Source organism: Echeneis naucrates, chromosome 3 (genome assembly GCF_900963305.1).
Source record: "Echeneis naucrates chromosome 3, fEcheNa1.1, whole genome shotgun sequence".
Lineage (NCBI taxonomy): Eukaryota > Metazoa > Chordata > Actinopteri > Carangiformes > Echeneidae > Echeneis > Echeneis naucrates.
The window spans coordinates 11,849,033-11,993,211 of record NC_042513.1 but is presented as its reverse complement, the minus strand read 5'-3'; the positions used below and the strand labels follow the sequence as shown (position 1 = coordinate 11,993,211).

The following is a 144,179-nucleotide window of genomic DNA, read 5'->3' as shown; positions in this document are numbered from 1 at the left end:
GAGGAAAGTTAGGCTGTGGTCCAAAAACCTTGAGGAACTTTCACAGGAGGCGGTCGACTGAACAATCTGTAAAGTGTGAGTGTGAAATCAGGGTTAAAGCGCTGCAGGGCTGAGGGGAGGAGCGGACTCAGGTGTGTTGGCTGCAGCAGGCAGGAAGAGGAGCAGAGTGAGAGTGAGTGGTCTAATTCATTAGATATCCCCAGGTCATCATTATTTTGGTGTTAAGTACTCCAGCTAATCATGTGATGTACTGATTTTCGGAATTAGTTGTTTTTTTAATCTGATTTTGGAATGGGAATTTGACCATTTCGATCCTGTGTGCGAGTCCTGCTCGGTAGTGCTCTCTAAGGGTTATGTTAATGAAAATAACAAGCACACAAAATCTGTACGTGATCAAGTTTTAATTTGAAATGTTACACAGAGGCCTGACGTGTGGCCAATGAAGTGTTGGTTTAAGACTGAAGTGCTGTTGGTCTAGTGCAACATCTAGTGGCAGTGATGAACACTTAGAAAACCTTTAGAGGTGCCTGTCAACATCTGTTTGGTGGCAGATATGGCTATTTTTACTATACAGGCTAAATCCCATACTCACTATAGTGCCCTCCAAACTGTTATTTTTCCAGTTATGTTGTGTTGACATCTCTTTTTCAGTCCTACTTGTTTTGTTGCACAGATCTCTTCATAGATTCAGCCAGTGTTTGGGATGACTCCAAGAACAAAACAGTGTTCTAGTGTTATGAATAGTGCATGACTGAAATCGCTGTGTGTCCTGTGTGGAAAGATGAACAGCAGATATTGTCAACACCTCCTGTGACAGCATTAAGCAGCGTCTCTTCATGAGGTAGCTTCACTGCCTGCTTCTTGATACAAACTCGTGCTGAAATTCAACTAAAGTGTTTCCAGGAACATTCTGCTGTGTTCGATTCACTCCAGAATCCTGCGCGGGCCCCCGATTTCAACCCCTCTGAGCACGTTTGACTTTGCTAACTGCAACTGAATATGCACAGGACGAAATGGGATTTTGTTAACTGCTGTTTGAATCCCGACCATTTCAGGATGATAGCTCTGCTTAATCAAAGAAAGACCGAGGCCCTCTGCTGAGATGACCTCACCATCCAGACATGAGCTGAGTCATCTGCCGTCCTACCATCCAGACTCACACAGACAGTTGAAGAATAAAGGAAGCAGACAAATAAATAGCACGTCACACATATGGAAGATCAGACCTATGAAAAAAAATTATAATCTTGAACGATGCACAAAAGAAGGCAGTGGAATTAACTCCCTTGTTTCTTTGACAGTTCTTGGATGCTCACTGTGTCCAATCTGTGCTGGAAATGGTCCACTTGGATGAGCTCCTTGATGTAATGTGTGAGATTTTTTCAGTCTTTGCACACAAATTATTCTGTGAGACATGACATTCATGCTTAAGTAGAATGAACCAGTCTCTCTCTTTTGTGCACAAGCTTCTTAATAAGTACAAAAATAAAATAAAATTATTTTTTTTTTATTGCACTGTTAGTGGCTTGTAAAAAGCCACTAGTACGTTTTTCAGTTCCTATTTAGGATAGTTCATAGAGAAACACTACACTACACACTACTTGACTACAATTAGCACTTTAATATGCTTATTCCAACAACTGCCATAATACTATAATAACATTGTAAAGGCTTTCTGTGGTTCAGAGTGTTTGCTTGTAGAGAAATTTACTGCTTTGGGTATTAGGAAAAATTGGTCACTTGCCTCCAAGCAGCATTTGCCCTAATAGAGCATGTTCATGATTTTTGGAAATTCAAGTGCTTTTTGTTTTTAATGGGTCTTTAAATTCACAAAAGGACAAAAACTATTGCCAGATTGTAATTTTACAGTGATGTGGAGGTAAAACACCACTGGCCAACGTTGTGCATAATCTTTTATTTTCCAATATAATAACTCAATGTTCTCCTCAAGAAACATCTGCCCATTGATAAGCTAATTTTCCACAAAAGTCCATTTACATGCTATGCTCTATGACCCAATGTGCCCAGGAAGTTATTCAAAGGCTGTTTAATTTGAGAACCTGGAGTCATTCTGTGTTTTGGTGGAAAGACTTACGTATCTAGCACTTCATCTATTTCGTTATGAGAGGGCAGAATTGGAAAAGCTTTGTTTCATGGTACCAAACCACCATCCTTACCTCATATGCTCCTTTTCGTGGTCACATTGAAGGTCGTATTCTACCTCAGTTAGTGCAGTGTAACCCCAACAAGATTCTGGATCGGTGAGTGTTCAAAACGGTTAAAAGTTTTTGAGTTTTTTTATCACAATGGAGCAATTACCTCAATAAATAAAGAGAACTACAGAACCAAAAACCAGAGAGCCAAAATGTAAATAAAGAAAACTATAAACTGTAAACCTTGGATCCAGAAAACATAAAACTATAAGAAAAATTAGGTACAAAGCTTAAAAAAACAATGACTGAATGATGACTCAATAAAAATGAGTTTAACACGGTATGTGCACTGTAGCCTCGATTTGAAGGGTGCTCTTAAATTTAGAGCTTAATGTTTAATGGCCAAATGTCCAGATGGCACTAAATGTAAGAAATAAAACGAGCTCTGTGCAGTCACAGTTGTTCACAGGCAGCTTTTTTCCCATAGATCTTATGTAACCCTCAGATGGAAAAGTCGCTGTTTCCTTTGACTGTTCACTAAACCTCTACCACCGAACAAAAAATGTGTAATCACAGCTCAACCATAACAGCAGGTCGAACTGGGGTTGGATTTCTCCACACGTTGAAGTGGTGTGCACAGAGCTGTAAAAGGCTTAGGGGATATATCTGACATCGAAGAGTTTGGTTTTTGAGATTTTGGACGATGGTGTCCTTTTTTTTTTTCTTTTTTTTTTTTAGCCTTTCCACCTGGATTCTGTCAGAGGTTTGCAGCTCTCTCTTGGTTTCTTTTGAATTTAGGAAAAGTTCACATTCCACTGACCTTAGCTAATCTTACCAATGATAGCATTACATTTGGCAATCGCACCAATTCATCGTCACCTGTAAAGCCTTTTCTCTTGCAGAATGAACTGGCTTTAACATCACCCTTCTGACTTACAAGGCTTGTTTAAGTGTCTACGATAAGGCAGGGCAGGAACAAAGAGACAATTTAAAGGACTAACTTGTTCTATGCTGCTATATGAGGAAAAGCACTTCTTTATTTCCATTGCAGCATCAACAGATGAGAACATTTGCTTTTCGTCTGGGACATTCACAGTTGCCTCAGTCTTTTGGCGCCATGTATTTAGTCAGATTCCTGTTTTAAGGCAAGCACCAAAACTTCATTAATAAAAGGGATCACAGTGTTATTTCTGCTTCCAAAACAGCAGCTGGAAATGTGAAGGGTACTGTAGTCTTTTATTTCTTTTCTCGTTGCTGGCCTCTGAGAAGAACACGGTTCAGCATCAGCTCCTTCCCACAAGACATGTTTAACTCTACCTGACACTGCTGAACTCAGATTAAAACTCTCCTACCCACACCCATCTATTCCGGCTTTTTTTTAAATATATATATATATAATATATATATATATTTTTTTATGCCTTTTTCATTTTTAAGTTAATACATAATCTGTTACTAGCTCTGTTTTAATCATCTAAGTACGACTTTAATATTTTTTCACTGTCAGTTAACACCTGCTGCTATTTTTTTCCAGAGCAACATCATTTTGTTCAGTCTTTTGTATTTTTGTAATTTAGTAAGTCTTGAATGACAAATGAAGGAAGTCTAAGTGTACTTTTTAATTGCACGTGAGAGCAGATGATTTTCCTTGGTTGGAAATGTGTAGAGGGAGGGCAGCTGAGGCCAAATAAACAAAACCCAAGATCTAAAATGGTGCTTCAGAAATAGTGCCACCTAGAGTCCTTTTAGGAGCATGTGAGGCACTTTCTGCCTGACTTGCAAATTAAGTGGTGAAACAGTTCTGTAGAAAAAAAAAAAATTAAACAAGATTAACATTTGGGGAAGAGAAGTCCTTCACACAGCAGTCCCCTCTGTCTCAGTTAAGTGCAACGTGGGCTTTAACAGTGTCGTTCACAGGCAGACAGTGGGGATGGACTCATTCCCGTGGCCTGGCACACAGTCAGGATACTCACAGAACCAAAGCCACCATTCATGTAGCAGCATGATCCAAAGATTACCGCACTGGTTTAGCTGTCGTACTAACTACCACACAAATTGCTTACAGCATGTGGAAAGCATGCACTGTGCACACCAAGCTAAAATAGGGGACCATGTGGCAGAAAATCAAAAGGCGCTCAACAAGTCCATTGTGCTGTGATTTGGTGTTTGCAGTGTAACTACACAGCAGACACGGATCTAATCAAAGCACTACTGTCATGTCTGAGTTTCTTTAGGGCCTTTGCAATTATTCCACTCACACATTTTGTAATTTCTCTTAAAGACTGTGAATTGGGATCGCAGCGATTTATAAATCAACTTGGAGAGAGCTCAAATCAACAATTAAACATTGTGCGAATTGTAAACCCATTATATGCAAACAGAGAAGCAAACCCGAGCAGATTGCATTTCATTTTCTTCCCTTTTGAACACCTGACTGATTTTTGCTTTTTGATTTTAGAGAGTTACCTCATTTAGCAACTATAGTCTCACATGTACAAGTTCGTTCGTCAGAAAAAGAACTGGTACATTTAGGCCTCACACATACACCCGCCATCTGTGACCTTTTCCTGTGGCTAACAACTGTTGTTCTGTAATTACATACCACAGTCCCCTGTACCGCGGCAGTAAAAAGACGGGCTTCATTACAGGGCAGCCATGCTTTCAGGCATTTCAGCACACAGTTGGCACTTGCCTTCTTCTCTGTAATATTGGCTAGACAAAGATTCCCTTGATAGGTTTTTGTTTTTTTTTTCATGACAGATAACAGTGTTAATATGTGTAGGCCAAATCTAAAGGGTAGAGCTAATGGTTTTATTGTTATTATTATCATAGTTGTGTTCAGTAGACAAAATAGAATTGTTTATGATTACCTGACTTAAAGATGTTAGTCATTATCTGCCAGCTGTCTCAAGGTATTCGAGAAAATAAAAGTTTAAGATTCAACATTTCCACAGCGATATCTGCTTCAGTGTCCAAACGAAAAACAGCCATGTTTAACTACACAAAACTGTAAATTGTCAGAGGAGCAATCAGTTTAGACCTCTCCAAACTTCAGTGATCTAATACATTTCAGTAAAGGTAAGGTTCCCCTCATATTACTCATTTATTTTTGTCGTTTCTCTGCTAAACCTACATTTGCTTTAGAAATTTGGTGGTGTTGCAATGCTGATAGCTGTATAGCTGTTGTATGTATGAGAAAGCTTGATTAAGATGACGAAATGACCCTGGCTACAAGAAACTAAAAACTGCCTTACTTGCCACAGTCTTTTGGATTTTGGTAAAACTCCTCTCACAATGTCAGTTTCCAAGGACCAGGAATGCAACAGTTGTGTCTGCTGTATATGAGATGCGAAAATTTTGCTCAGAATAATGACAACTGCGAACCACAAAGACCCGGCTCTCAGTTCAGCACCTTTTGACCCTGTGACTCCAACAGCAAGGCTGAACACATCCCATAATGTAGAAACTTCAACTCTGCCTTTTAAGGTCACCACTCAAAATGAGAAGGGCAGGGTCAAGTAAGAGTCCCCAGAGAGGGTTCAAGCATCATGGAAAATCAACAGAAACAGAAATGTGCATTGTTGCGGAGGTTGAGAAACTGCACACATCCTCAATAGTTTTTCACTCCAGGTGAACGGTTCTCCTGAGGCACACTGATGCAGTCTGAGGTATTGATGAGCGTTCTGGAAGACGAACTGGCCCGGGGAACAGAATTATTGATCCGCTACACCGTTATTACACTTGTGTGAGGAAATTGTCTGTAACTCTAACCCTTTTTTTTTTTTTTTTTAATTTTTATAAAAATTTTTTATGTTGCATCATTTCTGTTAAATTTGTTGTTTTAGGCACAGTTCACATGAGGCTAAAAATATTAGTTTTAATCTGTTTATGCATGCAAGCTTGGATACATAAGTAAAATGTACAGCACTATCAAAATGTATGGTTAAGTTTAGACATTTTCATCACCAGTTATGGTCAAGAAATGATCATGGTGTGGTTTGATGAAGATAATTATCCCTTTAACAAAGTTCATGAACCTTATAACCTCAACCAAAAGTGTCTGAACGGCCAAACCTCAGAGGTCTATGAATACAAACCCCAGTCCACGTCATGAGGTTCCCTTTGGTCTTCTTATTTAAGTAACTATCCTTTCAATGCTTTCACTTAGTATTTTTGTCAAAAGCGTTTTTTGAAATCCAATTAGCATTGTTTTTTCTCCAAGTTTCTTCCCCGCTCTAGTTTAGCACTTCACGTGGCTGTTACACAGCGTGTTCATATAATGAGATAATCTCATTTTATGAACATCAAATCTAATCTTTGGAGCATGCTGTTATTTCTAAGTAATTGTGTCCATTTACTTGGTTCAGGCATCAACCTCTATCTTCAATGGCTGCTGCAGTAGCAGCATAAGTTTTCACAGTAAGCTAATAAAAAAAACCAAAACAGCGGGCTGCAGCCGAGATGAGGAATACAGAAGTATCCTCCTGCAGTTGAAGCCATAGTGTTTAGTCATGGTGCTTAGCTCCTCAGTCACATCGAGTAAAATAGGCAACCATTGAAGAGGCTGATATGAAGCCATGATTCATGCTGCAGCCGCAGCCGTCCAATTTTCTTCGAGTTCGACATCAATGTGTATCAAAAGTGGTAAGAACATTTTTGAACTCTGAGGCCAAAGTGAGGCACACTTCTTCTTTGATGTGCAATGTTTTCTAGGAAAGTGGTCTGTAGCACTTTTTCTTTGTTTGTTTATTTGTTTCTGGTGAGTGTGTGTCTGCCCAAAGCCGTGAGAAAAGCAGTCTGACTTGGATAACCCTAACCCTTCCAATCTGGACAAACTGTATAGCTCTGGAGATTTTAACGCCTGTCTCTATCACAGTTTGTGATTTATACACAACCTCTCGATGCAATATGGTGTATGAGTCATGTCTGTTTGTCTCATGTCCAAGTAGTTCTATGGTTCGTATCAAATCTTCTAAAAGACTATCAGAGTGATTCACTGTGGCCAAATGAATCAGCTCTAAGTTGAACCAATTCTTATTCCATTCTTGTCTTGTGTGCACAGTTTTTGCAACTCCTCATTTCCACATGACAACTGGAGAATAACAGCAATCTACCCCCCACGCTTTAGAGTAATGTAACTGTTTACATTGAAGTTTGAATGTTGTTCATCAATACATATATTCAGCCTAAGTTTAAACTAATCAGTAAGTGTATGGCTCAAATGTGGATCAGATGAGGCTTTAAATTGATTTTGAACCCAAACCACTGCTCTGTCTATCTGGTGTTCGCCATCTTCCATTTAATACTTTGTTTTTCTGAATAAATTAATGTGTGAGTCATCAGCACAGCCTGCAAATACATAACCTTCTAAAACTGACTGTCCAAGCTTGGCCATTGTTTAAAAGATGATGCCGCAATGTGGCTCATTTTTACCCAAGTTTGGAACAGTCAATATATTCCCAAAGCACTGCAGTCTCTGCGACTGTTACTCCTACTCAGTGATGCATAGGGCACGGCGGAAACGTCTGGACCACAATAGTATTAGTACTAATAGTATTAGTATTAGAGTATTTGAGGTGACCCACCTCTCAGTGGGAATTTTGCACTGTTAAATTTCTATAACCTTTCCCCGACTTGAGTTTGAGTACTGCAAAACTCAAACATGTGCAGCTAGATTTGTACAAAGTTTTTGCCTTGGCACCTTTTGGCCCCTGCTCCTGAGTCAGTATTAACCATGTGCAGTGCACACAGAGGGACATACAGTAGATTATTTATATTCTGCCTCAAGGACAGATATCCGCCTTCAAATTTGCTTTGCCTGTCAGTAAACTAATTAAATCCAGCTCTACCAGCTTCAGGGTTTCTTGACAAACTATTCCCTCAGCATTAGGTAATAATTCAGGAACTTTAGCCATATTATTTCAGTAATTGACAAATTTGGAGTTCAGGCTATTGCACAAACCAGTTAACACACCTAGTACCTTTGAAGCCCTGGAGGATCGGGAGAGCTGCAGTAGTTTCTCTCCTTGGCTGGTAATGCAGCGTTGGTAGAGACTGAAAGGACCGATTTAGTAAAAAGACTTGATGTTTAATAAACTTCCTAACTTCCTGGGGTAGACGGCAGACCCCCTCTCTACATTTAGAAGTAGCTTCAAAACTTTACTCTTTGATAAAGTTAATAATCAGGGAAGGCTTGCCTTGAACCATCCCCTAGTTATCCCTCCATAGCCCCAGACTGCTGGGGGACTTTTGATGATGCCAAGCACCTCTCTCCTCCTCTCCCTCTGTATGAAGTCATATCCTATTAATGCATGTGGCTAAATTGGCATTTTCTCTTTCGGCTATTGGAGGTGTAGACTAGATCCCAGACACATACGGTCCCCATTACCCTGCTCAAAAAATGTATATTGTAATTCATCATGCTTTATTCTCTTTCCACCTACACTGTCTTTCTCTCTCCAAAACAAACGGCCGCCCACAAAGCTCAAGTTCTGCTCTGTTAAAAGGCAGTTTTTCCTGCCGCTGTTGCCAAGAGTTTGTTCATGGTAGGAACTTAGTGTTCCTACTGTACTTTACTGTACTGACTTGCTGAGTGGCATCAAACAGGTCAAGCTAAACTGGAACTTGCAGGGGTTTGAAATGCAGACGATGGGCTCAGATGCAGAGAGACTTGAACAATATTTACACTTAAGCTGTCTGTGCTTGAGAAAACATCACGTCTAATAGCTTTGCAGCATGCACTGAGGTAATGGAAACGTTAATAGTGTAGCTTACACTGAAACTAGAGGGGGAGTTGGTTTGACATGCAGAGCATGATTATCAATTTCAAAGAAATGTACATTTCTTTGCAAAGTGAGCACATTGCTACTTGCAGCCACCAGACATTTGTCTGTAAAGGAATTAACATTGGTTACTATGTTTGTCTAATGAGAGGTAGGCCTTTGTTTCCGCTGAAATCGTAGTTAATCAAGGAACAGGAGCTCCTTGGAATTTTTCTATGATTCAACATGGCCAACATTAGCATTAGCAGCAGTTATCTTCAGCCACTGTTAAGCGTTCAACACTGGTAATTTGTGCTCCGAATGCACAAAAGTCTCAGTTTCAGAGTGGAAGCAACAGCGGTTTGGGAATGGAAAGTGGCAAAACAGTCCAGTCAGACTGGGGCTTGTTGGTTAATGTGTTAACTTGATGGCTATTGTGCTAATTTGTTGGTTCACGCGCTGATTTAGAAATTGACGTAATAGCAGTAGGTGACTAGAAGTTGTTCTTCATGAGTAAAGGTGATTGAATAAAATTTTAAGCTGAGGTTTCCGCCTTTTATCCCAACTGGCTAATAAATGTGGTGTTTAATTTGACAGACGTCCTCGACCGGTTTTTGATTGAAATGTTGGCTGATTCCATATGTCAGCATTTGCATGAAGCCTGGTTGTAAATCCAAAGAAATGTTTACACCTCAGTAACTGGTGTACTGATCCTTCAGACCCACCAGATGATAAAAACTACATAACTTGTGTCAGTTTAGACACGGACACACCAGCACTGCCTTCAGTGACTTTCCCAAACTAAACCCTTGCCAATCCTACTGATGAGCATAAAACCACAATGAGCAAATCTGGCTCTCGAGACTCACTGTTTAATTTTTCATCAGAACTGCATCATAACATTGAGTTGTACAGAATTAACTGGCTCCTGTGTCTGTTTATTTTTCCAAATTTCCTGTGCTTTGAATGAAGAAGTGCATTATTTATGCCTCCCGAGTTCAAATACCGCAAAGTCCCCAATGTTATTATCCACTGAAAGAGACATACCAAGTGACGCCATCCGTGACTGCATATGCAAGGCATCATCATTTTATGATTATACTTCTCCTGATTTAGTAGGCTGGAATGGAAAAAATCTTACATTTCAGGTCTCATCTATGCTTTGAGAAAATGCTGTTAGCAGTGTCATTAATGTTGCATTTGTTCCTCCCTTTAGAGTATATATTTACTCATTCAGCACACAAACCTGTGTTATTATTTCCTGTAAGAATCCCAGTGCTTAAGTTTCTCAGTGGTGTCTCTTACAATAACAGGAAAATCATTAGATAAACTGAGGATATTACGCTATAAATGGACCCTATTAAAATGAAGACATGCATTTAGCTCCCAGGGATTTATCTCAAAGCTGCTACCAATTTAACTTTAAAAGCTCGTTCATACAATGTCTCAATAAAGGTCCCCTCAGTCACTGTTGCGTCTTTTATGGAAGTAATTGTGTAGTTAGGCTGTTGAAGTCACCACTGGATGGAGTACAAGGCGATTATCTGATCACTCAGAGGAGGATGAATGACGCAGGACTACGCTGGCAGCAGCTAAGCTTCAAAATCTCTTAATTAAGTGGTTTGTGGGCTTTTTGTTCTTGAATGTCTGATGCCTCTGGCACCGCTCTGATAAATGGTCTTGGTGGAGGTCCCACGATAATCTATCGCGAGACCTGGAAAGTCTTGCCTGTTTCTGTCTCAGCAGTCTTTTGAAGGTCCATCCATCCATCTAGCCATCCATCTTCTACCGCTTTTCCCTTTCTGGGTCATGGGGGCTGCTGGAGCCAATCCCAGCTCACTTTGAGCTACAGGTCGCCAGTCTATCACAGGGCCAGCACATACACGCACAAGTACTCAGACTCACACTCAGACCTACGGACAATTTAGAGTCGCCAATCAACCAAAACACGATGTCTTTGGACAGTGGGAGGAAACCCACACAGGCACAGGGAGAACATGTGAACTACAGCTCACCATTACGCCGCTGTGCTGCCTTCATTTGAGACTCTTGGCATAAAACAGAATTGACCATCTCCAACCCTAATAGCCCCTAACCCTAACCCTTACCACCTACCTAAACCCAACCCTGACTTCATTAATGAATTCTCTGCTTTTCTTACTCACATCTCCCCTCGTTCTCCTACTGCCATTCTTCCTGGTGATTTCAGTGTGCATATTGGCAACGCCAATCATTCCTTCACTAAAGATTTTGTGTCCTGTATAGACAGCTTCAGATTGCAGCAGTTTATTGATTTCCCCATTCCTTCAAAAGGTCATATTCTGGACTTAGTCTGCTGCTCAGGTGTCACTCCTAATTGTTCTGCAACTGACCTCCCCCTCACTGACCCGATGCTTCTTTCATTTAATGTCAATATTACACTAACCAAAACTAAATTGTCCCGTGTCATCTCATTCCACAATATCAAGGACATTAATTTAACTGCACTGGACACTGCTACTGCAAATCTCCCCAGCATCAACTACTCATCCTTTCCGGATGAACTGCATTGCCTCTGCAATAATGGCCTCCATAATCTCCCTAACACCCTGGCTCCCTTAAAAACTCAGGCTGTCTCTTGCACCCGATCTGAACCCTTGTTTGCATCTGAACTTCATCAACTGAAAGCTAAAGGTCGCCACCTGGAACGTCTTTACAGAAAAACTGGACTCATTACCCATAAGCATGTATTTAAGAATCACATAAGGACTTTTATAAGGACTGCCCCTCCATTTCATCTTATCGGTTGCTTCTCAGATTCATGAGCACCTTTCACTCAAAAGTATATGAACAGTTCCAGCACCGAAACAGCTCTTGTGAAAGTCATCTATGACGTCCTCATTGGTGCTGACTCTGGACTACTTTCCATCCTTGTCGATTTTGATTTGCAGCCTTTGACACAATCTCCCACACCATCCTCAATGATAGGCTTTCCTATCATATCTCTCTAGCCATACTCAGTTTATCCAACTTAAAACATTTGTTTCCCAACCACCCCCCCCTTTCCTCTGGTGTGCCCTGAGGTTCAGTTCTTGGGCCCCTCCTGTTCATCATCTACCTCCTCCCTTTTTGGTCATATTGTGTGTAAACGCTACATCCAATTTCACTGCTACATGGATGACACCCAGCTCTACCTGTTCGCCAAACCCACCTCCTCCCTCCCTCCCATCTCACTCTCCGAAGGCCTTCAGGATATCAGATCCTGGTTCTGCAAACAACTTCCTTAATCTGAACAGCGATAAAACAGAGGTTCTTCTTATTATTGGCTCCAAATCCACCCCTTCCAAGTGAAACAGCTTCACTATATTCACTGACATTTCCCCAGTTTCCCCCTTCCCCCATGTTAAGAGTCTGAGTGTCATACTCAACAGCTATTCTCTGTTATTCCAGTCCCATATCAATAAACGATCCATCTGTCTGTCTCCCTCAACAGTGCTGCCATTCTGGTGCACAACCTGGCCACATCCTGTGTATATTACTGTAACTCCCTTCCCTTTGGTTTCCATGTTTCGTAAGTCCTTTAGTGCCTGTAAATAAAATCTATTATTTCATTATTATTATTAAATGAGCAGAATTGTCTTTGAGAAATGCAGTTGTCTTTAATTTATTGTGCATCCGGTTTGTTCCTCAGTTCATTTTGGTGTAATATATTTCCTGTTACATACATCACAAGAAAAACAGCCCTGTAACATAAAGCGGCTGCTCTGCTAAAGTGGGGATAAAACGCAGTGAAAATGCAAATGAACTGAATTATTATTATAGTTGTAAGTAATATAAGTGGAGATAAGGTTTAAATTATGTGTTTTGTCTGTAATTGACTTTAATTTGGTTTTGTTTCTGGACTCGGAATATGAGTAAATGGTGGTATGACATAATATAAATTACAAAAAATACATCATGTCATTCTAATAAGGCTTGATAACGAGCTAAAGAGTTCATGGTTGTTATCGCAGGCTGCAGACACTGGTTTGTCAACTTCTAACATCACGCTATGAATCTTAAAATGCCTTACACAGGGGGTTATGTGACAAGCTTATGTTAGGGGAATAGTTGGAAGTTTTGGTAAACGTGTGAAATGTTTTGCTTTTTGGTTTAGAGGTATATAAGAAGATTAAACATACTCACAGGTCTGCTATCTGCTTAAACTCTGAGCGTGGCATAAAGATAGGAAACAGCTAGCATGGCTCTGTCCACCTATTGTAGCGCTTGTCAAGTAACAGCTCTTTTGTTATCCAGCAGTGATTTCGCATGTTTAAACATATAAAGTACGTTCCCATCAGTTTAAGATAGTAATTTGCTAATGCAGATGGTCATTTGTATTCACTGTATTGAGCTCACTCTCTCTGGCTCTGTCAGATAGCAAATAAATATTTTTCCCAAATGTCAAACTTTTGCTTTAATGCAAAATCAGTAACTGTATGTGGCTGTTAGAAGACTGAGCTCATGCATGTTTAATGAACAAAATGTGCATTTTCTAGTTCAGACTGAAGCCATTGCTCACGAAGAGCATATAAATGATCCACTGACTGTGTTTTATTGCGGATCTGTGTGGGGTGAGTCATTTTTGGCATCGTAGAATCAGCCTTTGAGCATTAAAAAAATACTTGGAAAAAAAGTTCCAAAAAACAGAAAACCCAATTTCCTCAGAAAACGCTGAAATCTGAAGGCATTTATTTTCTTATTGCTCTCCCCAGAAACAATGACGAAACACCCACTGTCCCAAATCCAGTTCTTTTCTGGCATAAATTTAGGTTCACATGTGGTTCATTGTGCTGAAGTATTCCCTGGTTCTCAAAGATCAATGAAGCTGCACATGTGCATGGACACAGTGCCAATAAAAGGCTGTGTTATGCTGTTGATTAGTCAGAACTGTCTTGATTTTACACCGTGAGTCAAAGGATATGAGCCATCCAAAAAATCAACAGCTGCAGCCTGCCAGTGGCCATAGGGAAGAAGACAGAAACAGAAAAAACACAAAAGGGGGATCTCAAGTGTTGAAGATTTCCAATGAAAATCAAAATATCTGATATCAAGAAATGTATCTGTGAATAGCATCATATTGTAGTTCATAAAAGCTTTAGATGAAGGTTTAAACATTTGTTGATGTAAATCTCAGCAGATCAAAACCGCAGGAATAAATTTAGACCAACTGTGAGCTGTACTGTCTCTCCCCAGTTAACAGCATGGCTGGTGGTTGTTGTCTATGAAAACTTTATCATCAGATGGCTCTACATCAACATGTGGTATGCAACAAATAGGATTAAATTCTTGGAAAATGTATTCCTGGCAGTATATGAAGCAAGGAAACATCCAATTACAAATTACAACTCATGTTAATTAATAATGCATAAATTAATGAACAACTTGAGAAACAAAATTACATACCAAGAAACATTTATTCTAATCCTGCACATCCCGCAGGGACATTAATTAATGTTTTGAAACCCACCGTTGCATAATGCCTGATACAGTTAAAGTTAATTGAGTTTCAAAATTGAGTTTCAAAATTGATCCACATTAACATTTTCGTATAAAAGTTCACATGGGGCACACATACACAAAACCATTGAGGAAGGAACATATTATATTTATTAAACAATGTATTAAAGTAAAACCAAATTATCAGCCATTCCGAAATGTATCTTGTAATGGCCTGAGCATTGACTGTGCCCACAAATGGATTTTTTCTAGGGCCATTATCTCAGGCTGAGAGGAAATAACTTCATTAGAGTGGGAGGCAAACTGTGAGCTAGGACTGCTGGAGCAGTAGAAGAGACACAGAAAAAAAAAGGAAAAATATGGATAGAATGTATAAATGTGGATGAAATATATTAGGAGGAAGGAAACATAACACAAACAGCATTTACCAGAATAACTGGTAAACACAAACTACGCCTTCATGAAAGATGCAGGAATAGCTACTGTATGTGAACTCCAACGTATAATCCTGTCCTTATTCACACTGTATAACATTATGTAAAAATTGGTTAATCACAGAAAATACACAGAAATTAAAAATAATCCAATGTTTACAAATGATTAAGATATGGATATCACCATATTCATTCAATGGACAGATTGTTTCATTTAAGGCTGTACGCAAATTAAAAATTACTGCTTCTTATGTTTTTAACTTGTTGTTTCTGGAGGCACCAGGCAACCAGAGCCATTTACTGTACCGCTGTTATTAGCGCTGCAGGTATTTGCTTTAGATCAAAAGCACCAGACAAGTTGCAATTTTTGCCTGGTGCCAGATCACCAAACGAATTATATTTCATCCCAGGAGAGACACGAATATCTGGGCCAAAATTTCATAACTCCATCAAATAGCTCATCTCAAGCATTAAGTTATTGCAACATTTTGACATTTTGAGCTGATGGTGATGCCTCAGGGGAATTCAGGGCACACCAAAGTGAGTAGTCTTCATCCTCTGCAGACCACAAAAGTCTGAATGACACAATTTTTCAGTCCATTCAGTAATTGTTGAGATACTTAAGTTTGGACCAAAGTGGTGGATCAACCAATACACAACATTACCATCCATATGACGTTGTATCCACTATGAGTGGACACTAAAAGTTTTGTTGCAGTACACACATTCTACTAAGGCATGTTTGTGTTAGCTAATTTAGACAACTGTCAACAAACTTCATGGACCACTGTCACCTGTCTGGGCTAGATAGCTGTTAAAAATAACATGAGAAATGAAAATACCACAATCAGTCACGTCACAACGCATCTGTTCATAAGGGAACAAGAATTATGATGTGTTTTGTATATTGAACTTATTTAAGGCTGGCGTGCAAGTTGGACAGAGTCCAGAGAGTCTGATAGTTAGACTCACATAAAACACTATCACAAAACTAACAGAGTGGCTGAAATGGATTAATCTGCAAGAAGACAGAACTTATGCATTGGCTCAGACTTGCCAGAGCAGAGAAATGGTTTTATACACAAAGTGATTGGTCCATTGACTTTACAGATACAGTTTGAGGATCTGAGACGAGGCACTACATCTTCAGTACCGGTCGTCTCCCAGCTGTGCTATCTAAATCCCCCCTGGCCCAGAGTCTGTCAAGAAATACAATAAATTTCCTCAGTAGTGGAAACAACTGATAATGAAAGAGGATAAGGACAAATATTAAACTTCCTCTTTGTGCCACATTTTACAGGGTCTGAGTTGCTGCACAAACATTGCACTGAAACTACATATTATATATGGCGTCACTGCCACTGTCCTGCAGACACTGGGTGCACTGGGTCATCATTTCTTTGACTAGGGGATATGCACCAGACTGCCAGAGGGAAAGCAAAATATGGTGTCTGCATTTAATTTGCAGCAAACTGTGACAGGTCCTCAAAGTACGCACTAGTGTAGGAAAAATAAATTTCCATATATTTTCACTGATGTCTAATTCTGTGAGACTTGCTGAGTGCGGCAGGATTTTGTAGCAGGATTGACACAGATGTGTCACACACAAGTTGATTTTACCCCAATACTATGTGTTGAGTTTACAGCAGAAAATGACTAATTTTACCCCAAAGACACGTGTTTTTGGAAAAAGGTTTTATTTCGTTTTTATTTATCTATTTATTCATTTTACTTTTTACAAGTCAAGTGTTTAAAAAAAAAAAAAAAAAGGGCGGCCACAAGAGTGTGGAAACCACCAAATAACCAACCACACGATAAAATGCAGCTCAACACAGTGATCATTTTTGATCTCATTGTTCAGGATTCTTGGATGCTGAAAATGTTGGGAGCTCATTGTGGAATATAACATAAAGCCACAATAAAGTAACTTCTACAGAACTGCCATGTATTTAAGGCAACCTCTCCGACAATTTAAGCATCAGTCAGTTCAATCCATTTTACGTTATTGCGTGTCATTGGCGTTGCTCCGTGACTGTATTGTCCCTCCCAGTTCCAGCGTTTTTTCATGTCCTGTTCCCTGCCGGTCCCAAGCTAGTTCTTGTGTATATATACACACAATATGCGGTTGCAGGTGATGAGCAGGTGACTGACTGAGTAGTCCTCAGTCAGTCACCTGCTCATCACCTGCAACCGCATATTGTGTGTATATATACACAAGAACTAGCTTTCAGCTTGTTCAATGGATGGTCTGCTCTGTCTGGTTGTTTGTAAGAGCTTATCTCTGTCTCTTTAATCTGCCTGCCTGCTCCCGTTTGGACTTGTTTGTGCTTGCAGACTTTTATTTTGAATATAGACAAAGCAAACCTTTTCTTCGCCAAGTTCAACCGTCAATTATAATAGCACAGCAAAATATATTCTCAAATATATTAACACAGCAAAAAATTGGCCCCAAGTTTGGGATCAAATGTTTGATCATTCATTTCATTCATTCATCTTTAACCGTTTATCCATTTCTGGGGTTGCTGGAGCCAATCCCAGCTCACACTGGGAGACGGGGTCACCCTGGACAGGTCACCAGTCCATCACAGGGCCAACACACTGAGACAGACAGAGACCGACAACCACTCACACTCAGACCTACAGTTTAGAGTCAGCAGTTAACCTGAACATGTCATCTTTGGACATGCAGGTCACGGGGAGAAGATGCAAACTCCACACAGAAAGGCCCCAAGCCGAGAACCGAACTCGCGACCTTCTTATTGTGTGGCAACAGCACTAACCACTATGCCGCTGTGCTGCCCACTTTATTCCAAATTACGTTGTTGTTACGTGTAATTATGTGTTACATTATGTATTTTAAAAATCTGATTATATCTAATATTCAGACATGAAGGATGAAACAGATGCTCAAGTAGCTAAGAGGACTGGAAAACGGAAGAAAATCTTTGGTATTGGGTTTTTTTGTGTTCCAACTGAAGTGCAAAAAGAGGGAAGGTCATACAAAAGGCTGTGCTTGACTTGAACTCAAGAGACTGACACACCCAAAAACCCCAAACATGACTTCACTTTCCATTTTCTTTTTTTTCTCTTTATTTCCTTCTGCAGAGTAATGTCACAGGGCAGGCGCTGCTGTGAATCCCTGGACTAACAGGATATTCTATTTCTAATAGAGTCAGCACTGTTTCTAATAAACATGGTGGTCCTCACATGTCCACACATTATTATCACTGTCAGCATGGAGGGTAGGATTTGTAATCTTAAAGCTTTGTACTGGAGCACAGGAGTGTGTTTCAGACGAGGCCTTGGTGCCAGACATGAATGTTATGGTCTTTCAATGACGTGATGAGCAGTGAGGCATTTTCCACCTTTTTGTACCACGGGGATTTGCAGGCCAGTCTTGATTTATGCAAGGCTCATGTTTTTGTCATATAATAGGATGATTTGTTTAACCAATAAATCTTACAACCTGTTAACCACAATGCAGTGAAAAATCGACAGCAGAGCTCCTCATAGGTAGAAGATGCTGTTCACCAATGGAAAGATACGCACGCATTGAGTGGAATTGTGGATTTAGCAAATCAGATCACTCTTTGCATGTTCGTCCTTGAAATAGAAGATCCTGTTGAAAATCCCTATTCCCTTGGTGCATTGGTTTTGTGACTGGTGGATTAATCCTACTGGAAGAAGCACTTGTTTCATTTAAAGGGCATTTCTTGGATCAAAATTTTAAAATGCTTCTTTCAAGGGGTGGAAAGCTTTCACTATCTCACAATTTGATTTAATTCGATCCGATTCATAGTGATTTCTGCTTCAATCTATAGGTGTGCAAAGGAGCCTCATGATCTACTCCAGTCTGCTTTGCAAGACAGAATGTCAAATTGAGACATTAAAGTGTCTTCTTCACATTTATTAAGTTTGAAACATTTATCCATGCTTAGATTGAATTGTTTCATAAAAGTGATATCACATATTGCTTAAGTTACAAAAATAAAAGTGTCTCTTTATAAAAGAAAATAGTGCCATTAAACATGGATTCCTCATTTTGAAAACCCTTCACACTGTGAAGATGTCAGTAATCCAGGGAAAACCAAAGAGCATGGGGATAGAAGAAATTTAAAGGTTTACAGTGGATTTCCACCAAAGTTGTGGTACAGAACAGGACACACTTTCCTATTCATTTGAATGAGAAGGTGTGTCCAAACGTTTGGCCTGTACTGTATGTTTCATTGTTTTATTATTTTGTTAAGTGTTTTCTTAGATCTGTGGAAGCATTAAAGTTTTCAGTTATAACTGAAGAAATTGTCTATATTTCACTACTTAAATTGTGTTAAAATAAAATTCGCGTAAAATGCTAAAAATGCTATTCTCAAAAATTAAAAACAAACAAACAGAAAAAAAACAAATATGGGAAAAATTTTAAGAGAATTTGGGAAAAAAATAAAACTAATTTTATAGGACTCCAGGTAAAAACCAAAATTAGTCCAACTCTTTGCCTTCAACGAGGACGGGGCCGGTTGAATCTCTCTTTCCTCCATTATTGTAGTTTCCTCCTTGTTTTGGTGCTTGTGTATGTTCCAGAACCGGCTCTGTGGTGACGTCAGGAAGTCCTGCATACAAAATGGAGACAAACAGCCTGCAGGGTTGTTTTATTTTATTTTATTTTATTTTTTTATTGATTTTTAGGACATTTAAAATTGTAGTAAATGAGAATCGCGATTCTTATATGAATAAATTTTTTTGGCACACCCCTACTTCTCCCACTGGCACACTGTTTCAATCCAGGAGCATACTTTTTTTTTTTTTTCATTTCTTCATTTTCCAAATGCTGTGAGGACAATTATGTACAGTGTAGTGGAGAAATATGTGGACAAATTTTGTGTCTGAGCCTAACAAGAGTTTTGGCTGCAAATACCCAACAGGTGACAACCACCTGTATTTTTATATGCCTTGAAATAAACTGGCCTTGTCATTTGATACCAGAAGGCAGCTAAAAACAGGTGGTCATACTTTTAAAGGCAGCTCAGTGAACATGATACAACATTTCCTGAATCCTGAGTGCAGCTATCTTCAAAGGCCAGACACATGGTCTACAGCAATTTTTCTGATATTGGATAATGACACTTGCAAAGCTATTTAAATTTGTTAACAGCAGTTAACGACAGTTGTTTGGAGGTGTAACGTGGAGGGTAAAGTGGCCACAAATTAGCTTTGCATTTTGCTCTACTTTAAAAAATCATGTATACTCACTGAGCACATTATCGGGACCCCCATACACCTGCTCATTCCTGCAATTATCCAATCAGCCAATCATATCAGGATCGTCAGTTAATGTTCACATCAAACATCAAGGGGGAAAGTATGATCTCAGTGACTTTGATGTTGGTACAAAATTGGCTGCTTTAAGCATTTCTGGAGCAGTTAATCTCCTGGGATTTTCATACACGACAGCCTTACAACGGTGTGAAAAACAAAAAACATCCACGGGCAGCAGTTTTGTGGAAAGAAAATAGGTTGTTGGCGAGTAGCTGAGAAACTGACAGAAACGCTACAGTTACTTAGTTGGCCACATTTCAATTCAGGAAACTTTATTTGTCCCCAATGGGAACTTTAAATGACGCATCGAGTAGACTTTTTTATTCATTTTTTATGACCATGGTGAACAGACAAGCATTTCTAAATTCACAACACTCCGAACCTCGAGGAATATGTGCCAGAACAGCAGAGGACAATGCAGTGTCAGTTCAATCTGGGTTTAATCTACGTGACAATGAGTTTAGTGTACTTCAATGGCCTGCCCAGTCACCAGATGTGACTCCAGTACAACACCTTTGGGATGTGGTTAAACAAGAGATTTGGAGCGTGAATGTGCAGCTGACAAGTCGGAGGGAATGATGTGACGTAATCATGTTAGCACGAACCAGGATCTCAAAAGTGTGTTGAACCCATGCCAGGAAGAACTGAGGTAGTTTTGAGAGCAGAATATGCTCATATTGAGTGTTAATATGATGTTCCTTGTATAAATAGCCAGAACTCTCTTTACTTGTCAATTATTTAAGTGAGAATGGCAATACAGTACTGGGAAAATAACCACATAATCCTAAGTATCACAGTGAATGTGTATTTAAAGTGCCACAAGGAAACCAAACCAGCAGCAGAATTTAAATAAAAATCAGTGCTTATATAATCACATATGCTATATAATTGTAAATCGTTATAACCTAATATATATCATTATTATCAATTATCGTCCCACACGTAAGCAGCACTTGTGAAGTTGTAGCAGGTTGATGGTTATTGTAGGCTGCTGGATCAGGTTAATGTAATAACCTGATCCAGCAGCCTACAATAACACCACAAGAGGCTCAGAAATTACCACACTGGATTGAATCCACATTTTCTGCTGCATGTCATCAGGTAGGGAGAAATACTGTTTCACAAACTTACTACTGGTCTGTAATTACATGGCTGCGCTCCACGTTTTCATGTAAGTGGTCACTTACGCGTTTCTCGGTGTAGGTTTTTTTCAACTACTCTCCATGCCAGCTTGTCACGGTTGTGTGAATTAACACAAGCCTCGGTGTTTCCTGGAGGCTGGGAGAGCTTGGCCCCTTCTGGCAGCCTTTAAAGTGACGGAGGGGCTGTAATCTGAGAGCAGCTCAGATGTATTATTAGCCAAAAACCGAAGAGCCGCACTTGGACGGCCAGATGTTGCGTTTGAGGCACCGAGAGAAGTCAGGAGCACTGCACTTCTCTGCGCTGCGAAGACCAAACAGCTCTCATACATACAGGCAGTGATGGAGGCCGGCAGGCTGGACTGAAGGAAGAGAAGTGAGGTTGTTCAAACATCTTTTTTTTTTTTTTTTTTTGGCTCTATCGTGTGTGTGTGTGTGTGTCTAGACCAGGAGGATACTGAGGAGTTTAAAGGCTGACTGAGATGCGCCGGTCGGCCCTTCAGCAGCCGTCAGTCTGACCCTGCAGCTCGGATCAAACTCCACATCCCCCCCTGAGACTGACTGTGTGTCTGTGTCTGTGTTTTGTTGTGTTTTTTTGTTTGTTTTTCTCGGGGGGACCTAGGGAGGCATCATGGCATTCCTTCACTTGCTCCTGTGTGCCGGGGTCCTGTCGCTGCCGACGTGCAGAGCTTTCTTCGCCGGACCTTTACACCCGGAGATGTCCAATGGCACCTTCCATCACTACTTCGTCCCGGACGGAGACTACGAGGAGAACGACGACCCGGAGAAGTGCCAGATGCTGTTCAAGATGACCGACGAGCGAAGGTGCGGTCTCGACCAGGACCAGGACTCCGTCATAAAGGATGACTTCACCATCATCCGGAGGCAGATCGAAGACTCGGCCCGGGTCCTGGAGGGGATCGGGAAAAGCATCTCCTACGACCTGGACGGGGAGGACAGCTACGGCAAGTATCTGCGGAGGGAGACGGCGCAGATCAGCGAGGCGTTCACAAACTCGGAGAAATCCCTGCTGGAGCTGGAGGTGAAATTCAAGCAGAGCCAGGAGGGAGATCTCAAGGAGGAGCACCGGCTCAACGACGACTTCCTCAGCATGGTCGTGCACACCCGGGACACCCTGAAGGAGACGCTGGACATTTCTCTGGGACTGAAGGACAAGCACGAGCTGCTGTCCCTGATCATCCGCAGCCACGGCACGAGGCTGGGCAGACTGAAGAACGAGTACCTGAAGCGCTGAGAGAAAATAGGTCCGACAGCAGCCCACAGCTCCCCAACAACACCCCGCTATTCTAATTTATTCAACCTTTTCCCAGAAAGAACCGTGAGCTTTGGGTCTGATGGCAGGGGAAAATTACTGATGGTATATTAGTAAGTTTAATTGGATGTGTTGGGTTCATTGTGGAATTTCCATGCAAACTAGTTTATCTATTTTTGGAAACTTTAGAAAGGTTCATTCATCAGGACCAAATTTCATGGTTCTCTCCAGGAAACTTCTTAAACGTATAGTTCAAACACAATTGGAATTTGCTGGCTATAAAGTAAAAGGCAACCCAATTTTATTTCCTAGTTTTGTGGCTGAGTGTGACCATGAGGCAAAGGCAGGGGTGACATTTTAAAAAGTGAAAGAGGTAAACAAGAACACTACCAGAAATAGACTGTTGAAAAGACAATACTTTCTTCAAACGTTAGTGTGTCCTTCCTTTTTATTCCATTAACTGTTGAAGGCTGGTGCTTGGTTCTAGTATTGTCTTTTTGAAAACAAAAACAATTGGTTGCCCAGGTTTTGTGATATCAGCAACTGCCCCAAGACCCCAGACCCCAGACCCCTAAGGGCCCCAAAAAGTCCCAACTTCAGTGACACTTTTTCTTTCTTTCTTTGTCACAGTTATTTGCTAAATAATTTTTGCCACATGCAATCTCAATTAAGTTAAAAGCCGTCATTATTACTACTAATATTTTTCATTACTTTGCACAGAAGTCGTGTGTCAAAATCCTATTTAATTATTGCCATTTATATTATTTTCAAGGGGGAACTTGGAACTTGATTGGATCTTAGGGGTAACATTGTATACATACCATGAGTGCATGAGTTGGTTTGTGGCCCTGTAACACTTCAGTATGACCAGCTCCATCTGAAATTTCTGGTGTCACCTAGCAGTGCTGTGAAAGTGAACAGAATTCTGTTTGCGGTGACCACTGCATTTCTCCAGAAGCAATGTCAGAGGTATTTAGGTTTATCCACAGAACCTGCTGGAACTGCAAGATATTGAAGAAACATTACAAAGCAGGCGTAGGTCCTATATGATGTGAACTTATCAAAGTGGCCAGTCCATGCAATAAACAGACCATATTCAGAAACTGAATTATATGTCAGGACTCCATAACAAAATCAATCACAAAGGTTATCATCACACACCAAGACAGTGTAAAATATTGGACCTTTATTTTCTGGAACTGTGGTGTCTTGAAAAAAGTTTTTAGGAACTAAAGTGATGTGTATCTGTTCTGCCACAGAAATCTTTGCAGGAGATCTCAAAATCTGGGAATAAAAGTAAAGTCACACTGTCTGAAATCAAGTCAAGTTTGAACAGACCAAAGATATTACTATGCTTTAACACTGCAGAAGGCAAATTATATCATCTGCCCATATCACTTTTCAGATGCATAAGTGATATTGGCAGCTAATAGGGATTAAGGTTTTTGACTACTGCAATACATTACACACCATAAACACAAAGGAATAGTTTCATCATTCTGAATACAAATAACAGAAATATGTTACCAGCGGCAATATAAAAATGTATGTTTCTGCCAATTCAAATAACAAGGAATGCCTCTTTTCATCACATATGGTCATTATCAGTTAGCACATTGAGTTTAAGTGTTACAGTTACAGAATTGTGTTTTTGTGCGTGTGTGCGTGCATGTTGAAAACAAAGGCTTCACACAGTCAGCAAATCTCAGTAAACAAAGAAGTGAGAACCAGAACTATAAGTTTTAAAACTGTAAAAAAAAACTGTGTAGTCTCATGTCAGAAAACAAAAAACAAGAACCTAAAGACCAGGATAAATTTTGAAAATGTTTAAACGCTTTGCTTGAGTGTAAAGTAAAATTTTGAACACTTTGGACATCATAGATGCCAGTGTCAATATTCTCCAATGAACGTGGTGTGTCTGGTTCAATTTTGAAAGATGAACAAATTAGCTTTGAAAAACTCTTCTTATGCAGCTGACGGGGTGAACCTCACCGAGTAGTTCAGTAACATGAGAAACTGTTATCTCTGCTTTCCTCTGACACTCCAAAGAATGTTTCTAAAGCTATCAATGTTTACATGTGGACACCTATATGTTTATTTCTCTCTCTTTTTTTGTTTGTTTTATAGGCTAACAAACACAGTTCTTTGCTGTTCCAGAGCTAAAGGTTGTGACATGGTTTAAAATGCACTGCCTTTACTGAGCTGCACTGCACACACAGTATAATCTTGTAAAATGTACAGTGTATTGTTAGAAGTAAGTAAATACTGTGAGTGCCATCATCTTTATTACAGAACACATTAATATGTATTCATTGTTTATATAAAGTTTTGAAATAGAGCGACATATATCGATTCCCGTTTACCTTAAAGATATGTGTGATGGATAAGACTGCAGGCAGCACTCATGGACTTTAATGTTTAACACTAATCTGTGTGAGAGCATTTTTAATGGGTTAGGTTGTTTTCTCAAATAAAGAGATTGTATTTGATATAAAAGTTGTTGCAGGGAAATGCTTTTGTATAAAAGAAATGGCTTTCCTGATACATTCCTGAGTACATTCATCATGTGGACAAAAATCAAGTTTAGAACATAGAAATGAAACTAACCATCCCTTATGTGACTAAAGGTTCCCATTGCGCAGCATCCTGGAGGTTCCCTTTGTGGTATTTAGCTGATCCTTTACCACTGCAACTACAAGCTGTATTGCCATGTGCTTCAATATTAATAAGCTCCCCTCAACGTTTGAAGCTTTTTTCTTCTGTAAATTATACACAGGCAGTGGCCCCTTAATGATCAGTGCTCTGAAGGAAGAAGCAGCTTGTTGGTATTTACAAGGAACAAAGACGTAAGGATGGTGTGTGGATGGTATTTTCAGCAGTGTGGTGGGTCATACAAACAGCTTGTTTTTCCTTTCCTCCTTTCTACTTCAAGTCTTTCAAAAATGTGTCTGTTTGCTTTTTTGTTTTATTTCACATTACCTGAGGAGTTTCATGGTCAGGAGTAAGGTTGAGTTAACAGATTTGTCGTTTGACCACAAAGAAATTAACTCTCCAGAACTCATCATATCCTGCTGGAGATTGAAAACTGATACCAGTGATGTAACATGATGAAGTACAGAAACACATTTTCACTTGTGACTACACACAGTTTTTATGTACTTTGAGCCCGCAGATTACACTCATCCACCATCTATACAGCCACGTAACCTTTACCCTACAATATTTCTTAGTGAGGGGAAAGCCTATGGGTTTCTCATTTACTTACAACAGTTTATTGGCAAAATGGAGAGGAAAAACTACGAATGCAACGTACTTAAGTACAGCTATCACGAGTCCTCTGTTATAAATATTATCCGAAGTAGAAAAAAGTGTATTTTATCTTCCATTTTACTACGTGATATCAGTTGAAGCATGGAATACACTTTATCATAGTCTCCCTAACCCTAACCCTTCACCTCTGTTCTATTTAGATAAATAATTTCAGTAACTTTATGGTGGACGTGTGGTGTGTGTGTGTGTGTTTCTTTAGTGGGTGTCTGTGTGTGTGTATATGTATATGAATATAGTGAGTATATACTATATATGCAGTAGATTTATTGGCTCTGTTATGCTGTAGGGGACTTTATACTACTTTGAAATGTTTCTATCCTGATGGGAGTGATCTCTTCCAGGATGACTGGGCCCCAGAGGAGTCACTGAATGCTTTTTTTGATCCAAGTTGTAGTCACAGTCATCAGATCTCATCTGAATTGAATGCCTGCAGGATCTTGTCCAACCTACTGAGGCATTTTCTGTTGATGTTTCCTTTAATTTATCATCCCTCTCTATATTTGTGTACATATACATATTTTTATTTTTACAAAGTTAGAATCCATTTATCATTTATTGTTCAGTGTCTTGTTCATGTTGTTCTTATAATGTGTGTAAGTGGATTACATAAAAGTCAGCTGAATGCCACGAGTCCATTTACAAGGCACAACTGCAGTATCAGTGTTACCGTTGCTGTTCTTAGCTGATGATGATGTGCACTGATGTCAGCTGCAAAGGGAACTGAGTTGTAATCATCCCTTACCCTTTGAGACTCTTAGCTGTTACGTTAGAAACTGGGCAAGCCTGTGTTATCCTGGTTAATAATTGCAAAATGAAGCTTTTAAAATCCAAACTCAGTTGTTGTAAGGTGTCAGATTCACTGAAGACTGTACTACACATCCACTGGCTAATCCCCCATGAACCTGCAGAGGACATAGAAAGAAATACACTGAAAGAGGTATGACTGAACACAAAAACAGTATTACATTTTCAAGTAGCTTTCATTAGCAATTAATGTATATCTTAGTTTCTTGATAGTCAGGCATTTGCTCTGTAAAATACTGGGAGATAATGGAAATTGCAAAAACGTTTTCCAAGAGCCCAGGTTTGTGGCTGCAATTTTGGTGTTTTCTAAAGATCAATGCAAATTTCAAATTGAAAAACTGAAACCAGTGATTGCTCAGATTAGCTGCAAAAACAATGAATTAGCCATCAAATGTTTAAGAAAAATCTGTTGTTTGACTGACTGATTGATAGCTTTATAGTTTCCATGCTATTGCAGACGAAGAGCCTGTCTGTTTGTGCAATCCATGCACAAGGCTGTAAAGACCTGTAAGAAGCCAAAAGCCAAAAATCTGGATGCTTCATGTGAGCCTGTCTGGTTTTCAGTGGAATAATATACGTATAAATTAGCACGGCTTGAGACTCTCACTGTGGTTCAGTTACTACCATTAGCTTTGTATAGACGTGTGTAAGCTCCCAAACATCTCACTTTGGTGATCCCCTCATATTTCCTCTGGGACCAAAAAGAAACTTAAAGATGACTTGACTTGTGGTAAAATATCTCTTCTTTTCTATCAAAATATAATGCTTGTGCACTTTCTCCAAGCCACAAAGTTTATTCAGAGCACGGTATGTTTTCTAATCCATCTGGATCTGCTTAGGACCAGAGGAAATAAACAGGAATATCAAGGACATGAAGACAGGTACAGTTAAACATTTAACCCCCCCCCCCAAACTGATGGACACCTCGGGTTATTAACAGTCCAAACAAGACAACAACAACAACAACAACAACAATAATAATAAATCAAATTTTCATTGTGCAGCAGTAAAAGAGGGAAGTGTGTCCTGTCAACAGTATCTGTAAACAGTGTCACTCCCTCTCTGATGAAGGAGTGAAATGAGCAGAAATCGTAAATATATGAACAAATCCAACACAACATTTGTGTTGGCAGCAGGCAGGCTTGGTCTGTCGGTTCCGGTGTCGGTTCCGGTCCCGGCTGCGGCTCGACCTTTCACCCACTTCCTCCCTCTCTGCCTGCTCTGAGAGCCGGTGAATCAGTCCCGAGCAGCCGCTGCTGAGAACAGCCACCGCCTGCACACCACCACAGGTAATGGTTGTTAGACGTGTGTTGTTTCTCTGTCTTTTGTGTTCACTTTGAATGAGGTGGTGTGGCGGGAGCCCGGACCGGGAAGTGTGTGTGTGTGTGTGTGTGTCGGGCTAGTTGGCTAACAGCCGGGCTAGCCGCCTCCTCTCCCCGGTGTGGGTCGTGCTCAGCCTCGGTGACCCGGACAGGTGTCTCCGGGTTCACACGGTCCTGTCCGCTTTGTCCCAGCGCACGGCAGGTTGTGTTTACTGGCTTTAGTTTTTAGTTTTTGCTGTAAAGGACCATAACACAGCCGCAGCACAGCAGCCTGTGCTAAATACTGCTGTTTATCACGTTACTTTGACATCTGATTCATTTATAGTAACATTGAATCGTATTGTAGAAATCTTTTTCCTGTTGTCGGGTTGGAAAAACAATTTCTCATCAACTTCAAAATAACTTCTTGGAAGGATACATTCCTGCTTTGGCTGTTACATTTATCGAAGCATTAAATTAGATCCTATAGGGCATTAGAGGGGTCTGACCCCTGTAGAAACCCTGTTACACGGAGGGAAATACACAATAGAAAGCATGTAAAAAAACAACAACAACAACAACAACAACAAACCACAATCATCTTGTCCTTCCAGCAACACAAACAGATGGTCACACTGTTGGTCCAATCATATCAAACCAAACTCCATTATTTTTCCCATAGTGGGAAAATTACCCTGTCGCAGTAACAAATGGGCTAAAAGGGGGGCGAGGAAATAAATAACAAATAATAAATTCTATTACTACTGGTTATTTCATATAGGTGGTGTACTGGGAGGTCAGTAAATGAATTACATCACAAGTTGACCAGCTCTTTTATTGTGATTGCATTGGCTAATCAATACTTGAAATACTGGTCAATTCTCAGTTTCCAGTACTGGAAAACTGGAAACTGAGAATTGACTCATTGTTTTATTTTGCTTCTTCCAGGTTCTTATATGTGAAGATAATTGTCAGTTGTAGCCCTAGTTGACTTAAAGGATGCTAGATGTGTCCGGCTCAGTATTCTCAGCCATGACTGTTTTGCACTTCAGCTTTTCCCAGATCTTACCAGCACACTGTCAGGTGACCAGCTTAGAAAATACCTTTAGTTGGCACAGTTACTAATCCTGGCCATTCACTGGTTAGTCCCAAATGAGTGTTAGTCCCTGAGATTGTTCAAAACGATTACAGCAGTGTGCTTTACAGATGTAATATTAATATTTAAGTCATAAATGCTGCTTTCATGCTTTTTGATGCCTCATTTATCAACTCTCACCTTGGTTCTTGATATTCTTAGTTTAATTAGATGACAACACCAACAACAACAATATATGTGAATGAGGCTGCTAGTTTACAGTCCAAACCTGGCTTACACAAGCATCGACTGAAAGGCAGAAGTTCACAGTTTCCTATACTCACATTTTTTCCGTTTTATCCCTTCCCTTTCTAGTTTGTGGCCGTTTCACATCTGGAGACGTAGACACACATCTGCAGGTGACCATTGAGAAATGTGGAGGAGTACGTTTGCACGCCTTGCCCTGCCTTTCCTAGAGAGGAAGACCTCTGCTGTGGCCTGCCAGGCTCTTAGGGCCAGTGCTAGACAAGGGCAGGCTGCAGGTCTGACTTCAGTGCCGCTTCATGGGCAGCAGACGCTGGGGTCGGCCTCCCTTCCTGTGGCCAGCCAGTCAGTGAGGCATGCCCAGGCACTGGATGAGGAAAGGCTGCTTGAGGTGAAGTGGGTGGACGGAGGCCACAGTCTGTATCCATTCACCTGGCTGAGAGACAACTGCCAGTGTCCCATGTGTACCCTGCAGTCAGCTCAGGCCCGGAAACTGTTGATGTCAGATCTTGATGTCCACACAGGAGTTGAAGATGTGGAGGTCACTAATGACAAGGTAGGCCACAAAGGGTGTTCGATAAAAGGATGCAAAGATTCACGTTTAAATTAGTCACACAAATTTTACAGAATTTTACAAATCAAATGGATTATAATGATGGACTGGCGACCTGTCCAGTGTGTACTCCGCCCTCACCCAATGTGAGCAGGGATTGGCTCCAGGATCCCCCACAACCCGGAAACGGTTAAGCAGTAAAAGATCTATCTATGAATGAATGAATGAAGTGGAATATAGTGATTGACACTTTGCCTGCATTTACTTAAACTCATTTTCACTTTTAATAAATGGGAGTTGAGGCTAATTTTGGTATTTATTTTAAATCTAATGCTTCGTTTTCAACAGTAAGGAATGAAATTGGTGATTAACATAGTGTCATAGCAGCTACTCTGTTTCTATGCATAAAATTTGATTAAATACAGAAAGAAACCCCCACTTTTTCCCATAGAGGTGTGCCAGTTTCCTAAAGCAAGTGTAGAACAAATGTGTAAAAACTAGGAAGTTGGTGCTCATCAGTGTTGCACACACAATGAACAGTAACAAATCTCCCCTGTTCTACATTAATTTACATCGTCACCATACGGAAGTACAAAGTAATGTCAAACTGCTATGATAGGACGCAGACCTTAATCTGGTGAAGATTGTGGATTGAGTTCAGAGAGATGTTAACCAAAAATCCAGAAAATATGTCTTAGCTGAAGCAGCTCTCTAAGAATAGCCTAGTTTTCCCATACTTTGTCCAGGTCTGAGTTATAGCTATTGGAAGAATGTATTTGCATTTATTGGCACCAAAGAAGATTCAAGCAGTTATTTAATCTAGACTTCACTTGTCTCTTTCACCAGTACTGAGACCGTTTACTGGCTGTTGACGAATAATGTGATACTTTCAATTTGTTATTAGCGTCATGATTCCTCAATCAACATCATACGATTCCTTTGACTTCAGTGTGCAGTTTGTATAATAGTTTGCTTGAAACTTGAGGCCAAATGTCTGGTCGTAAACTGACTGTCTGTGAAGATAGATTATCTTATTTTGGCAGAGGCACGTGTTCAGCCTAAACTTTAAGTCAGCCAGAGGAAACCGCCTTTATGAGCCATGTCCTTCAGAGGATTCAGTCCCTGAATTGGGACAAATAAAAAGGGATTGATCTGACTTAACAGTGCTTCTTGGCTCCCATGTGCCTCTGTTTTTGTTAAGAAAAGGCAAACACAATACGTTAGTTGACAGTAGTGTGTAAACTTCTACAGTAAAGCCTCCATGTTTTCATGATGTTTGCCTCAACCTACAAAGAAGTGCTTACATTTTTAAATGCATGTCTTTCTCAGGTTTATGAGCCAAAGTGAAACTTGAAAGAGCTAGGCCGATCTTGTCTCTGGAAACCGGGAAAATATACTGAATATCTAAAGGTTTAGAAAATTAGTATTAGAAACAGAACCCTTAGTGAGTGTTTTGACTTGAAAGAGAGAGAGTACTCTCACAGCAACTTAACGTGGAAAACGATCTAAAACATATGGGGTTTTTGTCTCTCAGGTGACCATCGTGTGGCCAGACCAGCACAGCAGTGTTTTTGATGCAGAGTGGTTGAAAAAACGCTGTTTCTCTCCTGCTGCTAGGCAAGCAATGCAAGAGGAGTATTTTCTCAATGGTGAGTTTAGATTTTTATATTTTTCACCCAAGCTTGGATATGAAAGAGAGTATGTAGAATTTCTTGTAGTGCAGACATATTAAGGCTTTGCTTATGCAAACAGTGCTTTCCTTGCTCAAGATTTCCACTGGCAAACTGGTAGTGAGATGTCATTTTTTTTATGCGAGAGAATGCTATATGTTCATAATTTCTCTTCTGAAAAAAACCCAAACCGCCAGATTTTGATTTATATTTGGTGCTGTTTGTTCAACAGACTGTGTAAATATTGTGAGTAAGTGTAGTACAAACAAACCAAGGCAGCCACAGTGAGCTGAAAAGTCCTGCAGGTACAATGGCCTCTTGGTCTGTGACTAGCACACTTCCAACACATCATCAAGGTAAACAGCTTCACCTTGGAGTGGAAAAACACTCACCATGCTAGCACTGCTCAACCGATCAGAGCCATTCACAACTGTAACTGCGTCCCCTCCTGTGGAAATCCTCCGTACTGTATGTAGGTACATCTACTGTAAATGTTCTGCAGAAATTCATCCAATGGAAAAATACTCAGCTTAGCAGTAAACACTTCCTCCATGAAGGTTTTAATGTACAATTTATTTCTTAAATTGTTCTAGAAAGGTGTTGATTGATTGTAAATGCTGTAGCTAGTGGTGCTCTTCAACTGTATTGCATCATACTGACAGCTGACATCAATGAGTTAGACTTAATAGATAGGTGTGTCTACTAAAATGGATGCTGCATACATGTTTCATGTCTGTCAGCGGATTTCGAGCCGAAGCATCGAATTCAGTGCAATCTGACTGAAAACTATAATCCGCTCAAGTCCTCCTAAATGTGTGTGTACACACATCAGGTTAGTGGCGTTGGGACATTAAGTTCTTCTGATAGAATTTTAAAATAAACACATAATGCATGCAAACTCCTGACAAACAGGGCTGACAAGAACTGAAAAATAAGAACTCTGTAGTCGGCCTCATGGTCAAAGAAAGGATTGCTAAAATCACCAGGGACACCTGGGTGGTAATATCTTTATATGTCAGACCAAAAGTTTCTGAGGAGTGCGAGCAGCTCAGTCAATTCTCAATGGCATGACAGATTTCAAATGTTTTTCACATTTGAAATGTTCCGATGTTGATTTCTGTCAATGTCATTTTGTAAGTGACCAAACTCATCAGTACCCATTCACTATAATTCATTGCAAATACAAGATGACCTCAGTTTCATATTTTCCTCCCAATGTAACCACATAGGAAAGTGAATGATTCTCAAGTTTACTGCATGACATCTTAACATCTGTCATATGAATTCCAGACACAATAGTCTTGTATCTCTTTCATCTTTATGTCTACCTCTTTGCTATTTAATTTCTGTTGTTGATTAACGGGTTTGTCAGTGTTTCTCAGCTCAAATGACAATGGCAAGATGATTAATGATCGTCTCATGTCTTTTATCACAATGTTTTTACCAGTTTCCATCATCACTGCTCTTAATCTATTACTCTTGTCAGTCTTACACATATGTATTCAAATAAATTCTCCTGACAGTCGTAAACCTTGCCTGTAATACACAACAGCAAATTGTATAAATCACAAGTGTCTCTTGGAGGCAACTTGACAAAAATGCATGGAAGCAAATGTTTATCTTTGCCGACAGCATGAACTGAGAGGTTGTAAACACAATGCTTCACATTCACTGTGTAATTAAGTACCAGTTCTCTTATTTGAGTATTAAAAAAGAGAGTATGTACTTTTGGCACTAAGAATTTTTTTTGGGGTGGGGGGAGACTTCAATAACATAACAGGGTTGTTAAGGAAGAAGGTTTTCTGAAGTCTGGTACTCATTTTACAGTACATTTACGATGGCTCAAGTCTGTTTACAGTCTGCCAGCAGAGGAGTAAGTTCAAATGTGGAACAAGGTAGTGGTACTTTAGTGGAGCGGGGGATGGACTGTAGTTGGTTTGTGTACACACACGGGGTCCTGAAGGACCCACAGGGCCGAGCGGCTCCCGCTCTGTTCCTGACTGGTTAAAATTTAGTGTGTGGGTGTACATGTGTGCACATGCATGCATTTCATAATTCCTCCATTCATGTTCAGGTTTGAACAGTTCCCCCTCATAGCAATTTGCAAACGTCATTTTGTTGTGTAGATTTGTTCAGCCACTCTTGGCACAGAGCCAGGAGTGCTCCTCGAAGACACTGCTAAGCTCATGTACCAAATCACAATACAAGATGCTGTGCGCATGCACGCACACACACACACACACACACACTCTCCCTCACTCACACTCTCACACTCTCTTTTTAATGATTTCCTTCTGAGGGCCAGTCTGAAATTGTATGCACTGAAAAATACCGCTGAGTCTAGACTCTCAAAAGAAGGATGATGAACAGCTTTCACCTCTTTTTGCTCTTAATCACTCTGCTCACTTCTGCATGACGTGAACACACTGGAGCGTAGTCCACAGTTTGAACGACTGTTTCCTTTTTTTCATGCAGTGCACCTAGATTTTACAGGCCCAAGTCTGCCTGTTAAAGTGTTCCCAGCAGTGAAAATGTAGTGCACACAGGACACAGTGAGGTCAATATGATAATTGGAGCCATGGGGATATTATTCAGGCAGTATTAATCTCCTTTTTTTATGTTGTAAGTAATGTCTTTTTTCTTCTGCTTTTACAGTTTCTATGGAGTTGTGTAACTCAAATCACCAAATGTACTTCAGCAGCAGTTATTATTGGAGCAAGACAAAAAACTAGTTTTCCAGGTGACTTATATCCTGAAGAAAAGTTAATAATCCATGTTTTATGAAATTTCAAATATAGAAATCTACAAGAAGACATTGAATTGAATTGAATTCTCAAGCATCCATGAACAGTTTTTGATGGAGCAGGTACATGAATAAGTCAGCTTTGGCATTCATTTAGGTGATTTCTTTCTCAGTCAAGAAATTTGAGTTTTATATGAATTTATGTGTAGTGGTTTAGATATATGGATGTATATTTTTACATACACTGGCATGGATCAGCATTTCTAGCTCACTGTCTTTGCACAACAAATCCAGACAAAACTGTGCTGAGATAGTTTATCTGCATGTGAAACAGTGTAAGGCAGTGGAACTTCTGGGGGGCTGACAGCTGTTTAAATGTGAGAGTCTCTTGCAGACCCCTTTCTGCCTCGGCCATATGGAAAACTAACTAAACTGAGTGTTGCTAAAAGATCTCTGCATGCTCTCAACAAACACAAGCTCACCAGTATTTCCTTCCTTTGGAGTGAACAAATCCCAGAGCCTGTAGGCACATGAAACCAGTGATATACATTCACACTGATGCTCAAGACCAAGACATTTTACAACATTTTCAAGGTGAAAATGTAATATCTCAACTTACAGTTAATGTTAGCATACTATTTTTTTTTTTAGTTGGACTGTCTTTTATGATTTGTTTGGTAAAAAACAGAAACTGCCCCATCTTTGTGCCTGTCTTTATTGGGGATTCTTCATTGAGATTGGATTTTAAAGGCGTTTTGGAAACAAGGCGCCCTTTTGTTTCCATGGCCATTAACCTAGCCGCACAAGAAGGCTAATATCTTTTACTTAGTGTATAATTTTGTGAAATATTACTTGTGAAGTAATATAAGTTGAGAGTTTTCGTACTTTGTTGGCCCTTAAATGTGGATCCTTGACCTTTCCTCACGAGTCACCAAGAGGTTGCGGTGGTTTTGACTGAAATTGATGGTTCGTGTAATTTTAATTCAAACCTTCATGAATCTGGCACTGGCAGCAGGTAAACAGCAGGTATCTGCAGCATTGAACAGCACAGGTCTTCACAGTGTGGTTCATAATAATTATGTTGAGCGCCACCACAGGTTGGTGTATGCGGTTCAGAGTGAAATGCTACTGAGGCTGTTATATATTAGTGTTGGATGGAGCACCTTGCAATTTCATGCCAACATTGGTGGACTTTACTGGTCTGATTTGTGCAATACTTTATGGTTTACCTGGTTTGTCTACCAGTTTGGTTTTTTCACATATACACTACACCTCATTCAGCCACTAGTGTGGTCACAGCCTCCTAGACTCAATTAATTAATTAGTTGGCATCTTTACTTAAACATTTCATTAGCCAGCTACTGCGTGACAAACAAACCGTTTCCACTTTTATAACATCTACTTCCATCTGCTCCAAAACAAGTATTTACATCTCATTTGAAGATGTGTTCAGTACCTTTGCAGGTCACGTCACGTGCTGTTTTCTTGCCGGGATGTGCACTTTGAACCTTTGCTGTTATTTGGCAGTGCGGTGATTACGAATTACTCTTAGGTGCACCAAAGCCTTATGTCACTCACATCCTTATCTGTGATGACACTTCCTTCACTGAGAAATGTGTCAATAGCTTACTCAAGACATCTGCCAGATGCTTCTAATATTGGAAGCATGTAATCATCTCATGTCTTCCATTTTGCGCTCGTCATGTTAATTTAGTCGGGGTGGGAGTCATGACTAATTTCATGTCACTGATATTTAAAAGACAGATGTGTGAAGTTTAGTGGACTTTTAGGAAAGTAAAAATATGCCTAAACCCACGAATCATAGCATTTTTTCACACTTAACTTCACGCAAATATTTTGTATATGCAGGCAGTCCTGTTTCCAAAATGCGTAGCAATCATCTCAAACTCTGCATATTGTTTGAATTCTCACCCTCAACGTGGCATAATTGAATATAAAAGCCAAGTCAAAATAACTGCATGAATTCATCTTAAAAGAATGAATTTTTACTGCTTGGCTTTCCTGGAGTCACCATCCTCATTTCTTTCCATTCTGCAGGTAAGGGTTTGATGTGGTTAGTTACCATTTGGATTTTCATGATTTTCGAGTCCGTTCACTATAATAATTTACAGGTTGTGCTTCACAGTGTAATTCAGTCCATAGGACACTAACCAGTACCGGAACAAAATTCAAACCTTGACTGTGAGAGGGGAAAAAAATATATAAAAACCACACAACCACAAACACACCTCATCTCATCACAATGCATTAGTACGTTCTCATAAGTTCACCTAAAATAGTTTTATTTATTTTATGTCCATTTTCTTCCTGTATTGTTTTAACAGGACGGTGTAGACAGACAGAAAATGAGGCTGAGAGAATGACAAGCATGAAATAGTTTGGCTGGCTTGGATTCAAACTGGTGATTCGCCTGTTTAGAGCGTTTGCACCCACACAGTATGCACCCCAGCCACTTGGTGACCTTTTGAAGTTGAAGTTTTTATTGTTTTTTTTTATTGCACATTGATTGTGTAATTGCATAATTTTTATTGGTGAGTGGAGTTAATTGGAATGCGGTGTGGTAAAATCTCTTGTAGCTCAGGTCATACTTAACTACAGTAATTAGTTGTGGTTCTGTGTGGGTGTACACTTAGTGGGTTAGTGTACATCAAGGCCATGGTTCTGAAGGCCATACCTGGCTTTTGACCTAGTTTTAAACAATTGATTGAGTTAATACAGCATATAAATATGCAGGCATGACCTCATTAAAGAGGGCAACAGCAGAAATTGAGAGAGTGTAGCACAGGGAGCTTCTAATGAGTCGAGCATTTCAAGAAACGTGAAAAATAACTAACACCCACTGACTTACTGGAACAATGTTCTCTTTGGTCAGCCAACAGCTTTCAGCACATGGCCTAAATCAGGGCTTTTTTTTCTTGCAGAATGAGTAATACCACATACACACCACAAAATGTCTGATTCTCAACCAATTATCCAACGAGGACTAGACACATACGCCATGTTCTAATTCAGGAGCTGGATCCTCTGGTGTGTTTCATTTCTGGAGTAAATGTGTCAGAGTATGCCTGTCCCATTTCAATTGTCACTTAGTAAATGAACCATTCTTGTTCTCATATGTGGAGGGTTCAAATGTTGCAGACCTTAGCACATACACAGCATGCTATAAGGCACAGTACGACATCATTCGTTGTCATCAGTCAGGGTTTCATGTGAATAATCATAGCTCAAACTTGACTATTTTACGGCTATTTTCAAGTAATATCGACTCATTTGGGGAAGAGGTGCAGGTTTAACCTCACCATAGCCTTTAAGTAAGTTAAGTAAGCCCATTGGTTTGGGTACAGGTGCAAATACTCATTTTCCCTCAAAAAGAGACATTTTAAATACAAGTAAACAGACCATTTAATCAATAAACACTTAAAAGCTTTAAAAATATAAGTATTGAAAGCGTAGGAAAATTCAAACTTGGTATGCTACAGGAACTTTGTGAAATCTATTTTGAAATCTTTGAGTGTGATTGACAGAGCTGCAGTGTGACGTCTCTCCTCTAACAGCTGTCCCTTACATGTCTTCATACGGTCAACCAAAAAGAGCTGTTATCAATCACAGCCAAAAACATAAACCTTCATATGTACATTGTCTGTCAAAACATCACTGTCATTTTACGGTGTCTTTACTTCAGCTATCTGGTCTTCATCAGTCCTAGCAATATGATGATCCCTGCGAAGCTGTCAGCAGTCTGAATGTCACACATTGCCCTACATACAAGATGGAAAATATTTCCTAGCAGTATGTTCAAAGTAGAATGTGGCACTGTTTGTGGTACTCGGTAATACATTTTGTTTCCCGTTCTGACAGATTATCTCTAGCAGACTTGACAAGTGTAATGCTTCTGTCTTGTTGGGCCAAAAGATCCCAACTGTGTTCATGCCGATTCAGTTCTCTGCTGCTTGACTGCTGGCAGGGACGAGGAGAGCAAACACTGCACCCAACTTAAAAGCTTTGCTGCCGTTACTCTTTTGTTTTTACAGATTTTAATTATGTGTCTTTAGAACAAGCCTTTAATTATTTTGCATCGCTGGAAGCAAATGTTCTGTGCAACGGCTTTCAGCTCAAATTAGAATTTCCACATCTATGAAGGTCACTTGCGTCTAAATCTTGTCATCTGCCAATGTTCATCTGAATCTGTTTCTTTATTTCTTTGTAATACCATCAGCAGTTTGCACAATAACAATTTTTTTCCACTGTGCCATTTCCCTTCACTCATTTATCTTTTTTTTTTTTTTAATCTAATAACGTTTACTTTCACAAAGTAGTCTCACAGTATTTTGCTACCCACATCCACAGTTTGACTGGTATCTTTGCACCCTGATGGTTGCTTGCTCTCTGGCTTGTGGCACATGCATCAATTAGGATTCCATTTGAATCAGCATCGTTATAGAAAACTTTGTGACAGATTAGTCCGATGCTTTCTTTAATGGACTCAATTGAGTTTGGACTTTTCCCTATTAAGTCTGCTGACTGATTTCTGTAACTCTGCGAAGCAGAAGGCGATTTGTAAGTTCCCTGTCTGGCTGGTGTTTTCCTTTTGCCATCTGGTCTGAATTTAGTCCTCTATATCATCGTTCCTCAGTTGACAAGAATGCTCCTGGAAACAAAGCTGTGGAGGTCAATGGAAAAACTTAAATATTCTTCCAAACTTGAGCATCTCCCCACACGTAATGCACAGCTTCAACAGAACTGACTTTCCAAACACATCCTCTTCTCTCTGTTCACATGCTGCATTACTGCCGTGAAAGGAATTTCAAAAATCCAAATTGTAAACTACGACTTCAGCTCATTTCATTTTTCAAAACTAGCTCTAATCACTGTGCGGTGAAGAACTGCTGGGGATTCCAGCAACTGCAACTTGTCAGAAATAATAGTGGTTATTTTTTATTATTAACAGGCTTCTTTCTGAGGAAATTTCACAGTTTTTCATCCATGCAGTTTATATGTCACAGTGCTTTCGGATCAACTGTGTTTGGGTTAAATCCCCTTTCTTTCCCTGTCTTGAACTTTCAACACCTTCACATCAGACTCTGTGAAAAGCTTGGTTATTACAATGATTAGTTTTTCTCATTTCTTTGGCAAGCCAGATCTGCTTGGCAACATGAGCACAGGTTAGCAAAGAGGACGTAGTTTGGCAAACTGTTCACAAGGTTCAGTTGAACTTTTCGAACCTAAACTTGGTGTTGGAAAAAGCATTTCACTTGGATTAGTGTTTGTGGAAGGCCTGCAGCTCTCTGGTGCAGACAGAGTGAGTACAGTTTTCTCACCAAACTGTGAATACAGAGGTTGGCTGCCCCGTCATTCACATTTGTTTTATGAATGTGAGTTTCTTACAGCCCCATTGCTAACAACACACACATTGTGAGAACACAAATGCTAATTTGTGACTGAACTATATCTGTGATAAGGGAAAATATTATATTTCTATTTATATATAATATTGAAATTAATAATTAAATTAATAACTTAAAATTCTTCCCAATTAATATTGTATTGAGTTTTTTTATTTTTATTAATTTATTTTATTTTAATTTCTCAAAATGTAAAGCCTTTACCAAAACCTTCAATGTTCACTGTAGCATTTTCCTCCAAATAAATAAATAATTTCATCTTTATTTCCAACATTATGTTAATAACCATCCTAAAAGAAACAAAAAGTCTCATAATTTATAATTATGGTGTATTTTTGGATTTGGCTGATGAAGAAAATTGACATTCCTTCAAAGCAGATATGAATAACACCAACTTCCTAGACATGGCACCTTGTCCTCTTACAAACTAGCAATGTAGTTACCTCAGGCTAATTTACCACTGTGTGTGTGTGTGTGACAAATGAACACTGATGAGTGAACAGCATGTTGGCAGTATTTTAATTAATGGTGCTATGTCTTCTGCAGAACACTAATCATGAGTCATTTTGTACTTGCAGTTGTTTACAAGCTGAGTTGGGGGTGAAATTTTGTGTTAATGAGTAGGTAATCTGTACTGACTTAAACACTCATTGAATGGTGATTTATTACTACTTGTGAATAATGAGCCAGTCTAAAGATGTTTTATTCAGAGACGCAGCAAGTATTCAGATCTTTTACTACCTCTGTTTCTAGTAAAAAAGTGAAAACATGGCATAAGAAAAGACTCAAAAATGTGATCAGAACATGTATTCTAATTAACAAAAGTAAAAATACTTCTAATTTAAAACAGTAGCACTTGATGACTCTTGTACCGTTGTGTATTTTATTATTAATGCATTAATATGTGAGAATCTGAGCTCTACTGATAGTTTTAATGGATGGATGGATGAATCTCAAATGGCAAATCTCTTGTTTGGAACGGCAACAAAACAGAGAAATACATTAGAATCTGAAATGCGTCACATTTTAGAAAGTCCTTCTGTCGTGTAGGTAAAGCTTTAATTAAAAGAAAGCGCAGCGTTGAAATCCATGTAGTGAGGTTAATACAATGAGAGCTTTTTTACTGTGCTTGAGTACTGAGTCCTATAGAGCACTGTTTTTATAGTGACTGAAACAGTTTAATAATATCTGAGAATGGGATGTTTGATGACCAAATTGGTGCTTAAAGAAGGCAATGATAGATTTTGTTTCAGTAAAATCTCTGAAATAATATGTTGTGTTCATAATATATCTCTTGGTACAAGCAGCAGGTTTGATTAGAGTTATAAGGCATACTAGCTGTTAAAAAAGAGGGGGGTCTTTAAGCCTGCCTGGCCCTGAGCCCGTCCACTGTACATTCCAGAGACAGCCTGTTGAAGTGAGTTGATCCGAGCGCTGTGATAAAACTTCACCAAGTCAAGGCAAAAGCCCTCTGGATGACTGCAGTGACTGAAGTGGAGCTTTGAAGGCACTCCGAGCTGTAGAGGAGAGCGAAGCAGCCCTCCGAGCATAAACAGAGCACAGTGAGGGGAGAGCCAAACAGCCATGAGCTGCCTGACAGCCTCGGGAGCCAGGGCTTCAGGTTTCCTCATCTGGAAAAGCCAGAGTAACAGGCCACAACCAAGGGGGGAGGGATTGGGGGAGGAGATTAGGTACATGTACGATGTGCTTAGACAGTCAGAGGTGTTCCTTCATGCACATGCCAGCACAGTCTTTCCTGAAAAAGCCACGGAGATTTTTATACAAATGACCTCATGCCAGAAATTCAAGGCGCTCACACTCTGGCCCTTCCTTGCTTTTTTTCCATTTTGTTTTGTTCTTTGGAGAAAAATAAAACAGCAATAACAACAAAACAAAAACCAAACAGATGTGAATTCTGACATAGTACCGTTCATAGTTATCTACGGCTGGGAACTTTGCAAGAGAGAGAGCGTTTGATTTCTCAGTGGTGCCGTGGATACACAGGCCTTTCCAAGGTGAGAAATTAGCACAAACCACAAATTACATATTTGACAACTTAGACCAAGGCCTTGTGGCTTCTGCCAGATCTGGACCTTCACGATCTGATTTACTGCAGCAAGGTACTGAAGGATAAATAGAAGCATAGCAGGCTTCAGACTTTTCATCTAACACTTGCTGTACTTTCACTTTCTTCATCTTTTAAGTCTCTCAACAGCTTTGTTTCCAGTTAACATTCCTCTTTTTGTCCAATACCTGACAACATGCATGAACAAATAAAAGAAAATAATAATAGTAGTAGTAATAATAATAATAATACAGCAAGCATTTCTTGAGTTAAAGTCATCCACATCATAACTTGCCATCAGTATTGTAAGTAGCGCTCGCCCTGTGGACCTGGCTGGTTTCAGTTTAAGCGCTGCATCATTCAAGACCTTATTTGACATTTTTTGTGATTGCTTAGCTCCATCTTATCTATAATCACGCCACTGAATTCAGAAACACTGTGTCAGTAATAATAGTACTAAGTAAAGTAGAGCATGTGGTATAATGTGAGTGAAATTAATTAAACACAATTTACATTTCAAGAAAAACTGCCTCAATCATTTTTTAATAATTGAACAATTTGTTTACTCAAGTAAGCGTTTCAGTCCTACTCACATATAATCTACTCCTCAGAGGATTACAAACAAGCTCAGCAGTGATTAAGATAATTTACCTGAAGCAGTTATAATGAATATTTTTCAGTTTTAGCCATGGATCAGCTACTTTATCTCCATTGTATGTGAAAGTTGCAGCGATGAAGCGGTAGACAAGTATGTACCAACTCTGCAGCTGCACTTTTTCTTCTGGTTTTAGATATTTCATCATTAAGCGCATCATTTTGCTTTTATAGCCCAAAGCACTCTGCTCCTCTCTGTATTTTCACTTGTCAGAGAAGCGTCTAAAACCTTACTGCTCACCATCAGACAGCAAAAGGTCACTGACTGAGCTGGTGAACGCAGTTGAACTTTTCGGAGATAATATTTCCCTCAGCAGCTGATGAAAACAAAATTGTGCTACAAGGACAGTGAATACTGGTGAATACTAGATTTATCAGGTGAAAATAAACAGGACTCCAAAACTGCAAGAACAACTGATGTTTTGCCATTTTCTTTGGGCAGCAGGATCAAGCTGTTAACAGAACAGTGGCAGGTATTCTCACTAAAAACTTGATATGATGATCTACACTTGCACACTGAGCAGATATGGCGTATTAACATTTATTTTTTTATCTGGCCTGACCTAAATCCAATATGCACTTTCATTTTCGCTCTGTCTTTGGTCTTTACCCACTCCTGAGAGAAAATGTCGGGCTCTATATCTGCTGTAAATCTGTAAAGACTAGAATTATAAAATGTAAAACATACTCCAGAGAGCCGAGAGGACTGTGGGGTCACTATGAGATGCCCCTTTCACTTTTATACATGGTCTTTGCATCCATTGTTCATGTGAAGAGGTCCATTACTGCAGTATATTTTTTTCAAGGAAGTGAAGTCAATCAATGAAGAAAAAGTCAGAAGTCTAATGTCAAAGTATTGATTAAGAAGAAAGGCCTGTTTTCATCAGTACGTGTTATATTACTGGATCATAGTTTTTATGTTTAAGCAGGTGGTTTGATCTGAAATAATGAATTGGATTCTGTTCTGTGTAAATTGTGGCTGTCATAGTTGTTGTGGAGGAAAATGGAAGATGTCCCTTTGACTTGAAGTTGACCTACAGTATTTGTAAAAACTGTACTTAAGCACAGTACTTGTATAAATCCTTTTAATCTAAAATAATTTGGATGGCACAGCCCTCCCATTGTTCTTGAATATCCTCATTATCTGTCCTCATTTAAGATTTGTGATCAGTCTTCCCAATTGAAAACAAGCATATACATGTGACATATGACACGATTAGACACTGGATATTCATGCGAGTTCTCATCTTTCGTCTCGACCCTGGGCCACAACACTGCACATTGACTTGACAGCAGTGAACGTGAGAGGTTTTCATGATGAGACTAGCTGAGCCGCAGCCAGGACTGCACAGCTGATGTATATGCACGGTGCGCCAAGAGCTGTAGCCTCTTTGTCATGGGTGAAACACTGCTGTGTCTGTACAAGACTTCCAGGTCTGGTTTCACAAGAGTAATTGTAACATTCAGGTTTGACCTTAGACCCAGTTTCTCATTCTCAGTCTTTGTATTCCCTCCAACTTCTTAACAAGTTTTAACAAGTGCGGGGCTCTTGCCCCTTTGAACTGTGCAGCCAGATTATCATTGTTTGTGACAACAGCCTGGAGGGAGGTCTGCGAGTCACGATGATCAGTGTCTGACTGATGTTGCATCTGGCGTGTCTGGTTCCTCTGTGCCCTGCTGCTTAAAAATGAAAAAACCAAATTCACAAAACAAGGATCTGAAATTCCACATTACCGGTTAAAATCTGCTTGTTGCATTTGTAAATCTGTGCGATGTTCAGAGTAAACTATTGCTTTTTCTTTTAAAGTTGGAGACACATCGGGTGTTGATAATGATAAATTATGGATGGCATGGGAGCCACCTCGCCCTGTGTGTCCATCACATGCGAGGTTTGGCCTTGTGATCTGTTTGTGATGCAGCCATTTTGAAAGTTGGTTCGTACTGAAAAGTGACAGGAGGAGAAACCACAAAACATCAGACAGGTACCCAATCTCCTCATTCAAACCTTGCCCCTCTACCAAATGATATTTGCAGCTGCTTCTGTGGAAATCACTGGAGAGAGATTCCATGGAAAAACAACTCGAGCCAGCTGGGTGGAGAGCAGTGGGAGGATTTTTTCCACTCCCGTCTGTCTGACGGAGACATGCTGATTTTTCTCAGTTAGCTATTCATCTTGAAGTGTGCAGACTATTGCACGCAGTGGCAAGCTGCAACAGTTACAGACTAAATAGGCTTTAAAAAGCGGGGCGTCAGTAACAGATTAGTAAAATTTATTGGTTCCTTTTTGGTGGAAAACAACTCTGGAAACAACAAATTGACGCGTCTTCAGTAGAAACTGTGCAGAGCTTAACTTGCTCCTTTTTCTGTAGCACACCAGAGAGCACTTTCCACGCATTCTTTGACATTCTTTGCACTACAAAAGGTGTCGTGATACAAAGCCTATCTGTTCTACTGGTCATTAAGGAGACGGCATGTAGATGGAGAGTGAGCTAAAGCAGGTGAATAACAATGAAGAAAAAAAAAAAGATCTGATAAATTTTCTATCAGGCAAGCCAGTTCCGTTTTCTTTCCAGTGTTTGTTCAGCATGTCAGGATGTCAAGTGAAAAAGCTTCGTGTTGGAGCACTCCAGACACAGATTATTCTCTGTTAGACAAACCAAAAACCAAAAACTTCACTGTGTGTCTCAGTGAAACTTCATGCTCTCTTTTTCATTTCAGAGCGTTATTATTGGGACTCCAACTTGCACATTCCCACTGCTGACTACCAGGAAGTCCTCCACGATGATAAGGCAGCACTTTCCTGGCTCTTGGCCCTACGTCGTGTTGGCATCGTTTACCTGAGGGGGGCCTCAGCAGAGCAAGGCCAAGTGGCCAGACTCGCTGAGAGGATCGGCTATCTCCGGCTAACGTTCTATGGGTAAGGCTGCATGACATTCATCTTTTTTTTCCCCTCTCTCTCCAGTCAGCAACAGCCAAGCCACTGTTTAATAATCTGACTCCCCACCAATCATGAGCTGTTGCATTTTCCACTGATCATATTTTAGCTGGAACAGAGTCTGGGGAGTGCTATTAGTAAGAAATAACTACAAAAGAGCTTTATTTACATCTCTTCCAGGACATCAAACACAGTGGTCATATTTGTAAAGCATTAATGTTGAAAAGCGATGCTCACTTTACAACGTTAATGCTGAGGAAACTGTGTCCACCAGTCAGTTATCTGGAGCTTTGATTCATTTAGCTCCATTGAGAAGCTTAAAGAGGGTCTGTTGGCCTTTTATCACACCAGAGTTCATCCATTTGACTCATGGCAGTGCTGATTACTTCAGGATAGATCGGGGAAGACAACATAAAAGCATCCCAGCGTTTTTAAGCTAGAGGAATTACCTGGTGCACTCAGTCAGAACAGAGGTTTGGAGCATTAAGCTTTTCCACTGTCAGAGGATGAGCTCATACTTGAGGAAGTAAAGACACTGCAGAGGGAAAGTGAAGGCCTGCCATCAGAGAAACTCGACTGTTTCACAAGTTGGGCATCCAAACAGAACACGGAAGATAACTTTAGCTCATTAGTGCTTGACTCCTGCTGCATCTCAATGAAGTATGTACTTCACAGGCAACAGCCTAGGCACACAGTTTCCCCTCAGGGAGCCCTGCAAAGTTCCCCTCATCTCACCCTTTTCTCCACATAGCTTAATTGATGCCGCTGATCTTCAAAAGCCAAAGTTAAATCATTAATATGGAGTTTATTAATTGATATTATCTTTGTCCTCAGGCACACGTGGCAGGTCCAGGACAAATGCATGGCAAACAACGTAGCCTACACTTCAGGAAGACTGAGTCACCATACAGACTATCCTGCATTACACTTTGCACCCGGAGTGAGTGAAATCTGACTTCAGCGGTCTGCTTAGAGGGTTAAATTGTACTAAGCAGAAATAGTAATCACTTGGATTTACATGCTGCTGTTAAGGCTTTGTTTCCTAAAATGAGCATTTGTGCAGCGTGTGTGTGTGTGCTGGTCTGTTTTAGGTACAATTTCTGCACTGCATCAACCAGGCTGTGGAAGGAGGGGAGAGCGAGGTGGTGGACGGTTTCCACATGGCTGAGCTGCTACAGAGAGAAGACCCAGAGGCCTTTCAGATTCTCACCTCGCTCCATGTGGACTTCACTGACACTGGGACAGACTACTGCGATTTCATGCTGCAGTCCAAGAAATGCATCATAGAGTAAGTGGACAGTGTAAGAGTACACAGAGTTTCTTTTTACCTGTCCTGTCACACACACAAACACTCAAAACCTAAATGAAAAATGACGAACACCAAATCAGGATGTGTTGTAGCTAACATTACCTCACCAGTGTGTGAAGTTATGGGAATCTGACTTGAAATGGGACACTGCCATCTGCTGTTCAGTGATGACACCCACACATGCACCCAAAGTCATGTGGAGCGTCCTCACAGAGGAGAGTGATGGCTGTGTAATAATATCCAGTGTTTGACAACCATATTTGGGTTCAATCTGTAGAAGATGATCGTAGATTAATGTTCCTGAAAAATAGATGAGGTCTTTCAAATGAACTCAGGGTTAAAGGATTGGATCAAATGAATATTTTCATAATTGATGAGTCCAATTATTATTTTCTTGATTAATAAAATTCATTTTGGAAAATGGAAGGATGCCTGTTAAATTTGCCGTTGCCCGAGGTGACCTCTTCAACTGCCTTTCAGGCAGTTCAATGTTCAATATTTAATTTATGCATTTCAGGTTAAGCATTTAATCTTGTCATAACATTATTATTATTTTTTTTTTATATATACATATATGCATACAGCTCACTTTTTTTTAGCTTCTCATATGTGAAATCTGCTAATTTTTATAATCTTCTGGGATTTTAAATGTCTGAATATCTGGATTTAGGCTTTTTGGTTGGACAAAATAAGACCAGTGAAAACAATAGTTTGGGCTCATTTTTCCACACAACACAAAAAATCTGGTGATTAGCGATCTCATGTGTATTTTATTATTTATGTGGATTGTTTAATAACTAAATCTGTTCATCTTTCATATTAGTGTGACATTTAAAGCCCCTCATATTTCCCTGAGCAGCGTTGACAACAAGAGTCGAGTTGTGAGGATCAACTACAACAACGCCACCAGAGATTCGGTGCTGGACCTGCCCTTACATCAGGTGCAGCCCTTCTACAGAGCACTGAAGGCCTACGTGGATCTCATGAGCCGACCAGAGAACGTGGTCACCTACAGAATGGAGCCAGGTCAGCACTCAGAAATGCAACCAACAATATCACGCCTGCAGTCTTAGAAGGCTTTATTCTGACAGAAATCGCGATTCAGGGTGAAGGAGATGACATTGAGGGAGCTGCAAGGACAAGAAATAAGACTAAGCATGTTTGTGCAGCTCTCATAAAGAATCCAATGAGGTGTGACAGTGATGCACAACTTGTTTGTCATTGTCAACATCACTGTGACACCAGAGATGTCAGCATCATCTGTGTCATCGCAGACAAAACCAAATTACCCAGGTCTGATGTAAAATGCTCTTTAAATGCTTTGACAGACATGAAGTAATGACCCTGTATGACACATGAAATTGTAGCAGTAAGTGGCCATTAGTGAAGAGACAACATTTTGACAGCATCCTTCCAAATGACACGTCCTCTAAACTGCTTCAGACAAAATGTGGCCTGACTCAGATGTGAGTAGTGATGCCAGATTGAAGACAGCAGCTCAGCTGGAGTACCTTTTTAACTGGACAGCTAAAAACCCATTTATGCAGTTTGTTATAACATTTTGGAATATGATCTGGATTTTCTTAGACACCACATCGATGGCACTAAAGTGAGAGAGTCTAAAACGGTTTAGCCACCCGCCTGAGATACAGTTGAAGCACAGTCACAGCAATCGATGATCTAACTCCTAGACAGTCAATGTTTTTTTGTATCTCTGATGTTGGCAGCAGAATCGGGACACACACAGATCAGAACACGCAGACATGATAGACGTGTCTTTATGTTCGGTGAGACTTTGACTTCCACAGGATATTATTCATTATCTCTGACACGCATAATGAATAAAATCTATTCCGATTCCAGTCAACTTAGACTCTGTCAGAACATCCGACAGTACTTAGCAAACAGGAAGGGCACTCCAGTCAGTGAGATCTGGCAGCACTGAGGAGGAAGGAGCTGATGTACTGTAGCTTCTGCTTACACATAAACCCAAACATTAGCACGTCTGTCTGTAGTTTACCGCCTCCAAGACCAAGAGGCATTAATCTCCTGCACTGTTGCAGTAAAATGAGTCCAGCTTGCAAACAGCACATCGACCGTGTAAGAGCCGTTTATTGTATCAATGTGTAGATAACATTAATAGCCTCGTTCTGCTCTTTCATGGATTTCGGCTCATTCACACTCTAGCCAGTGTTTTTTGAGATGGCTTGAGATTTCAGTGATTCTTTTCTTATGAATGGAAACCACACCGACTCAGGTCAGGTCACTTTTCCCCCCTCAGGCACAGAAAGAAAGGGCGAACTGATTCCACTCTGCAATATCAAAACAGGTGCATTTCCATCACTCCTTTTGAAGTTGTGTACGAAACATGTTGTAAACACTGAAAATAAGAACACATCTCAAAACATTGACAGAAAGCTAAACTTGTATACTTGGCTGACTCACAGACTTTCCTGTGACCTCAACATCTGCTGAAAAGATGAAAGCATAAGTTCAGTGTGGTGAGCTACAGCTTGTACTCAAGCTCAAAATTCATTTTATTGCCAACTACACTCGCTGACCTCTTTGAATAAAGTGGCATGAGTGGCATGATGAAGTGATGAGAGTTCTACTGTCGTGTCTGATCTGTGGGTGGTGGTGTATCTCAGGTGACCTGGTGACCTTCGATAACTGGCGTCTGCTGCACGGACGGAGGAGTTACGTCAGCAGACCAGACAGATTGCGCCACCTGGAGGGCGCCTACCTGGACTGGGACGAAGTCATGTCTCGCCTCCGGATTCTCCGCACCAGTGTTCATGAGAACACGTGAGCAGCACAGACAGGCAAATCTAAAAAGCTAGCTATGAAGAGAATCTTAAACATATCAGGTGGCAAAAATGAGTAAATAGACAAAATGTTGCTTTTATATTTGCTGATATGACAGAGGGCAACGTGCAAAGATACTGAAAAATGAAGGCAGGTCGAGAGCTAAATCTGACAATGATCAGGCATTAACACACTTTTTAAACATGTAAATGTGCAACACTGCAATGCAATTAAGAAAAACATGTCATAGTGACGAAAAAGTTTTTATAGGTAAAAATTTGCCCTTCAGCTTTTATACTGTCTAAATGATGATTAAGGTACTGAGTCTCTTCTAAGTTTTATACACTAATTTATTATTCCAGGTTTGCTTTTCTGAACTGGCTGAATTTTATTTACCTGTTGCTCTTATTTCTGTATTAAGCTGCCGAGTGCCTTTCAGTGCCTACTTGCCTTCTTTCTGTAGAGTTGGAATTAAAATCACCTTAAACTACCACATGTGGCACAAGAGCACTAAAAATTTAGCGGGTCAGACGTTCTTAACTCGAGTGGCTCCTCAGTCACAGAGAAAAAGTAGTCTGCCACCGATGACAGTGGAGTTTTCAATTTGAGCTAAACGTTATCTGAAAAGCAGCCTTTTCATTTGGCTAATGAAGTCAGTTTTATAGTTGCCTGACCAACGTGCTGATAGTTCTGTTAAAGTCATTGGCAGTGAGTTGTGTGAATTATGTGGGATAGTAACTATTTCCACAAAAATAAAAAGTTGGATATGCTCAGAGGTTTCAGTCACAAAGCAACACAGCATTCTGTGATATACAGCGTTTTATTGATATTACAGCAGTGACTGTTTCGATGTTTCTCAAGCTGCTGGGGATGGATGAGTGCTTCTAATGGAGGACAAATCTGCTGTGATCAGGTTTCCTGTAGCCAAAAATAAATAAATCTGAGAATCTGTTTCAGGATGAGCTCACTACTTTGTGATGCACGTAACCTTTATCTTAGAGTAGCACTTATGAAAGACAGCATGGATACAGCCGTCGGATGAAGTCTGATTACAGGCTCATCATCTGTGGCAGCTTGAACTTTTAATGTGTATGTTTGTTGATCCAGTCTTAAAAATGCATTATGGATTCAAATGAGGAACAATTCACTCAAACATTGAAATAAACTATAAAAACAGACTCCTCAAGCTTCATGTGGGACAACTTTATTATATTGCCAAAGCTGTACATAATCTATAAATACAATTTCAAACACTGGAATACTTACACCTGGCATCTCATTTCTTTTTCCTTTCTCATTACAGCAGTTGTGTTTTACAATGACAAGAGATGAGTTGTAATAATCCAGCAAAAGAAAATCCTATTAACTTGAGCAGAAACAGCTGTGTCCCATTTCCAAAGCAAATTTAGAAGAAGCTTCAGATGGAGGTTGTGATGGCCCTCTGTGGAACAGCTTCTTCAACATCCTACACAGTTAAGTTACTAAAAATACAAGCATGTCAAAATCTTAATAAAACATCTTCCAGTGACAGTGCTGCACGGATATATTGCTGATCTGGAGAAACTGTTCACCACATGAACACACGTGTGCAGATAAACCCCAACAGACATGCGCTTGCTGTGGGAGTTAATGGGAGCAGAAGGATTGTGTGTGATCACAAACAGAAACAGTAAGACTTGGCGTTCACCTCACAGAGCAGAGGGCCACAGCTGCAGGCTTCACCGTGTGAGTCTCTAACTTCCGTTATACCCCAAATCAGTGATGTAAAACCAGATGTTTGTCTTTGCTGCTTGGTGACACAATAAGTTGTTTTTAAATTATTTCATTATTGTGACTATTTTTACTGCTAAAATATTTGTGGAGTTTTCAACCACCTGTCAAACAAGAAGCAGGTGATTCTGATAACTCAACCTAAACTGGGAGATTATAGAGAATACTATGAATCAATAATGAAAATGAAGGATTAAATAAATTATGACTCAATAATGAAAATAATATTCAGCTCAGCAGTTACTCCACTCTGATGTCGTCACACACAAAAGAGGACTGAAAAGTCCAGATGTAGCTTTTTTTTTCCTTTACTGGAAACGCTCAAAGTTCATAAGTCGTTTTAAATTCAGTGATCTTGTGTTGAGTTTGCTTTTGTTGTGATCAGAGCTTTGAAGACATTTTTCTCACCTCAGCTGTGAGCGATGTCTGACTCAGCTCAGACACACAAACGTCCCACGTAACTGACTGGATTTGGACGTAGCTTCAGCACCCAAACAACAGCCTCCCAACAACTCTGACCACAGACACACAACACGTGTCTGAAATGCAAATGAAAAGGTTTTGTATCGTCTTGTGACACCAAAAAGCTAAGAAAACAATGTTTACCTCAGCATCGCCACTTGCTGTTGCTTAGAAACACCTGCTGTGACATCACTCATTCGGGGCGTGGCCTGAGTGCAAAAAGCTCGAGTTTACTTCCATAAAGAACAACAGATGTGGGTTTGTTTTGTTCCAGTGTGATTTTACCTGGAAAAGAAAAACTCTAATAGTCATGTCGAACTGTCATGTCACATTCACACTGATCAAATGTACTTATTAGAAAAACAAAGTTCGTTCTTACATTCGTCACTCTGTGAAAGCCAGTTAACTCAAGAAAACTTGGATCTGGCAATGGCTAACTACTTAAGTATTGCACATCAAGCAAATGAACAATATGTAACACTTTTTTCAGAGAAATGTACAGTCAATATATGTATGTTAAATAAATAGTATATATAGAAATATATATAATATTTATTTTTTTTATTGTCTTAATAACATGCAATCGATAACAGCAGACCACAGACAAGAAATGTCACAGTAGAACTAGAACAGTAATTCAGCCTGACAGGCCGAGCTAGAGCAAGAGAACACGTCTGAGAACACTCACATTATTTTAAGGTCAAACCTTGTAGAAGCGTTTACATGCGGTGCTCTGGTGCAGCGTACAGTAGAACCTTCAGTACGGGACGTCCTGCACTACAAGAAGGTCTCTTGGTTTTCACCAGACTGGACTTTTACAGTAACCACATAATCACAGAAAAACTCACACAGTCGTATGGAGATCTGGGGGAGCGGGGGGGCTGTGCATGGGACCTGCATGTACTCTGCGCCTGAGGATGATCCCTCACATCTCCTATTGGTAAACAGTTAGGTCTTGCGAGCGGGAACAATAGAGGACTTTCACACAGAGAAGGAGGTCTAAAGGGGAGTCAGGCAAACATTTAGCTCATTGGTATGGTCACCAGGACAACAGCGATGAGGAGCTGGAAGTATTTACACGACATCACAGACCAAACACATCAACACAATAAGATCTAAAAGGGACCTTAGGCTTGTATATACAGGACGAAGGGAGCAGGGAGTTGTGTGCTTAGAGGAAAGTTGGGATTGTCAGAAGTCTGTGGTTTTAGCTGAGATGCTGTTTCAAGTAGAAGCAAACTGAGGATGACCGGGTGGGGGGACAGAGTGTTAACTAGCTGGGAAGGGGCCTCGGTGACAGAATCTTGGGTTTTCCTTCTGCTTCCTTCCCCTTCACTGCCGCCACGTAGGAGAAAAGGCAGAGGACCGAGTAACAGATCTGATTTGCCTGCAGGGGGAGAAAATACTGTGATGAGGGGGAAGACCGTCCTGAAGTATTAAAGCACAGTGCTGTGTGTCTGGATGTACAGACTGGGCTCATCTACACAACGGCCACAATGATCCAGGCCAGAACCTTCATTTCTTTATTATTATTGTTATTATTATTAAATGACCATGCTTTAAAACCCGGGGGACAGCTCATTCCACAGGTTCAGAGTTAGACTGAAGTGTTTCAGCCACATTCAGGTCCATGTTTTGTCATGTTGGCAGATATAGAAGTGCAACATTTCTCCCGTGCACACCTGGCAAATAGGACTCCACATGCACTGCTAAAAAGCACTGTCAAGGACAAGTGAGGACTCACCATGGGGGTCTTGTACTTGTGGATCACCACTTCTTTAGTTTCAGGAACTATGCCGGTGCAAGAGACAAGACAAAGAATTCAAAGGCAGCAGGAACCACAAGTGAGTTCATGTTTGAGAGCTTTGGGGTTACAGAAGTGAACTTTTAAGGGAGTAAAATGGGATGTGGGTCAAGAAGAGTCCACCTCAACAGTCGGGCAACTGTGGGTTAGAATTTAAATGGTTAAAATCCTGGTTAATGATTGATCAAAGGCTTTTGTGCAGCTAATGTATTGATTTAATTTCTTGTAGTAAAAAACAGGGATACATCTCAGCTGGGACTGTTGGTGAAATATTCATGACCTACAATATGGACAAACAAAAACACAAATGTTCTATAACGAGAGTAAAGGCAAATTTTCAAATGTGAAATAAATGAACACAAGGGAGGTAGTTCAACCCAAGTGAACTGAAAGTTAAAAGACATCAGAGAGAAGCAGCTACAAGAGGCCCAGGACCATGTCACTGTCCGCAGGACAGATGGACTTTTCATTAGTAACTGTGAACCCATAGCAGAGATGAGGGGGCTGGGAAATGTTAAATCCCACCCCCACCACTGAGACAGGCAGACTGTCAGAGAATGATGACCACGTGAGAGATGGAGTCTGGGGTGATCTCCGAAATGAAAAGCAAGCGAAGAAGGAAGCAGAGGAGAACTCAGAAAAATGAATCAATGTGAGGATATATTCTGTATAGAATTGGTTGGAATAAGAAAGGAGAAAGGTGACAACACTTTACCTGCTGGAGAATGAAGGTTTTCATAGTGGCAAAGATGAGGGCAACATTACAAAAGCAGCACAGAGACACGACAGTAACCCAGCCTGGCATTGTAATCTATGAGACAGGCTGCCTGTTCTACAGCACGCACACTGCGCTCTCTCTCTCTGTCATACATCTGACAGTCAAATCTTCATCTGGATTCTATACATTTAGTATTTTAAGTCCCAGTAAGTCCTGGAGCTCTCAAACGAGGAAGTCCTCAATCTATCAGAACGGGTCGCAAATACGGTTTCATATTTTAAGTGGGGCACTGCAGTTTTTCCACATGTACTATTCAAGCAGCAAATAGTTCAGTTATGGGCAACTATTTTTACATAAAGGTGAGGATTTGGACAGTGAAAGTGAATTTGTGTATTCATAGTAACACAAGACCTGTGATTCACTGTTTTTAATAGTTCATAATGATTATTATAATAATAGACATCAAGTTTTGCATGAGAGCTGTCAACAATATGAAAAGTTTAGAATATGAATCTTTAATCTGTGTCAGGATTAGAGAATCTCCGCTGTGTTTATTAGTCCCCATTGAGGGATTAATCAGTGATTAAATTATAAGAATTTGAACTATACCTTTAAAACCTTAATCAGGTGACCGTGAATTTGTGTGTACGCATACATTTCCAACATGCTAACTCAGGTTTATCCCTCTCTAATCAGAACTGACTTTACTTCTTCTGATAGAAAAGTATCAAAATCCTGGAGAGATGCTGCGCTGTCCCCACATTGAAAACACTTATTATCTTAACTCTCTCTCGACTGAATGAACCCATTTGCTTCCAGTCTCGTGGTACTTTTAAAGTTCACAGCAAACAGCCCCCTCTGAGGAATTGGTCACTCAAGCACCTGCAGACATCGTTGTCTCGCTGCATCTCAAGGAGAGCGACTGTCCAATTTAGTGAACCTTTATCATCGTCTATGGTCAATGTGTCTGCCATAAAGCTGAGTTACTGCCGTGCCGAGTACAGGCCTAGAATCAATAGATGGTGTAATTACCAAATTCCTCCAGGACAAAGACTCCCTTCACTGTATTGCACTTTTTAATGTGACTCAGCTCTATGAAAACCTAAAAACAAACAAACAAACAAACAAAAAAAAAAAAGACAACATTATTAACTCAACAACACTGGATGAAAAGTAAACACTTTATATTTAGAAATGAACCATGTTTAACTTGTTTTACTCAGTGTGAAAGGTAAAAATAAAACAACTACACATGGATGCAAGCTTCTAACAGCGAATGAAAGAAAAGAAAAGCACACTATGAGAAGTTTCCATGATCAAACGCATACATGGGACAGTTAAATGAGGAGAAATGCATTTAGATCAAAATCAATTCATCATGACTTGTTTCATCAATGGAGAGTTTCAAAACTTAAACATTTACAGTTATATTTGAATGTAAACAGCAAAGGTAGTTAAAAAAAACATTTCTTTTATATACTCAGATGTAATATGGCCCATATGATGCATACATGGAATTTCCATATAAAAATGTAGACAAGGACACAAACTTAGATTTGCCATACAGCTACAACAGTGGAAAGAAAAGACAGAGAAAACAAAATGAACCCAGTATGATGTAACTGCTAATAAGCAAACACAGCAGAGGTTGTGTACCTTCCGCTCCTTGCAGGGGGAGAGAGCATGGGAGAGAAATGGTTTGGATTATTATCGGACAGAAGAGCACAAACACTCGACGACACTCCGAGGGCACTATCTACAGGAGCCTCGTACAGATTCAGTTCAAGAATCTAGCTAAGTGGTTACCAGAGCCAATGTGAAAAAGCCGTCACAAGACGAATCAGCCCCCAAAACTAAAAATAGAATTGTTGAAAAAAAGAAAAAAAAAAGAAGAAGGAAAAAAAGAGGACTAGAGGTTTGACTAGAGTATTGAAAGCTGGATTCACCTTTGTTTTCCTGGACTTTTAACACCTCAGTCCCCAAGAGCCCTCCATGCCTCCTCCTCCAGCAACAAGCGCTGGCACCAACACCACTTGCTCACACCAGAAATGAGGGCATTCACTGATGGAAAGGAAATTCTACTACAATGTAGGATATCACCTCTGACACCACTCTCAATGCCGTGCTGCCCAGAACCCGACCCGGTCTGAGTTCTATATAAATTAATTTGGTAACTTTAAAGAAAAACAAACAAACAAATAAACCCAACAACCTGGCACTGAATAAAGCTCCCAAGGGTTTGGAGAAATGCAAAAAACCCTCCGTGAGCTAATCTGCAAACAGTGAAGCCTCTTTAGGAATCTCAGCTTGATGGTGATGGAAAAACTTTGGTGTTGCACTCAACCCCTTGCAATATGAAGCGCAAAAGTGCTTTGTGAGCCAAAAAGGCTGAGGTAGAAAAGCAAAAGCAGCGGGGGGGGGGAGGGGGAGGCGGGGGCAGGCAGTAATAACAGTGACTCAGTGTGGCCATGTCCAAGTTAAAGGCTCAGTTCACCCAAATGATAATACTGCCAGAGGTTTCTCGGTCCTGATGGTAATATCTCTGCTTGACCCGTGGCTGTCTGCTGCATGTCTCAGCCCCTCTCTGTTGCTGTCTGTCTGTCTGTCTGTCGTGCCTCTCTCACTGCAGCTACATATACAGCCTCAGGGATGATAAGTATATTCCTTCAGCTCAGCTGGCAGAAATCTAACTTGGAAGTGATTTTCATCTTTCTGCAAGCAAATAAAAAAAATGACACCAAAAGAAACCACTAATGAATGACTGTAAAGTAAACAAGACTATTTTCATGCAGCCTAATGCCGCATGGGATGAATCCCCATACCGTTTCACGCATCACCTGTAACCATGGGTTACTGAATACAATTAAAGATATATTATTTTCAGTTGCAACTGTTTGTTTAGACTAGGGCTGGACAATATGGGCAACACTTATATCTATATCATATTTATGTCATTATTCTTCATAATGGTTGATAAAATATAATTCTAATATTGATTCATTAATATTAATATTCATTCAAGATTATCAAAGTCACTACCAAGAAGGCCCACAATGGTTTCCTGCACCTTCAGACTTCTGAAAAGTGAGTTTGCCAGCTCTATGTAACATCTATAAAACTAAATCATATTTTTACTTTGAATACAAATGGAAGGAGAACATTGATTTACTTTTGCAGTTTTAGTCTTCATATACAGAGAAAAAACATGATTTCCCTGTCAAACAAAAACCTTGGCTTTGTCAATATTAATATCTTAAACTATCTTTAAACTACAAAATAAGATGATTATTTTATTCTTGTGTAAACCAATTGTAACAAAAGTGCTTCAGTCATGATAAAGAATCAGAAAAGTTCTCAGAGTTGTGCCGTAATACAGAAAAAAGTTTATCTGATGTTTGAAATTGCCATTTCAATTGACGCTTTATTATGACTGGTGGAAGCTCACTCAGTCAGAGGTTCACATTTAGCAGCTAACACTTACTGCTTCTGATCTAAACCTGTTACAGCCTGTGGTGACATCATGATGTAACGATGTAGCCTGTTGTTGTCTGCTCTTTTTGCTCAGTTAGAATGAAATGAACTGATGGCAGCACCGTGCAATGGACTACAGAAAAATATCAGAAATGTGTGTAAAAAACATATCACTATAACAGACATTTTCTGTTGCTCTTATTATCTTTTACACACACACACACACACAATTATCATCCAGCACTAGTTTAAACCAACGCAGCTCCAATGAAAACAGCTCCTGGTTTTGCAGCAATGAGACATTGATGCTGCTGATCGCAGGTTACATTTTGTGCCAAATATGAGATTGAAGTGACTTCCACCACAGTGAGCCAGAGGGAGAAGGCTCTCATAGAAACATCTGGAAACTGGTTTGTCTAAAACTGTTTCCATGGTCCAATAGCAGCAGAATTTCACCAAATCTCCATTTGCCTCCTGTGATTTAGGTGAACTGAGCCTTAAAATGACTTTGGTGGTTGATAAAGTGGTTGCTGTTTAATCGTAACCATTAGTAATCCCTCACTCTTTAGTCTGTGTTGTTTTGAAAATGTTTGACATGTATGAAGTGTGTTAGCTGAATGGGTCACTGGTTTTCAGCACAGTGTCTGCTAAAACAGTGCAGCTACAGCACATGTAGCTGTTAAGTGTTCAATCACAGACTGATGAAGCTGAGGAAACGATGTACCAAACCCCAACTACGTGCACAGATGTGAAGACAACACATGATGATGTTCAAGGGTCCAAACTTAAATGTCAAAGTTGCTATTAAATAGCCAATTATTAATGAAAAGTCTTTACTCGAGGTCATCTGTCTTACCACTGGTGCATAACACACACATTAAAACACATCTCCTCCCACACAGTAAATGAACATGAGGTTTGAGCACCACAGATGTCAAAAGGAACTTGTGTGGAAGGATGTGTTAATATTGTATGGAGAAATGCATGCATACAAAGAAATGCACACGCACAAACAAACACAATCGGAAACTAGAAAAAAAAAAAAAAAAAAAAGAAAATACAAAAAAGCAAAAGCACAAACAGGAATTCTTCCTCTAGGGGAAAAACATCAGGTATGAGTGAGCGCCATGCCAATGTGTTGTAATCAGTCATCTCTGCCGTTGAATTTATTTTATTACTTTTTAAATGACATTAGAGGAAGATGTCACGTGATGAGAGGAAACAGGAGAGGAGAGCAAAGAGGTGGGCAGATGGGCGGGATGAACTCTGAACCATGAGTGGTTTTTATTTTCATGCCCTGTGAGATGAGAAGCGGTTTTGCTTCTGCTTTTACTGGCCTCTTACCTGGCTGTGCATGAATTTAAGGTTGATTCCCTCCAGCGTGACCTGCAGCAGACCACCTTCACCAGTTTTCATGTCCTGGACAGGAAACTCTCCGCCCAGCTCTGGCCCTGAAAGAAACGGCAGCCGAGAGTTTAGTGTCTCAACAGGCAGACAGTATGTATTCAGCAGGACATGTGACAAGAAATAAATGAAATGGAAGAAATTACCTTTTCAGATCTCCTTCAAATTAGTACATTTCCAATACACTACAGTCATATCCACATTTTTAAGTGTCAACAAAAACCTGAATTGTTGGTTAGTTCCTGCCCTTTCTTTTTCCCTGTTTCAACATTTTAATAACTTACTAGTTTGGTCAATAAACACATTATTGCACATCTGAGTTAAAATACACAACCTTGATGCTGAGAAATGAAGAGCTATGGTCACGCAGGTGTTCTGTAATTTGTTAAATGTTCTAAAATGTCCACTTGATAAAGAATTATAAAGTAAGTACTATCTAAGTCCATACTTATGCATTCAGATTTTAATGTCATAACTGTGACCCCAAAACAAATGAATTTGTACCTTTACTACAGTAAAAACTCTGAACAGTAACTATAGCCAGTCCCCCTAAGAAAGTTGGTAATATTGTTAAAAGATCAGGTGGGAGCAGGTCAGACGGAAAGAAGAAAAACACATGGAGGGGGTCTGGGGGAAAGCTAAGCAGAGGAGACTCCCTCACCCCATACCTGGTTTAATGCTCTGCTGTCTTGCTGCAGCTCTTTCCATACTGTCTTTAACACAGTAGTAGAGTTCACGACACTGGAATGCAAAGAGGAATGTTGTTGAAATTGTAACCAACAGTGGATTAACAGAGCAGCATGCCGAGAGACGACATTTCTGACCTTTTTGGTGTAGAACTTGTTGAGCTGTGTCTCTTGGCCATTGCGTCTCCAGAGGCACAGAACCTTGGTCTTGGGGCAGTAAGTCATGTTGATGAGCTTCTCATACCACCAGCGTTCATACACTGTGCCAATATTGCTGCGCAGAACTATGCAGTCGTCACAAACCTGAAACAAGTGAAATTTTAGTTGTAATACTGCTGATTCTCATATTAAAGTCAGTATTTGAATACCCTTGATTAAGAAATAATATCAGAGTCCCAACATCACCAGATAGAGACCCAGAGGCTACCTAAAATGTTCTACAGTGGATTACATTTACTATAATTTCAATAATTTAGCCGCTAGACACGTCACTCTTAACATAAATAATATTTTTATTTTCCATTTAACTCTAGGTTTTTCTTTCTTTACTTCATGTCTGAGTCAAGTAAAAGTAGACGTAAAAAAACATCTTGCATTAAAACCCTACTTAGACAGGAAAATGTTCTGATAAAATCCTAGTAGAAGTTAGTTCAATGCTTTGGAAGAATTCAGGTGGACGCCTGACATAACTTATGATGGGATGAGCTACGACTGAGTCCACTTCCATAAACACAATTCATAATTCAACATCACAATTATGGTCAAGCTATGCCCACCTCCATGAAAAAAATGTCTCCTGTGGTATCAGTGCCAGCGTGAACGACAAAAGTTTGTTTCTTGATGTGACGGCTTCCACTGGGCCTGATGGACAGTTCACGGCCACTCTAAAAGGGAAGCAAGTAGTAGTAAATCTTTACTGCCCCCGAAGGGCAATTCACATGGAGCATAAAAGACCCAACAAGAAAAAACTAAAGCACAATTCATTCATATCATATATTCATAATTCATTCGAAAACTTTATTTATTTTGTATTCCTTTCATTTTTAATTTGGAGAGATTTAAATTTTCAGATCTAAAAAAAAATGAACCAAACCAAACAATCTCTGTTTTACCTCTAATTAGAACCAGATTACCGTTCATTTCAGGAAACCTCCTTGAAGATAATTTCCAAATGGACATGAATTATAGACCTGTCAATTTTGCAGTTTGAATTAACTAAAGAAATAAATGACACATATTCACCATGTTAGCCAGTTTGTCCAGTATCTCATTGATCTCTTGGCTGTACGTAAGGCAGATGTGGGACTTCCCCATTAAACGTCTCACTTTCTTCCTGATGTCATTTTTGTTCACCTGAACAAACATTGAGGGGAAACAAAAGTTGAGCTATCTGGAAATAAAAAAGGCAATCATCCCATGATAAAAATAACAGACGTTATTCCCCTACTTTCATCATTAGCATGTATGCTATCATATTGTGCAGCAGAGTGGCCAGAAGTCTGTCTTCATCATCCTCCAGACGCTTTCGGTCATGGTCTCCTAGTGAGAGGTATCTGTTGCCAAACACAACACAGACAAAGCAGGTCTTAATGGCCCAGAGGAGGGTCATGAGTCTTACTAAGAGGCTTACTAATGCAAGTGAAAAGGAACCAGAAAAGCAGAAGCTGCATGGTAATCAAACAAATATTCAAGAAGGAAACTCTAAAGCCAGAATGTATAAAACATAAGTCTCGCTGAACCTTTCGATCATCTCCTGGGGTCCTTGGTCCATCCCCATGCCTTCCCGCTCCAACATCACAGCATCTAAGAAGGCATCCTCCCAGAACTGCACCTGGTCCCACAGTGTGGAGCGCTCTTTGCCTGAACACATAATAGCAAACATGTAGGTTCCAAAGATTTGCCTGTTTCATCAACAACGTTGCTCATACAATCAAATTACACACTAACAACATGCATTGTTCTGTCACAGCAGCTAATAAATGCATTTTGATGAAAAAGTTGTTTAAAGTTGCACTCCGACACCCACATTACAACCAAGTTGAATTTTGCTAATTATAAAAAGAGAACTTTTCATGGACATAATCAGGGATTCATGTTATATATCTATTCCTTTTTTTTTTTTTATTATTATTAATTAATTAATTAATTAAATATAGTAGCAAAAAGCCAAAGACACAAAAATGTGTGACAAATTTAAGGAACAAAAAAAAAAAAATTTTCATGGGCAGTTTAATGGGGATTAAATATTACGTTATCATATTATTATAACATCGTTGGCTGAACCAGGTAAATTTTTCCACACCATCACTATAATAAGCAACTAATTGGAAGTCTTGACATTTCTCAATCTCATTTAACAGCTGGTGGTTCATTTGAGTGTGTTCAACTCTTGATTACATTTCTAACAGCAATGGAAGGCAGCATGTACTCATCCAATACGCAAACCCATGAAACATCAGAACTCTAACTCTAAAAAAATGGGTCAGAACACTGAGCGAAAGTGAAGGCCAGTAGATCATTTTGGTGTATTTGATCTGTGTGGGAGAGAAAAATCTGCTCCCAAGTGGCCCACCACTATCTCACATCAGATGTTCACCTCAACGATGGGCAGGAGAGTGACAGTGGATACACCACACACATTTACACAGGAAAGGGGGTAAAGGCAAGAGATTAGCCCTACTCAGAGAAAAGGTTTCCATGGCAGCATCTTCTAGTTGATCCCAAACGGAGCTCTTATCACGGCCTGGAAAGATTTCCCAGGAGGAGCAGCAGGAGGGAAGAGAAGCAGCGAGAGCAGGCAGGGATTATGCAAAGAGGTGAGTGGGTTTAATGGCAAAAACAAGCGCAGAGAGAGACGAGCGCCACACCAGAGGAACAGAAACTGGCTTTTGATTGTATTCAGAACTTTTTCCTAAAGTATATGATTAGCACAGTCAAGCAATAATCCCGTGATATTTATTTTCACATAAAAATTTTTAGCAAGAATGTGCAGAATCAAATTAATTCAATAACATACAGTTACAATACAGATAAATTCTAACTATGAGCAGCAGTGAATACAACTTCCTGCTTCTGTTGTGCTAGTTCACGACTGTAAAACTGGAGAGTCATATTATGTCACATTAGATCTGAACAGGGCATGACCTTTCACTTTATATCAGACGTGTAGTTTATTATTTCATAATACACATTTAAACTATTGCGCCACTTCTCTGTCAGCATGTGCTTGACTTCTCATTTATTCTTTTAAGAATAACTTGACACCATTAGCAAGAGTTCACTGGAAGTACATTCATAGAAACTGAAGGAAGAGCTTTCACAGGTTGTACTCTGTGAAAGATAACAGAAATTAAAAATCTGACATCTCTCAACATCTGCTACAACATCTACAACTACATCTGGTTTTAATTTAGTGGAGGCAGCTTTTTACAAAATATTTGAATAAAAATACTTTTTTAAACAAGCAAATTAAAGGTTAGTAAAGCAAAGCAGAACAAGTCAGTAGCACAATAAATAAATAAATGTACTTATCAAATCTGTGTTTAGTGTTTTTAAGATGTTAGCTGTTTGACATAACCACAAGAGAAAGCATCAAGACCAGAACATACCCAGCAGACCCTCACAAAGGTAAATCCTCATACTGATGTCCTCCATGGGCTGCGCGGGTGGGCCCTTTACCATAGCATGTCCGTGATCTTTTGTACCTGGTTTCAGAGTGTGCGTCTTCCCCTGAGGAGGCAAGACAGGAGCTAGTTCATTAACTATAAACGCAAATACAAATGTTTGTTTAATTAAACACCACATGGAAAGGACTGGAGAGCCTTAAGTGATATCTTTTTTTCTCTCTTCTTCACACCAAAGAGGCGCGAGTGTGTCTGACATTTGAAGAAATATTACTCACTTGAAAATTACATACATACAACAAAATACTAAGTTTTTGTATGTCTCTTGAGAGAGACAGGGTGTTCTATATTTTTCAGGAAATGTAATCTTTCCACTCATATTCAGCTGCTTTGAACAGATAGAATCTAGTACTCAGTTTTTCAGTTTTTCTAGAATGCAGAGGAACACATCCCATCAGAGTCTGGCACCTGCTGTGAAGCTTTTTAAACTACTTTGCAACTCCTTAAGGCCAAATGGAGCAAGGTCATCATTAAATTGAATCAAACGTTTATCTCATTTAAGAACTGTCATCTGCACATTTCGCTTCTAAAATGCCTTCTACTTACGAACACTGAGCTGGTGGCCGGATTGGTTTCAATCTCACTGTCAGACAGAGTCCCTCTGGACTGAGTTAAATGAGGAGCAATCCTCCCACCGAGGCCCTCTCCAGCTGTGCTGCTCAGGTCACTGTCAGCTCCAAGAGTCTCTCCAGAGCTATTGCTGATCTAAAACATAAAAATCAAAGTGTAAGAAGAACACAGGAGTGCAGAGGGTTTTGCATACAAGAAGCTTTCATTGTCATAGCTAATACCTTTGGAGTGTATTATCTATTCACACTGTAGTTCTCATACCACATGGCAGTCTTTGAATATTGGACTCCATGTTTTTAATGGTTGAATTCGTTCAGTGTCTTTCGGTATATGAACTGATGAGGGTCTGAGAACCAAACACCAGTGATATTTAGGTAAATATTAACACACAGTACATTCACATACGAAAGAGCTAATACCGCTTCAAAAGTAACACCAGTTTCCCAGTCTACAAGCAGAAGGTGTGGTAGATTATTTTATTTACCTTTTTTTGTTTGTTTGTTTGTTTCAGACTTTCCAGGGATTTAAATTAATTGAACCAATTGAAACCTACTGAAAAGTCATATGAAATTGTGACATACAAAGTGTCTGTAAAAGATGGAATCATGCTGCAGTTTGTGCGTTGGCCATGCCCTACCACTGTGCTGGCCTCTGAGTCCTGGCTGGTGCTTCTTGTCAGGATCGGCGGCTCGGAGCTTGCTATGGACTCAGTGTCACTCTTCTGTAAACCCATACAGAAGAAAGTGTTGAAAATAGAGAAGTGCGAGTGTGTGTGTGGCTTGCACCAAAAAATGCATTTTACTGTGAACTTAATCCACAATGGTTAGTTTATTTGTTTAACACCACAGAAATAGAAACAAGCAGCAGATGATATCCAGCTTTACATTCAACACCCTATGAACAAACCTGGGATCCAGATGTGACACTGAGGCCACTATCAGCACTCATCTGTGATTTCTTCTCCTCAGCATCAGTCATCTGGGGGCGCTGCTGCTTCGCTCCCTCAGACCCTGCAGGACACACAATGGTTCTTAGCTTGTTTTCCTGATTGTCACACTGCCCTCTGACCTTGCTGAGTTGCCTCACCCAAAGCCACCACAGCAAAGCAACTCTGATGTTACTCCCATCTAAAGTGCCAAAGCCTCCATCTTAACATAATGACAAAGCAAAGCATAGAGTATAACACGACCCTATAGTGTTGGAGAAATTATTTTGTTTTCCAAGCTTCAAAGCCATAAGTCGCCTGGTGCTAAAAATACAGGGTGACCAGTACAGCTTACGCATTTTTCACAACTTTCCGTTTCCAATAGTGATGATTAACTCAGTTTAAAAACAGAGAAGTCACAAAGGGGTAAGCAGAAAGTGCAGTAAAATTGGAAAAAAAAAAAAAAAAACAACACTGCAAGAGCGTGACATTAATTCTCAGTCAATGCTGCAAATGTTGCCCAAGTTACACCATAAACAACAGACACAGGCAGTTCAGCATGCAGACAAACTGATGGACGGTAAACAATACATTTTCTGTTTCAAGTGTTATTTATCACCCGTGTAGATGCAGATGCCCGCGCGGATAGCTGACACTTCCCTGTTTTTCAAGATTATTTCATCAGCTTTTACACACCATTTGATAAAACCTAAAAAGTGCACAATTTACAGCAAGAGACTTGAAACTGTAAAATATACAGTTTAAAAGAGCAGGAAAGGACAGCATGTATTCATTTCTGTTCATCCGCGTGTCAAGAAGAGAATAAATAAACAAACAAACACTTGGATCAAAATCAAATTACATATTACTTGAACTTAAACCAGTGACTATAACAGTACATTTTATAAATTATGGATAAATATTAGAGAGAATAATAATGTACCTGCTTTAAGCATCCACATCTACAGCACTTTCTACATCCAACCATCTGAGCTGATTTCATAATATATTATAGTTGATCATCTTGTGGAAACAAACCAAGACTCTCAAGTCATGACTAAATAGATTGTTTTCATCTTTTTTTCTTCTTTTTACAACGTGTATTTTCACATAGCGCTCTCTCTGTGAGACATCATGTGATAGTACTGGAAACAGCAGAGGAGACTAACGCTACAGCATGATAAACTTGTATCGTTTTCACTATCTGGAAAACTAGAACATCTGTTTAACACAATGTATTTGCATGACTCCGATTCACATCTCAATTATTATATATAAGCAGAAACAATTTTTTTCTCTCTGCTATGCATTTTGACATGCTTATCAGGAGGATTCATTCTCACTTACGCGTTGAAAGACACTGGTGAGTTTGAAAAGATAAAGAAGGGGGTGGGAATAAGTCAACAGCACCCCAATCTTTCTTTCTTTTCTTTTTTATTGGGTGTGTGAAAAGTGTCTTACTGTGTGGTTTTTCCATAGCTTTTTGCTTATCCTGGTGCTTGCTCCACAATTCTACCCAAGATGCATTGCAAGCAAGGAGAGAAAGACAGAGAGAGAGTCAGAGAGCTGGTTGAAAAGGCATGTATGGTGGATGAGCATTAAAATCAAAACAAAAGCAAAATAAGCATTAAGAATTTGTCATTACAGAATGAAGGTGTTTTGTAATGTTTGCATGTGGCTGTGCATTTAATCTGGAAATGAAAAATACTTTTTTTGTTAAACTATATTGTGTGTGTGTAACAGCCACTAAGATAACATTACAACACACCCAGAGCTCCTGGCCCAAAGCCCTGGAGAGCCACACAGTGACAACAGAATGAGCTTGGGCTCTGACTGTTGGCCCGCAATTTCATCAACTGTATTTGTCTGGCTCCCCAGAGCAAAGGTTAAAGAGAGGAAAAGAGCATGGGATGAGTATGAGAGGCTGACTAGCCAGCAGGTGAAATGGAGCAGTTGCTGAAGCTGGGATGCAAGTCTCACAGCATTCTGTAGAATTGAAAGTGCAACTTCTAACAGGAAAAAAGTGGTGCGGGTAGGAGAGGTGTCAAGGTGGTTAACTGAATGTGTCCCCTGTATACAGAGCCAGGATAGTTCTCAGAAAATCAAGTGATCAAAGAGATTGTTAAGCACTTTCTTCGCCAATTGGATTGTTTGCAATCAATAGAAAACACTTTTTGCAATGAAATTTGTTTCTTTACTGGGACTGTTTACTGGGGAGTGATGCGTCCACCCTCCATGCTGAGAGCAAAGGAACGGCCATTTTTGAGAGCACGCCTCGCAGAAACCTGCAGTAAAGGTACAGACAAGCGCTGATTTGACTATCAATATGCATACCTCTGGTTTCCCTCGTCCACTACTGCAGATTTAAATACAGGAAGACCAACACAGAGACATGCATTCAAGGTGCTAAGAGGCTGTTAACAGAACTCCAGAGGGAAGGCAAACAGGGGCACAGATGTTCAAGGAAGGGGAGACAAACACACCAGGCTGGAAGGCAGGGAAATATTCCAGACACTTTATGTCACTACAGATCTACAGCAGGAATATTTTAACCTAAGCCAAATTCACAAAGGTGATGATGATTTCATATCACCAGACAATTTTCAGTATTACACGCAGAAATAGAGCTGGAGGAGAGTAAATTTTCACAGCACTGTTTTGTTGTCGCTTGTGATCATCACCATTGCACGCCAAAATGTGTGGAATATTTTGACACCTGTGAAAATCTCTCAGGGACAAGTGAAGGGATCTTTTTTTGAGACGGTTGGAGGAGGGGGATGCAGACTGGAGTCAAGTTTGATGAGCTTGTAAGGAGACAGGGGAGGGGGATCTCACAGTGCACATGCAACCGGGGCTGGAGTGGTGTACACACCAATCGAGGCAATAAAGTTCTCCTCGTTCAGACTCCGGGTATCAAAATGGCGGGCTCCTTTGCCCGTTGTGTGGTGCGGCAGCTGCAGTTGGGGAATATTCAGAAGGCCCTGAGGTCTGACAGCCTCCATACGACCAGAAGGACTCTCTTTACTCCCCGGGCTGCCAGCACTGTCTGTGGGGCTTCGCTTGCGTTTTTCTGGGTCTACCAAGTTACCAAAATTGAGGGGCCAGAGACAGAGTTTATCAAAATTACAGGTTAATAGAAAGCAGCCAGAGGTTTAAACTGCCAGAGGGTTAACAGTATCATTCCAAGAAGGAAAAAAAACATTGATGCATTTAACCTTTACAGTTTCAGTTAGTGTCTCAACATTTTGCATGCAGCTTTAAGCTTCATATAAACGCAATGCAAAGACATGAAGTGTTAGTAGCAAAGGCCCACTGCTGTTATGCCTCCCAGCACAAAAAGTGAGGTGAAACTATTATAAAAATCACCCTCCAGTAAAAATCACACAATGCAGTATTAAATTAATGCATTCCTGTGCTTAACATGCATGACCTACCTTTGGTTTGATAATGGGTGCGTGCTATTTCCAATAAGCTGAAGACACTGGCCATTCCTCCAAGGCCTGCATTTGTGTAAGAGTGCTCCAAACTGGAAACTGTACACTTCAAGATATCCAGCATGCCCTTGTACACCTTCCTGCTAACCTCCTGGACACACAACAAAGGAATGAGGGAAATAATACCCTTTTCATACCTGGCACTTATTTAGATCATATCTTGCAATCTGATGTCATTTTCCAGCTTTACAAGGACATAAAATCTATGCAGTGAATTATTCGGCCAGTCAGACAGACTATCCCGTTGCTAGTGTGCTTGTGTTTATCTTAAACAACTCAGTGCCCTACAAACAGCTTTACAGTGAATTCACCCTTCAAAGGCAATCTTTTAATTGGATTAGATCTCAAATGCATCATGACTGCATTCACAACAGTACTTAAAGCAGTTCTCTCAGAATCAGAGAGAGAGATCAGAATAATGTGAGAGATCTTAATATTAGGACTTTCAACAAGACACAAAATACAAGCAGCAATACAAAATTCCATGCTCTATCTGTTAGAGCATGGGGCTGTTATATGTTGCAAAGATCTTGGAATGAGTTCCCTTCACTGTGACCTACAAGTCCTCGTTATGTGGTTAATGATGCACATTTTCCATATGTGTGAATCTCACCACATCACGTATGATCTCCTGTCGGGCATCTTCCTCTGACTGGACAGCTCTGTTCAGCTTACTCAGCACAAAGACACGAAGCTGCTCATTCTCCAGGAGACGGCGCACTTTTTTCATGTTGAGCCAGCCAACCCCTTGACCATCCAGAACACTCTGCACTACCTCCTTCAAGAACTGCTGGTTCTCACTGCGTAAAATTGAACAGGCTCAGTTACATTCAACAGATACATAGACTATGGCTGCAGCCTTAAAACAGAATAAATACAGTATCATAAAATAATTTACATTATGAAGATATCTTCTAATTTTTCATGTTGCATGACAAACTTTATTACCTTGTGTTGTTGACTCGGCCCTGTGGGGAAGGAGACTCTCTCTTCACAGTTGGACTGTGCTTGATTACTGAGGATTTCTGGTCCACGAGTGCTCTCGGTGCACGTGCACCTGGAAGAAAAAGCAAAATGATAAGGTTTCTGAACAACCTCGAAATGAGAAAACAAAAAAAACGCACACGCACACAAAAAAAAAAACCCCACCACCAACAACAACAAAAAACTATACTGTCAACTACTAGCTCACTAGACAGAAAGGCACGCATTATAAGTGGACTGGACACACACAAGGGCATTTGCTCATCAGGAACTGGAAGCAGAACAGGAAAAGTTTTTTTTTTTCCTCAAGATACAAAATAGAAAAGAAATCAGTTTTCATCATTTTGTGAAGAGCACAGACAAATCTGGACTCTACTGAAGGTTATCTATTGCTGAAGAGACAAAAAATTGGAGTTGCTCAAGTCTATTGTTCAGAGGCGAAGGGCAACTCAAACAGGGGCATGGTGTGCACGCGAACACACACACACACACACACACACAGACACAGACACACAAGTCCAAATGGTGCTCTTGGTGGTGGCATCAGACATTAGCAGCATAGAGATGTGAGGTCAGACAGAGCATAGCCTGTATAGCACCTACACAAGTGATATCATGCATGAAAGAAAATAAAGATATGCATGGATGGAGAGGGTGAGGAACTACATTTCAAGGTTACAATCTAATACACACCTATTATGCTGCTTTGCATCTGTAAGTGAAGAACTTGCTAGGTTGCTTGGGTTACCTTATCAATCAACATATTATAAATGTATAACTCAGGAAACTCAAAACATGAACTGAAGCAAATGAATATATATAAATATATGTAGGAGACTTCACCCAGGTCAGTCTTTTATAAAAATACTGAAGTAATAACTTACATTTTTCGCAACATAATTCAAAGATCTTCTTTATTCCAGTATCTCACAGCAAATTTGATTATTTTTGTATTTCTACTTAGTCATTTTCTATTTCCAAGGCATGAAAAGATGAACGAGGAACATTCTCCTCCAGGAGAACAGAAAGCTTTTCTGATCTGACAGCTGTCACTTCAGGCTTTTACCGTCCATTTTATGTGATAGCGAAGATCCATTGTTTATTGTTGTGTTACTGAGCCAGGAAAATTGGGTTTTATGCCAAATATCAATACTTGCAAGTAGATCTTTCCAGCGTTCCATTTTGAAAAATCAATAATGCACAGTTGTTATGATGTATTGTAAAATAAAAGGCAATAGACACAGTGTTTGAAAGATAAAGATGATGATAAGCATTACTTGAGGAAGAGGGTGGGGACTGTTTTTGGAGTTTGTGCTCTTGGCTACACTTCACCTTTTAACGGCTCTAGATGCTAGACAGCCCATGGTACGGCGTGTCCTTTGAAGCTGCCATTCTTTATAATGTCCTACACCTCAGGGTCAAATCATTTGTTTTCCTGAGTAACAAGAGATGGTGGTGGAGCCAATCTGACTCTGTCTGAGCCAACAGAACCATAACATGCAACTGTATAACCAGGTCAACCCAAAGTTAAGCTAGAATTACTGCCTGATGGTTGGGTGGCTCTGCCAACCCATCAAGTTGGAAGGGAATAAGGTTGAAATCTTCTCTTCCTGAGTTAGTCAGTGATGACTGATGAGCAGAAGTGTCTTTATGATGTTACAATTAATGTCACCTATTAGAGATGAAATGACTGACTCAACATTTTTATCAGTTAATTTTTTAGTCAAAAGCCATGTTTGCGCCAAATCTCAAGAAACTTTCTCAAAGCTTTACTGAGGTATCATGTCCACAAGAATTTAAAAAAAAAAAAAAAAAAAAAAAAGACAATCAGAAAGCATCATGCCTCTGAGTGACACACTCAAAGGACAAGAAGAAGCTTAGCAGTTCACTTTCAAACCAACAATCTCGGTAGCATCCACATCAGTCAGATTTTACCCCTGATTTGACCTCACCAAACTGAAAATCTAAAAAAACATTGACAGTCCTTCACAGTTACTCCTAAAGATGGCTGACAATGACATCTGCAAAATGTCTGGTCCCTATCCAAGTAGGCGTATGACATTTCACCTCCTTACTCATTGTACAACAAAGTAAATGCTGCCGATGACGTGACACTGAAGAAGAACTGCAGAGTGTGAATCTGTGGTTAGGTTGGGTTGAGGTGGGTTTTTCAAATGCAGACTTCCACAGCCAATGTTTCTGTTTGACAAATCCATAAAGCATCCTTTCCATGCAGCATATAAAACCTATTTTGTGAGATACAGGTTGTGTTTCCTTCTAATTAGCAATGTCCTGTTTCATACTATTTTATGTATTTATGCATGTTTCCTTTGTCAGTTAAAATGTTTTATTATGTATTTATTGCTTGTACTACTGCTCCTGTCACTAAATGCACAGCTTATGATCCGCTCAGTGTATTAATGTACAATTTTTAAATTTACTGGCTTAGTGGGCTCCTTATAAGCTTCCCTCCTGTAGCACGAGCAGGGAGAAAAATCCTGCGGTCCCACAGTGTGATGTGAACAGTGAAATTAAATATTATAAAAAATGAAATATTATGCACTGTTTTACTAATATTATGTTTCAGTGCTGTTTAAACTACTTTAAACTACTGTCAGCTCACTGACAGTAACTGCCTCACTGCTCCAAACCCAACCTGCAAACTCACAAAATGTTGGAATAGCAATTACTGCTGTCTAATCTGTTATTACTGGAAAAAAAAACCCGGCCTCGTGTGGGTTACAATGTTCCATTTCAGGGATATGTAAGCTGTGTGACTGTTTTGGGTGATGGAGTCTTTGCTGTGTATTAACACTATTAATAAATAATATACTGAATAGTCATATAGACAAAGTAAAAGCCTGGATTTTACTTGTAAAAATAAACTATTTCAAGATCTGGGCAAAAATTTGCATAATTTTACTGTAGTCACTGCTCATTGTGCACAGCACTTTTGAAGACTGATTAGGCCAAACCCTATTAGTATTATGTGGGAGCATAAAGGATAAGAAATCAATTACAAACAATTGATGCGGGTAGAATAGCTTAGTCTACTCTTTTCTTACTCTGCAACTCCAATATTCTTATTCATCTCTTGTTCTTCATTTGCTACCTTGAGGGTTGTTGCATAATGTATTGTTTTACTCTTTCCAGGGATCTCAAATTTCAGATCTATGTATATTGTTTTGGTCTTTTAGAACACACTTGTTATAGCTGGTTCAATAAATAAAACTAAACATACTGTGAAGTGAAAAGTTAGTCTGGTGGAAAGGCAACAGTCACTATGAATGGCAGTGTGAGAAAACAAGACTCAATGCTCCACTGGATTTCTGATGAAACATACAGTGACTACAATGAGGATAGACAGAGGAAGATGCTGGGAGATGTAGTTGACTGGCTTGGAGAAGCATGCAGCTCACTCGATTAAAAAGGGCAGAACCCACCTTCTCCGCTCCCCGGGCCAGCCTCAGTAATAATCTCCATTAGAGAATTTAGCCCAAATACTGCACACAAAACCCAGAATTAGTGCCGCAAAAAGGTGGACAGAGAGAGGGACACTGGCCCAGACACAACCAGTCTGAACATCAACCCGTAACAGACATGCACACTCAACATGGTGTCAAAACAGAGGAAAAAAAAATAAAAATAAAAATAAAGAAGAAAAAAGGGCTGACAAAAAGACAAAATACAATATGTGCTGATGATGGTATCAATCCTGAAAGTGTTTGAAAAGATGACTAATGCCATGTGCTTGGCAACACATTTAACATTTACAGAATTAAGTAGGAGCTGTGGATAGCTCATACTTCATTATATAAACAGCAGACTGATCCATGTGAGTAATCCAGTCCAACATTGAAAATGGTAATATGAAGCAATGGCTTAATGGGTTTTATAATTAGAGCATGAACACCAATATAAGGCATAAATTGTTGTTTGACCACAAAAACAAAAAAAGATAACAAGTAAAATACTTCACTAGAAAATTTGTGCTCTTCAAAGATCTCTGTTTTTGATAAAATAGTCAGTGACATTCAACATGGGAAAGCAAATGCAAAACAATGAAGCCACCAAACAAGTAAGCAAGGCAAAACACAGGAGATTGGGGAGGCAAGAAGGAAATAAAAGTCCTTTCAATGAGGACAGCTCTTTTAGTCAAAACTGTTCTAATACACACATTTATAAGTAAATGCAGTTAAAAAGGACCGAACATCCCTCTGTGGTAGTAAGGTCGTGCAGATGCCACACCAACAGCAGCTTGCAGTCACAAAAGAAATCTTTTGACCATATATATACTACCAGTCAAAAGTTTGGACACACTTTCCTGTTCTAGGAAAGTGTGTCCAAACTTTTGACTGATAGTGTATGTGTGCTTCATAATGTGCCGGAAAGATTCCAACCAGTCACACAGAGCGGTATGGCAAAGGAAGAGAGGGGGGAAGGCCTGGATATACTTAAATGACATTAAAAGGTGTTTTCTATTTTAGTCCAGTCTTATACTTAGAAACAGGGTGAAAGACAGGAATAGGTTACTTCAAGAATAAAGGAATGTCTAGTAAGGGGGCAAAAAAAAAAAAAAAAAAACAGAACTATCACACCAGACATAACATACCCGGGCTGTCAGGTGCATCTGAACAACAAAGACAAAACACATCATAATCAAACGAACAGAACTTTCTGTGGCAGTTATTCCACATGGTGAGAAGCTATTGAGTTGCATTATCAGGATCCACCTTTGTTGTGAAAATCCAGCCTTAACAGATTTCACATTAGTGTCTTAAACTGTAAATTAATAGCTATTGCTAAGTGTGCTTGTAAATTGTAAAACTGCATAGTTGTTCACTTTTCCTCTTCATAACAGTTTGGGACATTAAAAATGTATTAAGAGCTGCAGCTGTCTGTCAACACTATCTTATCCATAGACTTGGGAAAAGATAGGTCTTCTTTGCTTCATTACTAAATCATTAACAGACATTTGTATCAATTTTCATATGAACCATTTCAAAAGGCTAACAGTGTGGTAGAAAAGGTTAACATTGAAGGGCAAATCAGTCAATAATGGAAAAATTAATTTTATTGGAAGAATTGGTCAACTCTACAATTTTCAAGCAAACAAGACCAACAACTCTGAAGTCTGTTTTTTTTTTTTTTTTTTTTTTTTTTTTTTTTGGTGGATTTACCTGTATGTGTTTCTTGAGGGAAAACTTTGATATATAAAATAGTGCCATATCCACTTGGCAATCCAGAGGAAAGAAAGTCAGGCCATAAAAACCACTCTACCAACCTGCTTGTTTCATTTCCTCCTCAATATCAAAATCAAAATATTCTTTTATCTCAAAATACAATACAAAAAAAAAAGAAATATCAAAACAAAAAATGGCAAAGGGGAAAAGAACAATAAAAAAGGAATGCTAAAATTAATTAAGAAATAATAATCTGCTACTCTATTTAGACAAGTTTGCGTCATTTATGGTTTAGCATTTGTTACTGTGGCCATAAACGGCCAGAAACATTATGTAGCGTATGCTAAGTAGGCTTTGTTAGACATTAGGATTTTATTAAATGGGAGGATTTAAATCATGGTATTTGAGTGATGTGATGGTAAAATTGTCAGGTAAAATGTCAGGTACATGACTGCAAAGGTGAAGCCAGTGGTGAAAAAAAACAAACAAATGAGGATCAAATAAGCTGAGTTTTGAAAATGCTAAATCTTTTATATTGAATCCTATCCTTTAACTCTCCATTAACTCTCCCTACTAAACCTATAAGTACTGAACTAAATATTTTGTACTGGATTATTTTCACCCTTGAAACAACACTGAGCAACAGACAATAAGGTGACAGAAAAAGCTAATTTAAGAAGAACAGATGTAAAAGTGGTCATATAAATTGTGTTGTCCTACCTTTCAGGCTGGGGAAAGGCGTAGATTTCTCCCTTGCTGCCTTGTTGGGAAGGGCAAGGTTGGACAGGCTGAAACTGGTCCCATGGTTCTTGTAAAGATTGCCTGTGGTGGCAAAAATGACCCTATAATCAGCCAACAGGCATAAAATTTAAACAATCAAACAAAACAAAAGGTATTTAAATGAATACTAATCACCCTTCACATAAACTTAAGAGGTGGCTAACCAACCGGATGAAAAGCCCTAACTGTTAAATTAATCCGTCTATGGTGTCCATTACATTTACACCACTCCTTCTTCACTTCAGAGAAAAGTAATTCAAGTAATTTGGTCTGTAGGAAAAAAAAACCACAATGAAGCATCATGTTCAATTCAACAACTACAGTCACTATATTCTCTAGATTAAAAAGTACTGTCATATGTGACGAGGCTTCTTTGAGTTTCAGGTGGTTGCAAAGGCAAATGAAGTTCAAATATATTGGCATATCTTACTGGCAAAGGACATGAGTCCTCCAAAGCCATCATTACTACTGTTGGAAATGGTGGAGTTGGGTGAGCTGTTGCGGGAGTCTGCCTCCCCATCAGACTCTCCTGGGAGCCTCAGGCTACTGGGGCGTAAAGGACGCTGCGCCCTTAAGAAATGGAGAGAGAAAGAAAAAAAAGTCAACATGTTATGAACACATGCACAGATGTATATTGGATTTGCACAACATGGGAGACACGTAAGCATTCACACCATAATCGCAGCATCACACCACCAAAGATTCAAGGACACCATTTAAGGAGATCATTTGACATGCTGGGTTTTGATGGGGAACATTGCACAACTAGTCAGAGAGCCGGTCTGAATGACGGTAATGCATTCATTCAAGTGATGAACAAGTCTAACACACTTGTTGCCATTGATGTTCTGGTTGAATCGGGGGGTGTATGACTCCACTTGCTCCTCTGCATCAGGGTCATCCTCTGATGGGAAGCCATACTGTGGTTCAAAGTATGGGTTGTCATATTCCTGTTTTTTGTTCGATGCATCCACCAGGCCGACATCAGCTGTAGGCCTGAGAAATGGCTGACTGCCCAATCCAGGGACAGGGTTCTGTAAAGCAGCAGTTGTTGATGCTTCAATTTCGGGTGCTTCCCCCTGCTCCTGAAATAAAGAGCGCATGGGTTTGAAGGAACTGTGTGCATTCCTGCCCAACTTCCAAATAAAAATCATAGATTACGCATTTACAAATTAATAAATGAAGCAAATCTGGCAAAATGTTTGTCAAAATGTGTTTCTACAAGAGCAAAGAAGGAACTTCAGTTTAAATACAATTTAAATTAAAAGCAACTGAAAGTTGTAGAGATCACACACATTGTTGACTCCCTGGATTATTGTACTGGGACTTGAGCTTGCAGTTGTGCTGGAGCTCGAGCGGAGAGGCTGTCCATCGGAGGGTTCGGCAGGTCCCTCCCCAGTGGGTGGACCCATTGAGTCATGACTTTCTCTGAACTCTTGAAACTCAACCTCGCTAGCATCTCCAAGTGCAGCATGGGTTGGAGGGTCCAAGCCTAAGATATAATTTAAAATATTACAAAGAAGTAAACAGCATGAACGTTGTCAGTGTACATCTTTAAATTAAACTGCAACTCACTTGGTGTGTCTCCTTGGATGTCACCTTGAATCATCTCACTCACAAGGTCTCCAAGGGAAGAATAGGATGAGCTGGAGTCATCGTAAGCCTCGCTGCCACTGCCACTGCAATAAATGAGGATGAGCTATCTATCTGAAGCTACAAACAGTAAATAATAAAACCGGCTGTGCAGTTACACTGAAAGGGACCTTTTCTTTTTCTTTTTTTTTTTTCACCTGTCTGTTGGGTCAGATTCATTGCCCTCATCTTCCAAGGGACCTGCCATAGCTTCAACCAGCTGGGAGCTTCCATCAAAGACTCGGTAAACAACGGGCTGTAATTGGTGTGCATACCACTTGGGCTTGTCTCCGATTAAGGAGGGGTCAAACACATCTGGAATGAGGTAAGCAGACTCTGACAAAGACCATCATCATGCAAAGACAGAGACCAGAACTATTGTGAGAGAGTCTTACTGTTGTGTATCCTTTGAAAGGCAAGGTTGGTTGGATTGAGAGCCCATTCACCATAAAACTCCACTGCTTGGGTGTGAGACAGTTTATCTGCAAAGCCAGAACGTCGTGGCCGAGATGCAAGAAAAGACGTTGACTGGAATGCTACTACAGGTCGAGGGAAGAGGCGCAAGGTGCGAGTGTGCATCTGAAACCCCTGCAGGACATTTGGTGAGTTGAAGAACCGTACCATGGCCACCCTGCAAAAAGAAGGCACTATTTCAGTTAAATATTCCTTCATTTTCTATCGAATACAACTTCACAGGGTTCTTCTAGTGTTCCGGTCAAAGGGAAGAGACATTCAAGGCTTGCCTGGTGGCCACATCCACGGAATCTACATCATTGCCATAAATGAGAGGGTTGAATTCCGTGGAGGATGGTGAAGCTTTCTCTCGTCCAGGTGGGAGCAATGGCAGCTCCTGTCCTTCCTGGAACTTCTCCAGATTCAGAATGGGTTGGGTGTTCAAACTCATGCTTGCCAAGGCCTATAACAAGTGACAATGAGGCTAGTTATGAACACAGCAGTGGATCTAAACACAAAGACAAGGTGCAGTGATGGCCCACTCCCACAGTTGGCATCAACATTTATCATTTGTCATATTAGTCCCTTCCTGGGACATTAGGATTATTTAGCCTCCATAAAGAGAGGACACTTAGGACCAATGAGACTAGAAATTAGGAATTTAAAATCTGGTTTATGGGGTGATACCATAGGATGATTCAATTTGGTAAGCTGCAATCCAAAAGGTAACCGAAGAGGCTAGTGCGAGGTAGCATTGTAAACTGTGGAGCCAAACCTAGTTGTTCTCTATTTATACTGCTTTCACAATTGTAATTTACTCTTATTAAGTACAAATGAGCAACTGACGGGTCAGTTTGTGCATGTTGATGCCTGTAGTGGGCGAGTCATTTTTGGAGAGGAAGAGCACAAGGGAAGTAAGTCACTATGCATGGTTTGCTTTGAGGTAACTGCTGCAGACTCAAGTGTCAATGTTTAGCTTAGCATAATGAAACATTTAGTTGCTGGGTCTGGATGAACGTTAACTTTGTCGAAGTGAATAGCTTCATCATATCTTCATCTGGTTAGGAGAACACTCACTGATGCCAAGATAGATGCACACACATTCAGTCATGCGCAAGCCAGAGCTAAGCAATTTATCAGACTGGTCTGCGACATTCTGTGACACTGTTATGCATTTTATTCAAGTCTAGAGAGTAGGAGACAAGTAGTAGTAACAAGCAAAATAATGTGAGAGAGAAGATATCCGTGCAGGGGCATTACACATTCCACAGGAGGAGAGATGAGTAACCTTATTTTCAGAGGAGAAGATCTGCTTTTGGGTGATCACGGTCAATCTAACCAGACACTAGGAGGGGGATAAGAGAGATGCAAGGAGAATCACATGAAGGCCTGAAATGACAACTCTGTGACTAACACCGGAATAGCACATGATGGGAGGGTCCCAGCCACGGTCTTTTCCCTTTCTTTTCTTTTTCTCCTTTTTAACAGTACCTCCCTATTTGTTGGTTTTTGCTGACAGCAAGCAGGTAAAATTTGGTGATAGCCAAATATCCATCAAAAAGAGTATAATAATAATTTTGTTTAATTTACACCAAATTATTTTCTTGTTTCCTCATTTCAGTTCAGTTTCACTCCAACAATATACTGAAGAAAGGAGATAAGAAAATATAAATTTGTGTTTGTTTTGAGAAGGTGATGGATGGCCAGTAGAGTAAGAGAAGTCTGAGCGAGAGTGAAGAGAGAAAGTTTGAGAAATCAGGTCGAGATAGAAAAAAGAATATGAAAAGGGAATGAAATGAAAGACAAACAAAGACAAAAACAATAATGTGACCAAAAACCAGATTTCACCCAGAGAATCCAGCCAGTTGAAGTCACATGAAGGCCATCCATGGTGACCAGCTGGGACAAACCAGTGGTTACAATGGAGTGGTGATGACAGATACAGAACAGCAGATCTTTTCAGACAAATAGATAAATACTTGCAAAATAAAAGCCCAAAATATACCTCCTCATTCAGAAATAAATGTCAGATGAGCTGAAATAACACATCCCCCCACCCCCCCGAAAAGTAAAAGAAAACCCAGTCACTTCTAAGGCCAATTTATTGTAGTGTGAAATGTTCTTTTCATTTTCCTTGCTTCTCAGAGCAGCAACATTGTGCTTTTGGCATTACAATCTTCAGATAATCATTTCTACTTTCTTGCGTGACATTTTTGCCATTCAGAGATATCAATATTGCTGTACTTTTTTCCAAATATGCAACTGCTAAACTGAGGCTTAGCACACTCCTACACACCTCTCAGTCACACATCTGCACACGGGGAGAGAGCTGATCAAATGCAGCTAATGAACTGGCTCTGATTCAAGGCATATTACACTAAATAAGTAGATGTATAAGGTTTTAATTTGAAAACAATATTTGAAATTATTTTCAAAACACTGAGAAAAGTTTAAATATAAGAAAGGTGCTTTGTTGGTTGTTTTCAGTGACAATAAAATAAAGTTTTCAAGATAAGACAGCTTTGGTGTATGTGGCTTGTGACGCCCCGAGCTCGGCTACCTGAAAAAACTGTCAAAAACCACAAAATTATTGTCCTTAAAAGTGATGCAGAACTTCAGTGATATTCCTATGCCTTTAAGGCCTCTAAATTTAAGATTAAAAGTAAATAATTTCCTTTACTGTTGCAACTATGAGCCTTACTATGAATAAGAAATGTTTAGCTCTGTAGTCATTCAAACAAGGGTTTAGGGTTAGTGTAAATTTCAAACATTACATTGTGAATCATTTTCAATTCACATGCAGAATGCACAGCAATCCATCAACATCTTGGCCAATAAGCAAACTGAATGATCACACTATTTTATTATTTGCTAAGCTGTAAAGAGGCTCTGTATGATTTATTTTTGGTGCTGCTTATTGTGGAAGCACTAGGTGTTTCAGGGAGAAACTAGGGGTTTCCATGAATCAGAACCAGATTCTGACATTGGATTAAATAATTGGGTAAGATGGGTAAGCAATACTACTAAAGATTTGGCTGGGTAGCACAATCCTAATATGTGATTTTACCTCCAACAGCTACAGCATGCAAAGAAAACAGGAAACAAGATAAAAAGCATTTGTTTCTGTTAGTGCCCAACAAAACACATTTCAAAGGCTCCCACACTCATACACAATACATACAACTGTGTCGAAGAAGGAAATCCCTACTCTTCATACTGCTGGAAGAGAAGCGTTAGGAACAAATATCACCAATCAGCTATGCCCAGAACCTGGGCTGCAAAATGCAAATATGTGACATTTGTTTGGGGCTGGCTGCCAGGTATAGAAGAATCAAAAAAATATTAATCGTACTCAAATCTAAGAGGAATTAGATATACAGTACCTGTTTTAGATGTTTCTTGAGCTCGCCTGCTTCAGGCTCTGGAAGAGGAGGCAGCATCTCTGCATTGGTCGGAGCTATAACCTGCAGGTAAAAACCAATCCTATGAACTTGTTTTATAATTTACTAGGTCAATTAGACATTGTCTGTCAGCTCCTGGCCAAAATGGAAATAAACAAAACTCAAGCAAGAGGAGTAAATAATCATGTTGATGTACTGACCTTGCTGCTGTCAAGGTCCACGAGCCACACATCATCTGGCATTTTGAAATCAGCTTTGTAGAGGAAGAAACTGGCTGGAACACCGATGATGTAAGGAGTGGGGGCAAGAAGGAGCTTTGAAGAGGACACAAATACTAATATCAGTCACAACTTGATATTACCACAATAAACAATATTTGTTTTTTGGAAATGCAAGCATATTTATGGCAAATTGTAAATTTTACCTGTTCAGCCGAAGCCATGCACGTTGGCAGTAAAGGTATTACAGGGAACATGTACTCCAGAGGGTAGATCATGGCCACAAAGGCCATGACGCTCATAGACAGGGCATTGTAATCTCTGGATTGAAGAATGACCTGACAAAAAAAAAATTAAAATAAAAAATAACCACACTTGTATTTAGTCTTGCAAATCGTCAGTCATATTTAAATAGATAACCACATTATCACAGCAGAATGAAAGGTCAAGCAGTTATCCAACATCCCTCTGACACTGAAGACATGACGCTTAGGTTTGTTTTGGGACTTTTGCAATGGGCCTCTGTGTCAGTGTCAACCAACAGCAACAACAGAACACTACACTAGCACCAGCCAAACATGGACTCATGTAACAGCAAGAGTCAGCAACTAAAGGTTCTAAGGTTGAAGAGGCAACAGATAGCAATGATCAATCTTTTCTTGGAGTTAAATGATGTACCCAGTCTTTTTTATACCCATTATCCTTTGTTCAAACTTCATGGGGCTTATATCTAACAGAAAATGTTTGATGATGGTGACCTGAGATATTTTTAAGGAGGTCTTTATCCAGGCAGGGATGAACAGCTGTACTCAGGAGGAAGCCATCAGCCAATAACAACATACTAATAATAGCTTTGCTTTTCCACTCTCCTTGAAAGAGTCATTCTAGTCTTCATTAAAATCCTAGAGGCGATTAGGTTGCAGTTTGAAGCCAAGCTCACATCTCATGTTCCTACTCACTTCTACAGTTTGCATTCTGAGCTCACTGTGGTAGATGCCCTTACCTTGTGCTCCAGCAGTACACAGCTGAGGACCTGCAGACAGGCATCCACACCCAGTAGCTCCAAGGGCAGGTGCAGGGGGAAGTCAACCATGGAGAAGCGGGAGTTGTCAGGCAGGGCAAAGGTAAGTGCACGTTTGAGTTCATGGGGCAACACTTCCACATCCACACGTCTCTGACCAGCCACTGGTACTGGTGAACGTAGCAACCGGTACACCCAGGATTCAATTTCCCTCAGGTCAGCCAGCAGCTGGCTGCCTTTCTCTTCCACTGACAGTGCCCCAGTAAACACAGGCCACATGGTGTCCCTGCGAAGGAAAGCAAAGTGTGTGTTCAGGACTCAAGGCATACATCCATGTAACGCCTATGGCAAGCTTGTTAATATCAATGAGATGTCACCACATTGCTTGATTTTGTCCAAACGCCAATTCACAGATGACTGATAATACAGTTTGGACAAAGAAAATTAATTTTTGAATTTGAGATTACGCAATTGAACGATGTCTACAATCTCAAGAGCCAAGTTAGGCCCTAGCTGAATTACTACAAGTTCTACTAGGTAACAGGATCCTATCACCTGACTATTTTAATGCTCAAAATTTAATTCAAACAATATCGGAATCAATCAACAATATATGACACGTCAGATTGTCACATGATATTTCCCAGGACCTTGTTTTGTCAGACCAACAGCCCAATGTATTAAATTTACAATGGTATTAAACTGTGACAAGCAGTAAAGCTTCATATCTGAGGAGCTGAGATTAGATTTTTTAACTTACAAATTTAGATGTTGCGAGAGCCTTCTGAAATAAAAGAAAACTGCACATCGTGCAATAGAATGATTACAGTGAATCCTACTGATATGGCACAAAAAAGATTGCAATTTCTCGTGTGAAACATGATACGCTTTACTCATAAATGTATCTATGTTATCCAATAGTAATGTTTTGGTTAAAAACTGAAAAAAACAACATAATGTGCTGATTTGATTGCTGCAGACACCTACAAAGAGGCCTTGACAAACACCTTGGGAAGTCACTAATATGATGAGCAAATAACACTGAAACACTAAGGCTCTTGAGCAGTTAAGAAATATTGATGTGAAACCCTCCACTCACTTTATGCACACATGGTGACATTAAACCCCTTCTACAGTGTAAACTCAGTGTATGTGTGGAAAGACAAGAGATAAATCATTAGTCCTTTTGATCCCTCCCACTAACTGCAGCTGCTACCCAAAGGCAGCCAAAGACCTCAATCTGTCACAGCCACCATAACACAATGCGATCCAAGCCATTATGTAATGGCCATCTCATCTGTCATTAGCGCCACGCATTTCAGAGAAAAAAAGAAACAAAAAAAAAAAAAAAAAAAACTGATTCTCAGCTCTGTCCAGCCTTTAAATCCAATAGTCTTTCCAAGGTTTGTCAGAGATATCACTGAACTGACTCCTAGATCCACTCCAGCATTTTTGCAAGGGGAAATAAAAAAAGAAACCTCAAGGTATGAGATTCAGCGTGCATTAGACATTCCTTCCATCCCTTGCAGTGATAAAGAGGAAAGCTGCACTGGTTATACAGCTATAAATAGACTACTGTGGAGAAAAATGAACACTAACAATCATACCAGGCCTAAGCCACTGTTATCCGACAGCCTAATTAACACTTTTTCACTGCAAAATTGCAATCTATTGTGTCACCCATGACAACAAATTTACCCAAAGAGCACTCAATATACTGACACATTACAACACAATGTCACACAAACAAAACAGTGCACTGCTGCATAGTCCATCAGCACAATCGTGTTTTAAGGGAGTCAAGTCTAATAAGGGAAATACTGAGCTCAAAGCCATTTCTTCTCCTATCCATCTGTCCATTATCCATGGGTGTTAAGATAACCCTTAGTGGCTGGTGTTTGCAGTAGAGGATGGAAAGGCAATGGCCAAGTGGAGCAAATCATATAGAGATATAACACCACCAGACATGGCAGCATCATATATGAGATCTGACCAGCTACATAGACAGATGGAAACTGATGCTTTAAAAATTGTGTCTCTGATAGACCAAATTGGGAGATCCCATCTGAAGCAATAATTCAAAGTTGATTGTGGACTAAACTCTCCTGATTTTAAATATTTAAACCATAATACTTACAAAAATCCACTATCTGCTGTCTAAACCATAAACATAAACCAAACATAATTACAATCAATAAATCAAAAAAATATATACATCTCCCAAATCCCCCTCCTCCTCTCTTTCCCCTTGGTTCCCCTGGAACATTTAACAAACCACTTGTACGTGGGGGGAACTCTGATACCTGCATTGTATCATCTATAACAACATTCCTATGCTAGAAGCCTGGCTAAAGAAAACATGAATGGGAAATACGGTAGTTATTTAAACAATCTTAAACCTCACCTCTGGGTGGTTCGAGGGAGCCCAGCCCGTTGTGTTAGCCTCTGACTGCAACAGTCCACCAGCCTCTTGAGAATATATAAACATTCCCTGAAGGTGGAGAAAGAGGGGTAGTGGCTGAGTATGCACAGCGAGGTCAGCGTACTGTTGCGGTTCCTGGCTGCCATTTTAGCTGCGCTTCGTCTGTGCTGTGGAGATTTGCCAGCATTCAGCTTAGCACTTGGTTTACCACTTTCTTCACCAGTAGCAGACGGAGGTGCTGACTCTGCATTGTTAGGTGGCAGTGAGGTGGAGGCTGGGCCTCCACTGCTGTCATCGGAGCCTTCGTTCACCGTCTTTGCTGCCTGTGCCGCTGTCTCTGTGTGACTGTTCTTGTCACCACGAGTACGGTGATGTCCTCGCTGAAAAGAGCGGTAAAAGTTGATGCAGATTCCATAGCGGGTGATTCCTGAGTCCTTATCTGTCAGTGTGAAAACGAATGAGGAGTCATCACGAAGGCTAACCCTACGCTGGCGTATACTAAGGCAGCCCTCTGGTTGGCAGAAAAACACTACATCTGGTGGGAGTGGGAAGTCATGGTGGTCCTCCAGCGGGTATCGGCGGAGGAGCTGAGGTGTCTGGGCCACACTGTCACTACTTGGTTGCCTGGAGAGAGGAGAAGGAAGAGAATTTTGTATTTAAAGTAGCAACTTGTGTTTAATGCTGCCCCCATCATCTGCTTTATATCATTTTATGTGCATTTTATACTCTAGTGTAATCTATTTCGCCTCATAGGGATGGAAATTATGTTTAATGTTTCAGTTTCAGTTGAGAGCCAGGCCCATTGCACATAAAAAAAAAAACAATATCAAACTCTTGAATCTACTCTGCTGGGAACATATAACAGAGAGGAAAAATCTGTCTAAAGCATGGCTCATTTCAAGTACGGGCAGAAAAACCAGCAGTTATCTGAAATGTGTTCCCTCATATTATGGGCTTAAAGGACAATTTGAGGATTTATCAACCTGGGCCTAAGTTTCACATGTCTGAGGTATGAATGACTTTCTGCTCCTAAAAACATGATGAGCAGGACAGACTCTTCACTAAAAAGTGAGGCTTAAAGCTGCTGTTTCGCTACCAGCATCTGACCAGCTGACTTATGAATCTGAAATCTTAATTCAAGGGATTTTGTGAAATGAAGTCTAATCAGGAACCATTACGGGGATGGAAGAAAGACTCAAACAGATTACCATAAGCCATGCCAACAGAAATCAGCAAAATTTAGCAATTCTCATCCATAGCAACGTGTGGGCACAATTTTTGACTCATGACTCATCATTAACTGAGGAGAGAAGCATTTCTTAAAGGACGAATTAAAAGCAGGATGGCTAACAAAGTCTTGATGTAAGTTGGATGTTGACAAATGTGAATTTGTAACTTGAGTGAGCTTTGTAAATATAGACCCTAGTGATCGGGGTGTTGAGGGGTCAATGACATGCTACAGAGCACCATAACTACCAAGAAGTTTGCATGTTTACCTAACCCCTGGATTGTGCAACTAAAAATTGTATTACAGGAACCATGATTCCTTCAGCCTTAAAACTTTGTGAAAATGAGCTTCTGTTGCTGAGTAAAGGCACAAAAGACCTAACAGAACCTAAGTTTTCAAATCAATGACCATTCCTTTTAATCAGAAACTATTTGAAGTCAGATTAAGTTCTTACCTTGCTCCAACTACCACCAAGTAGTCAAGAAGGCGAGGGCACATTTTCTTTTTCTCCATCTTGGGTTGACCTTGTTCCGTATGTCACGGCATCCGGGTTATGTGTCGCCTCTTGAGTCAGTGTTGCCTTTTCATCACAATTGGGGAAACTTCAAGTGTGACACACATCTATCATTCTGATGATTCCTACAACGATCAAGTCAGACCTGTAAGACACAATGAAAAACAAAAAAGAATTTATTAGGTTTTAGAGCATATGTTTCTATGGTGACAGTAAAACAAACAGGTGAAAAAGTGAAAGAAAGTGTATTTTGTTATGAAGTAACCCAATTCAACCTTCTAACCATCCATTTTACCCAAAATAATAAGAGGTCATGAAAAACATACATGTAAACAAATTGGACTCAAAAACTCGTGGTGCCTTCAAAGTGCTTTAAGCATCATAGTGTTTTGTGACCACAATGTCAGCTGGTTGTTTTCGTTGGAGGATAAAGCTTTTTCAGTAGAGACCAGCTAATATAGTAAGCAGCTTAGGGGGCCTGGGTGGGACAAGAATCCTACTTTGCTTGTATTATGACAGTCATGTCTATGACAGACAGGAAGCTCTTGCACACTCAAGCAGCATAGCTCTAAAAATTGCTAACCAGCAGCACAGTCACTCAAGTCCGGTCTAGAATCTTTTCACAGTCAGGATGCTGTAATCGACTAATTCTAAAACGTCAGACTGCAGGGTGAAATAGTCTTATATGGCAACATTAAGTACATGAGCACAACTGAGTAAATAAGTGAGTGGAACAGCTATCCCCCTGCTGCATCAGCAACAGGACACTGCATGCGAGCAGCCTGTGCTTAAGGTAAACAGAGCTAAAACAACAATATTGTTTAATCATCCCAGAGGACCAGTGATCTGGATGTTCTCTTGTAAAGGTGATGAGAGTACAGGAGTCTCTCTCAGTTTACAAACAAACAAATAAACCAGGAGACGCTACCAAGGAACTTTTGGCTGAAACTACTTACAGACCAAACTATTTCCACACATCCAGATATACAATTCAATACATCATTTAGCCACATTAGAAACTTCCCCCTTCCCACTCTAAGGGGTCAGAGGTAAGAATAAAGCTGAATCTCCTTTATTTATGTCTGTTAGTTGCCATTAATGTCACAGTTCCACTTCTAAAATAATAGGAGTGACAGAGAAAATGAATAATTGGCATTTTAATTTCAAGAAAATGGTACGCTTATGTCTGACTTGAAGTCTGCATTAGCCACACCATCGTCAGAGGAAAACTTGGCATCTCTGCATCTTTCACAACAAATTTCTCAAAGCATTACTTTTCAACAGTGTTACAAAATGGTGGCTCTACAAAGAAACCTCACAAAGGTAAAAGTCTACAGTCAGAAGATCTACTACTACACTGTGCCATGCCATGTTAAACAGCTTTTACTCTAACACCAACAAAGACCACATGTGTCTCCTCAGTAAACTCCACCCTGAAACACAAACACTCTAAGCCCAGAGCAGTTGTTCACTTTCTCTTAAGGGCTGTTATCCCTGCACTGATAAGCTAATGGACTTGTAATTTAACCAGTAGCTCATGCTGCTTACATTTCAACTGAACATTTTGAGAGTAGCCTGGAGGGAAAGGGCCTGTCACAAGTTTAAATGACCACATCTTTAGTGCTGGAAACAAGGGGGGGGGGGAGATTACACATTTCAATTACTTAAATAATCAGACAGAAGCCTGCTATAACTCCAATCTTACTTGTGAGTTTATTCAATTCAAAAAGGCACACTTTGCAGATGACCATGTCACCCCTAAAAAAAAAATAAAAAAAAAAAAAAAAATATGCCAAAGCAGACAACAACTAAATTGTAAATGACTATTTGTCTGCATTTGAGTCATGACTGGGACAGAAGTCATACAGCCAGGTGGTCATTGACCCCTCAGGAGCCCTGGGACATCAAGCATGAGATGCAGCTGTGGCCTGTGGACATTAGGACATCAGATCCATTGTGGTTATGGTTACATTTGAGTAGAAAATCCATTTGCAAAAGGGCTTAAGATACAATTTAATTAGACCAATATTGGTGAAGGAACGGTAAGATGGCCAAAACTCTACGTCATTACCTAAATTAAAGAATTCACTGATCATCAGTTTAAGTCAGTGTAATACCAAATACTTGATTGTGAAAAAAAGACTGGTCCATATATGACCGTGATAGCATAAGAAATTAATAAACAAGGCTAGTTGTGTGTGTCATGCCGTATGAAGACTTGTTTAAACCGGTAATACAATGTAAACTAAAACGGGTCTTTCTGAGTAGATTTAATGTCAGCACTTATCAGATTTGGCAAAATTATTCAAATACACTAAAAGCCTGACAGACTCCCACTGCATTTCACATGTGGATGAACAAAAAGACCAAAATAATGGCCAATAATATTTATATTTTTATCCAAAGGCTGGTAAGAAGACAAACCCCACATGTGGGAATACCTCAATATTTCAAAGCTTGTTCTCCCCACGAATAAAGATATTGACCATGTGTTAGGAAAAACATCAACCTGCCTTACAGCAAAAGATAACTACAAGGAGCATTATATAATGCTATGTATAGTATAAAATAAAAGACTGTAAACGTCTGTTTTTATCTTTAGGATTATGAATCAACATACAGAACTGGCAACATGAATGCTTCTTGTTGCAGAGCCAAAATGGCTTTGATATGAAGCAACAGAACTGCAAACAGAGCTGAAGAAGACTCATCCAGCACAAAGATACACACCAGTGTTATTATTAGTTATGTAAGCAGAGAGCGAAGTTAGATGATTCAGAGAATGCCAATATGCACAGCATTACTGTCCAGTCACAGTGAACAATAGGAACTAATGATAGAGAAGGCTAATTTCAATTAGTTGAGTGAGGATGATGATTAAAAATAGCGGGGTGAAGGACAGATTTAGAATGTATTGACCTCTGCATTTGTACTTGTAAACTGCACTTCATTTTTGCTATAATAATGGTACAGTGTTCAATGCCTGAACAAATATATGAGACTATTTTGGTCCCATGGCAATAAATCTGATTATCCCAAAATGACAGCCTGGATTTCATCAGGCCAACACAGATGAAGTAGCCTTCTCTCCTCTCCATTTATTTATTATTACTAAGACCTTGTCTCATTTGTGACCAGCATTTTTGCTTACAAAATTTGCGGTATTATGTTCTGTTTGGTCATGCAAGCTAAAATTTGCATTACATCCTACAGGTACACTTTTCCCTTGTGAAGCCCCAACAGTAGTTGTGTTCAGCAGCATGGTGAGATAAGATAATCCTTTATTAGTCCCTCAGTGGGGAAACAGGTTGCGTTTGGCTCAGGTGTCATCATACGACACAATCTGTCATCATACGACACAATCTGTCAGTTGGACTATGTGAAGGTTTTTGGGTTTTGTTTTGTTTTTTTGAGTAACAGTAAAGGAAGCTCAGCTCAGCATTCATTACATAACCAGCATGAAATCCAAATAAGCGAACAAGTTCAGTTGTTTTAAAATATCCCCCTCATCCATTTGCACTTTTATCATCACACAAAAAGTCCTGACACACTTCTAGGATGCTTGGCTGCCAAACAGCAGATTGTGTATTAGCCCAGTGACAGCACTTCTCTATGTTTGAGATATTTTTTACAGATATTGTACTGAAACTTTGACATTCAATTCAAATTTGACTTCGGAATAAATTGCTCTTATCAAACGTGACACCAATTAGCTCGGACAAGGGATGACAGGACAGAAAAACAAAGTCCCAAATCACAAACATCTATTTTTGGACTGATCTATGAATTTGTTTCACGAATGGTTACTGAATAGGAAATCATCTGACAGGTTTAAAAGATAAGTTGCTGGGGTTAAGTCTTTTCAATGTATTGACCCCTGAGGCAGTCACAGGCCAAAGTTATTGGGATCCAGTAATGCATTGGACTTTCAGATCACTATACAGGACTGAGCTGCACTGATTAAACAAATACTCAAGTGGAAGCGCTTCAAAATTGAACTTAAACACACACAATGACATAATGACAGCTGGTTTGACGTTGAGAGCGAACAACACAAGTACGATGCTTGAAGCCAGGTGACCGATGAGGCTACAACGACACACGGTGTGTAAAGGTGAAGGTCGGCCGTCAGCACAGCTTGTTTACCAGATGTAGTGGAAACTGAACTGGCCGCCCAGCTCGGTTACCAATGGAGACCGGAGAGAGGATAACCTTCCCAGAAACAGCGCTGCTAACTGCAGTAAGGAGCTGCCGGAGCTGCTGACCGTCTTTATCCGGATATATTCACTCCGCCCGGTGCCAGGCCTCGGCCGGTGCTCCGTGCTCAGCCCAGCGGCAGCTCCTCGGATGGATTATTACCTCCTTAGCGGCGGCTAAGTGGCTAACACGGTAATAATCAAACTTACAGATGTGAACAGCCGTGGAGGGGCTAACGGCTGAGCACGTTCGCCCCACCGGGTGAGCGCGTGGCGTCCTGACGGCTTGGACGCTGACCGCGCGGCCTTACCTGCTCCGTTAGCCGTTAGCCGCTAGCTGCTAGCCGCTAGCCACCAGCAGCGGGCCGGTCGGGCTGCTCCCCCCAGATTCCGGGGGAGGGGGGCCTGGTCCCTTCACGGCACCGTGTACCATCGGACAGGTCCGGCTGGTGGACAGCTGGCTACCCCCAACAAACGATGCGGAGTGTGTGTGTGTGTGTGGTAGAGAGAGAGTTCGCCTCCGCTGTGGTGGACGGGCTGCTCTGTTAGTTTCAACCTGCCTTCACAACATCCCCTTCATCACCATCATCATCACCATCATCATCACCATCATCATCCTCATCATCATCCTCATCATCATCATCCGCAGTCAGTTCCGCATACTCACAGCTCGACCACCCGGAAGCGTCAGGGAGCAGGAGAGCCGCCCGCCGCCCGCCGCCCTCTGCCGGTGTGAGCAGCGGGACCGCTCCGCTGTGTTTCACGGTGTCCACCAGGGCCGGATCCACCCCGCCCACCTGCCACACTGTGAAATCATTCATCCATTCATTTTCTACCGCTTATCCGTTTACCAACATATGAAATAAAAACATTTGTTATGTTGATGACCTGTAAATGAATTCGTTTCTGGGTCATGGAGGGTGCTGGAGCCAATCCCAGCTCACAGTGGGTGAGGTGGGGGGTGTCACCCTGGACAGGTCCAGTCCATCACAGGGCCAACACACACAGACAGACAGAGACCAACAACCACTCACACTCAGACCTACAGACAATTAAGAGTCAAGTCGTATATGTATACATTTATACTATAAACATTATTGTGATGTTTTTGTATTTTATCTATCATAAAATACTTTCAAACTGATTTCATGCAGCAGTTTTATATCCATTAGCATCGTGCCTCATATGCTTTGGACATCATCCCTTGTGATTAACAAAGACAGATTAAAAGCACAATTTTAATGTACTAATTAGGTATTTAAAGCATTGTTATACAGTCTATAAAACTTGAAAAAAAGCTTAATTTCAATAAACAAACCACATCATATCACAGTAAACTCTTTTTCTAAGGTGAATCAAAACCCTCTACATTTTTATAATTGGCCACCAGGAGTTACTGCAATGAGTTGATATTTATTTACAGAATGAATTATGTAAGAACAGAACTGTCTCATTTATATCCAAAATAAATATATGGCCACATTTGCAGCTAAGGCTAATTTCAGTGTCTAAGCATCAAAATCTAGCCAGAAAACATTGATTCAAAACATATTTGCACTGCAGCATAGCTTTAATTTATACCATACATACAAAACAGATGGTCTTCAGGAGTTACAAGTATTAAAATAGTTTTACGTATCAGTGTTTACAGTGTCACCCTTTGAAGACAGGAATTAAATGAGCTCAGCTGTCAATGATCATTCACCATGATATGTAGAGCATTCACATTGCATGTACACTAAGAAACAAAAGATTTGTGAGCCAACAACTGGTGCTTCTTGCTAATTTGATCAGAGCACAGCACACCGAGAACAGTTAATCAAATCTGTTTTTTGACCGGGGGTTGATTGAGGCCTGGGGCAAAATTCACTCCAATATCTGAGTGGCTACTTATAATGTAATTGTTTAATTTGAGCGGCTAGAGATAACCTGCAAAAAGCAAAACCAGAACCCACAAGCAAACCTAACATCACAAAACAGAATCAAAATAAAGTACTCCATCGCCAACATAAAAAAAATAGTCACTTCTACAGTTTCACATTGCTGCATACTATTGATCTGCTTTCTTTCATGTTGATCCATGTATCCAAAAGAAAATCAAAACCTTACCAAAGTGTTGGAGGTGTGTAAGCAGATCAATACCAAAAACGTGTTCCCACAAATGGATAGAAATAAAATCAACATTTGAGTGAGAAGACCAGGTCAGTAAAAGCCAGGATGCCTTTGGCTTCTGTCTTCGGATGAAAAAGTGCATCACAGGAAAGCGTTCTTTCCATTACCAATATCAAGTCTGAAATTTCACCCAGGCAACCTTTAAATAAGCAGTGCAACACAATACAGTTAAAGAATGAAACTCTTCGTGCTGTTTTTAATAACTGGGGTGAATTTGTTTCCAGCAGTAAGTATGAAAAAATATCTGTCAGTGCTTATGTGAAAAATAAATGTCCCATTTTAACTATAAGATTTGTTAGATACAATTTTATTAACCAAAAGCCATAAGACACTACAGCTGGAAATATTAAAAACATTAAAATTATCATTAGTGTGATTTTACGTCCATCTAATAGAGGCGGGCAAATAAACACAAAACTTACATTGACTGACTGTACCAACCATTAAGCAGCATTTCCAGCTGAGAATGCACAAAAAATACAGCAAGATGTCAATATTAACATCTACATTTCTGCAGCTATTACATTTATTACAAGTAAAATTTTTATCTTTTTACTTATTTCCTGTTGCTCTCTGCTCCAATAATATAGACTGGTGTATTTAGTCAGACTTTGCAAAATCAGACCAGTTAAAGCTATTTGTTCTTAGTTCCCATTTAAGGTAGACTATGGGGAACATTTTGATTTCAGTTTAGGTTATTTAGGTAATTTCGGCAGGTTGGCCACTTTCACATTCTTGTGAATAATGAAACAACTTTCTGTGCTGTGTTCCAACTATATGTTGTTTACACCTTTCTCACACCTTTAAATGCTGTTTGCGACGGAACAAGTAGAGAATATAACTCGCACACATAATGATGAAGAAGGTGTTAGAAGAGCAGATCTGTTCCATTCTGATTTATGATCACAACAACTTTTCTGAGTGTGGGCTTTATTCATCTGAAAAGAGGGACACAGAGAGGGTGGACTGACTTCCTTTTTTAACCAACATTTCATCTTTAAATGGAGTTTTGAAGACATGTAAGGACCACCTATTTCAAGGTACCAGTGCTCTGTGTATATTAAAAAAAATAATAATATTACCTGTAAATGAGGGCACAGTCTGCATGTCCCCTGCAGAGTTTCGCTTTCTTACACGTTAGTATGTGATTGTACAATAGTGTGGATGTATCATGTGTGCGCACTCTACCTTTTTTATGTGAAAATAAATATACAATTTACATGTTTATGGGCGTCTGTAAATGACCAAAAGGGTCCCTTATGCAATTGGTAGAAAATGAACTGAATAGAAGTTATGGAAGCCTCCAATTCCCAGAGGTCTAGTTCACATTACTTTACCTGAGCCACTACACCAACCATTTGAGTTTAGAAAAAAAATAAAAATAAAAAGGAAAGAAAAAACTATTTAACCTATGTGTTGGGCTGTGAATGGCAACAGCAAGAACCAGCTCAGAAGTTTGTGATTGTTAGAGAATGAGTATAGGACTGCACTAGAGATTGACATAACTTTGAACAAACATTAAATCAGAGATAACTGGCTAAAGAGCCTGATGCTGGTATTTAATATTGCAACAATCATGTCAGCATCTACACAAAAAGGAAGAACAAGAAAAGGCTCAAAGAAAATTAGGTGTTCATGTATCTCCTTATGAACACAAAACATTTAAGCAGTCTCTTTTAGATCAAAGGGCAATGATACTGTCCTCCCACAAGAAAATAAAATCTCAATGTGGAAACCAGTCCTCGACCTGGTGGGCAGAAAGGTTTCAGTCTTCCTGCTTAGACGCCTGTTCCTGTCTCTGACTTCATGAAGCCACAGTGTGAGAGACTTCAGGGTCTCAGTCATTCATTGACATCCCAGATTTCAGAGAGCAGCGGGGGAAGCTTCTTGTCCTGTAGGCGAAGGGCAAAGACCTGCTCCGAGTGGACGCTGCTGAGTGTGCGAAGGCTCACCAGCTTCATCAGCATCCGGGGGAACATCAAGTGATCCTGAGGAAAGCAATGCGACAACTTTTTAAACTTTTTAAAAAGCGACTTCAAGGGGGAAGGGGAAAAACACGCAATTCCACATCTGTGTAAGAATGACTTATAATGCACACACATTGTTCTGTTTTCAGTTGATGCTAAAGGAAAAAAGTAACAGAAGAATTGGCAGTCAGATGTAGCAGCTTCATCACAGTAAAATAAGCTCCTTTCTCATCTAACTCACATCTGCTCTCTTAACTGGTTGGGACCCCCCCCCCAGTGTGAACAAAAACATGTGTCATCATGCTTATTGCCTGTGTGTTGTGATGATGGCAACCAGGTTATGCTGACATGCTGCTGGTCTTAAGAAAGGAGGTTAACAGCAGGCACTTACATTTGGTCTCTTTATCATGATGTAAGAACGCAGTGCATCCACATAGGGCTGTTGAAGCCTCTCCACCAGATCATGATCCTGCACATTTGGCCGGTCTACATGAAATTTAATAAAACAAAATAAGGCTATTTTAGCCGTTCACTCAATCTTAACATCGATTTAATAAAATAAATATTTTATAAATATATATAATATACATTGACAGCTTGGACAACTGAGAAATCCCTACAGGTAATGAATTCTGACCTGCAGAGAAGATGTTGATGGCAATCAGCAGAGCATATTCAGCTTCGTCCAGATGTAGGTCATTCATTCCCTTTGAGAACTCAAAGATGGGGTTAATGAACTCAAATTGAAGCCCTGAGGTGGTGCGGGGAGAGAGATGGACAAGGAAACAAAAAGTAGCTTTTGAGAGGGAAAAGTGGAATAATTAAAGGTGGACTTCAAGGTTTACCTAACACAGGGACGGAAATTACTGAAAACAGATGTTGGAGTAATAAATGTTTATTTCGACATATCAACTATTTTAAGAATTTATAATGAGCACACTAATATAGGTTTAATACACTCTAATTACAATGTGACTGTGAATATCTTATTACAAGAGTTTGGGTGTGCTTAGGCGACTGAGAATATGAGTGAACAAACTCTACAAATACAAAACATGCTTAATTTGGTGAAGGCTGCTGATACTTATTTCATGACAGTAATATGGTGATGAAATACAAGCAATACCTATTGCTTGTATTTCATCACTTGGGAGAGAGAAATGAGACAATGCACCTGCTTTGGCGAAATCCTCCTTATTATAGCTGAAATCCTTCAGAAATGTGATGCTATCAATAGCAGGGTTGTACCGCCGGGATGTCTCAAGCAGCATGATCTGAGGAAGAAAACGTATCTCTTGGTGAGTGGAACAGTAATAAAACTAAGACAAACTGACACACACTCATGCTGGCAGCATCTTTCCACAGCATCGTCTCTTGGTGCTACCCATTTAAAACTCAGTTTGTCAATAACAGTTCACTTGTAGTATATTCAAAACAGAGCCGATGAGCTACTGAAACAATTCTGCATGACAAATTACAACAAACCTCAATAGTTGATGTCTTCAGTAGAGCTATCTGGTCCTCCCTCGTGAGCTCCAGGAAACCAGGAAGCTGCTTTGCGAAATCAACAATCTCCTGGACTGACATAATCGCTAGCTCCGTGAAGTGAGCAAAACGCTGCTGACGCACTTCACGGTTCTGCAAGTCCTGACTCTGTGGCCATGGCTGTGGGTTACACAAACAAAACACATTAACACACAAGCACATTTATGAATCAGTTGGCAGGAAGTTAACATCCCCCAGATATGTTTTCAAAATAGCAAAGCCGCGGTCTAACAAAGTTTGGATCTGGATTTAAATCAAGCAGGATTGTACTGGAAATTGACTACAGATGTCTGTTGCTCCCAATTTGCCTGCACACACTAGCAGTTACACACTAACTGAATTTATTTAGCTCCATGACAGCTTTGTTTTCTCTTCCAGATACTATAAAGCCCTGTTATGGCCTCAGCTTTCAGTGAAGCTAATTTTCCTGTTGTAATTATTGTTGCTCCTGCAATAGCAATAAATGGATGTGGGCCAGCAGAAATTGCATTGTACCATTTAAATTCTGCCATAAATAAATAAAATCACAGGTCAATAGACGATTATTATTGCCCAAGGTACAATTAGTTGGTCAAAAAACAAACGCCACATTTGATCAGAGACAGTGACTTACTGTCACTTTTGGTCGGTCAAGAAAAGATCTCTTGTTGCATTGCTTCTGCATGGCCACCAGCTTCTCAATCATCTCCTGCTGCTGTGGATCCAGCGTCACTACTTCCTGTAGGGGAGTGGGAGTGACCACTGTGGACGTGCGGGCAGTTTCCTCCTCATGCTGCTTTTTCATCTTCTTTAGTCTGATCTGTTCCTCAGAGAGCACGCCTATAGGTCAAAAGAGGATGCATACTTTGACCAAAGCTCATTGTTGTTGTTGTTGTTTTTTTTTTAAACCACAAAAATCATCTATATCTCTGATTGATTTGGTGTAAAGACACTCACACTGCTCTAGCATGCCTGCCTCTCGACACTTGCGCAGGCGGCACTGCTGGCACTTGCGTCGCATATACATGTCCATTTCGCATCGGCCGTTGTTCTTGCACGAGTACTGGGCGCTTTTAATGACACTGCGTCGAAAGAAGCCCTTGCAGCCCTCACAGCTCAGCACGTTATAATGGAAACCGGACGCCTTGTCACCACATACACTGCACACTTCGTTGCCGAGCATCTTTGGAGCAGGCCCCTTCTTTCTCTTCACTGGCTGTCCATCTACAAACATAAAATTAAAGCAAAACAAAAACAATGAACAATTTCAGCGAAGAAAAAGTCTCTTAATCAGCATTAAAGTTACAAAGAGTAGCTCAATATGCAATTTACAGTCTAATACAATAAAGTTTAGCTCTCCCTACATGTGGTTTGAACTCTACGGGAACTTTTAAAGCTCCAGTAAGACATTAAGAGAGTAAGACTGGTTAGTCCAGTGTGTGGAAGTTGTCCCACCAGTTCCGTTACCAAGAGAGAGACACACCAGGTGAGAGTCTACATTATAATTACTCAAGCAGGTGTTGAGAGTTCCTGAAAAACATTTTAATTTACTATATTTGTGTAAAAGTCGTCTGGACTTGTAGATTACACCTCTAACAGTGTAATGTTGAAAATTGTGATGTCCTGTTTTTATTCATTGATGACTAAAGATGAAACACTCACACAAACCAAACACTGTTTTCTCACATTCAGTAAAATGATGTAGATGGTTTAAGACATGCTGCATATAATTAGTTGTCTGTTTGTTTTCATTTAAGCAAATTAACATCTTGAGGCCTTCTGTACAAGGAGGATTCAGATTTTCCATCAGTTAAATCTTCTTGTTGAAACTATTTGGGCTCTCTCACCTATGATGGCATGTGTATCACCTGCAGCTGGATCCAGCTTAATGTCATTTGGCTCGACCGGCAGAGGGCCGCTCATCTCAGTCAGTGAAGGGCCGTTGTGTGGGGGGACGTGGAAACCGTCTGACTGGGAGAGGTCAGCTAGAGACTGCAGGTCATTATGCTTCACTGTGGGGCTTGCACTGCCCTCCTCAACCATGCAGTCCAGCTGCAGCTCAGAGGCCCCATCAAACACCTTACTCTCATCTAACAGGAGAGACACAACACATTTGTTTCCATTTGACTCTGTCAGCGGTGGCCGGGGCACACAACCGAGACATCGATATTTTAATGGAAGAGCCTGTAGTTCTTTCGTTAGGGTGGTTATCAAAACAGTCTTGTGGCACATATGAATGCCTTTGATGAAGGACAGCAATGAGCTGTGTTGTGAGAATTTGACCCTTTGCACCAATACTTGTGAAGGCTGTTGTTCCTCTTACCATGACCAACATCTGGGATATCAGTCACAGACAGCGTGGACATCTTCTGCACAGCAGCTTGTCATTACGAAAGCAACGTGTACCTGAAAAACACAAAGAGCAATCTTGTTTAATTATGGTAATTTTACAAGCATGACACAAAAATACCTTTGAGGAAAAGCTTGAGCATGTACGCACACACCCACCACCAAAAACATACCTTTTGTACTCAGTCACTGTGTGCAGACCGTAATCAAGCTGATGAAGATTATTCACTAAAGAAATAGGCACTGACCACTCACAGTGACAAAAATCTGTGTTAACCTTAAACTTAAAAATTCATTTCACAGAAGGAGACTTCTGACAGCAAGTGGTTTTGACTAAGGCCCCCCTTAAAAAGACGGATATCTGAAAGCATAAGATAAAAGAATGCCAACACTGTGGGTACTGTAGGTCCGTTTCAGAATATACAGGCTTTGAAAAGATTCAAATTCCAAACTGGGGTGGCATCAAATTGAGAACAATCTTTATTCTCTGACAAAACATGACTATTATCCTTAGAAAGATATAATTTCTGAAAAGCTTTGAAATCAACCTAAACCCCACCTATAAAAATGGGTGTGAAGGAAAATCAAGTGGTTGGAAAGCAGAAATGAAAGTTTGTCATGTGCTGCATATGGATGCATTCCAGGAAACTGATTCAGCAGACACCCATCCCTGATTTGTAGCTATTCTTACCCATGCTGCAAGAGGGAAAAACAAGTTTTAACACATAAAGCCTTCTGTAATGTCTTGTACATATCTCCTTTGTGTTTTACTAATGTTATCTATTTGCCCAATTTTAGGAATTCACATTTATCAATGGATGATACATTTAAGATCCTCTATAACTGTTTATCTAATATTAAATAATAAATTGCATGGAACATCATTTGATGCACGCTTGCTCATTCATTTGTGTGACTGAGATATTAAAAGATGAAATACTTAAGTATATACAGTGTGGAGGACACCTCTCAGGGATATAACAACAATAATATACAGTCTAATAATATTTTTATCTATCTAAGGGGGATTTTTTTTTTCCCTGTTTTACGGGTTCACAAGCAAATTAGCACAAGGCTGTTTCTTGAGAGAATTATTCAACTTATTTTACATTTACTTTTAGTTATGATCAGTACATTGGAGGGCACCACGGCGGCATAGCAGTTTGTGCTGTTGCCCATTTCTGTGTGGAGTTTGCATTTGCCCCCGGTGCCTGTGTGCGTTTCCTCTGGGTACTCTGATTTTCCTCCCACCTTCCAAAGATATCATGTTTGGGTTAACTGCTGACTCTAAACTGTCTGTAGCTCTGAGTGTGAGTGGTTGTTGGTCTCTGTCTGTCTCTGTGTGTTGGCCCTGTGATGGACTGGTGACTCGTGACACGGAAAAAAGGATAAGTGGTTGAAGATGAATGAATGAATGAGTAAATCAGAAACAACCTTGTCTACAGTATGGCAAAGCAGACAGCCAAGCCCAGTAAGAATATCATCACCAAAAAAATCTGAATGGTAAGACTGGCTCGACACACTTGCAATATTTTAATAAAGTTTAACAAAAGGAACAAGAACTATGCCATCTCTGTGGCAATATACCCCCTGAAAAATGAATTATGTTCATATTATCCCAAAAAATTTAATTAGGTTGCATGCGCTTCAATCATATGCTGTTGCTTCTTTTTCTGGTAATTTTCTCTGCATTTTTGCCTTCATTACCATGAAAGGGAGAAAGAGACAAGAAAATGAGGATGGCATTGGCTTGCAGGTCCGACTTGAACCCAGGCCACTGCAGTTAGGACTGAGTCTCAATGATACATGAGCTACCTGGTGAACTAAGTCATGTTTCACTGCAAGGCAGAGAGAGAATAATTTGCCAGTTTTTGGGGTCGAAAAATTTGAATTATTGGAGCAAAAATTAAAAGCTGTATTATGATTCTTTGTATCTCAGTTGAGACAGACAGCTAATCAGAGTTAATGGGATTACATATATCTGGCCCATATTAACTCTACTCTGATTATGGTCAAAAAACAATAAAGGAACAATCCAAAAACAAATCAAACTGCCACAAAAGTAATGACAACAGTGATTTTCAGCACTACACTGACAAGGTACTCAACAGCATACTAAACCTTTTAAGTAGTTATTGGTGTAGTCTATAAAAGAAATTCTGATAAAGAAGGCCATCTACTTGGCATTAAGTATCCTTGGAGGCTTTTTATGGAATAGCAGTGAAGGCTGTTTTCACTCAATGCTACCCAATATTACACTAAAATGAGGCAAAGGATGACTGTGAGTAACACTTTGTTTGCCTTTAAAATATCCATGTCAGCATGTAGCAATGACTTTGCAATTTTTCTGCCAAAAAGAGTGACGCTATGTGAATGTCAACAACATCCAGCATTTCTCCTTCAAAGACCTAAATGCTTCTAACGACAACTTTTTAGAAAACCCAAGTCAACGCTTAAGAAAAAGAACTACAACAATGGTTTCATACAGATTCCCATTAGCTCAAATGAGACTTCCTCAGAGACATCATATTGGACTGACCTTACCTCTGAAGTGATGTGTTATTTATCGCCTATCCATCTTGTCCATGCGGGTCCACAACCTCAGCCTGCAGTGATGGATGACTTGATTGCCTGATGAGCCTTGAAGATGCCAAAGCCACTGTGACTTATTGGGTGGAAGTGTAATGACTTACTATCTTGGTGCGAGTGAGTAGAAAAGAAGTCTCTTCCTCCAATGCCCTATGGGAGACAGGAGGGAAAACAGAAGGGAGGGGTGGTAAAAGAGGGAACATAAGAGGTTACTATTGGTCATTTGCATTGCTTTCAACTCCCAACAGAACTGTGGTGCTCCAGCCTTTTCTTCTGTGAGTAACAAAGCTTCTGATTTTACTAAAACCAGTCTCCTGCTTCTGAGCAGCTAAGAAAGTCCCCATCATTTCCCAAATTCTGTCAAAATATTACCAGGTTTGTAGCCCACTGTCTGAGAAGAAAGTCATCACTTAAAAGCTTTTAACACAAAAATATCACAAAGCATTTGAAAAGAAATTTCACAAAAACTATTAAATCCATCAATCACTTAATTGAAAAGGAATGAATTTTACCTGGGTGCAGTCGTTCATATCACGTCTAATAGACACATTGACCGCAAATACATCTCTCACCCAACATTGCAGCATTACAGATCAAAAGTCTACAGGAGTTTGACTTCTGATTATTGTAAAATGGTTCGAACAAGTTGTAAAACGTCTCGCTGATAATAGGTCTGCTAGCAAATGGATCAAGTTTCATTGGGTGAATTCATATTCCTTGGTTATAAAACATTTCTAGACTTCCTGTGACATTATGTCATCCGCACCCTGATCTCTCCGCTCTGAGGTCAATGTCCACAGCATCTAATCAGTCAGTCACCTTTGTCCATGTGCCTGTTTTCATACACGGCTGGGTACTAAATTAAATCACCAACAAAAATCAATTATGTGCGGGAATAACCTCGATTTTTTGATTTTACATTTTATGAACCTTGTGGTATGACTGAAAATCACAGAGGACATCTTTAAACTACCCTATCGATATGTTACTTAAAAGCCTTTTAATTTTACCATCTAAGGGAAAAGAAAGAACAGTTTCAACTGTACACATCCATTAGTCAAACATCTGCTCTATCCAAAATCAACAACTTTTTCATGTAAGCTGATTTGAAGTACCAAGACAAAAATCTTAAGATATACCCAGCTTTGCTCTTTGTTTGTTTGTTTTCTAAAACTGTTACCTACATACCTTAGGTTATATCAGATTTTCTGATTGGGTATAAGATTAAAAAAAAAAAAAAAAAAAATCAAGAAAATCAAGAAAATAATTGCACTTAACAAAACCGAAAGAGAGGAGATTGCTGTAGCTGTGTGAGACCACTGTGGGTTACAGAGTGACGAATGCCCCCGAACATCAGTGTACATGTACAGTCAGCACAGATGAGTGGGAAATGTCCTTTTCTCAGAGTACCAGCGGATGTAACTCTCCTCACTGAGGCAAAAACAGACAACCAAACTCAGCAACAAGTTGGTGTGAAAGCAAAGCGTCAGTGCAATGAACACACACACACACTTACAGAAGAAGAAGTGTTAAACTGAGGCCCTGCAGACCCACCCAGTGTTTTCACTTCTTCTGAACTCGGGTCACCGACGGATGGCCCAGAGCCGGCAGGTCCAGGTCACCATCTTAACATGACGCCTTCACTGACAGCTGATGCAACAGATGTCATGGTGCGTTCACGTCCACATACGGGGCTGATCGGGCAGAATAAATGGTACCTGCTGTAAGAGTGGATCAGACCCACACAGACTAACACTAAGCTTCAAGACGGAGGCGAACCGGACCGACCAACCCGGAGCCTCAATGGGCTAATTTAGCCTGGATGTTAGCTGGGTAGCGGTGAACTACGACTTGACCTTGTTTCGCGACCATGTTTCTGTGTAAACACTTAAGACACGTCAGATAAGTGTCGCATCGAGGCTGACAAAGGCAGCGCCGGCTAAATGCGATGTTTGTTATGGCCACACACTTACTGCTAACATTAGCCAAGTTAGTGAGTTAACCGGGGCTGCTACACAAACAGGCAGCTAGCCACAAGTTCAGCCTGTAAACCATCACAGCAGCTAACCGTGTCTACATGTACCGATCACGGGTGGCGACACTTCGACATCGGGCTGTGTACGGAGGACTGGATCGGACTGGCACCTTACTCTCTGGGTCAATCCGAGCAAGGCCAACATCCTCCACGTTAGCCCGAGCACCCCCGCAGTCCGGAGGAACTGCCTGCAAACAAGTTCAGCTCCGATGTCTGAGCTGAGAAAACACACGATCGTGTAGAAAACACTGAATTGTTTGACTTGCCAGAGACTTGACGCCTTTTCACCAACTTATTGGTCCGGGCAGGTGCTCCGTCCGACCGCGGCTGCTGACAACCAGAGCTAGCATGTTAGCATCTCCGGACCAACCAGCGCTCTGAGGTCATGTGATCCAGCGGCCCCGGGCTGCTCGGGCCGAGGAAACGGGTTTGACCGGGCAGGGAGCCGGAGACCGGGGACCACCTGGCCAGATGGGGGCGGCCCTGCCCAGAGGGGGGTCCATCCTGTCCAGAGGAGTGATGATGGTCTGCTGTACGAGTTTTAAAAAATCACATAGTGCAATAATATGTATAATCACACTGTATACATACAGATACATGTATCAGCCCTCCGTACATACTGTAACTTACATTACAAATTATACTTTTATTTATTAAACACTCCCTGCCCCACATGTTTACTTAAAAAAAAAAAAAAAATATATATATATATATATATACATATAAAACATAATGTCACGATAATACCATGAGCAGATGGAGTCAACATGCAGAACCCCTGACCAAAAGGGTTTTATATTTATAATATGAATGTGACAGTAAACAATTACTGTCACAAGATCCTGAATTGTGAACAGTGCGTAATTTCCCGAGTTTCTTTGGGTTTTTTCATAGTGTAATACTAATCAGGATGTACTGTACTTTTTAAATTTTTAATTTAATTTATGTTTACATCCTATTTATATTCTAACTCTTACGTCTGTACAGATTTCTAGTTGTATTTTCGATTTTGTTGGAGCGCCTGTAACAATCCTAATTTGCCTTTGGGACAAATAAAGTATTATAATTTCTATTTTATATCACAGCCTGCAGACATTTTATCCATACAAATGTTGATCAAAGAAACTAGGTGATAAAATCGTAGTGAACCTCAGCTCATTCGGTTAAGCTGACAGCCTGGTGGCTATTGCACTTAAGCTTGACCTTTGTTTGATTTTAGATTCCCGCACTGTTCAAGGTGATCACGGCCAACATCAGGTTAATGTCAGCAGGGACAAAAAGCCTTGAAGTTATGTACTTCCACAACTACGTTAACAATGTCCGATAAAAAGTAGACAGCGCAGATCAAAGTGAGGGCCAACCGAGTTTTTGTTCACACGTGCCGCCGCTAGAGGGCACATCCTCCCAGGACCAAACCGGAAGTTGGTCCAGATGCACGTTTAACTGCAGCGAAGAAGAAGCGGAAGGAAAACAAGCACTGACGGGTCTCTCATTTCTCCCCTGCGAGAGTTCAGCTCAAATTTTCCGTTTTGTTGCACAGTGTCCTACTAAAAAGGGCACCATGCCGGTTATTTGTGCGGCAATTGGGTGTAACAATAAATTTGTAAAAGGATCGGAAATAAGATTCTACAGGTAGGTTTTGTCAGCCGAAGCTTCACGTTAGCTGTAAGGTCAGGTCGACGAAAGAGACATTCATAACTTTGTGTGTAAATCACTATCACTGCTGCAATTTTTATTAGTGTTTTATCCCCAGGACGAAATCTTCCTGTTGATTTCATACATGGGTCTATTGCAGTTTAAGCTGATGGATCAGAGATAACAATGATAACATCGTTATCGTTATCGTTAACGTTTTAGGCTTTAATACCTAAAACAAATCTTAATGAGCTCAGGTGACGCCCTTAAACAGCAGCACTACATCTTGTGGCATCTTCTCTGGTTTTGTTTATTCCTACAGGGATCCTTCTCACCTCAGCCATCAGCCATCAGTCCAACAAAAACTGACAGCAAAACAGTGGCAGGAAATAATATCCATCGGAATTATATCACAAATCACTCGTAGTACCTGGAGAAGAGTTTGGCTGGAAACCGCAGTTGGCTCCACAACAATAACAAATCTGGACTTAAACTCAGCTCTTTAACATGTCAGTTGTGTCCTGGTTGATGCTTTGGGGAGTTGCATAGCCTCCTTTCCCACTGCCTAAAAAATGCTCTATGTTCAGGGTGTGTGTCCGTCAGGTTAGTTAATACTGCAACAAATCAATATCAAATGTAACTTTATTTACTAAGTGCATTTCATGCACAAGGCAGACTAAATTGCTGAAGTACAAAAAGAGAGAAAGGTGAAATATATACAAATGTAAACTATATAAATCCCATACGCACATTCCTCAAACATGCACATGTGCACACACAAACACAACAGGTGTGATGGCTGAAATCCTCTGACAGATATGAATCCGTATCCTCCCTCCTCCCGTGCATCAGGTTCCCACTCAGCAAGCCTCAACTTGCCAGCAAATGGGTGCTCAGCCTGGGGATGAAAAACTTTATCCCCACAGCCAACACCTGCCTCTGCTCAGAGCACTTCAGGACTGACTGCTTCAGGGACTACAATGGAAAACAGTTCCTGAGGGAGGATGCAGTGCCCACCATATTCACCCATGGGCAGGATTCATCTAAGGTAACATTTATATACACTACTTCTCCAAAAGCAAATTTGTTTTCCAAACATGTCTGTCTTTAAACAAAATTTGAAAAATCTGCAGATTGAACTCCGTAAAAGAGGAGTGATACCAAAGGAGACAACAGTTTCAAATCCAATGGGAACACAAGTAGACAGAGACAGAGCAAGAGAAGCTGCCAATCTACGCAGAGACAAAAGAGGAGGACTGAGGGTGAGCTTTTTCTTTGTATTTACCCTTTTAAGTACCATTCAGTTCATTCACTCAGTATTTTGAATGTGACGGCACATCTGCGTTAAATTGCATCCACAACATCTCCCAAAATGCATGCTGCTGTTACTGCTGCACCCGCTGGTGCTTTTCCCAGCAGCCTGCTTTACACCTGTCCTGCACAGTAACAAGCCCAGCCTGTTGTCACCTTTGCAGAAATGCAGTTTTAATGTATCTAAATAAATGCAATTATAGATAAAATAAGAGTTCATGCAAAGACATGTTGCACTGCAACATTCATTAGAAAGACATATAGATATAGGAATGATCAGATTGCTATGATATTACACATTTTTAAAGTTGTATCTGATGATGCTGAATTAATTTCAATCAAATAATAAGATGATAATTTTCAGAGGCATCACTGGACTTGGTAGGAGCATCATATCATATGCTCCTTTCTTCTTGTGATGAACTATAACAGATGCACCATCTTTTGTGAGGGTAATTTACTGCAGTATAAAATGCGCTCATATATTTTGTCTCAGGGTGGACGAGGGGGCCGTGGAGGAAAACAGCATTCTGACAGGTGAGAAACTGTGTGGGAGTTTCTTTCCCTCCTACAGCGTCTTTGCTGAATTCAGTGATAAAAGAATTATTTTATAGTTTATTCCTCTGTAACTCCTCCACATTATTGATTGTATGTGCCCTACCAGGTGAGCCACCAGGGCACAGCCAAGAGTTTGTTTCCAAGTCGAATGTTTGTTGCTCAGTCTAATGTATAGAAATATACAGTCACTTTAAAACTGTTTACGCGCTGAACTGTCTGTTCAATAGATTCTGTACAGGATGATAATGAGCGATGGGGACTGGTTCTTTTAGAGAATAACAAAAACAGTGAAGTTTGAATGCATAACTAAATAATGACTTGCTCTACTGAGGAATGACTCAGGCAATCCATTTCATAGGATTAATAGTTTAGCAGTTTGGTTAATTAGTAGTAATTTATTAAGAAACCTTCCCACCACTGGTAACAAATCATAGTGGTATTATTTCTTCTCCTAAGAAGAATAGAAATAATAGAAATATCTACCGTTCTTTTAAAACTTTCTTTCTGATTCACTATAACACAACCATCAGTTTATTTGTAAGACTTTCTAGAACAATAATTGGAAATATCTACATTGGGTCTTATCGTGTGCATTTTGAAACCATGACTCCTGTGTTAAGCACAGAAATACTGCGGCGAAGAATAAAAAAAAAAAAAAAAGCCCAAAACTTCAAACACTGTCTCTTCTCTCACATCCACTCAGCTGGTCAGTCATTGCCTTAGGTGGGTAACGTTGGCTCATTGGTTAAAAAAAAAAAAGAAAGAAAGAAATGGAAATATGAGCTGAAACCTGAAACCTGTTAGCACAGGTTATGGCTTTCCTTTAGGCTCTGGGTTATTTAATTAAATGATTCAAATCTGTAAATGGATTTCACCGTTGCCTAATCAAGTGAATGACAAACGTGCCTGAACACTTTATTATTCCTTTGGTATCCATTCTCTACCAGACTGTTAGATCCCAGCAGTGTGGCGGTAGATCTGCAAAGAGATGGTTCATACTCAGCTGTAGTCGTTTGACAGGGTCATAATTTCAGACATAAATAAAAGTGAGGATGGAATTATAAAAATCCACTGAGGGGGGGAAAATGCTTTGGCCAACAGAATTTAATTGGAACAGAATGGAAAGATCAAACACTGATATCAGTTTTTCCTCTAAATCCCACAGACAGAGTATGGGAGCCAAAAGCAGAGTGTACGACAGCAAGGGCCGACTGCTCTCCAACGGCAACGACATGTGTGACTGTCTGGATGTGGACTGCATGGGCTGCTTCTACCCCTGCCCCGAGTGCGGCTCGCGCAAGTGTGGGGTGGAGTGCCGCTGCGACCGGAAGTGGCTTTATGAGCAGGTGGAAGTGGAAGGTGGAGAGATCATCCGCAATAAATTTGCTCTGTAGTTAGTAGTGACTCTTTGGTTTGAAGAGCTCAATCACAGAACCAGAGACATTCTCCAAATTCAGCTCCAAATCTGGCTGCTGGTGGACCATTCAAGACGACAATGCTGTTTAACGGAGTCTTCTCCAATTCGAACTAATAACAGGTTTTTTGCAACGCTACTGGCCCTGGAAAAATTGTGCCAAACATGATGTGTGTGTATGTATGTGTGTGTGTGTGTGTGTTGCAACCGTTTTGTTTTTTTTCTGAGATTTTTTCTATTAATAAACAGTTTTTCTTAGTACTGATGTCTGCACTGTTTGCTGGAATACCTGAAGATGTGGGAATAAATGATCCCATGTCTGATTAAAAATCTCAATTTAACTGTCAGTTATCTTAATTCCATGAAATTCATTGTACTCAAAAGAAATATTTCTTTCCAACTTGAATCACTTACAGAAAAAAAAACAAACAAAACATCTTACTAATAAAAGTAATAAATAATATATATGAATTGACTATCTGAGGGGATATTAAGGATTTCACATAATCTGTAGCACATCTGTGTGTGAATACAATGTAGTTCTGTAGAAAATATAAAACTTGCTCGAGCAGTCACTGTTTAATTGATATTTGTGAGTAATCAATAGTGAATTTTAAAGCAATTTCCAACAGTAATGTTCTTGTCTTTCCATATTAAAAAAGAAAGAAAGATTAAGTCACTGTCAATCTTTCATAGCAGGAAAAATAATTATAGACTTTATGGAGTTTAAGCCTCAGAAAATCTATAAATCTGTGACTTCCTGATGAAAGCAGGCTCTATTGTGTTGAATTTAAAGAATGAAACGCCACCATACAGCTCACTGTTTGTCTGTCAGGCTCTAATCAGTTTTGTTGCAGATGGTAATCCTAAATAATGTCAAATCTAAATGTGATTAGAAAGTAACACCACTGTTTGTTAGGCCTTTTAACAAGTAAAGATAGTTCATGTCTCTGTGGAGGAGACAGAACAGTGGACTCATCCTTTCACTTGCCTCAGGTGCTGCCAAAGACTGCAGGTACAGTAAGCAGCATGACACAGCACTTCATCATTCTGGCTAAAGGAAGACAGTAATGTTTCATCCTGCTGTCCTTGAGCTCAGCTTGTAGGTCAAGTGTCATCGACTGCAGGTTTCATTTGCTTCTATTTCCTCTGCTTATAACCAGGGAACATTCAGGAAATTACACCTGTGTATTTCTGCCGTGAGAGTGCATGGTGTGAAGGGAAATGGGGTGGGCAGCACAGCAGCGTCTCAGATTCGGTTCCCAGCCTGGGGCCTTTCCGTGTGGCGTGTGCATGTGCTCCCTCCGCCTGTGTGGGTTTCCTCCCACCGTCCAAAGACGACATGTCTGGGTTAATTGGTGACTGTAAATTGTCTGTAGGTCTGAGTGTGAGTGGTTGTTGGTCTCTGTCCATCTACAGCGTCTTTGCTGAATTCAGTGATAAAAGAATTATTTTATATTTTATTCCTCTGTAACTCCTCCACATTATTGATTGTATGTGCCCTACCAGGTGAGCCACCAGGGCACTGCCAAGAGTTTGTTTCCAAGTCTAATGTATAGAAATACAGTCACTTTAAAACTGTTTTGTGCTGAACTGTCTGTTCGATAGATTCTGTACATGATGCCAATGAGAGGTGGGGACTGGTCCTCAGAGGATGACCCACAGTGAAGACATGATCCTTCAGCACCACTTCAAATTTTCACTGAACTTTTAAAATGTAAAGGATCAGCTGGTAAATGGATGACCACTATATTTACACACACATTTATTGTCTCTAGAGGTTTATAGGATGGTCATATTTACTATCATGATCAGGTAAGTGCTATTTTCTTCACCCATGGAGGGCCAGACTCTCACTGGCTTATTTCACACCTTGGTTTAATTTAATATGCCAAACCAATCTTCTCCCTCAAAGTCCCAGGACCTGTTCACGTGTGCATTCAGAGCCCAGCACCAGTTGAGACAAGAGAGCGGTGATGATGTGTTTTTGGGGGCAGGCTGTATAAAGCAGCGCAGCAGAAGATGTAAAGCGACACTCCCACCTTGATATAATGTTCATCTAAATATTGACTGTGGCTATAATTACAGAGCAAAGAGCACAAACCTCCAGCGAGCTGCGAGGTAAAAACTAGCTACTATTAAAGGACACCGATGGGTTACCTGTCAATTCATCCACTCTCAAACTGAAAAGTTGTCTGTCCAATAATCATCTTTAGTCCTCTTGATCTTACAGAAATATTTTCTGTAAGATCTTTTTTTTCTCTCCCCTCTCATCGATTGTCCTTTTCTATAGTTGCACTCATTTCTACATAATCATGTCATCTAACAGATTTATGTTCAGTTGAGCTGATTCATTAGCAGTTTACTGCCCAGCCAGTTGGACAGTCTGGCTGTGGAGGAAACCTTTCCAAAATATGACATGGTTCAGTTGCTTGACAGTAAATACAGGATTCTGCTGCTTTTGGCGCTCAAGTCACACTGAATTTTGTCTGTCCATTGTGAGTCTTGTGGGTCCCTATGTCTGAAAGTGTAATACTGAATTTCAGCAGTAGCCATTCATGAAGAAAAACTTTGTCAAATAAGCTCTAAGTGCAAACTGCTAATGCAAAACCTGTGTGCTGTCCCTGTTCTACCAATTTCTTCTCCCTGTTTCATTTAACAAGCAAAAAGAATGAATATTTCATCATTTGGAGTTGCTCCTTCTTTTTTCATATTACCGGGGAATAACTACAGTAGTCCAGCTCGCTCCTAACAGGGCTGTAACTGTTGTGCCTCAGAGCAAAGTAAGATAAATCCCAGTGAAACGGTTCTCTCAAAGACATTCATTCGCACTGTGGATCTGAATCAAAGACTGTCCACAGTGAAGGAGTGTCAAAACACTGTATGTAGTAATGAACAGGTTCTCTGTCTCTGGATTAATCAAGCTGAAGCTGCGCCTGCTGCATAATCGAAGCAGTTTGGGCTTGTCAGTAACATATTATGTCATCAGAGAGGAACATTTTCTTAAAAATGTTGTATCATCATTGTTTCTCTACTGTCACTGAACCCTGTTTGAGCAGCCATTTGTCAGGCAGTCACCTCCACACACGATTGTTAAACCAACCCGGGGTTTTCTGTAGGCCTTGCTATTTGGGGGACCTGTTGGGTTTTTCACTATAATAAAGTGAGGTCTACACTTTAACCTATGAAGCGTCTTGAAGTAATACACATCATCATATGCTGCTATACAAATAAAACTGAGAAATTGTGAATTGAGCATTTACATTTTTGGTCTATCGATGACGGGTGAACAGGTAGACACTTTGTAAGGGAGTTATTTCTCCCTCTGAGCAGAGCTGTAGTTCAACTTGGGTGAACTAGTTGGTGGCTTGCAAAGCTTTCTCAGTAGTTTCCCCAAACACTGTCCATTAGTTCTGATTTAGTGAGGTTATGGATTGTAGTTGATGGACTTTAAAGCCAAAACTACAATAAAGAGCAGCTGTACAGAAACATGTACTAATTTTTACAAGTTCTTGTTCCAATTTTGTAGCCAAGGGAGACAATATTTCATGAATTATTTCACTTGTATGGCAGGGTAAACACTTCACTATGACACAATATAATATTGGCTGGGATTTATGGCCAACTCCTAGAAAAATGTGGTGTCAATGTATTGTACCCAGGATGTAACGTACATAGATATTAAAGGAATATAAAGGACAATTTGATTTATTCAGTGAAGCCGAGAAGTCCATTAAAACGTATGCCAAGATTAAAAGGTGGCTTACTTCACATGAAAATGACTCTGTCCAAACATAATAAATTCCTCACACAAACCTTTTTAAAATGTTTACATACAAATACTTTTGAGGATTTATATTCTGAACTACAACTACTTCCTCGTGTCCAGCCTTAGTGCTAAACTAAAATAAATCATCTCCTGAGGTTTTATATCTATCGTCAGACATTTGGCAACGGAGTGAAAATGAATATATATCACGAAACATGGAGCTATTCTTTCAACAACTGTGCATAAGAAACACAAAGCAGCAGCAACACATCACAAAAATGGCTCGAATGCAGAGAAAAATATGGCAACAATCATATATATTCATTACTGAATTCATTACTATTTTCCTGGGACAATATCGAGTACACCTGGAAAAAGCTGTAAACGATGGCATTTTTTAAATCTGAGAGACCCGAGCGCAGAGAGCCACTGGTCATTGTGCACATCAGCAAAGCTCTTCGATACACTGCAAACTATATCTTCATTTCCACCTGTCAGGGACCTGCTGTTTTCCTGTACTCAGCATGACAGCTTTGAATTTAAGGGCTCAGGACAAAGAGGGAAACTGCTGGGGGGACATTTACTCTCTGGTCACTTGTAAGTCACTCTGCTCTTTCATGGCTACAATGAATCGTTGACTAACTGATAACACCGACTGACTGATGATTTTTTTTAGTAAAGAAAAGGCAACTTTTCAAAACTTGTGATGTAAAAAAAGGACAAAACCCCCAAATCCTACGTGATGCCTGTTTATTCTAGTCAGGTGACACAAGGGCAACAGGTGAATGTACGTACTGACGGACGGTTCTTCAAGAGGACAGACAGCTGGGAATGTCCTCGAGGAAGTGGCCACAGAACATGTGGTCTCTGTTACACACAGCACACTCGCAGTTTCTGGCCACAGGGTAGGTGACGCCAGTGGGACATCCTGGAATATGTTTCACCTCATAGGACCAGTCCCCGTTACAGGTCCTCTGTTCATGCCAGTCATAATCACTGATGTAGACCGGATCCTGTAATCAACAGGGCAAGGAGCACTCAATGACCGTCCTTAATCCTCAAGCAGCTCTAAATTTTAAACAAAAAATTGTATTAACGTCAGTAAAATGCATGTGACAGATGACTCTTAGATGCTGTCTGCTCTTAAACGAACAAAAAAACTAGCAAATTAAACTTGATAGTAAAAAAATTGCTGACAAACTTACACTAAGACAATCTTAAGCTACTGATATATTAAGAACTGAAAATGATATACATGGAAAATAAAACCGTCAAAAAGATGTTAAATAGATTTAAGGTAAAAAAAAAACAAAACAAAACAGAGACGCAGTCATAATTATGACTCAAAACTGTTAAAATGTAAACAACTAGCAATTAAAATTGATAAAAAAACTGCTGACTAACATTTTAGATACAGAACTGTCCCTTGCTATCATCTTTAGTTACTGTAAATTCATTTTACTCAATCACAGCTCAATATCTTGGCTGAATTACAATTCCTATCCCTGCCAGTTTTATTTACATCAGTAAAGTTTGGAAATTCAACAGTAGACCAGGCAGCAGGGGAAAAAAGCAATTCAAACCATAAAATGGCAGTAACTTTCAAAAACATCCACTTTATTTGTCTAACCCAGAGTGATGGTGCTACTCATTAACTTCAGATGATGTTTAAAATGTAATTTTGCACAGAGCATGGACTGAGACTAAATCTTTTTTGTCTGAACAAAGCAAAATCTGCTTCAAACAGAAATGTGATTGTTGTTTTATATGACCGGTTTAGTGGTAAATCCATCCTTTGACTGTGAAATAGGTGTTGACGTTCCTATTTTTATTCCACTACGCTGCTGGACCAAGTTCTAACTGAGCAAATCAGTCATCTTTACTGGTTTTCAGAATAAACTATTAACTGTTCTGTTCTCCACTGTGTTCACTTAACATGTAAATATTCCTGTTTCATAATCTTCATTTTGGTTTTTTTTTTGTTTTTTTGAGTTTTCTCTATTTTTGGGCCTCTTTTATTCCTGCTAAGCACATTAAATGACCTGTACATAACAATGCGCTACACAAACCCTGAATTGTAAATCAACATAATTCTCCTTTTCTTGTTTGTTGTGAAGAACCTAAAATTGATATATGGCAAAACACTTGGAGTCAAATCAAATTAAAGACACTCTCTTAGCTAGTGAATACTGCTCTCAACCCTTTAATCATATTCATATTGTGACAGTATAAAAATACACTGCAGCACGCTTCATGTTTTCAGGCGTTGGAGCAGATAACCCCCCCCCCCCTTAGTTTCTATGGACGTCTGTTCTATGTGCAGCGTTGGAGTTCACTGATACCTCGTGGTAGCACTGGCCTGCACAGATGGTGGTGTGGACTGACTCGGGGCCGGCACAGCCCTCCACAGAGATGTTAACGCTGGTCAGACGACAGTTGAAGCTGCAGCCATGGCCCGCCCCCACCATTGCCAGCACTGCTGTCATGACAACCAACTGCATCCTCTGCTGGGTGCAACACAGATGTCTGCCACAGGAGGGAATCAGGTCTCACATCAGAGTTTAAACCGAGTCAGGCCATCCAACAAGTTGATGTTGACTGACATGTGGCACAATGAAACTTTTTTTTTTTTTTTTTTTTTAACGGTATGATGAATTCAGCCATGGGCTTGTGGGCAAATGGTCATATTAGGTCTACTGATGATATTCAGAAACAAATTTGTTCTTAAAGTATAATAGTAGAGTGCATAATTAAAGATCATGTCTAATGAAATGAGTGATTGATGACACGTTTCTTTGGAAAACTGAGCCTCTGTCTATTAAAATTCATCTTCATAATTTTATTCACAATGTAGACCTTCGATCAGGATATAAGGGCTTAGTTCACCTAAATTAAAGCATGTGCACTTAGTTCATGTTTTATAAGTGTCAAATTTAAGAGATAGAGTTGATGTGAACAGAATTACAAATAATGTGCTGGTTCCCCAAATAATCAGCACACCAAGCTGGACATGCTGATATAATAAGAGATAAGAATAGATGACGGACAAAAAATGAGGTCCATTAACCAGCTCTTTCTGGAGGTTTCCACTGCTTCCCACAGATAAGATTCAGTTCAAGACTGTCTCAGTTTCCCAGGTTGAGAATGAGCTTTTGCATTCAAAAATTGAAATACAGTTTGTGCTGTGTATCACTTCTCTGCAGATTTTCTTTAAATACATCTTTTTAACTGGTGGAGGAAATCTCAGAAATGGATTGCTACTGATCCAAAGAAAGTATATCCAAAAAATATCTGCATCTGAGAAAAGGAGCTCTTTTTTGAAACATGACTATTGTGACTGTTACTAAAACATATTCAGTGGAATACATACATACCTGGAAAATATCACCAGCAGAGCAAAAGTAACCAGGAATTAAAAACAAAAACAATAACAAAATTGTCTATTGTCATTTACATATTTTAAAAAACGTTTAACACACACCTCTAGCTTTTTTCCTATCTTGTCTTATTGCATTCTGTGTATTTATTATTCTATTTTAGTATTTTTATCCTGCCATAGGAAGGAGCTGCTAAACTGCCTTTCACTGGTAGAAGTTGTTTAACAATGTTTTAATGGTGACATGAAGGAATTCTTATCTTATCTCCAGATTCTCATTCTCTCATCGACCAAACTGTGATAGAATTAGTTACCGCCACAAACTGTACCATTTTAATAAAATCTGTCACCACAGGCTAAAATTCATTGTTTTCATTTAATTATGAATCTCTGATACAATTTCAGCGGTTTGCATGTAATCTCAGCACAGTCCTGAACAGAAGACGTACCTTGTTGCTGCCACTGTCGCTGATTTGAACCTCAGTTGGAAGTCTTCTTTCTTCTTCTACTCCCTGAACATCTGCAACAGTTTTCAACCTGTGATCATCACATCTCTTACTTAAATAGTGCCACCCATAAATCCTGTTAATCTTTTCAGCCTTGGATCAGTGCAATGTTTCCTACCTTTTTGGATTTGGAAGCTTGCTTCTTTCGACTGCTCAGGGCTGGCCAATAGTTCAAGGCCTTCCCCTCCTACAGATGAGTAGGAGCAACGGGATCTTCAGATATCTTGTTTGGGTTTACATGAGTGAGAGGCTGGTGGATGGATCACAGAAATATAAACATGAAGCCGCCCCCACAGCGACATGAGCATCAGTAATTAATCTGCCGTGCACCAGCTCCATCCCTTGAATTAGATTTTTCCAGTGTATTGAAGTAACAAACATTCGTTGTGATACAGCTTACACACGGCACCATTTGTTGTGGCCTGGCAGTTCATTGCTGGTTTCGCTATCAAAAATTTACAAAACTATTAATATTAAAATGATTACTGTAAAATTATAACTTTAATTAATATCAAAGCAGCATCGGATAGACTGAAGGTTGTGTTAAATCTACATGGGCATGTACAAGGGTGACCAGTCCTGTGGTGTGGTGTCTTCTCACCTAGGTGTGAAAAGATGAGCATTGTCGGGGGGCCAAGTTCAAAGGGCCCTCCTTTGTCTGTGGAACAAAGGAGCATGTGTTTTGTTCAGCTGTGGCCCAACACTTCTATTGTATACACAGAGTAGATACACTCATTAGTTTCAGAGACTGGTGGTAGACTGACAAAAAAATGCGACACTTGGAATTTACTGTCGCATTTATTAATTGAAATTGAGGAATAGGGATTTTTCATTCTTTTTAATAAGTGGGTATTGGTGGGACTCTAACTGTCCATAGGTATGAATGTGTGAGTGTGAGTGGTTGTCTCTGTCTGTCTCTGTGTGTTGGCCCCATGATGGACTGGTGACCTGTCCAGGGTGTATGCTGCCCTCACCCAGAGTGAGCTGGGATTGGCTCCAGCACACCGCGTGAGCCGGAAATGGAAAAGCGATAGAAGATGGATGGATGGGTATCGGTGGTATAATCAGTGTTGCTGTCAGCACCTTTATCACAGGGCCGAGATTCAAGACACTGTTGACAGAGGCAGCTTCATTTCATCTTCATTTTTGTTGTTCCTAATAATGAGGTGCTAGATAGATAGATGGATGGATAGATGGATAGACAGATGAACGAGTGGAAAGAAGCTCAACTGCAGAAATAAATGTGAATGAAAAATCCATCTGAATTAATCTGTCCAAACTTTAACTTTAATTTTCTTTATTCATGAGGTAAATTTCAGTTATCACTTTGATCCGGTAGAAAAAGCAGCTCATCTGCACTGATCACAATTGCAGATCAAAGCCCTGCATTAAATAAAAACTTTCAGCAGCAAAATGTACTTCATTTACCAAAAATAAAAGGTCTTGTGGTGCCCTTTCATGCTGTATTAATATGCATTCTACATTATTAATTAATAATTTACTGCTTTCACATGGTTGCGTTTTCCAGTAATCCATGTGTACTTTTTTTTTTCTCCTGTTCATGTTTTCGAATGTTTCATTCACTTTGGGAAGTTTCCTTTGCTGTCTTTAATTTTATAGTTATGTTCATCACTAAGGGTGATCAAGGTGAAGCTAATTTTCTTTTCAATTTTTTTAAGCTGATCAAATGTTTTGCCTGTTAAGTCAAATTCTGCAATCACACATGGTGACGGACGTATGTGGGAGTAAAAAAGAAAAATGTGCTGTAGTATACGGTAACTGAAAGGAAGAACCGGAGTTAATTAACAACAGTAATGGAAGAAATTTGTTTGTTTGTTTTTTTACCACTACAACCCTCTATGCCCGCTGCTTACTGTTTTAAAGAAATCTTCCGCTGCATCCAATAAAAAGTTAACACTGCACCACCACCTGGACAAGCTGCAGTGACAGTTGCATATAACTACTTGGGCAGGAGCCACAGTTCATTCATCTGCTGCTGCGTCTGCCCTTGCAGACTGAGCTGCCATGCTTGGCTAACAAGGACTTTCATAGAGTGTCACTCCCGTCCTCTAAGGCATTACTTCCTTTAGGAAAGCTCAACTGAAATACATCATTTTTAGCACTCATTCTGTCACTAATGAACAGCAGTCATAAATGATTAATCTCGCATTCATAGTAGAACACATCATTAGTCATTTTCTGAGCAGTTTGTGTAATGGCTGGTAATTCCTCATTAAATGAGCGCATCTGTACTGAAAATTGATTTATTAAGTATGAAGCTGAAACTATAAACTTGCATAGATGCCTGCATTGCATTGATATGCAAATTCCATAAACATCTTATCTAAAGTTAACCTTGAAATTGGATAGAGCAGGAAAGACTTTTCAAGTTCATGTCAATATTATGCTCCTAAAAATAGCTAACTTGTGCTGCAGCAAACCCGAAGAAAACCACACGGAAGACACATTAAAATAAGCAAACTGTACCTTAGTGAGCATCTCGTTTCCGTTTCCCACAGCCATAACTAGAGAGAGACTGTCATGTAATTTCACATTAATGTCCACCGGGAATCAATTTGGGAATGATGAACGAGATTTTCTGGTTCATAACCCTAGGCACTACTATAAAAAATACTCCTTTGGGTGCAAAAGCTCAAACAAGCTTTAAATTAAGCCACGTATAAAACTGCGCCAAGCTGTACATCTTGCTGACATCACAAATTTGAGTCACAGGTCATTGGTTTTGAGCTGGGAACAGAATTCTCTCAATTTTTACCAACATATCATAAACACTGTGTGAAAACAGGCGGTAGGTGTGTACAGGTGCTGACGGTTCCTCACTGCTGACTGCTCTCTCTGTTCCCTGATCATTTTTATTTCTAGTGTCATTCAATATCTGTTCATGTCTGTATCTCGCATGGTTTAGGACTTGTTTTATGTCCCCATATGCAGCATTTAGTATATGCACATGTTTATACCTAATACACTTTATCAAAGTTATTCTTACAATATACTATAAATGTCCGCTGAATGTCCTCAAAGGAATATATGTAGTTAGGCCTGGAATTACAGGTCAGTATTACAGTTTGGAAATAGGTTATTCAAAGTCCGCTTTTACACATTTAGAGTAGTTGGTTGTTCAAATAAATAAAACAAGAGCGTCCACCATGGATTCATTATACTCCTGTAACTTAAATCTTAAGAGTGATGAAGGACAGAAAAAAAAATGGAAAAGAAGAGAAGATTGCCTAATCATGCATCTTGAAGAGTAGTATGTCACACTCAGCCCATGCTCACTCTTTTCTGGAATGACCTCCTGGTTTGGACTCTGCCAGTCCCTCACCACGTCTCCTCGTCTTGGCCCTGGACATCTGACCTGCTTTGTGCTCCTGACTGAGTTCTGCCTGTGTGTCTCCTGGCTTTGGTCGCTCCAGCTCTCCTGGGAGGAATCTTTGGAAACTGTTCCTGCTGCCCCCAGAGAACTGGGTTAATATCCTGGCAGCAACACTGACTGAACTCTGAACACTGACAACATTCTTGTGCATTGTTACTCAGTTGCTTCAGGATTTGAATAAAGGCTTTTTTATATCTACACTCCTGTTGTCATGCTGCTCTTGTGTCCTGCTTAAATCCATGACAAGTATACAATTTATGGTTGCAAACCAAGCAATACAAACCATGATGCATTGCGCTTGAGATTTTGACCTTATTGCCCAGCCCTATGGGAAGCAGTATCACATTGCTAGTTCTCAGTCTCAGGGAGACAAATGTGCCTGGATAAATGAAACCTTTCTGCCCTCCACTGATGCAAAACTTGATTTTGAATCATACTGACAAGGTTAAAATGTTGTGACTGCATCATTGACTCTGACATTAAAATTCCCTGACTTCCCCTGCTGCCTTTTTTTCTCATTGTTTAAACAAATAAAATATGCATCTTCCTCTTGAAAACAGGGTTTGTTATTTTTCAGTCAACATTCAACGCCCTTCACTTCACATTTAAATGTTCTCTGATAATTGCACCAAATTGAGTTGAATCAGCGGAATTTGTCCTCTGTTTCTGTGACCCTGTCACCAGAAGCAGCTGTGCTTCTGCCCTGGCATCAGTTCAAAGTGCATCTAAAGTTGCATTTAATAAGGTAACTTGTATCCTGACTCTATCAACTCTTGTTATCACTGACCTTGTAACTCCCCCTGGTGCTGAGTGAGGTGGACATGGTGTGGGTGGTGGGTGGAAGATTGTTTTGCAGAGAAAAATGAGGTTCTTCCATGACTAATGCAAATGTCTGAAATACAGAAGCCGTGAAGAGGAGCTCTCTATACACTCTCTATAACACTGACTGATATTTGTACTGTTTTCTATTTCATTACCGTCTATTTCACAAATATAAGCCTCTGCATCAGTCAGCGTGGTGCTATGTTGGTTAGCACCATTGCCTCACAGCAAAAAGGTTCCTGGTTCAGTTCCCAGGCCTGGGGCTTTTCTGTATGGAGCTTGCATGCTCTCCCTGTGCCCATGTGGGTTCCCTCCGGGTACTCTGGCCTCTTTCCACAGTCCTAATAGACTTATGTTCAGGTTAATCTGTAACTCTAAGCCGCCCGTAGGTATGAATGTGAGCATGAACGGTTGTTTGTTGAATGTCTATATGTTGACCGGAAACGTCCAGGATATGCCCCTCCCTTGGCCGGAACATAAACTGGGATCGGATCCAGCACCCCCCACCCCCCTCATGGATAGGCAGTTGAAAATGAATGGATGAATGAATGAAAGTTTTGTTCCACATTTCCTCTTACATTACAGAAGAAGAGTGCACAAGCTACCAAAAATATCCCCTCCAGGAGTATTACAACTGGAGATTTAAAGAAATACTTCAGGGAATGATTCCTTAGAGGAACTTTGTATCCGTTTTCTGGTCTGGAATAACAGACTTTACTTGTCCTAATTAGAGTTTTTATATCAAATGGACAGGACTGAATGGGCTCTAGATGCTGACTGGTGTGTATCCCAGCAGCAGGCCTGCACTGCATCAAATTCAATCTGCAAAGTTTCAAAGGTGTCATGAGTAACACTTTTATTGTCCCAATACTGAAGAGGAATCAAATAGATCTGTAGTGGCAATAGGTTGGATGATCGATAGCAATGACTCAACATTCATCTTGCCAGGTGTCCAAATGTCTTCAGCGCCCCTGCTGTCCCAGAAGATGTAGGTAAGTGCACTACCAACAAAGACTGTCTGCACAAACATCTGGCTGTAACTGAGACAAATTTTCTATTCTTTTCTTTATGGTGAAAAACTGGGACGTTTCATTATTGTCATTTGCATGCTTCAGTGCAGGCCGTCTGATTTTTTTTAGCTGGTCACTGACCGTCAAAGTGCTTGTAGTGTAAAGTCAGACCCAATCTTTCCTTCATGTACTGTCATTACTCTCATTACATCAACATATGTCTATGTATAAATAGGAGTTAATGCGGCCACATTGATGAAAAATCACCATAACATTCATTATTTTGACTTGCCTGAGGCGTTCAACATTTATTACTTAAAAACGTAATGCACTCTTAATTGTTCTTTCAATGGTAATGGATTGTTTTACTATCTGAGAAAAGTCATTTGTTGGTCTGCTTATTGTGTTATAGTCTTCATATTAGCTGCTGTACTTTCCCCTACACTCAAAAAAAAAAAAAATCGTTATTTAAGATCACTTTCATGTACAAGATGAATAATATATAGGGAACAGTTTTGTTCTGTTTCTTTTACAAACCAAGGCAAGATGACCTTTAACTGTGCACTGTGTGAGATGGTGTACTGTGACTGTTATAATCCAAATTAGACAGGGAAGTGTCTGAGACAGCTGTAGTTACACTACACTCATTTCTGGATGACATTCTTTGAGAGCACATGCTCTCTTTTTGTATTGTTCCCGCAGTTACTGGGCCATAATATGCTTTTGTTTCCCACCACTTTTCCAACAGGGGAAAAAAAGGTATTTTGGTCTTGAAATTTCTGTAAATCGTAGATGTAAATCTACAATGGGTCCTTTTTGACTACAGGTACATATGTTTTTGGAGGATGAGAGGAAAACTAACATAGGCTGACTTCACTGAGAGACTTCCCATCACTCCTGGTTGAGCATTCATTCATTCATCTTCAACCACTTACCCATTTCCAAGTCGCGGGGTCACCCTGGACAGGTCCAGTCCATCACAGGACCAACACACAGAGACAGACAGAGACCATCAACCACTCACACTCAGACCTACAGACAGTTTAGAGTCAGCAGTTAACCCGAACATGATGTCTTTGGACGGTGGGAGGAAAACCCACACAGGCACACAGAAAGGCCCCAGGAACTAAACCCGTGACCTTCTTATTGTGAGGCAACAACGCTAACCACTACGCCACTGTGCTGCCCCTGGTTGAACATGTGGACATCAAATTTCAGAGGTGCTGGTTAAGGAACAACACCCATGTTGTGTTTAATTTGCTATATTTCTGCATTGTATTCACCCTTTCTGGTAAAAAATAAACAAATAAATTTGCAGTAATTATTTTTAAAATCAACAGAAAACAATGTACCATCTATTTGACCCCACTCTGGCTTGTTTTACATATAAATATCAATGTCAATACAAATTTAATGAACAATAATCTACAGCTTGTTCAAAGACAGATATTACTTCTGTATGACACACCCCAATGATGCAAAGAAACCTTTAACAGAGCATAAACTGCGAATAACTGATTTTCAATAACAGCTCTCTAAATCAGGGAAAGCATCTCTTACTGTGTTTTGGGATTTGTGGTTGCAGGTGACTCTTGCATTTGGATTGAAGACTTTAAGGGATAAACTGAAGTATTTCGTTTTGGTTTACAGAAATGAATCTTACTCTACTTAAAACGCTGGGGGACATTTGCATGCCTCCATTTTTTTAAGCAGCTATGCTGTTCTACAGCTGTGTACAGCACTTCTTTGGCTACATGCGTAGATTTGATGCTTGATATTTTTACATGTGCAGAAAAATTGCCATGTTTCTTACAGCTGAGGGTTTGTCACAGCTCCCTGTGTAGTAGACACAAAGGTTGTATTTTACTGTCACATCGTCCAACTTGTCACAGCCGCCAAAATCAAAATCTCTGTGATTACTATTGACGGAACACAATAAAATTATAATGGACAAATAAATTAATTGATTTAATTATACTGACTTCAGTACTCACTTTTATGACCTGTCTTGAATTAAATTAATCAGAAATATTGGATGTTAATGATTAGTTTTCATTTTTAAACCTCTATTAGAAGGTTGCTAAAGCGACTTATAATATTTAAAGCTCACAATTATGTTCATTATCGATCAATGTAAAATAATCATCAATCAATAAAGTCTTCCTCTGAGTCCAATGTGACAGCTTCAAACATCTTGTTCTGCGGGCCCAAGAGTCCAACACAAAAATGTACTATTTTAATCTTAAAGGAACAAGAAACAGCTTTTGGAGGTAGTTTTGGCCTGAAGGTGACTGAATCGATCACCTATAAATGATGCTAGATCAGTAGATGGACGCAGGGAGGTCCTGGGGCACAACTATCACTTGTGATCTACACCTGGGCATGTTCAGGTAAAAACTGAAATGAATAAAGATTTCTGACACATTTTCCCTGAGTGGTCTCTGAAGGTAAAACGACACAAAATGCCTCAGTGGGTTTGGATTGATTATTGGAAAAGGGGGGGGGGGGGGGGGTGTGACGACGTCGACGTTATATGAGGAATGGATGGAGTGCAGTCCATTCCTCTGTGGGGAAGGACACCGGTTGCCACCCAGCAGTGATGATGAAGGGCAGAGCAGGCTCGGGTGTGAGACTGCAGCACGGTGCGCAATGACCGGCTGCATCCACTGGGGGAGGACCGAGCACCGTGTGCGTGCGCTGCAGCACATGAATGACTTTCTCGCCGAGGCTCTCCATCATCACACACAATGGGAGGGATACAGGAATATAGGTAGGGCCACAGCAGCAGACAGACAGATGTGTGACACTCACACTCAGCCACGGGGCCGTCTCCCCCATCGCCTGCGTGCAGCTAAACTTTTACCCCCCGCCCCCACCTTGCATCTTTTTGCCGTGACCGTGTGGAGCTGTCATTGATGCCAACTCGCTGCTTGCACACCTGCTTTTTTCTCTCTCTCTCTCTCGCTTTCTCCTTCCTCTCCTTAAATGATTGTTGCTGCCAGTACACCGGGAGCGATGCAGTACAGACGGCGGCTGAGGCGGCGATGGATCCTGTTGAATTGAGACAAGACGTCGAGACGCAGCCAAAAAGTGTCCTCCCCAGAGTGCGTCAGACCGCGGATGCTTCAGAGTGGATGTTGTGGTCGCTGGTTTGATACAACGATGGATTTGTGATACTCCCCCCTCCCCCTCCCCCCCACAAACCTCTTACCCCCCTAAAAATAATCAAGTGGGGAATTTGGGCAAAAGCGAAGAACTGCATCCTCACCTACCTTCCCCCCCCACCCCTCTCTTCTCCTGCTCCAGCAGATTGGTTTGCTGGTTGGGGGGGTTGAGGAGATTTCGTTCGGCCCCCTTTTCACATGTAAGTATGAATGTGAGAATGAGGAAGGCTTTTGTAATGAGCCGAGAAAATCGTGCGTAATGTCTGTGCGAAACATAAATGTCTTCCTTGCACTAATTTCCGAAATTGCGTTAATAATTGTAACAATCCAATTAAGTTTTAGCGCCTCATATTGGGAATAAAATGCGTAGTATCTTAGTCTGTGGAGTCGCCAAAAAACAGGGACATCAATGTGAATACATCCTTTTCTTTCTTTCTTTCGTCTTTTTTTTTCTGCCTGTAACCAACTGCTGTTGTGTCTTGTCTCCCTTTTCCTCGCAGCAGAGCATCAGGGGGATAAAGTCTGCCAGAATCACCGGAGCTCCGTAATATCACAGCAAAGCGCCTGTTTTGTTGCTTTTTCTTTTTATTTCTTATATGTCATCGCATAAAATGGCAACCGTGAGTGACTACGGAGGATCAGAAGACACGTTTGGGCGCAGGAGAAATTAACCACCTGATGGGCACCGGAGAGACGGAGGGGAGCTTGTTTTGGTGGCGCTTGTTTGCCTGGTGATTCGTAATGCTCCACAAATAACTGCAAGTTTGACACAGAGCGGAGGGTCTGCGCACCTGGCCGCGCCGCGCCGCGCCGTGCCGTGCCGTGCCACCGGCCCTCACGTTTTTTTGGATGTGGTCATAATGTCATGTAAGGCCTGCGCCTGCCCCGGGAGATAGGCTGATCGATATGTCCTATCATGTAAGTAGCCACACGGGCTGCTCTCTCAGCATGGACCCGATCGAGGCGCGTTTGTTATTCTTACATTCTCATGTTCACAACTGATCGGTCGAACCGGTGGATGTCTCGTGGTCTCTTTGTGCGCGCTCCGAGCTGCAACTTTTATTCTCTGGCCTGCACCGACGTCTCCCTGAGGCGGTTCCCGTAGCGCCCGCGGACCGACCCGCTGCGCCCGTTGACTGAACATGGAGTTTGCTATGGTGGGCGCGGACGGCGGGTGCAACAGTCACCTGCCGTACGGATATGCCCAGGCTCGCGCACGGGAGAGGGAGCGCGAGAGGGAGCGCCAAGCTGCTCAGTCTCGAGCGGCGGCGGCCGCTGCTGAAGGTGGATCCGGTGCGGAGGGAGGAGGCGGCGTGGGGGGGTCCACCTCCACCTCCACCTCCACCTCCGGCCCTCATCACCTTAACAACCGCCAGCATCAGTCTCGCACCGCCTCCTCCACCAACACCAACATCAGCAGCAGCGGCGGCGGCGGCACCGCCTCGCGCCCCTCCTCCTCCTCCTCCTCCTCCTCCACCTCCTCCACCTCCTCACAGCCTCCACAGCACCAGCAGGAGCCCGAGCAGCAGCACAGACTTCTCAGAGAGCGGAAAAGGCAGCGCGGCGTCGGCCGGTGGAGACGCAGCCGGAGCACGCTCGGCGGAGACCTGCGCCACTCGGAGCTGGCGCTGCTCGGATCCGAGGAGGACATCATGATAGAGGAGGAAGAGGCCGAGGGAGCCGAGGAAGAGGAGGGGGAGGAGGGGGAAGAGGAGGAAGGGGGCCGGGGGAGCCAGAGGTCGAGCTTTCTGTGCGACATGGATGATGAAGAGGAGACGGTGTCGATCACCGACAGGCGCCCTCAGTCCGGATACGAAAATGTTTACAGCGAGTGCGGCTGCTGCGAGAGAGTCGTGATCAACGTGTCGGGTCTGAAGTTTGAAACTCAGCTCAAGACTCTCACTCAGTTCCCGGACACTCTGCTGGGGGATCCGGACAAGCGGATCAGGTACTTCGACCCGCTGAGGAACGAGTACTTCTTTGACCGGAACCGGCCGAGTTTTGACGCCATTCTTTATTATTACCAGTCAGGCGGCCGGTTGAAAAGACCCGTCAATGTGCCGTTTGACATCTTCTCCGAGGAGGTGAAGTTTTACGAACTCGGGGAGGAGGCGATCCTGAAGTTTCGGGAGGATGAGGGCTTCGTCAAAGAGGAGGAGAAACCTCTGCCGGAGGACGAATTCAAGCGCCAGATCTGGCTGCTCTTCGAGTACCCGGAGAGCTCGAGTCCCGCCAGAGGGATCGCGGTGGTGTCCGTCCTGGTTATAGTCATCTCTATAGTCATCTTCTGCCTGGAAACGCTGCCGGAGTTCAGGGACGAGAAAGAGTATCTGCAGCCACGACACAACTCCAGCCAGCCCGACCACGGATTTACCCCCTTCAACGACCCCTTCTTCATCGTGGAGACGGTCTGCATCATCTGGTTCTCCTTTGAGATTATAGTCCGCTTCTTTGCGAGCCCGAGCAAAGCCGCTTTCTTTAAAAACATTATGAACTCCATAGACATTGTATCCATTTTGCCTTACTTCATAACTCTCGGCACGGACCTGGCGCAGCACCAAGGCAACGGGCAGCAGGCGATGAGCTTCGCCATCCTGAGAATCATCCGTCTGGTCCGGGTGTTCCGCATCTTCAAGCTGTCCCGGCACTCCAAGGGGCTGCAGATCCTCGGCCATACCCTGCGCGCCAGCATGAGGGAGCTGGCCCTCCTCATCTTTTTCCTGGTCATCGGCGTCATCCTCTTTTCCAGCGCGGTGTACTTCGCCGAGGCGGACGAGCCCACCTCTCAGTTCACCAGCATCCCCGATGCTTTCTGGTGGGCCGTGGTGACCATGACCACGGTGGGCTACGGAGACATGAAGCCTATCACGGTGGGGGGCAAGATAGTGGGCTCCCTGTGCGCCATCGCCGGCGTGTTGACCATCGCGCTCCCGGTGCCGGTCATAGTGTCCAACTTTAACTACTTCTACCACAGGGAGACCGACAACGAAGACCAGCCGCCGGTCGTGGAGAGCATGCCCCCGGGGTGCCCCTACTTCCCGGACTTTCTAAGGAAATTCAAAGGCTCGCCCTCCGGGTCCTCGCTGGGTGACAAAGCGGAGTACATGGAGATGGAGGAGGGGGTCACCGAGTCGCTTTGCGGTCTGGACAAAAGCCCGAGTAAAGGAAACGGCACAGACATAAGCAGAAAAAACAGTACTAACTCCAAATCTATTCAGACTGACGTGTGATCAGAAGTAGTTTGTTTTCTTTCTTTGATTTTCTGCAGAAGAATATTCCCTGTAAAGATGCTCTATGCCCAAAAGCAGGTGGTCCCCCAACACCAGTTTTTACGCACTGCACAGAACCACCGCCCCCCCCACCTTTCCCCCCCTCCCCCCTCTCTGCCTCACACACAAAGACACACACAGACTCACAAAGCACCAACTGGCAACGTTTTCTCTATCTCAGTAGTAGTTGATCCCAAATGCCCTCCGATGATGACCAATATTTATGAATGAATCCAACTGACCTGTGCGGGCTTCCAAATCTGACATCAAATTTAAATTGAAGAGAAGACAGCCCAGGCATTCGCACTTTATGAGTTTCATCTGTCAATAACAGAATGGATAGGGACGGTTGTTTCGCTGTTATGCAATAAAGTTAAACATTTGTTTGCACTAATGTAGAATTTTGCGCTGGGTTTGGCAGATTTTTATTTTAGAGACAAAAACTGTAGGCCATGCAAATGGCAATAATTTAGTCATCCTCTGACAACTTAGCTGAAGAATGAGCAACGCCCACCTAGAGAGCAAACTAAGGATAGATACAGCCCCTTTCATAGCTGCTACTGAAAATTGGAATCCAGAAAAGGAAAAGACAGACAATGAGATTTTTGTTAGTGTTGAAACACTCGATAAACAGAACGCTCACTGATAAGATATTCTGATAAGCATTTAGCAGTCGTGAAATAAACCAGGACAAGAATGATTTTTTATGACACCTGCACAAATATGCTTTTCCACAACAGGCCGAAAAAGCCTTGTGTGGTTGACCCAGCAGGAGAGCTAAGCACATGAATCATCAGAATTGAAAATGGCTGGAGAAATGACCTGCCCCACCAGGTTTTTGTATGGACAGGCTCAGACCCTGGGCGACTACAGTTTCCCCAATTTCATTTAAACCACCTCAAGATGACAACATCCCTTTACACAGACACAGATGGAAAGCTATAGCAAAAACGACTCTGTTGTGGAAACTCCCTGGAGGGGAGTCTGCGAGCTACTTCCTCTCCTGTCTGCTGGACTTCGAGCACAAATTTTTTTTTTCTCAAGAGGACTATGATTATCACTAAGCTCAGAGGATGTCGGGGTGTGGATGTCTTCCAAGGTATGTGGCCTGCAGTTTCTGTGTGACAGTGATTTATTTATTTTTTTTTAATTTTTTATGTGCAGTGATCATGAAAACAACTCCAAGTGTCATGAGAGTGAGCCAATAGCGCTCCTAAAAATACCTGACAGATGACGAATACATGCAGCACTCAGCACTAGATGTGAAACACATTTGAAATCATCTATCAGCCTAATCTTTCTTGTCAAATTTTGGACTGATGCATGGTTACACGTGCATATTAGTGAATAAAATCCTGGCGTACATGGAGTCCTCGTGTGGTCAGGTAATGGTTATGCTGCATATCCACCGCCATCACACAAAGGATTGTGTGGCTCATTAATAGATTTTGTGTACTGTGTACAAAAGCAGCTTGAGAACAGCAAGTCCTTTTTTTTTTTTCTTCTTTCTTTCTTTCTTTTTTTAACTCTTGGGGAGTTTAGTCCATGCTTTGTGGGACATATTTAACTATATTCACACCAAAAGAGAAGTGATTTAATTTTGGCGTCCTCTTATGTTGTCCAGTCGTCTTATTGGTGATTGTGGGGACACATCATCACATGCACTATGCAACACAACACTGACAGAATTGCACCACATTTGACGGTCTAAACTGTTGCACTTAAAACATGTTAGTTAAACATTTTTTATGTTGTAATGCACTAATCTAAACATTTTACCCCCACATGTGATGTTGCAAAGCCTTGATCCTCCCTCCATTCAACTATGTGTTTTGCTTTTTCTTACTTAAATTGGATGTTTGACCTTCGTAGTGCAGAATCATGTCTGTTGCATTCAGGTTAAAGATGAGTATACTTAAGGAAAGAATTTTGTAACAGTGTCAAACTGTGGTCCAGCACACAATTTAGACCAATTTTAAAGTTTTCAGTGGGCAAACCTTGAGACTGTACAGTGAAGTGAGAAGAAAATCCACTTGGATATTTATAGACCAATTGGACTGATAAGATAGAAATCTAAACCAGAAAACAAAACTTTTTTGATGGAGAAAGCAAAGTAATATTTAAATTGGCATATTTTCCTGTCTAAAAACAGTAGGGTTATTAAAGAAGTGCAAGGTCCCACATAAGGTCGCATTATGTGCCAATGGGCTTACAGGTGCAATTGGCTTAAATCCTAAATATTGCAGGATGTAATATTATATAACACATAAGTATTATAATCTAGTACATAATACAGAATATGTTCACATTTTTATATTACCCATCAAAGCAGCGTTTCTCTATGTCATGAGTATTTGGGTGGAGACACTTTGTCATTTGTTGAGAAGAGTCACAGTCACACTGTGACTCGACTGTTTTTTTGTGGTGCTTTAAGTAACAGTACCTGCGTCTTGTCTTTGGTCACAAACATAGACATGTGCATGACTGCAGTAAACCCATGCTCACTTTATCAGTGCTTCTCAGCCTCCCTCCTGCACATAATCACTGCATCAGCATACAATAATTTATTGCACTGTGTGTTTGTATCCCCAGAGGAACTATTCAAACTTTCAACACCTGCACACACAAACACACGTGGTACCGTCCCGGCACAGAGCCAACTCCTCTTGATACCTCACACTTAGCATTTACATAATATGGCTTATGGCAAGAGGCAGAATCCAAACATTTTTCAAGCAAGCTGAATGGGTCAGGCATATTCTTAGGCCTGCAGCTTCTGAGCTGTCTGTGAAAGCAGCCTTCATTCTGAGCTACAGAGAAGCGCTGAAGAGTTTTCGCTATTTGTAGAAACCTATTGTCACGTGGACGGCGAGTCTTTAGGCATATGCCTAGGCCATGTGACAAAGTTAAAGTTATTTATGGTTATTTCTCAAAAGGTATCCCATGCCTGTCAAAAGTCATAGCGGAGACCAGGTTATGTAACCGACGGGAAGTACAAATGAGTGCAGTAGATCAAGGGTGTTGCTCACCTGTTTCACCAATCAATGAATTGTTTGAGTCACATCTGTTTGGTTAGCTCTGAGCTGCTGCCCTGCTCCTCAGCACTGTAACATGAAGACATCTGGGGTGTTTTGCCTGCAGGGCAGAGAAACATCAATTCCACGTTTAATACTTCAATATTTTTGTCTTATATTGACTTGATGCTTTGCTGAATTGATTGGAACTAAAAGATTTACTTACGGTAAAAGTAAAGACCTTACAAACACAGCGCAAGACTGCTCATTGATAAATGTTTTTCAAAAGGCTATCCGTGTGGTGCACAGAGCAGACAGTGATTCAGATTGTCTTGTTGAATGTATTCTAGTTTTTTGACTCTCATTGTTATCAGAACCAAAGCTGGATTACCAGCAGGGCAACATGGGCAAGGACTCCCAAAGGATCCAGGTTTTCCATGTGGCAACTACTTAGTTGTAGTTTAATTAATTACAAGATTTGTTGGTAAGAGATACCTCGAAGGCAAGTGTCAAACTCAAGGCCCGTGGGCCAGATGTGGCCCGCCACGTCATTTTATGTGGCCTGAGAGAGCTGATTGTCTTAAAATAAATAAGTCAAAAGCGTGCATTGATCATTAACTACATTTCCCACAATGCATTCCAATTATGTTACCTGCAAAGTGACGGCATCCCGCCACTAGATTGGAGTGTATCCAGATCAATGCGATTTTCAACATTGAATTTGGAAATACAAATGATCCCAAAATGTCCAGGAAGAGAAAAATTTATGAAAATGGAAGGCTGTTTCATGAGAGATGGGAAGGCGAATACATGCTCGTGCTTCCAGGAGAAAAATCGGTATGTCTTTTGTGTTATGAGGCGGTGTCAGTTTCAGAGTAAAATCTGCGTCGCCATTTTCACACCAAACATGGAGCTAAGTATGCCAAAGTTAGTCTTCCGCAAAAACAATAACTGGTGTTGGATTATTTTTTTCTTTATTCACTTGGATAGTTTTATCGTTGATTGACGGAGTAATGTGGGTTTCTTAACCTGACAAATTAAAAGGATTTATGTTATAATAACAGAGCAACTTGCAAATATATATTTTTGATTTTATTTTATTTTTTTATCTATGCAAACCCATATGTAATATTTGTAATTTGAATATGTAATAAATTAAGAGTTATTTAACATTAAGCAGCAGTTACATTTATTTTACATTACATTTGGTTACATTTAGTTACATTTATACTGTCTTACAGTTAAATGTGGCCTTCGATGAAAATAAGTTTGACACCCCAGGTCTAAGGCAAAAAAACAAAAAACAAAACTGAGAATGTCAGCAGCTGATGGCAGCACCTGGATTGTATCTCAACTACGCTGTTATTGCAGAAAAAGCTTTAACAGGGTATTCAGAGCAGCACATATAGAATAATAACAGGGGACGTGAGAGGGTTGAAAGATACCTTCAGTATTTCAGATAATGTCTCACTGCAGCCTGGGGGAGGGCTCTATTTGCTTTCAAGGAGCTGGATAAAGAAACATTGGGGAAATGTGTGTGTAGAGAGTCTAACATGTAGCATAGTGATTTGTTATAGTGCTGTCCTATTCAGTAATGAATGGATCATGAGCTATCGTATGACCTTGAACTGAAGAGGAACACGTTCCCTAAAATAGCTAAATGTTAAGAATAAGAATAAATTAAATAGGCTTCTACTTCACTACACAGAAATGAGATTTAAATATGTGCATGTACCTGCTCGCCATGCAACCTTTGACATGAATAAGGGGTTCATTCAATTACCAGATGGCAGGAACGGTTTGGGAGCTGATGGGAGTTAAAGCTGAGTCACAGTCTCAGATAAATGTAACAGACCAGATTTTTCACAGTGCTTATTGGCTTTTACTAATGTTTTATTTACTCCTCACACTCCACTGTCCACAGTGCACATTTTACGTGACAATTGACCCTTCAGGGTTGAAACAACCTGCTCTGCATAACAGAACACAAATTGTGCTGACAACCGTTGGTCAAAGTCATGACTGACTCGGCTGACAAATGGCTCATTTAGCTGCTCAGATAATGACTCCAAGCTGTGGCCAAGATATCCATCCACCTTTCACATCCGCTTATGACTGTTCAGGGTCACAGGGGTCTGGGGCCCATCCCAGTATACACTGCATGACACGCAGTGAACACGTTATCCACAGAGCTCATACAATGTCAAAACTACATGCAAAATTACATTTGTTTCCAGTTATCTGACCTGCAGGTTTGTTTAGACTCATGCATCCAAACCTGTGAAAGCACCAGGAGACCATGCAGACCATCAGAGGACTTAACACTAAGACAAACTTACAAGCAAACAGCATCAACTGTATGCCTTAAACTTAATACAAAAATGCAGCAATAAATCCTACTTCCATGAGGATTATATGTTCAATCTTTGAAACTATTATGGAGATCGTTGGGTCTTGTAGTCATGTTCATGTCTGTTGTGTTGTTGGTGAGCTGTTTCTAGTATGTCCATGTAAAACACAATCAAAAATATGAATGAACAGTTCCACAAAGTACAGCTGAAGTTACAACCCTTAAGTTGTAAATTCAACAAGTTAACCTTTTTGCAGGTAGTGAAACTATACTTTTATATATATATATATATATATATATATATATATATATATATATATATATATATATAAAATAAATATATATCATCTAGATCACATTCTCTCACAATATCTTGAAAATATTTAGGTCTTTTGTATGAGATATTTGAGTTTTAGCTTTATCTAGGTGTAATCAATAAAGAAGAAATTAATCAGCCATTAGATAAAAATTTTCCTGCTGATCTTTCAGCCCCAAAACAAATCCACTTTTTTAGATGATATCCCAAACAACATGTGCAGCATTGACCATTATTAGAAACAAACGTTGTATCTGAAGTGATGAAAAGTTATATTCTACTTCCAAATGGGGGTATTGATCTGGGAACTATGTGGCAGGTTGTTAGAGGCAATGACAGGTAGATACAGGCCCCTTGAACTGCAACCGTTGACGAGCCTGCACACCAACAGAAATGTGCATGGTTTCGGGGATGCGTCAATCTCTGCTCTAGTTGGAGGTGAGTGCTGGGAAGCCATCGGCACATGGGAGGGTGGGGCATGCAGCAAAGACACTTGCTGTGCTTGAGTGTTTATCACCAAAGAAAGAACTGTGTATATTCCTGAGGCCTGGAAAACACACTGAGTGCATTTCATTTGCTAATCTTATTTTGAAATGCGCACCATTTAAATCCTTGCAGTTCATCCTGTCCCTTTGCTGGCGCATTGCTACTATTCTTGCCATATCACCACCACGTGCCAAGTACAGGAATAGTGTGAAACCATTGGCACAGGTGTGTATTCAGTCTACAGTATGTCCGTGTGTGTGTGTGGCCATCAGAAGCTAAGCATGGATCCAAACACGAGCACATTGCTCCACAAGCTCAGTATCTACCTTTAATGTTATACCGACTGCCACTCATACTGCTGTCACTCAGAATTATCAAATAACTTGCTTAATTGTTTAATGAATTTGCAGGAAACTGAGCAGAACTAACTCTGTAGTTTTCCATGTTTTTTCCACATGAATGCACGATGCTGTGTAAAAGGCATACCAGAAGCTTCGGTCATGTGCATTTCCTTGATATTTCTCAGCATGATGAAGGTAGCAAACAATGCATATATGCTCGCAACTCAGTTCTAGTGTGGTTAACTATAATATCTGTAGACTATTATCTGCAAATGTTAGGTATCTGAGTGAGAATATTCAGTTCCTCCGCTGATCCAATTGTCATCTTTTTTCATACGTGTAATGATCTTGTGGGAAAATCATTAATCAAACAAAATTACAAAGACTGGAACAACATAATAACAACAGCTACCTGTTTGAGAAGTATTTTTTAAAGTCAGTACTAAATAGTGGATTCATAGATGAGCCGTCATGCATCACCGATAAAATCTTTTTCCGTGGAATTAACCAAGGCAACGTGACAGAAAAAACAACAACAGAAACAGAGTGGATTTTAATGAGGCTGGAATGTCCTGCCAAGACATTAATCAGGCCTTTCGGCTAGCTGTGCTGCCAACACACACAACACACTAGCTGTTGTCATCATGTCAGAATTTCTGCTCAATGTTTTCCCTTTTAAGAAACTAGCCCGATTGAGCCACCTTTTTTCTAACCTCATCAACAGCAGGAAAAGATGCAATTTATCAAAATTTTAGCCAGTGAGGGCACTGGACTCTGATTACTGCAGAGCTGCTGTTCAAACCTGTTGGCGTGGAGTCAGAGTGGACCGGAGACTAAAGTAGCTATAAAAGATAGCAGGCTTTTAACCAGGTGAGAGCAGCATCAGAGAGTTTTTGGTCTGGGTTTTCTAATGCGTTCCAACTCTTCAATTCATTTTAAGCAGTTTGGTTTGTTAGAGAAATCAGACATTGTTGCGTTAAAAATGCGGATTTTCATACCATAATACTAAGTCTTCAGTGTATTGGGTTATCTCATAAAAAAAGAAAAGAAGCTTGCTAATGCTCACCACCCTCTCAGACCAAGGTTTGATAAAGATGACTAACACTTTCAAAAGTAAATCCACTATTATTAACCACACGAGTGGTGCAATAAAGAAGTAACTGGACAAGCTGCTCTTTTATTGACTGATTAATGGTCCTATGTTAACATCTTAATTTTTTTAGACCATCCTGTACTTTAGCTTGAGAAGCAAACTGTTTGTCACCTGCAGTTTTCCATTTAAACATAGTGTTCATGGCCCCCTTTGATGAGAGTGGTTAATAAAGCACATGTAGGATTACAGCCCCGGTGTAAACTTAGACCAGCTCGTAGTTTCCATGTAGCAGTTACATAATGTCCCCCTATTGAAGGATAGCAACCTGATTCTTTGAACCCTCCATTGTTTCCCCTCTTTCTAATTGGCTGCATTAATCTTACTGTATCCCAGGCTTTACTGTGTTACTGCATTCCAGACGTGTAGATTGTATTGCTAATTACACATATGCTTCAGTGTTGGGTTTCTGCATGAACACAAGAAACCACTGTCTTATGCAATTGCCTTAAAGCTATTTACAAAATTAAAATAAAAATAAAAATCAAAAAGTAAATATCAGGCTCACTTTTTTAAGCCTTTCCCCAAAAATAAGGGGAATGTGAATGAATAATGATTACAAATCAATATTCACAATATTAGAAAGGTATTAGAAAGGTATCTTGTGTAGCTGAGGTGTGCCTGGATATGCATGTGTGTATGCGTGGTCAAAATGTTGATTCATTTTGCTGCCAGACAAACAATCTGGGGCAGCAGAGGATTAGAGATTTGGTATGGCATATGGAAAGGTAAGAATTTAAAAGATTTGTCATATCACATTGAGGTACTTTTTCACTTCCAGCCGTCATTTTTCAGTGTGCTACCTAAAACCCCAAAGCACTGCAGCTTTTTTTTATGAACAAGCTTGAGATTTGATTAAATGGAGCAACTGCTAAAGCAAAACTTCCTCTCCCGCTCCCTGTGAAGATGAGCCGGTGTGCAATAGACAAGCGTCCTGCTGGTCCTGCAAACTTTTCAGGGGCTGCAGATGCTCAGCATTGACTGTAGAAATCAAGCAAAACACACACACACATACACCAGTAGGGGGCTACACAATCAGTGGAGGGTAAAGTTGATAGGCAGGCCGGGGTGATTTATTGTAAAATTCTATGTGACCATGTAGCTTTCTGGGTAGATATCATACAGTGTATCAGGGTATCAGTGCTAGGGCTAGAATCTCATAATTTTACTCTGGCTTTGAAAAAATGAGGCTTGTGGATGAGATCACCTTCCCTGACTCTGTTGTTGGTCACTGCAGATGGTACAGAGTGCAGAGAAAAGCAGCTCATGTTTAAACATCAGTATGTACTCTGAGTGTGTGGAGCAACCAGAAAGGTGACCGTTACAGTGAGTATATTAGCTAAGCAGCTAATATATTTCAAATAACAAGCTGTTAGAGGTGGACGAGTGAATGTTTCTGTTCAGAGTTTGCGTGTTGTTTCACTGAGTCGTTTCCATGTTTGAGGTGGTGTTCCCATCAAGCAGAGCCCCACCCGCCACATGTGAGTAAAATGAAACTTACGGCTGCTGTTCATCACTTTTTTTTTTATTATTTTATCATCAAATGTTCCCAGTTGATTCAATCTGGGATCATCAGTCACATTACTTATCTTTTTTTCACCCATGCAATGTCCAACCCTCTCATCAACTAACGTTTGCTCAACCGTGTTTAATAGACGAGGAAAGTTCATACCGAATGGTTGCATGTTCAAATGTTCAATTTATTTATTCATTTTTTGTGAATTTCTGAAAGCTGTGCGCAATACCATTGCTGAATCAGATATGAAAAAAGAAATGAACCTAGAGAAAGCCCAGTTATATGTATAGTGGCATTTAGATGGAAGCAATTCAAGTCCTTGCAATGGCATGGAAATAAAATAAGAATAACTATTAAATGGCATTATGTTAGCATTTAAAAACAATAAAAGACTTTTAAATAAATAAAAATATTTCTCTTACGAAGGGGCACGATCTAATGATGCATTGCTACAGTGATGAAAACTTTAAAAATAAAGTTAATACACAAGATTAAAAAGACATTAGGTTGATTTTATTGCTAAGGTGCAAGGTTTACTGCTGGCCTCAGAGTAAACCTGTCGTTGAGACATTTCATTCACATCACACTTTAATCTGTTCATCTGTATGAAATGTGCTTGTAGTGATGCTCTGCTATTGCAATATGCACATAAAGTTGACACGAAGTAGTAAGGAGCAGAATGGAGATGTATTAGCTCATAACAATGATGCAGTTCATTTGCCATTTATACCAAACTCTCCAGGCTGAGAGTCTTACTTTGGGTGATGACTAGGGGACACAGATATATAATGAAGTAGTAATTAAAGGATACTTTTATTTGGTTCAAACAGTCAACCCATCATAATGATGAACAAATCGTTCATTTTCGCATCCTCTTTTCATGGATCAGTTGCGGTCACAACTACAATTCAACGTTGACCACGTGCCTATAAAACAGTTGGCCTAAGAAGACATCAAGCGAGTCATGATCACATTAGACAACAGACGAATCCTCCTCCTCGGACACCAAGGACTCGTGTGGGACGAACCAAACTTGATGACATGATGGGCTCATGCAATGCGTCACATTAATGTGCTGTCATTGTCTACATTATATAACATTTCTCTGGCTATGACTCGACACTTGTGCAGTTACGATTTCTTTTGTGAGGCACATTTTAATTTCAGTCCCTGTGTCCCATTTTAAAATAGAAGACAATGTACAAGTGCAGTGGGCAGATGCAACAATGGCTTTAGAGCTATTCATATTGCTAAAGAATTTCACCCAAATAACAGGAGAGGCTTTTACAGCAGCTCTGACTAATCATCAGTCAAATTATGTACATTATTCATGTAGGCCTGCTATATTGGGCTGCAGCACCCATTTCACACAGCCTTAACTGTAGCAAAATAACAGCCCACAACAAATCTCCTGCTAGATTTCATTTCATCAGTGGAGGTGTCTATAAGTTTTTTTGGAGTATAGGGAATATTATAAACTGAACTGTAAGGCCAGTGAGTGAAAGCTGTTTGTAATGATTTATACGACAATGCACAATATATTTACAAAGCTGCAGAGAATTATGACCGACCGCATGTCTTCTCAGGCTCTTAGCTGATTGTTCCAGGGTGATTTGACAACATGGTTGTGTTTCACCGCTCTTGTGAACCCATTTTACAGCACACAAGCTGTGGTAATGATGAATGCACCAAGGGCTTTTCTGTGTGGAGATTGCATGTTCTCCCTCGAATGTGTTCGCGTGAGCGTGGATAGACTGCGTGCTGATGAAATAATAATTCAGATTCTTGTGTAGTGTCTATAAACAGTGGTTAGATTAGACTGGGTCACTGCATTTGAACATTTGGTCATACGGTGTTTTGGCTTGATGACGCCAACCTAAAAACATTTTGTCAGGACTGTGTATCTGACAATATATTCTGGACTTGTTCAGCTCCCTGATGGCTTTAACCAAATTAATGCATCTTCAGATTTAAGCGGCAGTTGTGCAGTCAGGCCAGCAGCCATTAATGAATTAATTCAACACACATTATCTTTTTCACTGAGAGATTCGCGCATAACGAAGGCCACAGGACAAGCTATTTTACTGCACCTTTCACACCAATCAAAGCAGCTGACAGACAAACGGCCAACGGGGAACTTTCTGCAGATCGGTCAAAGTGTCGTCGTTTGTCTCCAGGTGTTGTAGCCTCACTCAGGCCAGCATCAAAACAGGTTTCACGACAGCAACTAGGATTTCCAGTCACATGCAGACACCGAGCATTAATCAGTGATTACATTTTTCCACAAAACGTTTGTGTCTGCAGTTAGATGGAAAACCCAGTGCACTGAACAGTCCATTGACTCCTCATCACCCACAACTTTACGCTGCACAGTCTAGAAACTGCATAACAATCCCTCTCCTGCTTGGATCCCTGTCTCCGAAACCTGTTTTGTTTCCTTGCATTTTTCCCCGGTCTGCCACAAATCAGATGTCTGACAAACTGTTTCACTGATTACATCTTACACAGTTTGCTAACACTGTCAGTAAGCTCTATATCACCATTATCTAACAGATATTACACAGGCACAGTCAATTACTTACAGTTGTTACAAAGGAAATACAATTTAGGCTTAAAATTGAGATCAAAGAAGAGTGTAATTCATTGCCACGCACAGATGACTGCACGCCTCTAAGCTGTGTCTTTTCTCCAATAGTTCTAGACAGCATGACAGCCATTACTGTTAAATGCTGATAGGTTATATCCTGTTATGTAAGTGCCACATGTAAGTCACCATCAATTACAGTCAGATGACCTCAGGTTTCACCCTGAGGTCAGTCCTGGTCACTGTCGACGTGGAAAACACAAATATTAGATGAGCCAACATCAGAGGGTGTCTCCTCCTGTATCGATCACTGTTATGCAAACTTGAACTCTCCGAAATTAAATTTTTCTTGGCTTTTGTCCTGCACAAGCAGCGTTTGAACGTGTTGGAAAATGGCTGCCATGACCAGACCTCTACAGACCTTGTCTCCCACTCGCTCGCTCTGCTCTCCTGCTTTGGAGTGACTAGATGCTTTTATGTGGAGTGACTAATGCGCGCTCTAAAGGGCCTGGGGTGTATCTCACTCCGTGTGCATGTGCGCAGTTATATGCATTTGTGTATGTGCGCATGCAAAATGCCCTACATGACCGATCAGCAAGCTTACATGAAGATGAGTCAGTTTCATGGTCTGCAAAGACCAAGATCCCCCACGCACAAACTTCATCTCAATCCATGCAAATGGGTTGATTTGTAATTTCGTATAGGAGTTATTGTGTACAATAATGCTGTAGTGCCAATTCATGTGCATTTAAGGACACAGGGAGGAGAGCTGCAGTGAGAGGAGGAGGAGGAGGCTGGAGGTGAGAATGATGAGTGCAGATTGCCACAAACAATAACATCCACTGTGTGTCAGTTTTACACTGAAAGAGTTGGGAAGTAATGTTTTGTGCTGAGATATGCTGAAAAAAATAAGGGAGTGATCAAAGAAATTAACCATGTGACTGTGAGCCTGATAATAGCAGCTCGTACACACTAAATGAAGAGAGAGCATCTTAATCTTTCCCTCTATCTTGTCAACAAAACCAGCAGCAGTGTTAGTTCCACCTGAAATGGTTGCATGGCATATCTGGTTTTGTCTTTCTGTTTGTCTAATTCAGGAGTTCAGTTGTTACTCAGAGACGTGCAGAGCAAAGAGTCTGTAGATCCTCACCTTTAGTGTCCGAAGGAACAACCTTCTTTGTTGCGTGTGGGTTCCCAAAATACAGTGATCATCATGTAGTGATTCAGCGTTTCCCACTGATTTCATCATGTTGCATTACATGCTTTGAACCGTGTATCTGTTTAACACCTTCATGTCACAGCTATTCACTGGCCAGCTGAGGTTACAGTCGTGTAAAAGGAGAGCCATCAGAGCGGGTGTTGCATATTCCCTCTGTCACCGCTCTCTACAGGGCACCGTCACTGTAAACAGAGGCAGAGAGCTGAGGGGAAGGAAGAGGATTTTAGAAAGATTAATTCAAAGCAGCAGTTGGCCAGCTAGTTAATCACTACAACTGAAATATCTACCAACCAGTTCTTTCACACTTAAAACTATCCCGTGTTTTTTCCTCTCCCCACTGTTTTTCAATTCTGTCTCCTAAAGTTATGCTTGTATACTACTAATTTGTTTTCCCAGTGATGTAATTGCTGCTGGGATTATGTTCACAGCTGCTTTTTCTCAGAAGCACAACATTTAGAACAGTACAGAAGACAAAATCTCAGGCCTCCTCCACCCGCTCTCATAGAGACTTGCTTCCCTCGCCACTACACGCTAACGCTTCAGGGATGGACAGATCTGCTCATGTACCAGAGAAAGTCAGACAACTGACTCAGTGCTTGTTAGCCTGTGGATATTACTCTCAATTCCTGCTGCCCACAGATTTTAGAGAGACTGAGTATGGCAGTTTAGTTAAGTTGCAAAACTTTTAGTGCCTCTTTGCCTCAAAAAATTGTTTTGCATATTGATTTACTGATTTTCTTACTGACTCCAAATGAAGCTTTGTTTCTGGAATTATCGTGATACAATTTTACAAACTACATGATTGTAGATTTTAGTGTATTTACTATGATAGTAGCATTAACAAAATTATCTGAGTAAGTTAAATAAAAATATCAAAATGCCTTTTTTTTTTTTTTTTTTTAACTCTAGCAAGGTAATACACTGTACAGCAATAAGACATCTAGCTTTATGCCCACTCGATACTGTCACACTTTTAGTCTACTGTACTTTGTGGCATGAAAGTTTTACTCACTTAATATGTGTTACATTCAGAGGTCTGCCCTGGCAATAAATGGAGGAAAAATAACATACACACCAACTAGCACACAACTACACAATATAAGTCTAAAGATTTCAGTACTTTGTAAGGAAGAGTGAGATATTCTACACACTTTTTCATCTCCTCACCAGCGTATCTGATCGGGACACTGTATTTAAATCCTGCCAAGTCAAAGACTGGTCATACCACTGAGGACTTCTTATTTGGTAAGAGCCTTTACTTTGTTATAAAGACGATCATCCAGACTGAACGATGGCCAGGTGGGTTTGCATTTGAGCCACACATCGTCAACTTGTTTGACATGGTAGTTTAAAACCCCCCTTTTCCACTCGCCTCCTTCTGTCGTCTGTAAATATCTGTTGAATGTAAATCCCAGACCTGTGATTCAGTATATGACTCAACTTTCCCCTCAATGGGTCATTGCAGCCTCCCCTTCCCGCGGTCTCACCCTCCGACTTGGCTTCCTCTGTCTATGTAAACCTTCTGATCTAATTTACTGCAGTCGGTCAGCTTTAATTTATATATGCTGCTTTATCTCTCATTCAGATAATTTGTTATCAGGCCTTTCTGCTCTGCACCTCTCTCTGCTGAGCCTATCCAATTTGGCTCCAATTAGTGTGTTCTCGATGGCTTCTTCTGAGGTGAGAACTGTTGTTATTTTGAGTTTCTGTGCTAATATATGTAAATGAATAACATCTAAATCAGGTTTAGTGAGCACTGCTGAAATGTGGTTAAGACTTTTGCTGCATGCAGTTTGTAAAGGTCCAGTGTTTCAGGGTCCTGCATCATCAGGGGGTAAAAGAGTTGTGCTTTTTTAATATATAACAGTTGATTTTGTAATAGCTCTGACAAGCTATTAAAAACAAGATGTGGAAATAAACCTCCCAGTGGACAACTCTCATTTTTGGCTCCTCTTGCACCTTGAGGGTGAAGAACCTCTTTATGTTCATGGGGGCTTTGCAGTTTTCATTTTCCTTGGGCCAGGTCTACGCAGCTATTTTGGAAAACTTTCAGTGACGTCTGTTGGATTATGCAGAGAAACCACAACATCCTTTTAAGATTTTTGTTTTACTTCTCAGGCCAGTAACAGTAAATCCTTTCTCCCTCCAGCCAACTCCTGGTTTCGTACAGTCATGGTTTTCTGCCTCTTCGTTACACATTAGACTCAGCAGTTGGCTGATTTAAATTGCTACCATGGCACTGTCGGAAAAATTCCATTTAATTTTTACTGTTAACAAATGGTTCATTTGTTGATCGTTCCTGCAGCCACAGTATCATTTTGTGTGGGCCTGAGATTTTCTGCACACGCTATCTGTTTTACAGAAAACTGAAAATATCGCGAAATTAGCCTCCAGTGCATTGTTTCACTGTAAATCAAATGGTAGACCACAGTTACATTCATTATGAGAGAGAAGTGAAATGTGCATATTTCATTCCTATTGTTTTCATATTATACATCTCCACCTGCCTGTGTTTTAATTGCATCTCACAGCAGCCTCTGTACTGAAGATAATGTAGAATTTCAGCACATTTAACTGCAGAAGGCATAAACTACATTCTTACAACATCGTTATGATAATTTGTCATCATGTTAGATTATATCAAGCTTTATCTTCAGTCTCCTCATTTTTACTATGGCAGTTAACTAACTTTTTGTTTTCATATCTCGCTGGGTTCATATTGGTGCCATTTTGGAGCAAATTCAATATACTGAATCATTATTTGAATGATTTTTTTAGTAGCAGTTAAGGGAAAATGAAAATGTTGCGTTTGTCAGGATTGATCCTCAAAGGTTTTTTGGGAAGACGAGCCCAAAAATGAAGCCTACCTTTTGTCACGCTGGTTGACAAGCAGCTTGTAACTAACTGCCTGTTTAAGAGGCAGGAAATTTCCTGTGAATTTAACCACTCTGTTTTTGTGACCTGTGTTATAAACACCAAACTCTCATTTTGGAATCCCCCACCTCATCTTATCACATTAATAAAAGAGAATAAAAAAATTTGCCAAACTTCTTTTGACTTTAAAATCCTCCTTACGTTAAAACAAATGCGCAGGTGATTTAAGCAGATTGAATGGCTCATTGACGATTGCCGTGTGCCGCAGTTTTCTCTCTGATTATATTGATCATCTCAATAAAGAACAGAGTAGTTTCATTTACTTTGTAGTAGTTAATATCTCTATTATTTGATAGGATAATACCATCATAAGCATCTCAAACAAACAATAATAAATCTGGAGAGTTTAACATTGAATCCAATTCCCAATCATTGCCTTTATTTAATATTTAATCACTAATACAAGGACTGTATATACATCTTCATTGTCTACATATATGTGTGATATATTTCATCCACCAACAGCTGAATGTTTCACAGCGACTTCCTTATTGCATTCCTACTCATTTATACATTATAAATAGCTCATATTCTTCAAAAGTGAGAGTAAATGACTGATGACAAAGTGTAAGAATGAATTTGCATGTTCTCCCTGTGTCTGCGTGCGTCTCCTCCCATGCACATTTAGGTTAATTGGTAATTGTAAATTGCCCATAGTTGTTTGTTTCTGTTTGTCTCTACGTGTCATAGAGTGGCGACCTGTCCAGGTTGAGACCGTCCTCACCCGAGATACCAGCTGTGATTGGCCCCAGCACCCCCCACAACCATGTTGGATAAAGGGGTTCAAAATGAAATTAAATGAAATGGATGATGAGCCAGAATGTAGATGGAGGAAGGTAAATAATGAAAAAAAATGATCAATTCATCAATCAATTAATTCATCCATTCATTAAATTAAATGAAT

The 144,179-nt window shown here is 40.4% G+C and overlaps 7 protein-coding genes across 10 annotated transcripts; 4 read left to right on the top strand and 3 right to left on the bottom strand.

Moving 5' to 3' along the window:
• The first annotated feature begins 21,469 nt into the window (after positions 1–21,469).
• On the top strand, positions 21,470–25,040 carry fibinb (fin bud initiation factor b). Its single transcript, XM_029498257.1, has 2 exons — positions 21,470–21,659; positions 21,901–25,040. Exon 2 carries the CDS (start codon positions 21,910–21,912, stop codon positions 22,531–22,533), a length of 624 nt encoding a protein of 207 aa, XP_029354117.1. The 5' UTR covers positions 21,470–21,659; positions 21,901–21,909; the 3' UTR covers positions 22,534–25,040.
• Positions 25,041–27,863: 2,823 nt separating this feature from the next.
• On the top strand, positions 27,864–51,008 carry bbox1 (butyrobetaine (gamma), 2-oxoglutarate dioxygenase (gamma-butyrobetaine hydroxylase) 1). The gene is made up of 8 exons (XM_029498868.1): positions 27,864–27,974; positions 29,437–29,881; positions 31,413–31,527; positions 45,152–45,350; positions 46,203–46,308; positions 46,460–46,656; positions 47,537–47,703; positions 49,326–51,008. The coding sequence occupies exons 2-8, from the start codon at positions 29,495–29,497 to the stop codon at positions 49,484–49,486; spliced, it is 1,332 nt and encodes a 443-aa protein (XP_029354728.1). The 5' UTR covers positions 27,864–27,974; positions 29,437–29,494; the 3' UTR covers positions 49,487–51,008.
• madd (MAP-kinase activating death domain) lies at positions 50,671–91,117 on the bottom strand. 4 transcript variants are annotated; one of them, XM_029498864.1, is made up of 35 exons: positions 90,813–91,117; positions 86,246–86,450; positions 84,546–85,187; positions 82,124–82,427; positions 81,327–81,458; positions 81,103–81,216; positions 80,885–80,965; positions 77,792–77,964; positions 77,444–77,679; positions 77,207–77,363; positions 76,992–77,095; positions 76,712–76,908; positions 76,248–76,501; positions 75,847–75,986; positions 75,357–75,458; positions 72,897–72,956; positions 69,418–69,526; positions 69,083–69,269; positions 68,410–68,560; positions 67,848–68,051; positions 66,437–66,487; positions 64,957–65,060; positions 64,688–64,771; positions 64,027–64,185; positions 63,406–63,526; positions 61,537–61,657; positions 61,245–61,350; positions 61,040–61,150; positions 60,574–60,681; positions 59,936–60,100; positions 59,780–59,852; positions 59,052–59,158; positions 55,269–55,338; positions 53,459–53,505; positions 50,671–53,101 (listed from the first exon to the last, which is right to left on the bottom strand). In XM_029498864.1, exons 2-35 carry the CDS (start codon positions 86,302–86,304, stop codon positions 52,988–52,990), a joined length of 4,947 nt encoding a protein of 1,648 aa, XP_029354724.1. In that variant the 5' UTR covers positions 86,305–86,450; positions 90,813–91,117; the 3' UTR covers positions 50,671–52,987. The 4 variants fall into 4 exon arrangements, with proteins under 4 accessions (XP_029354724.1, XP_029354725.1, XP_029354727.1 ...); XM_029498865.1 differs by lacking the exon at positions 72,897–72,956 and having other exon boundaries at positions 90,813–91,116; XM_029498867.1 differs by lacking the exon at positions 72,897–72,956 and having other exon boundaries at positions 64,691–64,771; positions 90,813–91,116.
• A 655-nt stretch (positions 91,118–91,772) lies between these two features.
• On the bottom strand, positions 91,773–102,756 carry nr1h3 (nuclear receptor subfamily 1, group H, member 3). Its single transcript, XM_029498388.1, has 11 exons — positions 102,657–102,756; positions 101,058–101,252; positions 98,488–98,570; positions 98,012–98,254; positions 97,122–97,388; positions 96,799–97,004; positions 96,126–96,305; positions 95,815–95,914; positions 95,278–95,391; positions 95,032–95,126; positions 91,773–94,661 (listed from the first exon to the last, which is right to left on the bottom strand). Exons 3-11 carry the CDS (start codon positions 98,528–98,530, stop codon positions 94,515–94,517), a joined length of 1,395 nt encoding a protein of 464 aa, XP_029354248.1. The 5' UTR covers positions 98,531–98,570; positions 101,058–101,252; positions 102,657–102,756; the 3' UTR covers positions 91,773–94,514.
• A 1,845-nt stretch (positions 102,757–104,601) lies between these two features.
• arl14ep (ADP-ribosylation factor-like 14 effector protein) lies at positions 104,602–108,489 on the top strand. The gene is made up of 5 exons (XM_029498569.1): positions 104,602–104,769; positions 105,625–105,820; positions 105,906–106,034; positions 106,580–106,620; positions 107,807–108,489. The coding sequence occupies exons 1-5, from the start codon at positions 104,699–104,701 to the stop codon at positions 108,033–108,035; spliced, it is 666 nt and encodes a 221-aa protein (XP_029354429.1). The 5' UTR covers positions 104,602–104,698; the 3' UTR covers positions 108,036–108,489.
• A 4,144-nt stretch (positions 108,490–112,633) lies between these two features.
• On the bottom strand, positions 112,634–114,346 carry LOC115040870 (gonadotropin subunit beta-1-like). The gene is made up of 2 exons (XM_029497972.1): positions 114,167–114,346; positions 112,634–112,837 (listed from the first exon to the last, which is right to left on the bottom strand). Exons 1-2 carry the CDS (start codon positions 114,323–114,325, stop codon positions 112,634–112,636), a joined length of 363 nt encoding a protein of 120 aa, XP_029353832.1. The 5' UTR covers positions 114,326–114,346.
• A 10,892-nt stretch (positions 114,347–125,238) lies between these two features.
• kcna4 (potassium voltage-gated channel, shaker-related subfamily, member 4) lies at positions 125,239–127,427 on the top strand. The gene has a single exon (XM_029497973.1). The coding sequence runs from the start codon at positions 125,239–125,241 to the stop codon at positions 127,324–127,326; it is 2,088 nt and encodes a 695-aa protein (XP_029353833.1). The 3' UTR covers positions 127,327–127,427.
• Positions 127,428–144,179: the final 16,752 nt, after the last annotated feature.

What these genes read in the sequence shown, in the direction of transcription:
- fibinb (XM_029498257.1), top strand. Translation starts at nt 21,910, where the DNA reads ATGGCATTCCTTCACTTGCTCCTGTGTGCCGGGGTCCTGTCGCTGCCG.
- bbox1 (XM_029498868.1), top strand. Translation starts at nt 29,495, where the DNA reads ATGTGGAGGAGTACGTTTGCACGCCTTGCCCTGCCTTTCCTAGAGAGG. An exon ending in TGGAGGTCACTAATGACAAG is followed by an intron (nt 29,882 to 31,412) that starts GTAGGCCACAAA and finishes TTTGTCTCTCAG; the next exon opens with GTGACCATCGTGTGGCCAGA. An exon ending in CATTACACTTTGCACCCGGA is followed by an intron (nt 46,309 to 46,459) that starts GTGAGTGAAATC and finishes GGTCTGTTTTAG; the next exon opens with GTACAATTTCTGCACTGCAT.
- madd (XM_029498864.1), bottom strand. Translation starts at nt 86,304, where the DNA reads ATGGAGAAAAAGAAAATGTGCCCTCGCCTTCTTGACTACTTGGTGGTA. An exon ending in AGCTATGGAAAAACCACACA is followed by an intron (nt 65,061 to 66,436) that starts GTAAGACACTTT and finishes TGTGTCCTGCAG; the next exon opens with GGTCTGAGGGAGCGAAGCAG. An exon ending in ACAAGTACAAGACCCCCATG is followed by an intron (nt 53,102 to 53,458) that starts GTGAGTCCTCAC and finishes CTCCCCCTGCAG; the next exon opens with GCAAATCAGATCTGTTACTC.
- nr1h3 (XM_029498388.1), bottom strand. Translation starts at nt 98,530, where the DNA reads ATGTCCACGCTGTCTGTGACTGATATCCCAGATGTTGGTCATG. An exon ending in TTGACCGACCAAAAGTGACA is followed by an intron (nt 96,306 to 96,798) that starts GTAAGTCACTGT and finishes TGTAACCCACAG; the next exon opens with CCATGGCCACAGAGTCAGGA. An exon ending in TGAAGACATCAACTATTGAG is followed by an intron (nt 95,915 to 96,125) that starts GTTTGTTGTAAT and finishes TTTCTTCCTCAG; the next exon opens with ATCATGCTGCTTGAGACATC.
- arl14ep (XM_029498569.1), top strand. Translation starts at nt 104,699, where the DNA reads ATGCCGGTTATTTGTGCGGCAATTGGGTGTAACAATAAATTTGTAAAA. An exon ending in TCGGAAATAAGATTCTACAG is followed by an intron (nt 104,770 to 105,624) that starts GTAGGTTTTGTC and finishes CCCGTGCATCAG; the next exon opens with GTTCCCACTCAGCAAGCCTC. An exon ending in ATGGGCAGGATTCATCTAAG is followed by an intron (nt 105,821 to 105,905) that starts GTAACATTTATA and finishes AAAAATCTGCAG; the next exon opens with ATTGAACTCCGTAAAAGAGG.
- LOC115040870 (XM_029497972.1), bottom strand. Translation starts at nt 114,325, where the DNA reads ATGCAGTTGGTTGTCATGACAGCAGTGCTGGCAATGGTGGGGGCGGGC. An exon ending in CAGGCCAGTGCTACCACGAG is followed by an intron (nt 112,838 to 114,166) that starts GTATCAGTGAAC and finishes TGTTGATTACAG; the next exon opens with GATCCGGTCTACATCAGTGA.
- kcna4 (XM_029497973.1), top strand. Translation starts at nt 125,239, where the DNA reads ATGGAGTTTGCTATGGTGGGCGCGGACGGCGGGTGCAACAGTCACCTG.